At 43.0% G+C, this 144,179-nt stretch overlaps 1 protein-coding gene across 1 annotated transcript; it reads right to left on the bottom strand.

Moving 5' to 3' along the window:
• Nucleotides 1–63,180: 63,180 nt before the first annotated feature.
• LOC126232622 (coagulation factor IX-like) lies at nt 63,181–142,622 on the bottom strand. Its single transcript, XM_049942809.1, has 7 exons — nt 142,571–142,622; nt 134,258–134,338; nt 122,015–122,151; nt 108,097–108,194; nt 106,753–106,850; nt 106,496–106,677; nt 63,181–63,288 (listed from the first exon to the last, which is right to left on the bottom strand). Exons 1-7 carry the CDS (start codon nt 142,620–142,622, stop codon nt 63,181–63,183), a joined length of 756 nt encoding a protein of 251 aa, XP_049798766.1.
• Between the last annotated feature and the right edge of the window lie 1,557 nt (nt 142,623–144,179).

The raw sequence follows: 144,179 nt of genomic DNA, 5'->3' as shown, positions 1-144,179 counted from the left end.
AAGGTGTACCGTGCAATGCTATCCATACAAAATCCAACGTCATCGTAAACAGTGAGCATTTGCGGTGCAAGTCTTCAAAAAATGTGGGAAGATGACGATTGGTGGTCAGGCATGTTGTGGATCAAAGTCCGTTTCACACTTTCAGCTTCTGTCAACACTCGTAACTGCAGAATTTCGGCTACCGAAAATCCTAGAAGTGTTATGAAAACCGCATTGAATGACGAGAAAGTCACGGTGTGTTGTGATGCATCACATGAATCATGATCGGACCCTTTTCCTTCGAGAAAATGTGGGGCATTGCTTTTCAATCTGTCAGCGTGATGGCAGCGAGGTATACTGACATGTTACAGAATCGCCTGATCCCTAGGCTGGCTGATAAATGCCTGCAGGAGGGTACGACTTTTATGCAGGATGGCGCTTCACCGTATGTGGCTACACATGTGAAAGATCTCTCCACACATTATTGGTGAAGATCGCACCATAAGTCACCACTTGCATGTGCTTAGCCTTCCACGTCCCCAGATCTCAATCCGTGTGACAATTGGTTGTGAGGTTACCTGAATTCTCAAGAGTACCGCAATCGTCCTACCTCATTAGGCATGCTAAAAGACAACATCCGACGGCAATTTCTCACCGTACCTACTGATACGCTGTACAGTGCTGTTCACAACATTGTTCCTCGTCTGCAGGTAATGTTGAGAAAGGCGGCCGACACGCTGAGCATTTGTTATAAAGAACATATTCTTTGCTGAAAATTAAGCTGTATGATATATATTGCTTTTGTGTCATATGAAGCGCCGTCTGTTGGTCATTTTCTACACTTTTTCTGGTTTCAATGAAACCGCATGTCATTTCAAACACATCGGTCAATTTTTCCCTTTCTACCTACATTATTGCGTGAAGTATTCAATTTTAAAATATTCTGTCACCCGTTGAGAATAAAGATGTAGAATGTTACTAAAATTTTTTATTCAAAAAAGCTTAAAAAGTTTTCACATAAGAAATTCTGAGTCATAATTTTTCAGCAAGCTCTTGTATGTTAGCCTTTACATCACTCCTCACGATACATTGTTATATGTATTATCAAAAATGTAAAAAAAAAACAGTATTAATTAACTAACCTCTTACATTTCAATTGAAAACAATTACTATTCGAAAATACTTAGCCCATATAACAAAAAATGTTCGTGGTAATAAAGGAATATAGTATTATCTGTCTCCTATACTGCTAATTTCGAAAGCCTCATAACATGTTTGTGGGGCTCACCAAAGCCAGACACAGTTTATGAACGTAAATAGAGAAAAGTCCTAGTTTCTTAATTTTTATTTCTAACTCTAATGCCGCGTGGGATTAGCCGAGCGGTCTGAGCCGTTGCAGTCATGGACTGTGCGGCTGGTCCCGGCGGAGGTTCGAGTCCTCCCTCGCGCATGGGGGTGTGTGTTTGTCCTTAGGATAATTTAGGTTGAGTAGTGTGTAAGCTTAGGGACTGATGACCTTAGCAGTTAAGTCCCATAAGATTTCACACACAATTGAACATTTTTTTCTAATTCTAATATTGGGGAAACAGTTAGTGAATCACGATTATCCTGATCCATTTTTCGCAATTGTGACTAATAAATGATGTTATAATTACTAATGTCGCTCTTGAATCCCTCGTCTAGACCCCGGCAAGGCTAGACTTTCGTTGACACCATCGTGTAAGTGCTAGATCGTCACAATGGTGACCTAATGGCAACAGGGGCGGGACTGGAAGTATACAATGGTTAGCACATCATGAGGCTACGGAGCGTAACTGAACGGCTTACTCGATTAGTAACTTAAAACAGTGCATCAGTGTTAGTGGTTTTGATACAAAGCAGAATAATGACAACAATAAACAAAGCACACATTGCGTTATATCTACAAGTTGCCGAAGGTGACATTTCGTCAGAAAGGAACCCAAGGAATTTCTGAGAGTGAGAAAGAAGTGGCAGACGAAATATTAGCCTTTCTCCAAGATGAGTCAGTGGAATGTGTGGTGTCATATACGCTCGACTGTGCCAACAGTATACATGAGGAGTACAGTGATGACGATACGTGCTTAACAAGTGAAAGTGATACTGAAACAGGTGTCGGGCCACATAGTTCATCATCGCTGTCGGACAGGGCGCCACAAACCCCGTCTCCAAGGCAAAGTAGTAAAGGGCAATCGCTGCCCAAGGAGAGAGGACTAAACATCATTATGCTCGTGGAAGATTATATGCAGGATAGTAAAAAAGGCAGTTATGGTCACTTCAGGTAGAAGGAGAGAGAATTTCGTTTTAATGGGTTATTGCGGTGGAGGGAATGCGTAAGATCTGCTGTTTGTTGGATCTTGTTTTATGTGCCATGATTAGTGGTGACCGTCGAATGAGAAGTTGGCTGCTGTTTACCAAATGCTGGACGTCGGCCGCGCCCTCTCCTTCTTCCTTAAGTGAGCAATGAAACGAACTATATATTTAAATTATGACGTAATGGCAAACGCAGTGAACAGTAGCAACAAAATACAAGGGACACTGCATAGCTAGAGTGCACCAGTAGACCCAGAAGAAGGCCGCTGCAACCGTGGCCGAAAAGTTGGTTTTTCTCCAGCAGCAGTAGTTTTATACGTTGTGACGCGGTACAATACCCAAAAAAATTTTATGTCCATCGAAAGTTTGTTGGATACAACAAGGAAACACAGTGCCAATGCATTTGAGTTTACGGAGCGTGATGGCACGAATTAGGCTTCTCTGCAAGAAGGAGAGCGAAAGGTGTTAGACATATTTTTGTGTGCGTTGCCGCCTGATGTGTCAAGCAAGGAGCAGGGAGAATTTGCTAAATATTTGACTGGATCCACAGGAATAACGACAGCTTTGTAAGAGATGGAAAAGTGACCTGAGTCGGCGATGAAAGGCTATTTTTTCAGCTTACGTCAAATGTTACGTTATGGTTGACCCGAAGTCAAAGACGCCGATATTAGCGTCAGCCACAGTGTAGGAACTATGGAAAAGTAAGAAATTTTGGACAGAACTGTATGCAGAATAGAGGGCAGTATAGGAAGCTAAGGTAAGAGAGTAGCCAAACGGTAAACCGCAATGGGGGCACCAGGACTGTTTAGAGGCACTTACATTAAATTGTAGCATGACTGAAACAAATTTAGAAACATAATTTTATTCATACGGCTTTGCGGATGAAAGAGAACAAGAGATTTTGTTGAACACATATTTGCACGGGTCTGTGCCAAATTTGCATCTCGTGGGAAAGAGGCAGTTTAACGTGACATGATATGAACTGTGTGGAGTCTGTGGTAATTCCCTGGGACTAGTGAGACTGAGTTTTCAGGTGGGGCCAAACATTCCTCGAAATGTATGGATGTTTCGCCTTGCGGTTACTGCGTGATCTAACGGTCAAGTTTCCCGTATAAACATGACGCTAAAATATATTTTGGACAACATATAGTCACCACACTGGCAACATATAAAAGATCTCAGTGAGACAGCATTTCATTTGAAGAATAACGGTGTCAGCACCAAAATTCCACAATGTTCATCTCAAGCGACAGAAAGCCAATGGAACTGTGCGCCAGGCCACAATAAGGTAACTCAAGGTACGGAAAAACTGCAATGGGTGAAATTAAGAACTAACCAGTGAACGTGTTCTGTGTGGTCGAGCCACTTCAAGATAACTATGGATTAGATAAAGCATTGTGTTTTGTACAAAGGCATGTTATACACATACGAGAGAGTTGCAGTAGTAGGGCTACCAACTACCTGTGTCGCAGTCCACGTTTGCAGCATTAGTTTGCGCTGCAGTTGCAAAGGAGACTCAAAACTCCACAACGGTGGATGGCGAGAAATTAAAAAAAAAAATGATAGAAAATTTAAAAATTAAAGATGGCACTAGCCGAAATTTTAAAATGCAAGAAGGTGTGAAATTCAAAATAAATTTTAAAAGTTCAGGACTGCCGAATAAGTCCATTTGTGCTCTGTATCCCTCCCAGCTCGCTCCCCATCCCACCTCTCTGTCGGCCTACCACAACTCCTCTCCATCCAGTAACAGAGTAGTATTAAAATGATGTGTAAAAATGGCAGCTTCACGTAAAATGGCACAGCATCACAAATTACTGTATTTTCACACCTGTATTATCATTTTACGAAAAATACGTAAGCACCTAAGATTCTGCTTCAATAGTAACTTTCTCTGTGACATCTGTTTCATAGTCCACTAAAATAAATGTTTAAGCGAAATACTTAACTGTCTCATCAGTAAATTTCATTTTTCACAAAAAACTATTTACGTTAAATTCATTTCTCTCTATCTCTCTAGTGGTTACAAGAATTAGACATTAGCCATAAAAATTGTTTCGGTATAAATTTCATTTGCATTTTCACACACGTTTTCACTCGTACACTAAAATCACAGTTAACTTGTCAGCACACATTTTCAGTCGGAGCGCGGATGAATTTCAGTTTTTAAAGACGTTAAATATCTTTCATTGTTGAAGAACAAGGCCCGTTCCGCTCATGATTGTCATGTGAAAAATCCCGTAACTAGCACCTTGACCCTACTGCTCCAACAACATCACATTTATTTGTCAACGCTCATTTTCTATCAAAGTGCTGGAAGTGAGGCCCAATCCTTCAAAATCCTTCTCAAAGATTCACGATTCAGGTTGAATAAGTGAACTTATCCATTCAGCGCCGTCTCCAACGATATACCAGTTGAGCCCATACTGTGATGATGGTGATGTTCCGTTCACAATTTTACAAAACTTATATGGATCTCAGTTTACTGTGATGTTGACTGCACAAATTTCCAGAAGCAACTATGCTACTTTGAACCCCACACGACGTCCACACGATTGTCTGTGGTGCAAAATCCTCGACAATGAAAGGGGACGTCGTTTAGGGTACTGGAAAAAAAAAACAGAGCAATGAACAATCTTACGCCACAGAAAACGTTTGTTTCTTCGACTGTAACTAGTAACTGATAGGCAAAATAAAAATTTTATTAGTAGCAGTAGTACTAGTACGAAGCTCCGATCGGTCCCAAAATGGAAACCACAGTGCAAACAAAAAATGTTTTATTAGCAACTTTTAAGTACACCTTCCACTGACTTCTCTATATAGTCGTCGCTGAGACTTAGACATTTGTCGTGTCATGGTGTCATCTTCCAACACCCTCATCACAGATGGCAGTCATCTATGATTTCCGCCAATTCCCTACGCTGGTCTGCAGATCGTTGTCTCTCACAAAATGCTGTCCTCACACACACAGGTTCATGTTAGTGAAGAGAGGAAAATCAGAAGGAGTGTGTTTGGGCTGCATGGTGGGTGATCAAACACTTCCCACCGAAAACGTTGCGTCAACTTCTTGTTGTACCTGCAGTATGCAATTAAGAATAATCATGAAGTAGGAAATGCATGAGAGTTGCTTTATGTCGGATGCATGACATCAGGCGAAACGCCTCAGAAGGACTTCACACAATGAGGGAGGTAATACTTTCTAGGCCTCTTTAAGTGCTGGAAAGTGCGATGTGATGCTATAGACAAACATACTACAGACACTGCCCTACACATCTGCGCAAAGCTTCGCCAGATTTTCACTGCGGTTTTAATTTTTCGACCGATCGGAGGCTGAAAAAAAAATAGCCCTATAGTGGTAGTGGCAAGCACAACATGAACGACACTTGCCAGGTATTTATTAACATTTTCTTGCTCATTCAGCAAATGACAAGAAGTTCCGACAAGCGGAAGTAAGTAGCCAGCGAGTCATTACTTGCGCAATCTCCAAATAGATTATATACACTGAAGAGCCAAAGAAACTGGTATACTTGCCTAATTGCGGGTAGGGCCCCAGCGAGCACGCAGAAGTGAGGCAACACGACATGGCATGGACTTGACTGATGCCTGAAATAGTGCGGAACTGTTTAAACTCAGAAGAGTGTTCCTCGAGCCAGTCTGTAAGAATTCTGGACGTGTGGTGCGTTGCGTTGTCCTGCTGGAACTGCCCAAGTCCGTCGGAATGCACAATGGACATGAATGGATGCAGGTGATCAGATAGGGTGCTAACGCACATGTCACCTGTCAGAGTCGTATCTAGACATATCAGGGGTCCAATATTACTCCAACAGCACACACCCCACACCAGTACCCAGCCTCCACCAGCTTGAACAGTCCCCTGCTGATATGCAGGGTCCGTGGATTCATGAGTTTCTCCATACCCGTAACGTCCATCCGCTCGATACAATTTGGAACGAGACTCGTCCGACCAGGCAAATGTTACCCGTCATCAACAGCCCAATGTTGCTGCTGACGGCCCCAAGCGAAGTGTAAAGCTGTGTGTTGTGCAGTCATCAAGGGTACACGAGTGGGCCTTGGGAATCCCATATCGATGATGTTCCATTGAATGGTTTGTACGCTGACACTTGTTGACGGCCCAGCACTGAAATCTACAGCAATTTGCGGAAGGGTTGCACTTCTGTCACTTCGAACGATTCCTTCAGTCGCTGTTGGTCCCGTTCTTGCAGGGTCTTTTTCCGGTCGCAGCGATGTCGGAGATTTGATGTTTTATCGGATACCTCATTCTCACGGTACACTCGTGAAATGGTCATACGCGAAAATCTCCACTTCATCGCTACCTCGGAGATGCCGTGTCCCATCGCTTGTGCGCCTACTATACCAGGCTTAAACTCATTTAGCTCTTGACAATCTGCCATTGTAGCAGCAGTAACCTATGTAACAACTGCGCCAGACATTTGTTTTCTTATTTAGCCGTTGCCGACCGCAGTGCCGTATTCTGCCTGTTTACAGATTTCTGTATTTGAATACGCATGACTATACCAGTTTCTTTGGTGCTTCAGTGTATCACCGACTCGGCAAAAGTACATGTGTGCTTTTCTCAGAAAGAAGTTGACGCATGCAAAAATTCATTGTTGGCGCGTTGACACTTACTGGTTTCTATCTGCCACGCATATCATATTACACCAAGTCAAGAGTGAAATGCAATGGTCTCCATTACCTGAACATATGGTAAACTCTGACATTATGTGATGAATACGTTGTAATGTTGGTGCTGGAATTCTACCTGTATTTTCACTTCTCCTCTAATATGATCTCTAGCCATTCGCTACCAAATCCAATGTGTGATGTTCGGCACGAAAAATCCCGTGCAATAATTAGACTACGTGTACAGTTTCCAAATCTTTACAAAATATTTAGTTGAGTTGTTGAGCTCTTTCAATTGATGGAATGTTCGCATATGAATCATCCCACTCAGCTTCTGAGTCTTTCACTGTAGCGTTCTCTCTATTGTTGTAAATTTCAAGCGATAACTGTTTCTTCTCGAAGCTATTCTCCAATAGATATTACGTATTTAATTAACATGTGAACTACTTCACAGTTAGCCAAGTTTTAACAGCTGCATCTACCTTTAAAATATCGAAGTGACACTGAAGTCAATTTTGTGGACAGTCACATCTTCAAACACATTGTAGCTTCTTCGTGTGCAGGAGGGAAGTTTCATCTCTTTCATAAGCTCTAGTTCGATTAATTTCCATTCTTTAATCTGATTTGTAGCATACCGCGAGATATTTCAAAATTTTCTGCATCTTATTTCGCTTTTTTCAAATCTTCTATAATCCATTTTCTACCCATCTGAAACATAGAAATGGATAAGATGAGCTTACAGGATGATGACATTGTTTTACTCAACAACCACGTGATGCAAGCAGAGCTTACCTGTGCCTCCTATTTATTACCACTCTTTACTCAGTTTTGCAGTGATGAAATATTTTAAAATTATCAGCAGGCTCTGTAATTGGTAAATCTGCGGCAACATCTTATTTGGCCTTTTTCTAGTGTTCTGCAGTCAATTTGCCTGCCTTCCACTTTTTTTTCTCATCAGACTTCTGACTGGTTTGATGCGGCCCGCCACGAATTCCTCTCCTGTTCTAACCTCTTTATCTCAGAGTAGCACATGCAACCTACGTCCTCATTTATTTGCTGAATGTATTCCAGTCTCTGTCTTCCTCTACAGTTTTTGCCCTCTACAGCTCCCTCTATTACCATGGAAGTCAGTTCCTGATGTCTTAACATATGTCATATGTCAGTGTTTTCCACACATTCCTTTCCTCTCCTATTCTGCGTACAACCTCCTCATCCCTTACCGTATCAGTCCACCTAATTTTCAACATTCGTCTGTAGCAGCGCATCTAAAATGCTTCGATTCTCTTCTGTTCCGATTTTCCCACAGTCCATGTTTCACTACCACCAGACGCACATTCTCAGAAATTTCTTCCTCATATTAAGGCCGATATTTGATATTAGTAGACATCTCTTAACCAGGAATGCCTTTTTTGCCATAGCTAGTCTGCTTTTGATGTTCTCCTTGCTCCGTACGCCATTGGTTATTTTACTGACTAGGTAGCAGAATTCCTTAACTTCGTGACCAACAGTCCTGATGTCAAGTTTCTCGTTGTTCTCATTTCTACTACTATTCATTACCTTCGTCTTTCTTCGATTTACTCTCAGCCCATACTGTGCACTCATTAGACTGTTCATTCCGTTCAGCACATCATATAATTCTTCTTCACTTTCACTCAGGATAGCAATGTCATCAGCGAATCGTATCATTGATATCCTTTCACCTTGTATTTTAATTCCACTCCTGAACCTTTCTTTTATTTCCATCGTTGCGGCCTCGATGTACAGATTGAAGAGTAGGGGCGAAAGGCTGCAGCCTTGTCTTACACCCTTCTTAATACGAGCACTTCGTTCTTGATCTTCCACTCTTATTATTTCCTCTTGGTTGTTGTACATATATGACCCGTCTCTCCCTATAGCTTACCCCTACTTTTTTCAGAATCTCGAACAGCTTGCACCATTTTATATTGTCGAACGCTTTTTCCAAGTCGACAAATCCTATGAAAGTGTCTTGATTTTTCTTTAGCCTTGCTTCCATTATTAACCGCAACGTCAGAATTGCCTCCCTCGTGCCTTTACTTTTCCTAATGACAGACTGATCGTAATCTAGGGCATCATCAATTTTCTTTTCCAATCTTCTGTATATTATTCTTGTAAGCAACTTGCATGAATGAGCTGTTAAGCCGATTGTACGATAATTCTCGCACTTGTCAGCTTTTCGGAATTGTGTGGATGTTGCTTTTCCGAAAGTCAGATGGTATACCGCCAGACACACACATTCTACATACCAACGGCAATAGCCGTTTTGTTGCCACTTTGCCCATTGATTTTAGAAGTTCTGATGGAATGTAATCTGTTCCTTCTCCCTTATTTGACCTTAAGTCCTCTAAACCTCTTTTAAATCTGATTCTAATATTGGATTCCCTATCTCTTCTAAATCGACTCCTGTTTCTTCTTCTATCATTTCAGACAAATCTTACCCTTTATAGAGGCTTTCAGTGTATTCTTTCCACCTATCCGCTCCCTCGTCTGCATTTAACAGTGGAATTCCCGTTGCATTCTTAATGTTACCACCTTTGCTTTTAATGTCACCGAAGGTTGTTTTGACCTTCCTGTATGCTGAGTTTGTCCCTCTGACAATCATTTCTTTTTCGATGTCTTCTCATTTCTGCTGCAGCCATTTCGTCTTAGCTTCTCTGCTCCTCCTATTTATTTCATTTCTCAGCGACTTGTATTTCTGTATTCCTGAGTTTCCCGGAACATTTTTGCTCTTCCTCCATTCATCAATCAATTGAAGTATTTCTTCTGTTACCCATGGTTTCTTTGGAGTTACCTTCTTTGTACCTATGCTTTCCTTCGCAACTTCTGTGGTGGCCCTTTTTAGAGATGTCCAGTTCTCTTCAACTGTACTGCCTACTAAGCTATTCCGTACTGCTATATCTATAGCCCTAGAGAACTCCTAGCGGCATTCCTTAGTACTTCCATACCTCACTTCTTCACGTATTGATTCTTCCTGATCAATGTCTGAATTTAAGCCTACTCTTCATCACTACTATATTGTGATCTGAGTCTGTATCTGCTCCTGGGTGCGCTTTACAATCCAGGATCTGATTTCGGAATCTCTGTCAGACCATGATGTAATCTAACTCATATCTTCCCGTATCAACTGGCCTTTTCCAATTATACCTCCTCCTATTGTGATTCTTGAACAGGGTATTAGCTATTACTAGCTGAAACTTGTTACAGGACTCAATTAGTCTTTCTCCTCTCTCATTCCTTGTCCCAAGCGCACATTCTGCTGAAACCTTTTCTTCTACTCTTTCCCCTACAACTGCATTCCCGTCCCCCATGACTATTAGATTTTCATCCCCCTTTTCAAACTGTATTACCCTTTCAAAATCCTCATACACTTTCTCTGTCTCGTCATCTTCAGTTTGCGACGCCGGTATGTGTACCTGAACTATCGTTGTCACTGTTAGTTTGCTGTCGAATCTGATAAGAACCACCCTGTCACTAAACTTTTGCGGTCGGGGTGACCGAACAGTTCTAGGCGCTACAGTCTGGAACCGCGCGATCGCTACGGTCGCAGGTTCGAATCCTGCCTCGGGCATGGATGTGTGTGATGTCCTTAGGTTAGTTACATTTAAGTAGTTCTAAGTTCTAGGGGACTGATGACCTCAGTTGTCCCATAGTGATCAGAGCCATTTGACCATTTTTGAACTAAACTGTTCACAGAAACACACTCTCTGCCCTACGCTCCTATACATAAAGAATCCTACTCCTTTTATACCATTTTCTGCTGCTGTTGATATTACTCTATACTCATCTGACCAAAAATCCTTGTCTTCTTTCCACTTCACTTGACTGACCCCTACTATATCTGTACTGAGCCTTTGCATTACCCTTTTCAGATTTTCTAGTTTCCCTGTCACGTTCAAGCTTCTGCATTCCACGCCCAGACTCGCAGAACGTTAGTCTTTCGTTGATTATTCAATCTTTTTCTCATGGTAACCTCCCCCTTTTATTCCCCTCCCAGAGATCCGAATGGGGGATTAGTCCGGAATCTTCTGCCAATGGAGAGATCATGATGACACTTCTTCAATTACAGGTCACATGTCCTGTGGATACACATTACGTGTCTTTAATGCAGTGGTTTCCATTGCCTTCTGCATCCTCATGCCGTTGATCATTGCTGATTCTTCCGCCTTTAGGGGCAGTTTCCCACACCTTGGACAAGAGAGTGCCTTGAACCTCTGTCCGCTCCTCCGCCCTCTTTGACAAGGCCGTTGGCAGAATGAGGGTGACTTCTTATGCCGGAAGTCTTCGGTCGCCAATGCTGATTATTAATCAAAATTTAGGCAGCGGCGGGATCCGAACCCGTGACCGAAGACGTTTTGATTATGAATCAAATCCACTATCCCCCCTTTTTTTTGCTCTACCACTTTTTATCCGCCCCTGGACAGGAAAAGGAAACTACGAAAATCCCTTGACACCGCCATTTACGTTAAAAAATAAATAAAAAATAAAATGCACCTATTCAGGCGTTGGCGCCTATCTACGTCTATCCCAAAACAAGTAACCTATTACTACAATGGTGTAGGAAAGGAAGAAAGTAGGGGGGAAGAACATAGAGAGGAGCGATGAAAATGATACGGGATGATGTTGTTGTTAGTTTATTTTATTGCAGCTTTTTGTTTTTTTTTTGGTTTTTTGTATGTATATTTTTATTTTATTTTATTTTTTGTATTATAGCAGTCGATGCATCAGAATTCCAGGAGTCGCTAGCGCCTTTCGATTAGCCGAACATCCAAACGTGTCTTCTCGAAATTTAACTGGTGATCCCATTTGTAGTGCGTTCAGAACATCAAGTCGGGAAAAAAGCCTTAGCATCCCATGGCTTGGACGTTCCAGCTGGAAGGTGGGTTATGAAAGGCGCTCCGTAGAAAACTGGAAAAGAACTGCTTGTATCTGGCGTTGCAAACAAGTGCACAGTGTCGATCGTTAAGGTAGTCCAATAACTGTGTTCTGATTTCTCATCAGGGCCAGAAAGGTAGCGGACCGTATGATCGCGTATCCAGTGGCGTCACTTTTTGTTGCGAGATAATGAATCACATCCGGGAATAAAAGCGTCAGGAAAGTGATACTAACACGTGTCTGCCGGGTAAGGAAAGCCAAGATACGCTGCGCGAGCCTCCAGACGGCGGACCACATGAGAATCGATGAACGTCTATGTCCTCTACGCCACAGTGAACACAGAGTGGTGTGTGTGTCAGCGAGGCGGATGCGGTGCAAACGAGACTGGTTGACTTGTTTGCCATCGACGGTGATGCACCAGGTGGACTGAACGTTGGTGTCGAGGCAACCAGCATCCACCGATTTCCACACACGACGCCATATGATCATGAGAAACTTGTGTTCAGTTAGTTTGGGGGTTCTACACATTTGTAATGTGTCATGTACAGTCTTTGTCTGGAGTACACGTGGAAGGGGTAAGGAGTGCAGGATGTAACTTAATTCAAGAAAGAAGTGGCGAAAGTGATAAAAAGGGGAGTGGAATGTCTGATAAGATGACTGGGGCTGGCATGGCGCGTATTCATGCAAAAGCAGTCAGTTAAGGTTCGTAGGGCAGTGACGCGAGACTTTCAGTTGGGAGCTAACAAAACATACCGTAACTCTGTCTGGCATATGGAGTAAACCCACTCTACCACGCTCCCGTGGGAGGATAAGGGAGGAATATTGCTTTAAATAACACCCCAGTACAGACAAAGGATCCCATCGCCATCAACATACGACGTGCGAGGGTAATCGGAACTGAGAACACTTGTGCCACATGGGAGATGCGTGAAGCGTGGTAAACATTCACGTATTGCGCACGCTGTACATTTTCGAGGGATCTAAGCCGGTGGTCCAAAAGGCCAGCCTTGATCGTTTGGAGGACACGTCGATTGTTGGTAGCCGCTGAACGACGGAGGTCATTCATAAAATCAGTGCCCAAACAGCGGACGATGGTTACCACACTTAGAGGAGCGACATATCTCTCAGGTAGATCCTCACCAATGACCAGAACCTTCGATTTGTAAATGGCTCCCCATATGTCGCTAACCAAGTCAGAGCCGCGCCAACATCGTCTTCATTGCGAAGGTAGAGGACTAGATCGTTAGCATAAGCAGTATAACAGAAGCGGTGCCCATGCAACGTCAGACTAACCAGGCGTTGGCGAAGCCCCTGGAGTAGGGGCTCTAATGCCAAAGCATACAGTATCTTAAAGTGGGCAACCTTATAGAACAGAGCGCTCGATCGCTAGAGGCACGGTGAGGCGTCCATTACAGAGTATTTTTCAAGACGCGCCGCTCAAGAGATGCATTACCACTGTTACTATACGAGCAGGAAAACCCATGTGTTGGAGGACCAATTTCAGAAAGGTATGATCGACACGGTCGAATGCCTGACTGATGTCAAGTGATGCTAATGCGCCAGGTAAATGTTGCGACAGCACGAGCGCGATCAGGTCTCTGTAACGGCGAAGTGCCGTATGGATGATGTCACCGCCTAGCGCAGTCTAATCAAGGCACTGAGGTATCTTGCGGCCAGTCAGTGCTGCTACCTCCTCAATTAAGGTCGGGGGATGTGGGACGGCAGCGTACAGTCGGCGGATTAAGATCAGGGGCAACCGCTCGAACCGTGACAAGACGCCCTAGACCAGGGCTTCACAACATACGTGCTCGCGGAGCAAGCTGTGAGCAGCCAGGCGCGAGCACGGAGCAGCGCGAGCATGCTACCCCCACTACCGGACCAGGGCGGAGAGTGGGAAGAGTCACGTGGGGCACACAACAGCTGCCGCCAGTCAATGTAAATCCGCGGCCACCTGCATGGATATCACTCTCGAATTATTACTGCGACAAATGAAACAAATAAAGGAGAATGTACACGTGCCACATAATTTTATTAGCTTAGTGTATGCCTCTACATTCGTATTAATTTGTGAACTGTTACACAATAAAAGGTGTCACTGAAGTGAGGGATTTTCTGTTATCTTGTACTTTTTGCCCTTTACAATTGCGTCTATGTTCGGAGTAATTGTTCTTGTGCACTGTAGGCGCAGCATGCAGTTTAAATTTCGATCAGACAATGCGTTTCTCAGGCGCGTCTTGTTACATTTCATTCCAGAGAACAGTTGTTCACAAACATACGTGGAACCGAACATTGATATTATTGTAGCCGCCAGTTTGTGCAAACGAGGTAATCTATCCCGAGGGAAGTGTCTGCAGAATTCCAAAATGTTTTTCTTGTTCTGAAATTTGTCTCTGTATTCTCTGTCACACTGCAGGTCAATAAGTTCTAGTTGCAGCTCAGGACGAATCTCTTCAATATTCGCTGAATATGGAGAGGAGAACAGATCAAAATCACTGTCTAGTGCTGTCAGATCTTGAAAGCGTTGATCAAATTGTTCCTTAAGGGCAACTAAACTATGTGAGTAACGTTCACAGTCTTTGTGAACATCTTGCATGGATGATAATTTAGGAAAATGAGCTAGATTTCCTGTTTCCAGCTGACTCACCCAAAGTGTCAATTTCATTTTAAAAGCTCGTATTCGATCTGTGAAATGAGTAATTAGCAGATTTTTACCTTGCAGTGAAATGTTCAAAGCATTCAGATGGCTAGTTAAATCTGCTAAGAACGCGAGATCACATTTCCATGAAGGCTCTTTCAATTCAGGAACACACATGTTATTTATTTCCATGAAAATATTTATCTCATCTAATAAGCAAAAATTCTATTTAATAATTCGCCACGACTAAGCCAGCGGACCTCTCTGTAATAAGGCAGGCTACCGTACTGGCTTTCTACATCCTCAAGAAAGCTTTTAAATTGCCTGTGTTGTAGCCCATGCTTCCTTATATAATTGGTTGTACGAACAACAACACTCATCACATTTTTTAGAGTGATACTCTTTGCACATAAGTTTTCCTGGTGGATCACACAGTGAACGCCCCTTATTTCATTCGGCATGGTCAGTTTTTGTATTTTCTCCTTCAACAGCGCAACGAAACCTGATTTTTTCCCTGTCATCGCTGGTGCACCGTCTGTAGACACTGAAACTAAAGAATTCCACGACAATCCTATATTTTCAACACTTTCTTCAACACTACTTAAAATATCATCTCCGGTTGTAGTGTTCTTCATGGCTACTACATCGAGGAGCTCCTCCCTCACCTGAAGATCTCTATTAACACCTCTAATAAATATGGGAAGCTGCGCTGTTCCAGTGATATCAACACTTTCGTCCAGAGCTAGAGAATACCCCATAAAATTTTTACAGATATTTGCAAGCTGGCTCTGGACGTCGTCTGCCATGACCTGTATGCGACACATAATGATCATGTTAGATAATGGCACAATCCGAAACTGTTCAACTTGAGATGGACACAAATGTTCCGCTGCAACTACCAAACATTCTTTTATTAAATCGCCATCAGTGGAGGGGCGCAGGGATTTTGCTAAAAGCAAAGCAATTTTGTAGCTCACTCTGAGAGCTGCCTCAGTTGATTTTTCTTCGTCGTCCAGATCTTCTTCGGATAGCTTCCTTTTAAGTTTAATAACTTCCTGTGCACGATCTGGTCCATCACATTTTCCACTTCCGTAGTCTTTCGCGTGGTACGACATATAATGTCGCTGCAAATTAAATTTCCTAAAAGAATTCAGCGTTTTGTGACGTACTAAACATTTTGCAACACCATCTTTTTCTGTAAACAGATACAATTCCTCCCAATGGGGGCTGAACTGCGAAAACATGGTTGGGGTTACACAACGGCGACTTGACATGATTCTTAACCTGCGAAGTGACTGTTAGAACTGATCGTAGTACTTTAAACGTTACACAGTCGGCGCGAATTCAATAGGCACGCTGCGGCACTGTTCAAACGTGCGCGCGCATTTCCCTCCCTCCCCTCCCTCCCTACTCCTCGACCTTGCACCTGCTCGCGAGCACGTGCCTGAGCAGACGTGAGTACTCGCGCTCAAAACCGGCCAGTTGTTAAGCCCTGCCCTAGACCGCGCTGCTACACCGCGCGGCCGAGAGCAACAACTGGTGGCCAATTAGTTGATGTTCGACCAACATAGTTTTCACTTTCACGATTTCTTCTTCTTTGGACATACATATAACTTCCAAAAAATGTAAGTTTAACATATCTATACTCAAACGCTAAAGAAACTGGTACAGGCATGAGTATTCAAATACAGAGAAATGTAAAAAGGCAGAATACGGCACTGCGGTCGGCAACGGCGACTATTTCACGAGTGTACCCGGAATATCAGGAATCTGCTAAAACATCAAATATCCGACATCGCTGCGGCCGGAAAAAGATCTTGCAAGAACGGGACTACGACTGAAGAGGATCGTTCGAACTGACAGAAGTGCAACCCTTCCTCAGATTGCTGCAAATTTCAATGCTGGGCCATCAACAAGTGTCAGCGTGCGAACCATTCAACAAAACATCACAGATATGGGCTTTCGGAGCCGAAGGCCCACTCGTGTACCCTTGATGACTGCACGACACAAAGCTTTACGCCTCGTCTAGGCCCATCGACATCGACATTGGACTGTTGATGACTGGAAACATGTTATCTGGTCTGGACGAGTCTGGGTTCCAATTGTATCGCGCGGCTGGACGTGTACTGGTATGGAGACAACCTCATGAATCCATGGATCCTCCATATCAGCAGGGGACTGTTCAAACTGGTGGGCGCTGTGTAATGGTGTGGGGCATGTGCAGTTGGAGTGATATGGGATCCCTGATACGTCTAGATACGGCTCTGACAGGTGACATGTACGTTAGTATCCTGTATGATAACCTACATCCGTTCACGTCCGTCGTCCATTCCGACAGATTTGGACAATGCAACGCACCACACGCCCAGAATTGCTGCAGATGGCTCGAGGAACACTCTTCTGAGTTTTTAAACACTACCGCTGGTCACCAAACTCCCCAGACATGAACATTATTGAGCATACCACCTCGTACTCTTACGGATTTATGGACAGCCCTGCAGGATTCATGGTGTCAGTTCCGTTCAGCACTACTTCAGACACTAGTCGAGGCCATGCCACGTCGTGTTGCGGCACTTCTGCGTGCTCGCCGGTGTCCTACACGGATTAGGCAGATGTATCAGTTTCTTTGGCTCTTCAGTGTTTATTACTATATAAAAAGATCCCGTTGTTTATCGTCCTCTCAGAACCAGCAGCTGGGCAGGTCCCTATAATGTCCCGCATTCCAATGATCGCAACCGATTACCCATTCACTTTAAGCTACTTCACTTCACAATGAAGGTTTAGTCTGCAATAACAGCAAACAAGGGTCATGGTCAGCGAGAGGGCAGAAGCGAAACTGGACAGGGATGGCGGAGGAAAAGTACATAGAGTGGGGGAGGAGGAAATGGACAGAGATGGAGGGTGGGGGTGGGGATGTAGATGGAAAAGGAGAAGATTGACAAAGAGAGAGGGTAGGATAGAATTAAGAGAGAGGGAGGAAGAGTTCATGATGTATAACCAATTCTCGTACATATTTAGCAATTGTGAAGCAATTAATATTAACAGTAAGAGATTTTTTCACCTACTTATGCTTTTATATCGCTCAGTCTTACATTATATTAACCGGTTTGTATCTGTTTCATACGAGATTGGAGCAGTGCTTGAAGAACGGTACAGACTGTCGCCAAAATTCAGTGTGTGCTGCAACTATCTACAAAATAATGTGAGTCATCTTTCACCTATTGACCTTTGTGCTTATGCAGATCGTTCATAAAGCCTCTTCTCTTTTTATCTGTTATATACGTTTCCCGCCCTTTCTGTGTGCAACGATTTTGTTTTTCCTAAGGCATGCATTTTCTCGTTCAATGCTCTAGAAATGGCAAGCAGCAGCAACTCTATAAGAAAATAATACAGTCTATTGATTGTCTAGCAACAGATAATCTGCAGCAGTCGAAGCCCTGCAGCGGGCAGTACCCTATCGAGGAAGAAGAAGAAGTCTAGAGAAGTCTCTCGGTAGGCTGAACATCATTGTCATCACCGACTTTGAAACTTTATTGTATTATTAACAACAGCAGAGCCAGATCCAAAATGCATACAATTAGATGGTCTTGAATGTGTTGCAGCTGAGTCTGCGTTTAGAAGTCATAAATGTACAGGCGCGATAGATAATTGGCTTGGGTGTAAGGAGTCTACACATTTCTTGAATGTGAGTTTTTACATTTTCTAGAACAATGTTCGTCAAATTAACTATCCAATGATAATTAATTGTTGGGTACTCTACAACTTTCTTTTGCCAAAGTCTGGTCAGAAAAACATATGTACCTCAACATACATAATTGAAGTTCAATGGCATCCAAACTTACTGACGATTGGTACTCAACTAATAGTACAATAAGCTGTTAAAATAACTTTAGACTTTTCGGACAAGAGATTCTGGTTGCAAAGGGAAATAGTTCAGCTGAAGATAAATGTCAATGGAAGTAAGAGGTTTTATGCAGAAATACGCGGAAAACCTCCCAAAATGCTAGCAGATAAACATACAGTTATAAACACTGAGTCATATGACAGTGCCTGAGACATAGATTATTCATATACTGTAAATAAAAATGCAGAATGTGTGTCTATTTCTCCATATGCAAATAACTCAAACTTTGCAAACATATCGTCCGCTGCAGAAATCAATTCTTTTCACGTCTTCGAAAAACAGAACGAAGACGTTATTACTTCGTGAATTGCAGCTACGACGAGGGATACTCCGAACTCAAATGTGGAGGCAGCATCTACATGATGAAGTTCATTGATCAGCATTTAGTATTGTGATTATGAATGGATTGATGACTGTGGAAGACAAGAGAAATAAGAAATAATTTGTAGTTGTGCTGTTGTGTAATAACAACATCATCGCGAGACACATGAATATATTAATTCTGTAGGCTGCTATCACGTACGTAATGTCACTTCTATTACGTTAAAAACTTTTCAGTGTTAACATGTAGCAGGACGATACAATATATGAGCGATGACTTCGCTATATTTATTCCAAAGAAAAGTTAGTTGCATATTTAGCTGACTGGGCACATTTTAAATCCCGTAAGAAGTTAATTGCCTACTGGCAAGAAGGACTTTATAAAAATTACAAACTTCAGCAACAAACTGAAACTACCTTTCATGATTTAGCTGTTATGGAATGCAATTTAGAACGATTTTCTACTTGCAAATACATGCATTCCTGTCATGTATATGAGTCAGTCAGCATCAGCCAGCCGAGGCTCAAGCAGCCATAGGGAATTAACCGATTTTGTGACACGTTACGAGTTCCCAACCAGGTGGGAATTGTGTACTTTCACCTGTGTGCTTTGGTAGTTTAGATTCTTGAGTTTCTGTGCGTTAATTTAATATTTACTAGACACAGTTCTCACGTTTTCGTTTGCGTCGGAAAGTAAATCGATTTTGTGACATTTTAAAAGTTCTTAATCAGGAGAGAATTACTTAGTCTTACCTGTGTTCCCTGGTAGTTCAGTTTTTGAATCTGAGCTCGCACTCAGGTTGACCACTCCTCACCCACGGTCGAGTGGGTGGTCGCCTGGGGACGCGGCAGGCGGCGAAAGACTTCCCAGGCATTCGTAAGTAAGGCCTCCCCAGTTAGTCTGGAAAACGAGTTCCAGGTGCTGTCTGTGGCTGACACTGTCCCACATCCAGATGCAGTCACCTGTCCTGTTTCAGACGGAGCCTCTCAGCATGCAACATCCAGGCTGTCACAGAGGGTGGGATTGCTGGTAGTTAGGAGCTCCATGTTAAACACGCTATGGGGCGCCTTAGGGACATGGCTGTCAGGAAGGGGAAGAAAACCAATGTGCACTTCGTGTGTATATTGAGTGGACCCATTCCATACGTGGAATGCCATTATCGCGGTACTGGGGATTGGGAGTTTCGTTAAACTATTTATATGCAGTGATAAATGAAAAAATAAATACTGAATACTGCAATATTATTTACTATGTTAAATATTGTGGGCAAGCACGAGGCTCTGAAATAACCCAATACCACGATAACGTACGTCCGGACTTCGACTATTCCGAAGTACGCACGAAATAATATTTTAAACACAGCGCGACTCACCGCTTTTTCACAGATAGTTCGCGTGATCGCTGCTATTATAAGAGAAAATATGCATGCTTTTGCGCTTTTGCTTAATTTGGTTCTCAGGGGCTGTTGATCATTTATGTACCAACTTTCGCAAAGAAACTGAGGTTTTTTTATGCCTATTAAATGGAATATTTTTCTGTATTTACTATTCGTTAACTGCAAGGCAAAAACTGAGGAGAATCTCATCTACCGTTAAGCGGCCTATCTTAAATGTACTGTCTTATTCAGTACGAAAACATTCTTTGAAAGTATCAGAAGATCAAAATAGAGAAGACTCCCGCATTTGCATTTAATATTACCGACTGGATTTCTAATATCGTCAGCGTAATGGCCGACCAAATGCTGCTAGGGAAAGAGAGCTCCCCGCAACACGAAGTTCAGAAGTAGAGTTATTAATTACAATTCGTGGTTCCTATTACAGGAGGTGCTCATTTATCAACACTTTCTAATGACAATTGGACATATATTCTAATAACTTACAGACAGACTTAACATTAAATATCAGATTGTACTACAATGGCGGCCTTCCGTTAGACGAAACAAGCTAGTACCAAAAATCTAACTAAAAAAAAAATTCTCTGATCATCTTCATCTCATGACACAGATACTATGGATGGAAGGCTATTTGTTAAACGCTTCGCTGTTTGTGAGCTTTACAGATAATAAACTACACTTTTCAATGTTTGATATTCATCGCGCACACGGACGCAGTCTTTGAATGATTAATAGTTCACACGTCACTATTTCTTAACACACCATAACCACTTTTTATTTTTCTCCAAATGTCAATTTATGTGACGTTCCATCATACCATGAAGAGGACAAAGTGCAGCCAGCTGCAGGTGGTGGCTCACGTCGGTACCAGTGGTGTATGTCACTTTGGATCGGAAGAGATTCTCTCTGGTTCCATGTGGTCGACAAAAGTGACAAAGACTGCCGTCTTACTTGCGAAATGAAAGCAGAGCTCACCATTTGCAGCATAGTCGACAGGACAGATAACAGGCCTTTGGTACAGAGCCGAGTGTAGGTTCTAAATCAAAGGCTAAGACGGTTCTGTTACCATGTAGGCTTCAGATTCCTCGACTTACGTCATAGGATGGTGGCTTCTGGGGTTTCGCTGAATAGGTCAGGAGACCACTACACGCAGAAGGCAGCTACACGGGTTACAGTGGCTGTATTGTGTGGTCTGGGCAGTTTTTTTAGGTAAGAGGGTCTCAGGGAAATATAAAAAAGGGCTACAGTCTCAAAGGACACTGGTCGAACATAGGAAGAACGTAGATACGGGAACCATCGGTATAATAGTTGTAAATTTTCGTAGCTGTGTTGGGAAAGCACCAGAACCCGAAGCGCTAATAGAAAGCACAAATGCTCAAATCGTTATAGGCTCTGAAAGCTGGCTAAAGCTGGAGGTAAGTTCAGTCGAAGTTACTGCGAAGAACCTAACAGTGCTCTGAAAATATAGTTTGAACACAACTGGTGGTGGCGTGATTGTCGCTGTTACAAGTAGTTTACCTTGTAGCAAAACTGAAGCAGATAGTTCCTATGAGTTAGTATAGGCAGAGGTCATTCTTGGCACCCGGAATAAAATAACAATTGGATCCATTTACCGACCTCCGAACTCTGATGATACAACCGCTGAAAAGTTCAAAGAAAACTTGAGTTTAATTTCTAAAACATATCGGCCAATACAAATATAGTTGATGGTGGCTTTAATTTCCCCTAGAAATGTTGGCGAATGTATGTGTTTAAATTCGAAATTGTGCTGAACGCATTCTCTGAAAATTATTTCGAGCAGTTAGTTCGTGAGCCCATGCCAATCGTAAAGGATTGTGAAAACACACTTGACCTCTTGCCAACAAATAATCCTGAGTTAATAACGAGCACCAAAACGAATTAGTGAACACAGGACTGTCGTAGCGAGATTGAATATTGTAACTTCTAAATCCTCCAAAAATAAATGAAAAATACACCTAATAAAAAAGTTGCTAAAAATTCACTTGACGCCTTCCTCAGAAACAATCTCCACTCCTTCCAAATTAACAATGTAAGTGTAGACGAAATGTGACTTGAAAGGTATTGTGTCGACAGCGATGGAGAGATTTGTATCGAATAAATTAACAAACGACGGATCTAATTCCCCTTGGTACACGAAACGGGTCTGAACACTACCAGAAACGACGAAAATAGCATGCCAAATTTAAACGAACGCAAAATCTCCAGGACTGGCGATCTTTCACAGAAGGTCGTAATTTAGCGCGGATATCAATGCAAGATGGTTGTAATATATTTCACAACTAAACTCTGTCCCGAAACCTGGCAGAAAATCCAAAGAGATTCTCTTCGTATGTACAGGATGCTTGCGGCAAAACACGATAAATCCCTTCTTGCGTGATAGCAATGGAAATGCTATCGACAACAGTGCTGCCAAAGCAAAGTTACTAAACTCAGCCTTTCGAAATTCCTTCATCCAAGAAGACGAAGTAAATATTCCAGAATTCGACTCAAGAACAGCTGCCAACACGGGTAACGTAAAAGTAGATGTTCTCGGAGTAGTGAAGGAACTTAAATCACTTGATAAAAGCAAGCCTTCTGGTCCATACTGTATACCAATTAGGTTTCTTTCAGAGTACTGATGCAATATCTCGACACTTAATAACGTTCGCTTGACGAAAGATCCGTACGCAAAGACTGGAAAGTTACACAAGTCTCTCCAATGTTCAAGAATAGTAGTAGGAAGTAATGCATTAAATTACGGGCCCATATCGTTAACGTTGATATTCAACAGGATTTTGGGACATATATTAATAACGGTCTAATGACACACAGTCAAAACGGATTTAGAAAACATCGCTCTTGCGAAACACAACTAGCTCTTTACACCCACGAAGTGTTCAGTGTTGTTGACAAGGGATTTCAGATTGATAGCGTATTTCTAGATTTACAAAAGTCTTTTTACATTGTACCACACACGTGGCCTGTAGTGATACTTCGTGCTTATGGAATATTGTCTTAGTAATGTGAGTGGATTCGTGATTTCATGTCAGAGAGTTCACAGTTCGTAGTAATTGACGGAAAATGATCGAGTGAAACAGAGGTGATTTCTGGCGTTCCCCAAGGTAGTGTTATAGGGCGTCTGCTGTTCCTTATCTACCTAAACGATTTAGGAGACATTGTGAGCTGTCCTCTTAAGTTATTTGTAGATTATGCTGTCGTTTATTGTCTAGTAAACTCATCAGAAGATATAAAAAAAATTGCAAAACGATGTAGAAAGATATCTGAATGGTGCGGAAATTGGCATTTGACCCTAAATAATGAAAATTGTGATGTCATCCACTTGAGTGCTAAAAGAACTCCGTTAAACTTCGGTTACACGATAAATAAGTCAAATTTGAAGCCCGCAAATTCAATTAAATATCTAGGAATTACAATTACGAACAATTTAAATTGCGAAGAACATGAATAAAATGTTGTGGGAAAGACAAACCAAAGAGTGCGTTTTATTGCCAGAACACTTAGAGAATGTAACACATCTACTAACTAGACTACCTACACTGCACTTGTTCGTCCCCTTTTGGAGTATTGCTGCGCATTCTGGGAACCGTACCAGACAGGATTAACGGAGTACATCGAGGATGTTCAACGCAGAGTATTCTGTATTATAGCGAAATAGGGAAGAGAGTGTCACGGACATGATACAGGATTTCAGATGGACACATTAAAACAAAGGCGTTTTTCGATGCGGTGGAATTTTCTCACGAAATTTCAGTCACCAACTTTCTCCTCCGAATGCGAAAATATTTTGTTTACGCAAATTTGTATGGGGAAAATGACCATGATAAATAAGGGAAATCAGAGCTCGCACGGAAAGATATAGGTGTTCGTTTATTCTACACGCTGTTCGAGAGGGCAATAATAGAGTATTATTGTGTAGGTGGTTCGTTGAACACTCTGCCAGGCACTTGATGGGATTTGCAGAGTATCCACGTAGATGCAGATGTGGATGGATGTATCTGCATATACCCTTCAGAATTACTTACTTCGTGAAATGCTGCTACAACGAGAGGTCGAATTCAAACCGTATAGAGGCAACAGTTGCATGAAGGTCACTGGGCAGCTGTATATAATCGCTGACACTGTTAATAGACTTTTACTATAAAACGAAATGACGGAAATGAGCTGTGTGCAAGAATTAGCCTTTTGCTTAGCTGAGACTTCCCATATTTGTACTATAGAGTTTATGGATGGTGATGTTTAGTACGGTCAGAAGCGGACAGACGAGGTTGGAGTGCCCCTTCGTTTTGAAGCCAAATATCTGGTTAAATCATAATGGAAATTTTTTCAGGTTCGGCATACTGTACAGTGTCACTGGGAGGAGGTCTGCACTGCAGAGGTGTTGAAACAAGAGGACTGAGAGGAAGCCATCAGGGAGACAAGGATAGGTGCGTCTATTCGGATCGGGAGCCAGCGGAGAAGAGAGCGTCGCCTTGGCGGCTAAGTCTCTTCGCTGATTGCCCAGGGCCGCCCCTGGCACGTCCCTTGCACACTGTCGGGTTCCATCTTGCCAGACTGCTGAATTATCGGTGTCATGCATTCATCATTTGTACCCATGGATAGCTGGGTACTATTCAAGTGAACCGCTCATGGCGTGACTCTAGCAGTTAGCCAGGCCAAGTCAGCTCTGTGCAGGTCTTCCACGATAATTAGAGTTTTAAAGCAGTATAAAAAAATTTAAAAATTTTGGTTTTTTCAATACCATAACTCCTTCTGAACTAGCGACCCTGGACGGTAATGTAAACCACAGTGAACACTGCCCTTGCTGCTCGTGCCAGCTGCAGTGCAAACACAGGCCTTATTACAGTGCCTTTGCCATATTCTACACTACTGGCCATTAAAATTGCTACACCTCGAAGATGACGCGCAACAGACGCGAAATTTAACCGACAGGAAGAAGATGCTGTGATATGCAAATGATTAGCTTTTCAGAGCATTCACACAAGGTTGGCGCCGGTGCCGACACCTACAACGTGCTGACATGGGCAAAGTTTCCAACCGATTTCTCATACACAAACAGCAGTTGACAGTCGTTGCCTGGTGAAACGTTGTGATGCCTCGTGTAAGGAGGAGAAATGCGTACCATCACGTTTCCGACTTCGATAGTGGTCGGATTGTACCCTATCGCGATTGCGGTTTATCGTATCGCAACATTACTGCTCGCGTTGATCGAGATCCAATGACTGTTAGCGGAATATGGAATCGGTGGGTTCAGGAGGGTAATACAGAACGCCGTGCTGGATCCCAATGGCCTCGTAACACTAGCAGTCGAGATGACCGGCATCTTATCCGCATGGCTGTAACGGATCGTGCAGCCACGTCTCGATCCCTGAGTCAACAGATGGGGACGTTTGCAAGACAACCACCATCTGCACGAACAGTTAGACGACGTTTGCAGCAGCATGAACTATCAGCTCGGAGACCATGGCTGCGGTTACCCTCGACGCTGCATCACAGACAGGAGTGCTTGCGATGGTGTACTCAACGACGAACCTAGGTGCACGAATGGCAAAACGTCATTTTTTCGGATGAATCCAGGTTCTGTTTACAGCATCATGATGGTCGCATCCGTGTTTGGTGACACCGCGGTGAACGAACTTTGGAAGCATGTATTCGTCATCGCCTTACTGGGGCATCACTCGGCGTGATGGTATAGGGTGCCATTGGTTACATTTCTCGGTCACCTCTTGTTCGCATTGACGGCACTTTGAACAGTTGACGTTAGATTTCAGATGTGTGATGACCGGGGGCTCTACCCTTCATTCGATCCCTGCGAAACCCTACGTTTCAGCAGGATAATGCACGCCCACATGTTGCAGGTCTTGTACGGGCTTTTCTGGATACAGAAAATGTTCGACTGCTGCCCTGGCCAGCACGTTCTCCGGATCTGTCACCAATTGAGAACGTCTGGTGAATGGTGACGGAGCAACTGGCTCGTCACAATACGCCAGTCACTACTCTTGAACTGTGGTATCGTGTTGAAGCTGCATGGGCAGCTGTACCTGTACACGCCATCCAAGCTCTGTTTGACTCAATGCCCAGGCGTGTCAAGGCCGTTATTACAGCCAGAGGTGGTTGTTCTGGGTACTGATTTCTCAGGATCTATGCACCCAAATTGCGTGAAAATGTAATCAAATGTCAGTTGTAGTATAATTTATTTGTCCAATGAATACCCGTTTATCATCTGCATTTCTTCTTGGTATAGCAATTTTAATGGCCAGTAGTGTACAATTTTTGCAACTGCGTTGCGATCACGAACCTACATAGAAAAAGGACTGTGCATGAGAATGAAGAAGTTAAGCTAAATCCAGACTGAATTTGTCTGATTCCATATAAAATGGAAAAGTATAAATCATTTACAAAGAGTATTCAATAATGCACTAAGAGAAGAAGAGTGATACATATTCAGTTTCATTGATGGATTTATTTTATGTCATGTTCCTTGAATACTGTGAATATTTGAATACTGTGAAACTCAAGATAATAAGTTTATCTCTTCCAAATGATCATCAGTATCATTTAATTAACCAGAAAGGCGGTTTTCCTTATCAATATGTGAGCAAAGAGTCGATTTTCCTGCTTGATCATGTTCTCTGAAGTGAGAAGCCTAAAAGTTTAACAGGCAAAGCAACAAAACAACAGAAACCAAGCACTAAACAGCTTTCACGCTGTGGAGACTTCAAGTGTAACATATTAAGACAGTCTTCTGACTGATATTCTAAAATTGACGTGCTACTGCTTACAGATAGTTTCGAAAACGTTTCTAGCATTTGTCCTAAAACATATGAAGTGGATCCTGTGCATTAAATTACTTCATCTTGGTTGGCATGGGATACCGCGATAAAAATTATAAAAGAGTTTATAACTGAGACAGAATAACTCCAGTTTGTTAAAAGAGGCATTATGGGTGCTATTGTCCGTCGTTCTTGCAAACATGCAGTTACCAACGATAGATCCATGGTCGATCATTTATGATGGCAAAATCCAAGAATATTATGTCATTTACCTTCATGTGAACATCGTATACACCTGGGCGACGCTGCAGCTTTCTTCCTTATCCAATTCTGTATGACTTCCTCCAGAGAGTGTGAAAAATTGAGGAACACATATTACACGATTAGAACGTAGACTGTGTGGCGCAGCGGTTACAGTAATCCTCACCGTTTACAAGTGGCTCAAAATTATTTTTGTGGTCAGTCAGAAAGCGATGGAGAGTAAACTGGCCATAATTTACAGTCTCTATGTGCGCATTACTCATTGTGCTCATTGAAAGAAAATGTTCCAACTTTGCTATTTACTCTGTGGGATCCGGAACAACGACAATAAATAAAGGTATATATATTCAGTAAAAGGTTCACTTGCACAAAATATTCTATTGTTAACTAATATCCATATCAGAAACAGAAAAAAATATTTCGTTGTTAACTAATATCCCTATCAGGAGCAGCACTAGCAACAGTTCAGAGATGACCTCTACGGGAAGTTCAAAATAAAATGGTCTGTGAACCTAACTTCTAATCACCAAGGTTAATTGCACGCGTGAAAGTGTAAAATAATCTCAACACTTGCCATGCAGTTTTGTCAGCATTACGGGCGGCACACCGTTACTTCCGTGAAAACTAAGTCATCCATGATGGTGTACAGTCCTCGCGAGTTTGCTTCCTACTTTAACCGTAAACAAGTTTGGTAGCTGGATGACCATGAGATAATCCGAGGCACAGGTCTCGCAGGCGTTTAACTGATGGGGACAGATTAATACATCCGTACAATGTGACTTGGCACGTTGTGTTTATGTTGGTTCCCTGTAAGTGTTATCTAATACGAGTTCGTTATCGTGTCGTTGTGGTCTTCAGTCCTGAGACTGGCATGATGCATCACTCCATGCTACTCTATCCTGTGCAAGCTTCTTCATCTCCCAGTACCTACTGCAGCCTACATCCTACTGAATCTGCTTAGTGTATTAATCTCTTGGTCTCCCTCTACTATTTTTACCCTCCACGCTGCCCTCCAATGCTAAATTTGTGATCCCTTGATGCCTCAAAACATGTCCTATCAACCGATCCCTTCTTCTAGTCAAGTTGTGCCACAAACTTCTCTTCTCCCCAATCCTATTCAATACCTCCTCATTAGTTACGTGATCTACCCACCTTATCTTCAGCATTCTTCTGTAGCACCACATTTCAAAAGCATCTATTCTCTTCTTGTCCAAACTGGTTATCGTCCATGTTTCACTTCCATACATGGCTACACTCCATACAAATACTTTCAGAAACGACTTCCTGACACTTAAATCTATACTCGATGTTAACAAATTTCTCTTCTTCAGAAACGATTTCCTTGCCATTGCCATTTTATATCCTCTCTACTTCGACCATCATCAGTTATTTTGCTCCCTAAATAGCAAAATTCCTTTACTACTTTAAGTGTCTCAATTCCTAATATAATCCCCTCAGCATCACCCGATTTAATTTGACTACATTCCATTATCCTCGTTTTGCTTTTGTTGATGTTCATCTTATATCCTCCTGTCAAGACACTGTCCATTCCGTTCAACTGCTCTTCCAAGTCCTTTGCTGTCTCTGACAGAATTACAATGTCATCGGCGAACCTCAAAGTTTTTACTTCTTCTCCATGAATTTTAATACCTGCTCCGAATTTTTCTTTTGTTTCCTTTACTGCTTGCTCAATATACAGATTGAATAACATCGGGGAGAGGCTACAACCCTGTCTCACTCCTTTCCCAACCACTGCTTCCCTTTCATGCCCCTCGACTCTTATAACTGCCATCTGGTTTCTGTACAAATTGTAAATAGCCTTTCGCTCCCTGTATTTTACCCCTGCCACCTTCAGAATTTGAAAGAGAGTATTCCAGTTAACGTTGTCAAAAGCTTTCTCTAAGTCTACAAATGCTAGAAACGTAGGTTTGCCTTTTCTTAATCTTTCTTCTAAGATAAGTCGTAAGGTTAGTATTGCCTCACGTGTTCCAACATTTCTACGGAATCCAAACTGATCTTCCCCGAGGTCCGCTTCTACCAGTTTTTCCATTCGTCTGTAAAGAATTCGCGTTAGTATTTTGCAGCTGTGACTTATTAAACTGATAGTTCGGTAATTTTCACATCTGTCAACGCCTGCTTTCTTTGGGATTGGAATTATTATATTCTTCTTGAAGTCTGTGGTTATTTCGCCTGTCTCATACATCTTGCTCACCAGATGGTAGAGTTTTGTGATGACTGGCTCTCCCAAGGCCATCAGTAGTTCTAATGGAATGTTGTCTACTCCCGGGGCCTTGTTTCGACTCAGGTCTTTCAGTGCTCTGTCAAACTCTTCACGCAGTATCTTATCTCTCATTTCATCTTCATCTACATCCTCTTCCATTTCCATAATATTGTTCTCAAGTACATCGCCCTTGTATAAACCCTCTATATACTCCTTCCACCTTTCTGCCTTCCCTTCTTGGCTTAGAACTGGGTTGCCATCTGAGCTCTTGATATTCATACAAGTGGTTTTCTTCTCTCCAAAGGTCTCTTTAATTTTCCTGTAGGCAGTATCTATCTTACCCCTAGTGAGACAAGCCTCTACATCCTTACATTTGTCCTCTAGCCATCCCTGCTTAGCCATTTTGCACTTTCTGTCGATCTCATTTTTGAGACGTTTGTATTCCCTTTTGCCTGCTTCATTTACTGCATTTTTATATATTCTCCTTTCATCAATTAAATTCAAAGGCTGCTGCTGTTACCCAAGGATTTCTATTAGCCCTCGTCTTTTTACCTACCTGATCCTCTGCTGCCTTCACTACTTCATCCCTCAGAGCTACCCATTCTTCTTCTACTGTATTTCTTTCCCCCATTCCTGTCAATTGTTCCCTTATGCTCTCCCTGAAACTCTCTACAACCTCTGGTTCTTTCAGTTTATCCAGGTCCCATCTCCTTAAATTCCCACCTTTTTGCAGTTTCTTCAGTTTCAATCTGCAGTTCATAACCAATAGATTGTGGTCAGAATCCACATCTGCCCCTGGAAATGTCTTACAATTTAAAACCTGGTTCCTAAATCTCTGTCTTACCATTATATAATCTATCTGATACCTTCTAGTATCTCCAGGATTCTTCCATGTATACAACCTTCTTTTATGATTCTTGAACCAAGTGTTAGCTATGATTAAGTTATGCTCTGTGCAAAATTCTACAAGGCGGCTTCCTCTTTCATTTCTTTCCCCCAATCCATATTCACCTACTTGTACTACTGTAGTAGGCATGGGCTTCGTGTCTATCTTGGCCACAATAATGCGTTCACTATGCTGTTTGTAGTAGCTAACCCGCATTCCTATTTTTTTATTCATTATTAAACCTACTCCTGCATTACCCCTATTTGATTTTGTATTTATAACCCTGTAATCACCTGACCAAAAGTCTTGTTCCTCCTGCCACTGAACTTCACTAATTCCCACTATATCTAACTTTAACCTATCCATTTCCCTTTTTAAATTTTCTAACCTACCTGCCCGATTAAGGGATCTGACATTCCACGCTCCGATCCGTAGAATGCCAGTTTTCTTTTTCCTGATAACGACGTCCTCTTGAGTAGTCCCCGCCCGGAGATTGTGTCGTATTGTTTTGTTTTTGCACCTCTTTAACAGCGTTGGTATACTTGCTATTTCGGCGTTGGTGTCTTGGTAGTTATGACCCCAGGATAGCTGGGAAGTTTTTGGTGTGCGTAGTCCCCCCGTGCCGGGCCCTTGGCCATGTCAGGCGGACACGTGTCCACTATGGAGAGGCTCGCGGAGCAGCCTTCGCGACCCTCCGACTTGCACCGCCGCCCTTCGCGGAGATCCGCGTCGGATACGCCGCTCGTCCCGGCCTCCCGTCGCGCACAATGGTCCGCCCACCTCGCAACGGGCGAAGGATCGCGCCAACCGCCACAAATCGCCGGTGGACACCACCGGCACTGAAACCGATCATCAAAGACTGTCCACCGTCGCGTGTCGGGGTCCGTTCATCCGCGTCGTCGTCGTGGTCCGACGATTCACCCGACCGCCTAGTAATTGACCTTTCTCGTAGTGAGGCGGCGAACACATCCGCTCTGTCTGACCACCACCCGGCTGTACCTACACCTCGTTCTACGCCGTCCCGCCACCGTAGCGAGTCTTCTGGACCCCCATTGACCCAGTCGGAAAGTCCTCTGGCCGTCGCTCCAGACGCCCCTCCGCCCACGTGGGCTGTGATGGCAGCGGATCGTGTTCCGATACCCCCCTGCCGGGGGACACCGCACCGGATGGTCCTGTGGATGAGGAAATGGCTCATGCTCCCCACCCTCCTTCTCAAGAGATCCCGTCAAGCCCTCTGAAGATAGAGAAGTTCCCCCCATTGTGGTGCATAATGTCACTAATTATACGAAACTGAACACTGAGCTCCAGCGGCTCATTGTCGGCCAATTGAGAGCTGTTTACCAAAAAGATCATGTTAAATACCTGCTTGACAGTAGGAACGACTATCTTATCATTCTCGATTTCGTAAAATCAAAGGCGATGCCTTACTTTACCCACCAGACGTCGGGTAATCGCCGCACCAAAATCGTCATCAAGGACTTGCCACCAGAGGTTACGGCAGAGGAGGTCAAGGAGAAACTGCTTCGACTCGATTTCGAAGATCCTTTGGTCCACCAGTATAGCAAGAGGAATCCTGAGACCAGGGCATTGATCCCCTGCCCTACCCACGTCGTCTCCCTTTCCCGGAGGGAGGACATAGAGCGGGTTTACCAAATCCGGTATCTTCTGTACACGAAAGTCCGGATTGAATCGTACGAGGGCCGCAACGGGCCAACCATCTGTCGCAAATGCCAACGTTTACGACATACTGGGAATTACTGCTCCCTGCCGTTGCGGTGCGTTAAGTGTACTGGCCCACATTTAGTGGAGAACTGCACACTCCCTGCTTTGGAGAAAGCTACCTGTGCCAGATGTTTGGGAACGACGCACGATCCCCACCACATGGCATCCTGGAGGGGGTGCCCTGTTTACCAGAAGGCACTGAAGTCTTCTTGTCCGCCCAAAAAGAAACCAAGAACAAATCGACCTCCCCCACCACTACGGGACTATCCTGTTTTGCGGGGTCAGCCTGGTGCACTGTCCTCAGCAGCCACTCTGGTACCAGCCACTCAGGCACCAGATGGTTCGGTGGCTCCTATGCCGCTTCCTGCCCGGATTCCCACGACATCCTTTGCTGCTGCAGCCCAGTCTCCTCCTCATTGTCTGTCTTCCATGACAGCTCCCACTGCTTACCAACTACAGGAGCCAGCTGCAGCTCCCTCCAGTCCATCTGTGGCTCTATCTCAGCCCTCTGCCCCTACCTCCACTCTGCCTACTACTACACCTGCACCTGCGAGCCGTAGGGGCAAGCAGACCACCCGGGATCCTCCCCCAGTGGTGGAGACTGATGCATCCTTTCGGGCAGACATGCACGAAATCCTCCAGGTCATCTCCTTTTTCACGAAACCTCACATCTGGGCTGTTATTCGTGACACTGCACAAAAAATCCGTCAGTCGGAGGACGGGTTCTCCAAGGTCATCGCCCTAGTGGAAGGGCTTAGTCAAATATTGTTGTAATGGCGAATGGACCTCCACACCACCACCAGCCCCCACAGGATCTTGTCACTTGCATTTTTAATGCGAATGGCATAAAACGTATGAAGACGGAATTGAACACCTTCCTCCATGACTATTGTGTGGATGTTTTACTGGTCACAGAAACACACCTCAAACCGGCAGACGATTTCCGCCTTCGCAACATGGTGTGTTACCGCTCTGACCGCCACGACCGCCGTGGTGGAGGCACAGCTGTATTCCTCAACAAAGCTCTTGTCCATACCCAAAAGACTCTCCAGCCAATTGAACACATAGAGGCCACATCGGTTACCATCTCCACACGCCTTGGTGCCATTACCTTTGCAGCAGCGTATTTGAGCCCAAACAAGCCACTGCTGGAAGCAGACCTCCGCACATTGTCATCCTTCGACAGGCTCATCATTGGGGCAGATCTCAATGCCAAGCACCCAGCTTGGCATTCTCGCGTGTCTAACCCCAAAGGCCGGCCGCTCCTTGACCTGGAGGATACTTTAGCACTATCAGTCTATGGCCCCCACGAACCTACCCATATCCCAGTCCATACTAACTGCCAGCCAGACGTTCTGGATGTGGCCATCTTCAAAAACATCACCGCTCAGTTTTCACTGGAAGTTCTCCACGAACTGGCCTCTGACCATGAGCCAGTACTCTTGCACCTCACCAATGCTGCTCTTTCATGTTCGTTCCACTGCGACCCTCACCAATTGGGACAAGTTTGCCAGGGTACTTAATAACACCACTCGACACGACCTCAATTTTACAACACTGGCCAATATAGTCCGTGCTGTGGATTACCTTACCGCCAAAATACAGAAAGCAATGAAACTCTCCACCTCCACTGCACCTCGAAATTTAACACCCCTGGACGACTTGCCCCCTCTGTTACGAGAGCTGAAGGTGCAAAAGAACCGCTACCACCGGAGGTGGAAGCAGTTTCGTGACCCTCAGGACAAACGCCAAATGAGACGCCTCCAACGCGATTTCAGCCACCGGATCGCCGAATGAAGGTCTGAACAGTGGGAGGACAGGATGTCCACTTTCCTACTCCACCAAAAATCTGACTGGGCTGTCATTCGCACCCTGCGGCGTTCTAAGCCAGTGACTGCCCATCCTATTCGCACAGCAGCGGGCTTGTCTTATGATACCCTGCAAATTGTGGAAACGCTGGCAGATGCGTTCGAGGTCCAAAACCGCCCTCTGGTCCAGGACCTTTCTCCGAACGAACTACAGGAAGAACATGAAGTCCTGACAGCTGTTGCTGCTTTCCACAACCGCCCACCCCAGTCTGCTCCCCTTCTTACGTCCATGGCAGAAATTCAGCGCATCCTTCGACGGAAACGTGGCCGGTCGGCCCCTGGATTGGACGGAATTTTAAATTAACATCTTTGCCACCTTCCCCGCACACCACTCATCTTGTTCACCAAGATTTTGAACTGTTGTCTCACATCTGGCCTTTTCCCCCGTCAGTGGAAACAAGCCAAGCTGATTGCGATCCCCAAGAGGTTCAAGGACCCTACAGTCCCCACCAACAACAGGCCCATCAGCCTCCTAAACACTATGGCGAAGGTCCTTGAATCTGTGATCCTTCACCGACTTTCTCAACCTCTTGCGGCAGCTGGGACGATCCGTCCTGAACAGTTTGGATTCACTTCGCACCTCTCTGCTGAACTTCAGGTCCTACGGATCACTGAACACATCAGCAAAGGCTTCAACACTGCCAAGTCGACAGCTGCCGTTTTTCTGGACTTGCAAAACGCCTACGACAAGATCTGGCAAGACAACCTCGTACACAAGATGCTGACACAGACCCCTATACCGGATATTTATGTCAAGATCGTGGATGACTTCCTCCGTGGCAGGACTTTCCTAGTGGCTCAACGGGGAATGCGTTCTGGCATTCGCCAATTGTCGGCAGGCACTCCGCAAGGATCAGTGCTATCTCCCATCCTTTTTAGTATCTATGTCAATGATATGCCGGTCATCCCTGAGTGCCACCTTGCACAATACGCTGACGACACAGCACTATACACCACTGGCCGCATTACGGACGCCATCGTCGCCCGCCTCCAGCGACAGGTGGACTCCACTATCACCTGGTGCCGGACAAACAAAATAGCTCTCAATGCCGCCAAAACTACGGCAGTTTACTTCACGAAACGGAGCCCAGTCCTCTGCCGCAATATCTCGATTGCAGGTGTGCAGGTGCCCTGGTCCCCGACAACCACCTATCTCGGGGTCCAGATGGACCACAAGTTGCTCTTCCACTGTCATGCGGAGTATGTCACCAACAAGGGGCAAAAGCTAACCAGGGCTCTGTAGCCGCTCTTTCGCAGTAGGGAACTTAACCTGCATACCAAGCTCCGCATTTACCGAACAGTTATCCTGCCTGCCCTCACGTATGGATCTGCTGCATGGGCCACGATTAGTGTCACCAGGATGCGGACATTGCAGCGCCTGCAGAACAAGGTGCTCAGGTGGAGCCTGCACGCCCCGCCACTCACGAGAATTGTCACTCTCCACGAGGAAGCGGATATCGTCCCCCTAAAGACGACCATACACAACAACGCGCGGCGGCTCTATGAGAAAGTGGATGCCTTGCGGGACACTGTCCATGGGTTATGCCACGTTGGGACCACACTTCCACGCCGCTGGCATCGACATCCGGTTCCCCTGACCATCCTAGAGGAATCGGATTCCGACCATGGCTAACGACAGGTCTGGCACGCCCACCACGGACGCATCATTTGGCGGGACTAGCCCCCATTCTACGTCCAATACTTTCCCACCCTACCTGCCCACGTTAGGCTAAATTTTTCTGCCTGAGTCATGTAGTACTGTCACCGTCAGAGGGTGGTACGGGACTACTAGTCCCACCGCCACACCTCCAACGTGAATTGCAGTGACGCAGTCACTGCCCTGTGGATAAATTTACTGCCTCACCAACACAGTTAGACCGCAATAGACCGGTGATGCTGTATTGTAACATACCACAAAAAAAAAAGACGTAGCATGACGCGAGTCCGTAGCTCGTGGTCGTGTGGTAGCGTTCTCGCTTCCCGTTCCCGGGTTCGATTCCCGGCGGTGCCAGGGATTTTCTCTGCCTCGTGATGACTGAGTGTTGTGTGCTGTCCTTAGGTTAGTTAGGTTTAAGTAGTTCTAAGTTCTAGGGGACTGATGACCATAGATGTTAAGTCCCATAGTGCTCAGAGCCAGTTGAACCAGCATGACGCGAAATTGAAGGATTGTTTTTGAATGCGAGTGCAGTGTGCTAATCACAGCGACATCGTGTTTAAAACATAAATAAGAGCTTAGAATCCAATAGCGCTGGCCATTTGGTGTCGTATAGTCACTGCTTTTGAAACAAATACGAATTTTCGTCTTTCTGGCTGCAATGCTTAGTGATCTCAATTTTTCGTAAAATCCTCAATGTTGATCAAAATATTGCCCCGAACATGATGAGACTTGTAAGTTTTTGATTGTGTCACACATTTTCTAGCTCTGAATAAATTTTAGCTTTCTAGCCTCATTATTTAACACCACTTTTTTAAAAGATAATACATTTAGCAAAACATTTTCATTCGATCATCTGAGACTTTACAGTGTTTACATTAATAAACTGAAGCATGCATTGACAAAGTTCCGAAAAGTTATTTAAATTTTTAAACTCACTCATAGATCATGGTGCAGTCCTCTGCATGTTATGCACGGGCACGTTATGATGACGTGGCGCTGGTAGTAGTGGGGTAAATCCCAGCATACTTGCTCGCCACCGTTATCTCTCACAATGGTACAGCGCTTGTTTCGTCACATCGCACCTATTTATTTTTGCGAAAAAATTATTTTAGAACAAAATTAAATATTAGAAACTAGTGATGTTACTATAACAGACCTCTTTTAAATGAAATTGATTTTAGCTGAATTTCCGTTAACACTACACCGGCAAAAATAAAATTTTCGATTATTACGAAATTAATGTTGTGATTTCGAGTTTGTCACTACGTGAAAAGTAAAGGAACAAAAACTTTTCACTCTTACATAGGTTTTCAGCACTCACTCATTTAGTTACAACTGTAGGCATTGTGGTGTCAGTCCTTACGAACCACTTTCATTAAAACATTTAAGGTAGAGGGTGAGAAGTTACTACGTATGGCGTTCTTCACGGTTCTCTATTACACAAGGGAAAGGGGAGGAGGCACTGTGATGTGTCCTTCTCGATTTCATCTCCAATACAGCTTGTAGGCTGCCTTTCATGAAGTCTTCATGTCTCTGAGAAACATAGCCTAAGCTTATGTCCTCTACTTACTTCTAAGGGAGGACAAAAGACATTATATATTCTGTTTTCCTTCTATGATTTAAATAATTGAAGAGTTATCGGAAAGAATTTTTTCGTTTTTAATAAAGTTTATTATTTGAAAAACTATTATCAGTGTTAAAAAATTATTGGCAATGTGTCACTTCACAAAATCGCCACGTTACTGTAGCTTACTTTTACTAGTTACATAAGTATTAAGTTTGAATCACGAACTTTGCAAAATAATTTTTTTATGTAGATAATAGCTATTATGCTCCCAAGGCAAAATAAGCTTTTAAAATAGTCACATTTTGGTCTAGTTTGCAATTTACTTCATTAATCGAGTAGCCTTTCAAGGCTCTATCTTCATATGGCTCAATTATAGAAGGAATTTGTAGGCTAAAGAAGTTATTTGCTCGTCAACAGTCAAGTTGCTTTGTTACACATACCATTAAAAAACTCTTTTTATCACAACAAACCAATATTCTAAGATCTGCATTTCTAAACTCATTTGTTTAGCTGTATTGTTGTCTGTATGTGTCAATATTTATCTGTTAACTGACCATCTGCTTTAAGCAACATTACGCGTTTTTCAAACATTTTTACGAAACGTGAGCAAAATACACACCAGTTTTCCACCATTTTACATTATATGTCAACCTAATGACTTTATTACTCCTATTTCTCCCTATTTTAATTTATTCATACATTTCACTTTCCTACATATTTCGACGCTTCTTTTTTTCCTTTTATCTTCGTTGGCGTAATGACCTGAATACATAAATTTTTGGTGTGATCCTCACACCACATTGACACTCCTCCTTCAATTAACATCAAAAAGCTTTGGCTTGTCCCTAATGGTGCCATAATATAACTCTCTCATATCCATAGACAGCCTTACTTCCAACACGAAAATTATTATTATACACAGTCTGTTCTTTCAGATTTTATGAATTTTCAGATTCAATTGCTTCCCATAGCGCAAAGTATCTGTTTTTTGTTTTTACTAATCCTTTCCGTGGATCTCGCATAATAAGTTCTGCAAAATCTGTTTAGCTCACACATAACCCTCTCTCTCATATTTCCATGTGGAAAATACTCAGAGATTCTTATATGGCGAATTCTGGCCTTTTCTAGATGTGCTTCAAATTTTCCAGATACAAATAGCAGGCCATTATCGGATGAGAGACTCTTAGGCGTGCCAGTCTTTGCAAAATAGTACTTTCCTAGCGTGTCCACCAACGTTTTCGTATTAGCTCTCTTTATTGGGTATAGTTTGACATACTTGCTAAAACCGTTAATCACAAGAAAAACTTGGGCACATCCTCCTTTAGATGTCAAGGGGGCCAGACAGATTGGCCGCACGTAATCCCAGGAGTTCACTTGGTTCTACATTGTGAATATGTCCCTGCACTATACTATTTACTGCAAGTACTTTCTGACGGACAACACAACTAGCCTCCTTGCCGCTCTACGATGGATGTTGTCGAAATTCACCTTCTCACTTAATTTAGCAATGCATTTATTGGCTCTGGAATGGCCACATCGTAGATGCAGGGTATCTATCAGCAGATCGAAATGTTGTGATGGAGAACATATTTTACATTCTGCTGAATCTAACTTCCTACTTCGGAATAAAATTCCTCTATGTAGGCAAGAGTACTGCACTACTTTTTGATACTTAGGGACCACAAAATGGTTTTTAACTAATCTCAACTGGTCATCTTTTTCGCTCCCCTCTTAAGTTTTTACATACTTTCTTCCAGGCACTTTCCTCCTTGAGCTCGTTTATGGCCAAAATCCACAGTTCATTCCTATCTGCTGACGAAATTTCTGATTCCCTGAATAACTCAGCCCTTCTTGATAGTCCATCTGCTACCAGATTTTCCTTCCCTTGTGTGTATTTAACCTCAAGGTCGAACTGCTGAAGTTACACAGTTCATCTGTTTAGTTTTGGATGCCTCGGTCTGCTAGTCTTTAAAAACGTAAGTTAATTGTGATCACTATATATTATCACATCGCGCACTAACAAATAATGCTGAAACTTTTGCATGCCATACACGATGGCCAGTGCCTCTAATTCCGAAATTCCATCATTTCGCTCAACAGGTTGCAGTGAAAGACTCACAAACGCGATTGTTTTATGTACTTCTTGGTCGCGTTGTGTTTCCATCTGAAATACCTCTACTGCAGGGCTTCACAACATACGTGCTCGTGGAGCAAGCTGTGAGCAGCAAGGCGCGAGCACGGAGCAGTGCGAGCCGGCCGAAGTGGCCGTGCGGTTAAAGGCGCTGCAGTCTGGAACCGCAAGACCGCTACGGTCGCAGGTTCGAATCCTGCCTCGGGCATGGATGTTTGTGATGTCCTTAAGTTAGTTAGGTTTAACTAGTTCTAAGTTCTAGGGGACTAATGACCTCAGCAGTTGAGTCCCATAGTGCTCAGAGCCATTTGAACCATTTGAACGGAGCAGTGCGAGCACGCTACCCCCACTACCGGACCAGAGTGGAGAGTGGGGAGAGTCACGTGGGGCACACAATAGCTGCCGCCAGTCAATGTAAATCCGCGGCCACCTGTAGGGATATCACTCACGAATTATTACTGTGACAAATGAAACAAATAAAGGAGAATGTACACGTGCCACATAATTTTATTAGCTTAGTGTATACCTCTACATTTGTATTAATTTGTGAACTGTTACACAATAAAAGGTGTCACTGAAGTGTGGAATTTTCTGTTATCTTGTGCATCGTAGGCGCAGCATGCAGTTTAAATTTCGATCAGACAATGCGTTTCTCAGGTGCGTCTAGCTACATTTCATTGCAGAGAACATTTATTCACAAACATACATGGAACCGAACATTGATATTATTGTAGCCGCCAGTTTGTGCAAACGAGGAAATCTATCCTGAGGGAAGTGTCTGTAAAATTCCAAAATGTTTTTCTTGTTCTGAAATTTGTTCTGTATTCTCTGTCACACTGCAGGTCAATAATTTCTAGTTGCAGCTCAGGACGAATCTCTTCAATATTCGCTGAATATGGAGAGGAGAACAGATCAGAATCACTGTCTAGTGCTGTCAGATCTTGAAAGCGTTGATCAAATTCTTCCTTAAGGGCAACTAAACTATGTAAATAACGTTCACAGTCTTTGTGAACATCTTGCATGGATGATAATTTAGGAAAATGAGCTAGATTTCCTGTTTCCAGCTGACTCACCCAAAGTGTCAATTTCATTTTAAAAGCTCGTATTCGATCTGTGAAATGAGTAATTAGCAGATCTTGACCTTGTAGTGAAATGTTCAAAGCATTCAGATGGCTAGTTAAATCTGCTAAGAACGCGAGATCACATTTCCATGAAGGCTCTTTCAATTTAGGAACACACATGTTATTTATTTCCATGAAAATATTTATCTCATCTAATAAGCAAAAATTCTATTTAATAATTCGCCACGACTAAGCCAGCGGACCTCTCTGTAATAAGGCAGGCTACCGTACTGGCTTTCTACATCCTCAAGAAAGCTTTTAAATTGTCTGTGTTGTAGCCCATGCTTCCTTATATAATTGGTTGTACGAACAACAACACTCATCAAAAAAAAATGGTTCAAATGGCTCTGAGCACTATGGGACTCAACTGCTGTGGTTATCAGTCCCCTAGAACTTAGAACTACTTAAACCTAACTAACCTAAGGACATCACACACATCCATGCCCGAGGCAGGATTCGAACCTGCGACCGTAGCAGTCCCACGGTTCCGGACTGCGCGCCTAGAACCGCGAGACCACCGCGGCCGGCAACACTCATCACATTTTTAGAGTGATACTCTTTGCACATAAGTTTTCCTGGTGGATCACACAGTGAACGCCCCTTATTTCATTCGGCATGGTCAGTTTTTCTATTTTCTCCTTCAACAGCGCAACGAAACCTAATTTTTTCCCTGTCATCGCTGGTGCACCGTCTGTAGACACTGAAACTAAAGAATTCCACGACAATCCTATATTTTCAACACTTTCTTCAACACTACTTAGAATATCACCTCCGGTTGTAGTGTTCTTCATGGCTACTCCATCGAGGAGCTCCTTCCTCACCTGAAGATCTCTATTAACACTCCTAATAAATATGGAAAGTTGCGCTGTTCCAGTGATATCAACACTTTCGTGCAGAGCTAGAGAATACGCCATAAAATCTTTATAGATATTTGCAAGCTGGCTCTGGACATCGTCTGCCATGTCCTGTATGCGACGCATAATGGTCATGTCAGATAATGGCACAATCCGAAACTGTTCAACTTGAGATGGACACAAATGTTCCGCTGCAACTACCAAACATCTTTTATTAAATCGCCATCAGTGAAGGAGCGCAGGGATTTTGCTAAAAACAAAGCAATTTTGTAGCTCACTCTGAGAGCTGCCTCAGTTGATTTTTCTTCGTCATCCAGATCTTCTTCGGATAGCTTCCTTTTAAGTTTAATAACTTCCTGTGCACGATCTGGTCCATCACATTTTCCAGTTCCGTAGTCTTTCGCGTGGTACGACATATAATGTCGCTGCAAATTAAATTTCCTAAAAGAATTCAGCGTTTTGTGACGTACTAAACATTTTGCAACACCATCTTTTACTGTAAACAGATACAATTCCTCCCAATGGGGGTTGAACTGCGAAAGCATGGTTGGAGTTACACAACGGCGACTTGACATGATTGTTAACCAGCGAAGTGACTGTTAGAGCTGATTGTAGTACTTTTAACTTTACACAGTCGGCTCGAATTCAATAGGCACGCTGTGGTCCTATTCATATGTGCGCGCGCATGTCCCTTCCCTCCCCTCCCTCCTTACTCCACGACCTTGCACCTGCTCGCGAGCACGTGCCTGAGCAGACGCGAGTACTCGCTCTCAAAACTGGCCAGTTGTTAAGCCCTGCTCTACTGCAATCCCATGACCGCTTTCGTCAACTGACATGCAAAATGGGTTTGAAAAATCTGGATGGTGTAGAAGCGGACTACTCATTAAACAGTTTTTAATTCTTGAAGAGTGGACTGGCATTCTTCAGTCCAAACCCATGGGGCATTCTTCTTCAAGAAGTGGAGTAGACAGGGTGCATTAAACAAGTTATCTTTGATAAAACGGCGATAGAATCCGAATAAACCGAACATTGACCCGAGCGGCTTTTTATTTCTGGGTGTTTCAAACTTTTTAATTACTGATAATTTGGAAGGATGAGATAATATACCTTCCCAGCTAATTTCATGGCACAAGAATTTTACATTATCTCTAACACATCTAGTCTGCTCTAACTTTAATTTCATACCTCCTTTCTCTAGAGCTTTTAGCACCCTCTCTAGCAGACTGATACGTCATTCTCATGTGGGAGTTGCCAGTAGTATGTCGTCTACATAAATAGTCATCTGATCTAACAATTCCTGCCCCAGTACATGAGCCATCACTCTTAGGAAGGCACACAAAGGAATATTTAATCCAAATGGGACTACTGTCTGTTGGCAGCACACTCCTTCACACAAAAAAGTTGTATATTTGCGTGATTCTTCTGACAGGGGCAAATTCCGGTATCCACGTGTTATGTCCATTGATGTAAGCTACATAATTCCTCGGTATGTTTGTATCAGTTCGTTTATACTTTAAGTTCTGTCACTTTCTCTTGTTACAATTTCATTTAGCCAACGTGCGTCTAGGGTCCATCACTAATCTAACGCTTCCGTCACGCTTAGGCACAACAACAAGAGGATTATTGTATTCACTAATTCCTTGCTCAATGACACCTCATGCCAACACACATTCAAGCTCTTTCTTAGGAGCTTGCTTCCTCGCAACATGTATCTCATGAGGTTTCTTGAAAAATAGCTGCCCAGGAAAGCGGCAAGTGGCATTCATACCCTTTAAGAGGACCACACCGTGGTTCAGATCGAAAAAAATCGATTTTCAGTTTTCTTCATATTTCGATAAGTTAAGGTTTTATTTAAGTACTCTGAAAAGGATAGTGCTGAAAAAAATATTTTTCGAGCATTTTCCTACCACATGTGTTTATGTGCCACGTCCACTTTTCTGTCACCCACATTTCTGCATATATTTTAGATCTTTATATCCCCTAAATTGTACGTTAGTGATTATTTTCTACTCCCGAGTGTGTTGGCTATCCTTGGAATGCAACGATCGGTATTCTTTTGCTTCTGCTGTTTGTAAACAACATGCTTTCAAACACATGGCTAGTTTTGTTCAAGTGTGATTGCGAGTAGTTTTTATACTTACGTTTGCAGTGCTTGTTTACATGTGTTTTGTTGTGTTTATTGAAGATGACGAAACGTAAAGGCATTTTCAAGAAACGAGCATTTAGAGGAAACAAGTTTAGAAAGCTTTCTGTACAAGAGGTTATGTCGCCTGGCAACTATGTTTCTAATTGTATTTCTTCAACAAGTGCACAATCAAAGAAGCTCTCACCATTTCAAGAGTTACAATGAATTTACTGTAAGTGACAAGGGGTGCAGTAACATTATTATAAATTTGAGAATATTATTATATGTAATTTCTAAATTTGTACAGTGTAGACAGTGTGGTGAGTCACAGAGTGTGAAAATTTGTGAGAGTGCCAGTGGGAGAAAAGGTCTAGTAATTGCTTTGGATTTAATTTGCACTAAATGCTCAGCTGTGATTTCATTTATGAGTTCTTCAAAACCAGATGCAAGTGGCCCTTATGAAATCAATACTAGATTAGTTTATGCCTTACGATCCATTAGCAAGGGCATGGCTGCAGGGAGGACATTTTGTTCAGTGATGAACTTACATCAACCACCAAAAAAAATTGAAAAACTGACTGCAATATTAGAGAAAACTGTATGTGAGGCCAGTGAGGAAAGCATGAAACTGGCTACTAGGGAAGCAGTGGAGGAAAATGATGGATATTCGGATATTGCAGTTGCACTTGATGGAATTTGGCAGAAAAGAGGGTATACTTCTCTGAATGGAGTACTGACTGCCACCAGTGTAGACACCGGTAAAGTGTTAGATGTGGAGATAATGTCTAAATATTGCAAATGTTGTAAAATAAGTGAACATAAAGAACACAACTGCGTGGCTAATTTTAGAGGAATAAGTGATGGTATGGAAGTTTATGGAGTACAACAAATATTTCATCGCTCCGTAGAAACAAGAGGCGTACGGTACACCAGATATTTGGGTGATGGTGACAGTAAGCAATACAACAATGTGGTGAACTCTAAGCCATATGCAGATGCCATTATTAGCAAAATTGAACGTCTAGACCATGTTCAAAAACGTTTGGGAACAAGACTGAGAAAACTATTGATATGATAGGAAAAAAATTAGAAGATGGAAAATTGTTGACCGGACAGGATTGGTTAACTAAAACTGAAATAGAAAACTTGCAGGTATACTATGGATAGGCAATTAGGCGAAATAAAGAAAATCTGGAGGCAATGAAGAGAGATGTTTGGGCCATATTCTTCCATTAGTCCTCTACTGATGATAAGCCATGTCATAGATTGTGTCCATCAGCAGAAAAAAATGGCTCTGGGCACTATGGGACTTAACGTCTGAGGCCATCAGTCCCCTAGAACTTAGAACTACTTAAACCTAACTAACTTAAGGACATCACACACAACCATGCCCGAGGCAGGATTCGAACCTGCGACCGTAGTGGTCGCGCGGTTCCAGACTGAAGCGCCTAGAACTGCTCGGCCACACCGGCTGGCATCAGGAGAAAATTCGTGGTCCAAATACGAGGTGCATTCAACTTCTAAGGCCTCCTTTTTTTTTTCTAATTAACTACTCACCCGAAATCGATGAAACTGGCGTTACTTCTCGACGTAATCGCCCTTCAGACGTACACATTTTTCACAACGCTGACGCCATGATTCCATGGCAGCGGCGAAGGCTTCTTTAGGAGTCTGTTTTGACCACTGGAAAATCGCTGAGGCAATAGCAGCACGGCTGGTGAATGTACGGCCATGGAGAGTGTCTTTCATTGTTGGAAAAAGCCAAAAGTCACTAGGAGCCAGGTCAGCTGAGTAGGGAGCATGAGGAATCACTTCAAAGTTGTTATCACGAAGAAACTGTTGCGTAACGTTAGCTCGATGTGCGGGTGTGTTGTCTTGGTGAAACAGCACACGCGCAGCCCTTCCCGGATGTTTTTGTTGCAGTGCAGGAAGGAATTTGTTCTTCAAAACATTTTCGTAGGATGCACCTGTTACCGTAGTGCCGTTTGGAACGCAATGGGTAAGGATTACGCCCTCGCTGTCCCAGAACATGGACACCATCATTTTTTCAGCACTGGCGGTTATCCGAAATTTTTTGGTGACGGTGAATCTGTGTGCTTCCATTGAGCTGACTGGCGCTTTTTTTCTGGATTGAAAAATGGCATCCACATCTCATCCATTGTCACAACCGACGAAAAGAAAGTCCCATTCATGCTGTCGTTGCACATCAACATTGCTTGGCAACATGCCACACGGGCAGCCATGTGGTCGTCCATCAGCATTCGTGGCACCCACCTGGATGACACTTTTCGCATTTTCAGGTCGTCATGCAGGATTGTGTGCACAAACCCACAGAAATGCCAACTCTGGAGGCAATCTGTTCAACAGTCATTCGGCGATCCCCCAAAACAATTCTCTTAACTTTCTCGATCATGTCGTCAGACCGGCTTGTGCGAGCCCAAGGTTGTTTCGGTTTGTTGTCACATGATGTTCTGCCTTCATCAAACTGTCGCACCCACGAACGCACTTTCGACACATCCATAACTCCATCTCTACATGTCTCCTTCAACTGTCGATGAATTTCAATTGGTTTCACACCACGCAAATTCAGAAAGCGAATGATTGCACGCTGTTCAAGTAAGGAAAACGTCGCCATTTTAAGTATTTAAAACAGTTCTCATTCTCGCCACTGGCGGTAAAATTCCATCTGCCGTACGTTGCTGCCATCTCTGGGATGTATTGACAATGAACGCGGTCTCATTTTAAAACAATGCGCATGTTTCTATCTCTTTCCAGTCCAGAGAAAAAAATTCGGAGGCCTTAGAACTTGAATGCACCTCGTACAATAGGGCTCAGGCAACTGGAGAATCTTATTCTCACCAGCATTCTCTCCCTGCTGCTGTTATTACAGGACTTAAACCTATTTTTAGAGACTTGGCTCATCCTGACATTCTAACTAAATGTCTGCGTGGGCAGACACAGAACCCAAATGAATTGTTTCAACAGCATAAGTTGGAACCGCCTTCCTAAATCTGTATTTTTAGGTATGCATACGATGAAACTAGGAGTTGATGATGCTGTTATTACATTCAGTTGTGGTAATATTAGAAAGTGTTGGGTACTGAAAAAGCTGGGAATTAATCCTGATGAAAATATGATCGCTGGGCTGCAACATTGCTATAAAATGAGGATAGCCGATGGAGACAGGTCAGCATATAATATGGCCAAGAAAGAAAGACAAACATCCAGGAAGGTGAAAAAGAAGCTGGAAGACCTGCTAGAGGGCAAAGAAGGGCCATGCAGCAGGACAGTTTTAACTAACAGTAAGTAACAAATTTCAAAAGTTTTTTCTTTAAAGTCAATTTCCCGCAAACTAAAATTTTCAGTACATATGCCACATTATATCAGAAAGTATCATAGATAAATGAATGAAATTTTCAGAGACTCTGCATAACATAAAACGCCACCTCTGGTACTACATTCATTAATATTTCCCCATTATGAAGCTCAGAAAAAAAATATTTTCTGCAGAAAAATTTAATAATTTTGTTAATAAATTTAAAAAGTATTTCTTAAAAACTATAAAATGGATAAAGTAGATTTTAGTACAGCTGACTGTTTTAGCATCATGTAACTTACAGTAAAAATATTACGGTGCTGCATCAAATAGTTTTTTCTGATATTTTTGCCTAAATTAACATGGGTTAGATAGGCAGAGTGTGGTCCCCTTAACTTCACCAGGTGTATGTAAGAATACACTGTGATGAGTCGTTAACAGTTCTCTTAATTCTGCCCTCTATTTATCAGATATTTGATTTGTTGACTGTAACTTAGACTGTATCTCTTACAGGATATAGTTCTTTTCCACATTAGCATCTTGCACATTATTCCCAAATTCAGTATCTTCCTGCAAGTATCCCTGATTCCTCATTACTCTAATGGCCGTTACCATGCTTCATTATTACTGCCCACAAATTTCCCAGTGAAAGGCTCTGTAATAAGTCGAGAATCTGGTAAAGTCAACAGTAAGTGGCTCTGATCAAAGTCAATCTTTCCTTGATATTGCGTTAAAAGATCTGTACCAACTAACATTTCAGTGCTTAAACAAAGCACAATTAAACAAGTATGATCTAATATTTTAAAATTAGAAGGATGGTCAGCATTAGCCTTAATTTTGATGATTTATTAACAACTAAATCGATTTTGGATCACATAATGATTATCTTCAGTGCTGGAAGTTAAACATCTCATTTTTTTCCTTTATTGAATTTCGATTCCCCCCGAAGGGGGCGGGATGGCAGCAGCTTATTACGCTGCTCTGCAGCCTACAGACTTTTTAAAACGTAAGAAGATAAGAAACAATAAAAGCAGGCGATAAAACGGTGACTTAAATTCTAAAACGGCGGAAAATTGTGGAAAGTTAAAATATAAAGCAAAGGGTTGGCAAAGCTAATAAAATACACAGGAAGCAGACAGGTAACATAGCAGACAGACAATGAAAAAACATGGGGACAGTCTGGTTTCTGTTCGCAAGAGATATAAAAATCACACCCAGTGACAGTATGATGTCCGTTCGCAACACCTCGGAAAAGACACACAACACTGAACACTCACTGTAAACACTGCACTAAAATGTCGGCACAAAGATGACACACCCTAGCCAAGAGCTGATGGGAGGAAAACAAGAAGGGAGGAGAGGAAAAACGAAAGGGGGGGGGGACCAAAGGAGGGAGAGTTAAACATCTCACACAGCGATCAGTTAATAAGAAACAAAAGACCACAAATACACCTGGGTATAAACCAGCTCAAGAGGACGTCGTTATCAGGAGAAAGAAAACTGGCGTTCTACGGATCGTAGCGTGGAATGTCAGATCCCTTAATCGGGCAGGTAGGTTAGAAAATTTAAAAAGGGAAATGGATAGGTTGAAGTTAGATATAGCGGGAATTAGTGAAGTTCGGTGGCAGGAGGAACAAGACTTTTGGTCAGGTGAATACAGGGTTATAAATACAAAATCAAATAGGGGTAATGCAGGAGTAGGTTTAATAATGAATAAAAAAATAGGAGTGCGGGTAAGCTACTACCAACAGCATAGTGAACGCATTATTGTGGCCAAGATAGACACGAAGCCCATGCCTACTATAGTAGTACAAGTTTATATGCCAACTAGCTCTGCAGATGACAAAGAAATTGAAGAAATGTATGATGAAATAAAAGAAATTATCCAGGTAGTGAAGGGAGACGAAAATTTAATAGTCATGGATGACTGGAATTCGAGAGTAGGAAAAAGGAGAGAAGCAAACATAGTAGGTGAATATGGATTGGGGCTAAGAAATGAAAGAGGAAGCCGTCTCGTAGAATTTCGCACAGAGCATAATTTAATCATAGCTAACGGTTCAAGAATCATAAAAGAAGGTTGTATACATGGAAGAATCCTGGAGATACTAGAAGGTATCAGATAGATTATATAATGGTAAGACAGAGATTTAGGAACCAGGTTTTAAATTGTCAGACATTTCCAGGGCCAGATGTGGACTCTGACCACAATCTATTGGTTATGAAGTGTAGATTAAAACTGAAGAAACTGTAAAAAGGTGGGAATTTAAGGAGATGGGACCTGGATAAACTGAAAGAACCAGAGGTTGTAGAGAGTTTCAGGGAGAGCATAAGGGAACAATTGGCAGGAATGGGGGAAAGAAATACAGTAGAAGAAGAATGGGTAGCTCTGAGGGATGAAGTAGTGAAGGCAGCAGAGGATCAAGAAGGTAAAAAGACGAGGGCTAATAGAAATCCTTGGGTAACAGAAGAAATATTGAATTTGATTAATGAAAGGATAAAATATAAAAACGCAGTAAATGAAGCAGGCAAAAGGGAATACAAAGGTCTCAAAAATGAGATCGACAGGAAGTGCAAAATGGCTAAGCAGGGATGGCTAGAGGACAAATGTAAGGATGTAGAGGTTTATCTCACTAGGGGTAAGATAGATACTGCCTACAGGAAAATTAAAGAGACCTTTGGAGGAAAGAGAGCCACTTGTATGAATATCAATAGCTCACATAGAAACCCAGTTCTAAGCAAAGAAGGGAAAGCAGAAAAGTGGAAGGAGTATATAGAGGGTCTATACAAAGGCGAGAGCACTGAAGTACTTGAGTCGAAACAAGGCCCCGGGAGTAGACAACATTCCATTGGAACTACTGATGGCCTTGGGAGAGCCAGTCCTGACAAAACTCTACCATCTGGTTAGCAAGATGTACGAGACAGGCGAAATACCTTCAGACTTCAAGAAGAATATAATAATTCCAATCCCAAAGAAAGCAGGTGTTGACAGATGCGAAAATTACCGAACTATCTGTTTAATAACTCATAGCTGCAAAATACTAACGCGAATTCTTTACAGACGAATGGAAAAACTGGTAGAAGCCGACCTCGGCGAAGATCAGTTTGGATTCCGCAGAAATGTTGGAACACGACCCTACGACGTATCTTAGAAAATAGATTAAGGAAAGGCAAACCTAGATTTCTAGCATTTGTAGACTTAGATAAATCTTTTGACAATGTTGACTGGAATACTGTCTTTCAAATTCTAAAGGTGGCAGGGGTAAAATACAGGGAGCGAAAGGCTATTTACAATTTGTACAGAAACCAGATGGCAGTTATAAGAGTCGAGGGGCATGAAAGGGAGGCCGAGGTGGTCTAGCGGTTCTAGGCGCTCAGTCAGGAACCGCGCGACTGCTACGGTCGCAGGTTCGAATCCTGCCTCGGGCATGGATGTGTGTGATGTCCTTAGGTTAGTTAGGTTTAAGTAGTTCTAAGTTCTAGGGGACTTATGACCACAGATGTTGAGTCCCATAGTGCTCAGAGCCATTTGAACCATTTGAAAGGGAAGCAGCGGTTGGGAAGGGAGTGAGACAGGGTTGTAGCCTGTCCCCGATGTTATTCAATCTGTATATCGAGCAAGCAGTAAAGGAAACAAAAGAAAAATTCGGAGTAGGTATTAAAGTCCATGGAGAAGAAATAAAAACGTTGAGGTTCGCCGATGACATTATAATTCTGTCAGAGACAGCAAAGGACTTGGAAGAGCAGTTGAACGGAATGGACAGTGTCTTGAAAGGAGGATATAAGACGAACATCAACAAAAGCAAAACGAGGATAATGGAATGTAGTCGAATTAAGTCGGGTGATGCTGAGGGAATTAGATTAGGAAATGAGACACTTAAAGTAGTAAAGGAGTTTTGCTACTTGGGGAGCAAAATAACTGATGATGGTCGAAGTAGAGTGGATATAAAATGTAGACTGGCAATGGGAAGGAAAGTGTTTCTGAAGAAGAGAAATTTGTTAACATCGAGTATAGATTTAAGTGTCAGGAAGTCGTTTCTGAAAGTATTTGTATGGAGTGTAGCCATGTATGGAAGTGAAACATGGACGATAACTAGTTTGGACAAGAAGAGAATAGAAGCTTTCGAAATGTGGTGCTACAGAAGAATGCTGAAGATTAGATGGGTAGATCACATAACTAATGAGGAGGTATGGAATAGAATCATGGTGAAGAGGAGTTTGTGGCACAACTTGACAAGAAGAAGGGACCGGTTGGTAGGACATGTTCTGAGGCATCAAGGTCTCACAAATTTATCATTGGAGGGCAGCGTGGAGGGTAAAATTCAAAGAGGGAGACCGAGAGATGAATACACTAAGCAGATTCAGAAGGATATAGGCTGCAGTAAGTACTTGGAGATGAAAAAGGTTGCACAGGATAGAGTAGCATGGAGAGCTGAATCAAACCAGTCTCAGGACTGAAGACAACAACAACAACAACAACATAAACCAGCTGTTGGTAAGGACATACCTTTATCGAACAAATTAAAGCTCGTAGGCACTGGTGTCTAGTTATTAGCAGCAAGAGAAGCTATGAAACAATCACAATAACTGAAGCCACTGTTTACATTCACCTATACAGCAGACCTCGGTGTGAGAGGGGCTTGGAACGCCCTGTATGTACATATGTCACGTGAAGAGTTAACATTACTTTATTTGGCAAGAGACTACCGCAAAATACCTAATGTGCACTTACGAATCATTAACTGAATATTTAAAATTTAAAATTGTACATAAAAAACGCATATCAAAAAGGAAAAGGAAATGCACATCTTTCCAACATACACTGTCGTGCTATTTTCATACCAACTTAAAATAACATGCAAGAATAAAAATCAACAGGTAAATATAAGGTATCAGATTACAGGACTAGTAAAAAAGAAAGTATACAAATAACATAACATAAAATATAACAGAATTTGTTGCAAAACAGTAACCGCCATCTGGCGTGGGAAGTCAGAGGAGCAAAGCTGTTAATTTACGTAAAATATTACGTTGAAACTAAGAAGTCAAATACATAAGTAGTGGTGGTTGTACTTATATGCCACGATTTAACAGGTCAACATGACATGAAACACGATAATGCTTATAAAAAAAATTGAGGTAGTGACTAACCATTTTTTGTCATATTTAACGACATGATGATACTCACATCTCATTCATCTCGTTTGGACATGTTACCACATTGTAACTGTTCCTGAGGTTTAATTACAAAATATCATCGTAATTATGAAAAGCAGAATGAGATAAAAGAACATTATTGATGCAGAGAACGTTTAGCTCACTCATCAATAAGAACTACTGTTACAAATTGCAAAGAATTAGTGATATGTTGGCTAGAGACAAGTGTAAGAAATACGCAAGCATAGTAGAAACCTCCACTGCTACGCTTATTAGCCGGCCGAAGTGGCCGTGCGGTTAAAGGCGCTGCAGTCTGGAACCGCAAGACCGCTACGGTCGCAGGTTCGAATCCTGCCACGGGCATGGATGTTTGTGCTGTCCTTAGGTTAGTTAGGTTTAACTAGTTCTAAGTTCTAGGGGACTAATGACCTCAGCAGTTGAGTCCCATAGTGCTCAGAGCCATTTTTAGCTACGCTTATTATTTACGGAAAAAATTCCCTCATATGATACAAACAGAACTTGGGTATAAGGAAACAGTGTTCTGTTTAAATTATAAAAGCTTTGTCCCAAAAAATACATCGCACTCTGGTTATATACTTTTGCACAAGCACTGGGTCAGAACCTATCATACATTCATTTACAGTTGACACAACAGAAATGAAAATTGTCAAGTAACGATTTTAAGTGCTCATATGAAAGAGGTAATTTATTACATGTCTTATAGCAGCAGTGGGACCCCTTATAACATAAAAGATGATTTTGAAAATACCCATATGTCCTAAGTAGGCCATAAAAATTAATCTAAAATAGAAGGTGTGGATAAATCGTAATATACATCGTACATAAAAAAAGTCATAACTTAGGAAAGGTAACAGTACAAATCATTCCCAAAATATACATCGTACTGTAGAAAAATTGGGACCAGACATACATATTTTCCTGCAGTTACTTACGAAAGCAATTAAAATGTAGTGACAAACTAGCAACATGAAATAATCACGTGAAAGTTATGAGGGTTTTAATTTATTGTCTATTGGAAAGACACACAAATTTCTGTAACGAAACACTTAATGTGTAGTGTACATGGATTTTGTTAAAGGCCTATTATGATTGTCAGCTATGTAACCAGACCGCCAGTTGACATAGGTTATCGCAAAACTGGTGCTAAAAGTACAAGCCAATTAAAAATCTCTACAAAGAACCTCAAAAAACTACTGTACATTAAAATACGTTGGCTAGTGAAAAGTGTGGGTAATGCGGTTCAGCCATCTGATTCACATGTATTACCTAGTAGGTGGGAACAATGTTAACATAATAAAAATGCAGTTATAAGATATACACACATGGGTTGTGTCAGAACCCTTATTACAACCCGTTGATGAAAACTCATTCAAACGGCAAAGGAATTGCTAAGTTACATGAAAAATAATTACATATAAGTGAAAATACACTCCTGGAAATTGAAATAAGAACACCGTGAATTCATTGTCCCAGGAAGGGGAAACTTTATTGACACATTCCTGGGGTCAGATACATCACATGATCACGCTGACAGAACTACAGGCACATCGACACAGGCAACAGAGCATGCACAATGTCGGCACTAGTACAGTGTATATCCACCTTTCGCAGCAATGCAGGCTGCTATTCTCCCATGGAGACGATCGTAGAGATTCTGGATGTAGTCCTGTGGAACGGCTTGCCATGCCATTTCCACCTGGCGCCTCAGTTGGACCAGCGTTCGTGCTGGACGTGCAGACCGCGTGAACGACGCTTCATCCAGTCCCAAACATGCTCAATGGGGGACAGATCCGGAGATCTTGCTGGCCAGGGTAGTTGACTTACACCTTCTAGAGCACGTTGGGTGGCACGGGATACATGCGGACGTGCATTGTCCTGTTGGAACAGCAAGTTCCCTTGCCGGTCTAGGAATGGTAGAACGATGGGTTCGATGACGGTTTGGATGTACCGTGCACTATTCAGTGTCCCGTCGACGATCACCAGTGGTGTACGGCCAGTGTAGGAGATCGCTCCCCACACCATGATGCCGGGTGTTGGCCCTGTGTGCCTCGGTCGTATGCAGTCCTGATTGTGGCGCTCACCTGCACGGCGCCAAACACGCATACGACCATCATTGGCACCAAGGCAGAAGCGACTCTCATCGCTGAAGACGACACGTCTCCATTCGTCCCTCCATTCACGCCTGTCGCGACACCACTGGAGGCGGGCTGCACGATGTTGGGGCGTGAGCGGAAGACGGCCTAACGGTGTGCGGGACCGTAGCCCAGCTTCATGGAGACGGTTGCGAATGGTCCTCGCCGATACCCCAGGAGCAACAGTGTCCCTAATTTGCTGGGAAGTGGCGGTGCGGTCCCCTACGGCACTGCGTAGGATCCTACGGTCTTGGCGTGCATCCGTGCGTCGCTGCGGTCCGGTCCCAGGTCGACGGGCACGTGCACCTTCCGCCGACCACTGGCGACAACATCGATGTACTGTGGAGACCTCACGCCCCACGTGTTGAGCAGTTCGGCGGTACGTCCACCCGGCCTCCCGCATGCCCACTATACGCCCTCGCTCAAAGTCCGTCAACTGCACATACGGTTCACGTCCACGCTGTCGCGGCATGCTACCAGTGTTAAAGACTGCGATGGAGCTCCGTATGCCACGGCAAACTGGCTGACACTGACGGCGGCGGTGCACAAATGCTGCGCAGCTAGCGCCATTCGACGGCCAACACCGCGGTTCCTGGTGTGTCCGCTGTGCCGTGCGTGTGATCATTGCTTGTACAGCCCTCTCGCAGTGTCCGGAGCAAGTATGGTGGGTCTGACACACCGGTGTCAATGTGTTCTTTTTTCCACTTCCAGGAGTGTATTCTACTTCTGGTTGAAGAAAACCACACTTGTCCAGCTGACAGCATAAATCTGCAGGTTGCAGAGCATGAAATAAAGCCTTGAAGTTTTGCAAATGTTCCTTGTGAGAACACCCAGTGACCAAGATGTCATCCAGATAATTCATGCAGGCGGGGATAGGCTGTATAAGCTGCTCCAGGAACTGCAGTAAAATGACCGGCGCCAAAGAGACACCAAATGGAAGGCGCTTGTACTTGTACAATCCAAAAGGCGTATTTATAACCAAGATGTTATGGGAATCGGCATCCAACTGGTGGAGTGCCTCAGCCAGGTCGAACTTTGAAAACTACTCTCCCCTGGCAAGCTTGGCGAGAAGGTCTGTTGGCGAATGGGGTAAGTGTCTATGACGGACTGTGCGTTGACAATAGCGCCAAAGTTCCCACACGGCCGATGGGACTCATTGGGTTTCCATATGACCACCAATGGTGTCACCCAGGCACTGTATGTAACAGGCTCCAGAACGCCAGCGGCCAGCTTGACTGCTGGCCGTAAGACCACCAGAAGGGGTTGGGCCCGGGTAAAGCGAGGCTGTGCATCCGGCTGAAGTGTGATGTGCGCCTGAAAATCGGAAGCACATCCGAGATCCGTTGCAAACAACGATGCAAAAGCGGAGCATAGATCGTCAAAGCCCTGAAAAGGAACCTCCGTGAAACGGCCTTAACTTCAACAGAAATTGAAAAGCCAATCAGTTGAAATGCATCCAGCCCAAAAATATTCGAAGCCGACGGATGTTCGACGGCAAAGAGGATAGGTGGCCGGGGAACACATTTGTACGTCGCTTGGACGACAAACTGCACACGAAGGGGAATGGAACTGTCTCCGTAGACGACCAAATGCCGAGAGGGAGGTGACAACTCAAGACAGCCCAGTCGGGTACATGTCACCATATTAATCAGGGAGACGGTGGCCCTAATGTCGACCTGAAAACTGACATCCTCAGTGAAAAGGGGGAGCATGAGGAGTAGCTTCCGCACTGATGGGTCATCCTGTGGGACGACTGATTGCAGAGCGTGCCCAGGAGGGGCAGGACTGGAGCGAGTCCAGCGACTACGACAAACCGATCGGTTTTGGCCCTCCTTGTAGCGGTGGGGACAATCAGCTCGAGAATGTGCGGTAAAGCATTGGGGGCAAGATGGAAGTGGGCCGCGCGACCGGCGACGAGGGGTGACGGGAGGCATCAGACAAAGAGGAGTGCCGACGGCGCTGGCCACTGTCGGCCGGGCCACGTCGACATCGCGAGGGCGGAACCTGCCGAGGTTCATCGATCGCCGCCACTTGTGACCGCGCCATAAGACGATCGTTAGGCGCTTGACCAATTTCAAAGGAGTGGGGAATGCGGAGAATCTCTTCCGAGGAGGGGTTATCGAGTTTCAACGCCAAAGTGCTGACCTCAGGATCGGGAGCCAGCTGAACCACCACATGCCGGATCAGGGAGTCCGCATACGAAACCTTACACTGCTGATAGGTGCACGTAAAATCGCATCGACAGTTGAGACCTTGCAAGTCAATGACCCAGGAACGACACGATTGACCAGGCTGTTGTCTCAGCTTATGTAAGTATGTTTCCCAGTCTTCATTAGCGCCATTAAATGGGGGACGGGGGGGGGGGGGGGCGACAGCGGACGGGGGAAAGCATCGGACACCCGAGGACTCGGAAGCTGTTGTGGCAGAGTGTCCCTTGCATCAACATTGTCCGTTAGCAACTGCAGAGACTGCTGTAAGATGTCTAACTGGAGCTGCTGCTGCTGCTGCATGAGCTGCTGATTTTCCTCCAGACGACAGACCAACTTCGCCTCCATGCTAACAAAATACCACCGTTTACCTCGTCGCTAAAATGTTCACTCGTACACGGAAACAAAGTAAAGTAAACACGCTGCCTGTAGGCGAGATGTCGACAGAGTCACGTGAACGTCAGACTGCCTCGCTGAGCACGGGCCTGGAATGCGCGCAGCCACGGCTTACAGCGCGATGGCTCCAGAGACCTCTAGTGGTAATCGAGGTCCATGCCGTCTGACGCGGATTCGAAACCCGCGGTGCTTGGTACCAAAGCTTAGACTCAATAAATCGTTGGAAGTATACTGCAGAAATATGGAGCCATGCTGCCTCTATAGCAAACCGTAACTGTGAAAGCGTTAGCAGCGCAGGGTTTTGTGCACGACCTGACCTGTCGATTATGTTCCATAAATGTTTGATTGGTTTCATATAGGTTATCTGGGTTGCTGGATTCCTCGCTAAAAACGTCCAGAATTTTCTTCTAACGAATCATGAACACGGTGCCCCTGTGGCATGGCGCGTTGTCATTCATAAAAATTTCATCGTTGTTTGAGAATATGATCTCCATGAATGGTTGAAAATGGTCTCCAGGTAGCCGCACGTAACCATTTGCAGCCAATGATCCCTTCAGTTCGACAAGAGGAAGCAGTCTATTCCATGTATACACAGCCCACACCATTATGAAGCCACCACCAGCTTGCACAGTGCCTTGTTGCAACTGGGTCCATGGCTTTGTGGGATATGCGCCACTCTCGAACCCTACCATCAGCTATTAACAACTGAAATCGGGACTCTTCTGACCAGACCACAGGTTTTCAGTCGTCCATATGGTCACGAGCCCAAGAGAGACGGTGCGCACGATGCTGTGCTATTAGCGAAGGCGCTCGCTTCGGTCATCTGCTGCCATAACCCATTAACGCCAGATTTCGTCGCACTATAAGAAAAGATAAGTTCATCTTACGTCTTACATTGACTTCTGCTGTTATTTCACACTGTATTGCCTGTTTGTCAGCACTGACAACTCAACGCAAACGCCAATGGTCTCGGTCCGTAAGTGAAGGCCGTCGGCCACTGAGTTGTCCGTGGTGAAGGGTAACGCCTGAAATTTGGTATTCTCTGCACACTTCTGGCACTGTGGGTCTTGGAATATTAAATCTCTAACGATTTCCGAAATGGAATGTCCCATGCGTCTAGCTCCAACTGCCACTCTGTATCCAAAATCCGTCAGTTCCCGTGTGTGGCCATAGTCACGTCGGATTACCTTTTCACATGAATCACCTGAATACAAATGACAGCTCTACCAATGCACTGCCCTTTTATACACTCAGTACGTGACACAACAGCTTTCTGTATATGTGCCTATCACTGTTCCATGTCACCTCATTGTAGTGTGAGGCATGGGCTGGACCAAAAATTCCTACTATCATGTGCGGTTGCCATCTTGATACTCGTAGCCGTGGACAGATTTTCACGTACGTTGTAGCCTATGGTCAGTACGGCGTAACACTCTGCACGTAGGAATAAACAAAGTAGTAATAAACACATACAGCTGCAGATCAGCCCTCCTCCAACTGTACCCCCAGATTCGTCCAACCTGTCCAAGTTTTCCACATGTTCTATACGTGATGGAATATACTCACTAGATGCCCAGGCAAGTGTTAGCCTAGCTTCCGTTAGTTTAGCTTTCACAACTGGGTTCTGTCAACAGCCCTTGACGCTCTGCACCAGGACTATGGTAAACAACGCACATGTAGTGTGCTAGCCATGTCATCACGTTTGTTTCTTCCCACCTTGTTTGTAAGTGAAGAGGAAGTTTCAGCGGAACCCTGGTTGAGAAAATTCTTTTGTCATGCATACTACCTACCACCCTTAGGCATGGTGTGCTGTCAATCAACTGTACAGTACATCGTACTTGCTAGTCATGTTATACATCATAGACATATATATTGTCAGCACCAGCTTAGTTCATTCTGAAATTTAATCACACTAAGATTCAGCCACAGCTGTGGAATTGCTTGTGGAATGTACTGAGCAGTTTGACTGACGCCGTTAACACAGTGCTCAGCCCTCTTTGATAACTTTCATCTTGTGTAGAATGTGAGATTGCCCTTTGTTCCATAAAAAGAAAACGAGGAATGAAACATTAGATGGCAATCATTCTGTCAATAATATATGCTTTTCGGGACCATAAGGTATGTTGCATCTCAATTTTATGGAGAAGTTTCAACATCCACCCCGTTTCATATTATTTAACGGATTACTAGGCCGAGACTCCTGTTTCATTCGTATAGCTTTTCGTACTATTGGCCAACGGGTCTTCGAAATGGTCTAACTGTGTGATAGCCGCTATCTGTTTTACTCCCTGTGTGGTTTTCGGAAGTCCCCTTTATTTCCGTACTGCACGTTTCAGGCAGTTACACCTGCGTGCTGCACTACTGCAATGACAGCACCCTTAAGCCACCGGCACACGGACCGTGCATTCGAACGTCAACGTGTCGAGTTCGGCGCGCTACTGAACGCTCAGAAACGATGCGGCTTGTGCATCCGGGAAGCGTGTCTCAACGTAGTATACGAGAGGACAGCGCGTTCCAGCGTCAGTTGTCTACCGTATCTGGTTCATAAATCACGATGTTTGTTTACGAAATGGATGTATGTAGAATTCGTATGTTAGCTCTGTCAAAACGCACATTTACTCCATTGTTCACATGCTACTCATGTTGTTGTACCTGTAGTGTACGTAAATAAGAACTTCGGTATCCACGAACATACCCGCCTGGTCAGCCGTGCGGTCTAACGCACTGATTTCCGGGCGGGAAGGCTTGACGGTCCCCGGCACGAATCCGCCTGGCAGGTTAGTGTCGAGGTCCGGTGTGCCGACCAGTCTGTGGATAGTTTTTAAGGCGGTTTTCCATCTGCCTCGAGGAATGCGGGCTGGTTCCCCTTATTCCGCCTCAGTTACACTATGTCCACAATTGCTGCGCACTTTCTCCACGTACGCGTACACCATAATTACTCTACCACGCAAACATTGCGGTCACACTCGTCTGGTGTGAGACTTTCCTGGGGGGGGGGGGGGGGGGGGTCCACTGGGGGCCGAACCGCACACCGCACAATAACCCTGTGTTCGGTGTGGGGCGGCGGTGGGGTGAGTGGACTGCTGTAGCCTGTTGTGCGTCGTTTCTAGGTCCCCAGTTTCCATACAATACAATACAATCCACAAAATTTTTATAAGGCAAAAAAAAACTTCTATATGTTGTCAGTAAGGACATGAGCTTACAGAAATCCATTACAAATGGTGCGATACAAATATACTATAGCCTTGCACGTAAGACAAAAATTAATACCTTTCCCGTCGTTTAGCTGGTGCTCTGAAACCGCATTTATTCATAGGAGGTGAGTTGCCGTATACAACCCATCAAAAATGGGCTCCAACTGAAAGCCAAGTCAATAAGGCGTCTCCTGACTCCGCACTGAAAACCCTGTAAGAAAAGGCGTTCATGTTACGTAGGTGGTGTTCTTCAATGTCAGTGGCCTACGTTCAGCAACACGCACAAAACATTTGTCTTGTTACTCGACACGATGTGAAAGACTCCCCAGCGTGCCGGGATGGTTCCTTTGAAAGGGCACGGCCGATTTCCTTCCCAATCCTTCCCTAACCCGAGCTTGCGCTCCGTCTCTAATGACCTCGTTGTCGACGGGACGTTAAACACTAACCACCACCGCCACCCCCCAGCGTGTTTTTTCCACGCTGTGACTTCACGAACTCAGCGTGCTTGACGCTGACGTTCGAATTCACGGTCTGTGTGCCAACGGCTTTTCGTGGTTATTGGATGTCCTTCATTTACGTACGCCCTTTGTAATAATCGAAGCGCTCTGATTAGATAGGGTGTAAGACTGGGATATTGCCAGTTTTCCTTGCTGTTCAGTCTATACAACGAAGAAACAATGACGGAAATGAAAGAAAGTTTAAACTGTGGGATTAAAATTCGCGTTAGGGTATCAGTGAGTTGATTCGTTGATGATACTACTATCCTCAGTGAAAATGAAGAATGATGGGTACTGTTGAATAGAGTGAACAGTTTAATGAATATAGAATGTGGCTCGAGAGTAAACCGATGAGAGACGAGAAGTAGCAGAAATGAGATAAGCGATAAAATTAGTATCAAAATTGGAGATCACGAAGTAGGCGAACATCGGGAACTCTCAACGATTAACTCTAACTTGCAGGCCGACCTCTAGTACAGGTTTTAGCGTATACGACGCGGTGTTCTCCGAAAGGAAAATTTCTCCCGGAACCCGACAAAGATACAGTGCCTAGCGTGCTCGCCATAGATGGAGTCCAGGATGCTTCTTTTTTCCCAGCCAATCCCCTTGTCATAACTTCGGACCCTCCTACACTTTTAACGCATCTACGGACTCTATATTCATCTTACATATGTACTATTACGCGTAATACACTACACACTGCCTACACTCTACGTTTACAATCACACTCTCCGCCGTCAATTTTGTAATAACTTTAGCGAATACTGTTCGGCCCTACACAAACACTGCATCTGTACTGCCACTCCCTCCAAACATACTGAGGATGAGTAACTTTCGTGAACTTCATTGCACAGAGGTCCAGAGGTTGGCGTCGCTGCCTGCGGCTGCTTCGCGAATGGCGCCCCGCACGCACATTCCCCGCACGCACATTCCGACGGGCGATAACGCTCGACTAGGACAATGTGGCGCTACAGCCTCGCTCGCCTGCTTAACACTTTAGTGAACCTATATTGCATGATACATTCCTTTGTTTTATAACCAATAACTGAATGAGTTAGAGAATCTAAGTGGGCAGTAGTACAAATGGTACACGAACTCTTCTGTTTCCTCTTCGTAGATTATGAACAATTCAATGTAGCGGGCCTTAGACAGAGCTGTAAAACGTGAGGACATTAGCCTCAAAACAATGTACTTTGTAATTATATTTCTTACGCCTGTCGTTATCTAAAGACAACTTTAATGGTTTATAACTGAATTGTATCTATGTATTACGTCAACGTAGATGATTACACTCCATAATTATTCACCAAGTACGTATTCCATGGTTATAATATTTCGGCGATTCTTGGTTAAGCGTCTATCGGCTGTAGGCGTGAATGAAATATCATTCACCTATCCGCAGTTACTTTTTCTTTCTTGAAGACACGGGGAAAAAACACGTCATTTAGTATAGAAGGACAAATTCTGTCACAAGTATAAGCAATTCGCCGTATTTCAGAAAAAATGTATTTTCGTTTCTACACCTGTCCTATATAATGCTCTGCATATCTGAATATTAAAGGGCGTAAATTTTTGTAGTTACCTCTTTGACTCAGAACTAAACTAATTTTGAAAAGTGCACAACTTCTTGAAAATATTGATGAATTAGGTTAATTCTCCCTGTTCTTCTGATACTGTCTCGCTTCAGACAATCTTATTTTCTACATGAGGTCAACTCCAGTATAAAGATTCAGCTGTCGTAGTTTATGACGATCAGAGATATAATGCTTCGTAATTTTCTCTCTCGTGTAATTTTTAGTGGAGTATTCTATGTAGTATTCTTGACAGGACTAAAATAAAGCCACATTCTCTCAAAACTGGTACACTTTTAAATAATGACTGAAACGCGTATGTACTCGGTAGCAGCGATGGTGAGGCATGGTAAAATCTTTGACCAGAGAGTTCCTAGTCTGCGCTTGACTGCGCGAGAGTGCAGTTCAGTTGGAGAGTAGTAGCGCGTGTGAGATGATGCAGCTGCGCGAGAGTGCAGTTCAGTTGCGAGGCAGTTGCGGCCTAGTTGTGAGAGAGTTCAGTAGCATGTAGGGAGTTAGCTGTTGTGTGAGGAGTCGGCGGGCGTCGACATGGCACTCTGGTCAAGATTCGGGACAAGGTATATTTTTTAAATAAGGTAATGAAGCAACATTGCGCACATTTGATAATGTAATGTAAATTAACTGTAACTAATTTGTTCAAGAATCGCTCCAATAATAATTTTTGTTTTTAAACCAACCATTTTTAACAAAGAATCCTTTTTTTGAAAGAATATTTCCGTTGTATTTCCTTAAAGAAAAGTTTCCCTTAAATTAAAAAAAAAATATTTGCGATGCATTTCCTCCAAGCTATGGCGAAAAATAAGAGCAGATGCAGTTTTACTGAGGTAAGAATTTGAGTTTAATTATTGCACAGGGCCTAAGATCGACATTTCGGTCTATTTGCGTTTTCATTGTCACTGAGATTTTATTATCACTGAATTGACTTTCATTTTGTGGGGAGCTTACACTAGGGTCAGATAGCTATTATATTTTTCATTTAATTGTCATTGTCAATAAATTATTTTATTTGCTGGGAGGTTACACTTAACTCTATGTCTATTCACATTTAAAATATTATCTTTTTAATTTCTCTGGGGAGCTTACACTTGGCTCCATTTCTATTAAATATTGTCTTCGAAATTTTGTGGGGAGGTTACAAGACTCACAATACAAGTTTGTTTCTTGTACATAAAACGTGTCTTAACATTTATTTATTTATCTTCAATGAAAACACACAAGTCTGTCACGGATATCGAATATACGTCGATGTACTTGTTAATGGAAGTTATAGTGGTTGAAATAAATAGTAAATGGACTAAATATTATTAAAAGACAGTGTTTTTTAATTTCAACAAATCAAATAATGAGCCCAGTAAACAGCAGCAATGACGACGGTTTATGCCTCCAGAGCCTGACTGTCACTCATGCCGTAATGTGGTCCGATCTTCTGAATGCAGCACACGTGTCGGAAAGTCTCGTTGTCCTTGTGTCTGCTCTTGTTCATCTATGAAACAATCAAAGAAAATCAAAATAGTATTTGACATTATATACTAAAAATTAAAGTTCAGTGACATTAAGGGGAGACTCCATCCAAGAACTGAACTTTTCTTCTACTTTGTCGATTTCAACCGGATTTTAAAATCATGTTTGTCACATAAAGATGTAGTAATACCCAACTTTTGAAAGCCAAAACTTTATTTATTTTTTAGTTTTGAATTTTTAATTTGATTTTAATGACTGTTTGAGAATCAACTGCTGATACTCTAACTTCAGTTTACAGATTCCAGATATTTAGTTACATTCACAAGACGTGGTTCAACTGTTGTGTTCATCCAATTTGTGAGAAATATTGTTAAATCACTTAAATATTGTTTTCAAGTTTCAGACTTGAATTTCCTTCAATTACCGGTGCAGAAATGCGAAAGTGTAGTAGACAAACTTCATTTTCGATAGTACACACATCAAAAAAAATTTTGCATCACCTCAGTTCCGAGAGTTCCGGAAACTGTACAGAAAATTGGACTAGAGATCAACATAAACATCATTTCCACCCTTTTTATTGCTCATAGAAACTACACATTGCATGTTGTACCACCATAAAGCGAGACCTTCAGAGGTGGTGGTCCAGATTGCTGTACACACCGGTACCTCTAGTACCCAGTAGCACGTCCTCTTGAATTGACGCATGCCTGTATTCGTCGTGGCATACTATCCACAAGGTCATCAAGGCACTGTTGGTCCAGATTGTCCCACTCAACGGCGGTTCGGCGTAGATCCCTCATATTGCTTGGTGGGCCACGTCGTCCATAAACAGTCCTTTTCTATCCATCCCAGGCATGTTCGATAGGGGTCACGTCTGCAGAACATTCTGACCACTTTAGCCGAGCAATGTCGTTATCCTGAAAGAAATCATTCACGTGCACGGTGGAGGCGCGAATTGTCGTCCACGAAGACGAATGCCTCGCCAATATCCTGTCGATATGGTTGCACTATCGTTCGGAGGATGGCATTCACGTATCGTACAGCCGTTACGGCGCTTTCCATGACCACCAGCGGCGTACGTCGGCCCCACATAACGCCACCCCAAACCAGCAGGGAACCTCGTCCTTGCTGCACTCGCTGGACAGTGTGTCCAAGGTGTTCCTGTCTCTCTGTATCTCCTCCATGTCCGAACAACATTGCTTTGGTTCACTCCGAGGCGCCTGTGCACTTGCCTTCCTTGCACAAAGTAACAATGCGGACGCGATCGAACCTTGGCATGGTTGAACTATGGACAACACGAGCAGTGTACCTCCTTCCTGGTGGAATGACTGGAACTGATCGGCTGTTCAAATGGTTCAAATGGCTTTAGGTACTATGGGACTTAACATCTGAGGTCACCAGTCCCCTAGACATAGAACTACTTAAACCTATCTAACCTAAGGACATCACACACATCCATGCCCGTGGCAGGATTCGATCCTGCGACCGTAGCAGCAGCGTGGTTCCGGACTGAAGCGCCTAGAACCACTCGGCCACAGCGGCCCGCTTGATGGGCTATCGGACCCCCTCCGACTAATAGGCGCTGGTTATGCATAGTTGTTTACTGCTTTGGGCGGGGTTTAGTGACATCTCTGAACAGTCAAAGGAACTGCCTTCAGGAGTTCTGGGAACCGGCGTGATGCAAAACTATTTTTAATGTGTGTATTAATGGAAAGATGTATGCAAATACATCAAAACTATTTCCTGCAAAATCTTCATTGAGGTTATTTTATATGTAGGTTTACAAAGTCGGCATTAACTTAGAAAACCAACTTACGGGAAAATGGAGTTTGAAATTTTATTAAAAAATGAATGCTAGCATAAGGCACATACCCATTAAAAATCAGCACCATACGTTTTTCCCTTTCTGCTTCTGTAAGACTTCTTCTTCCTGTAATTTCACGAATCGAATAGCCTTTTCTTGAATTTTTCCTTCTGTAGGCAGCATCTTGTGGATCGGTTGATCCGTCGTTGATCTCGAGGTAAGCAGATCTTTTACTGGGAGGGTGATGCTGAGACTCAAGGTTTCTTCACTCTTCAGACATATATACTAAACTGAGAAACAGCATCTACAAGACCCAAAAGTGAAGGTTGTTTCAAAATGTTTTGACAACTTCAAATTTGAATAAAGCGTGCTAAACACAAGATACAGGGACAGCGGTGACGTCTATTTGTGGTGCGAAGGGTCAAGTTTCATCCCACATACAGGTCAATAATCGTGTCGCACTGATCGAACCAACATACAAGATACAGCTTCTATGTACAATTCCTGCTCGAGAAACAGTACTGAATTGGGTACAAAACTTCCGTGCAGCTGCCAGTGTATCGAACCGAAAGCCAGGCGGTCCTCGAAAAATATCTGAAGTCTCGAGAACGTCGAGGGTGTGCGTATCAGTTTACATTCAAGCCCTCGTCGTTCGTTACGAAAATGTGCCCAAACGCTGAACACTTCGTCGGTGTCCACTCATCGCCTAATTCGGTATGATCTACATTATCGTCTGTTAAATTATGTATCTAATGGCCGCCTCGCTGGCCTGATTTAACCGTGCCAGACTTTTGCCAATGGCGTCATTTGAAGGCGCTACTGTATTCCGACCGGTCGATAAGCTTGCAACAGTTAAAAGATCGAATCCATAATAAAGTTTCCAAAATTCTTCCAGCAGTTACGAAAGATGTTTTCAGAAACTCAGTGAAACGTCTCGAGTACTATGTAGCCGCGGATGATGGTCGTTTGTCCGATGTAGTATTCCATAAATAAACTTGAATAAATAGTGGCCCTTGTGTAAAATGTTCAACGTTGTTTCACAATTAGGTTGCATGTCATTATAATTTGAAATCGTCGAAACACTGTGTGACACCCTACACTTTTTTTTTTTTTTTGTTTTGTTTTTTTGGACGCTTGGACCAAATGTCAATGTCCTTTTGTTTTTGGGACACTTGGTCCCAATGACACTGTGTACACATTCATTTGCATTTTGTGTCTTTCCGTCAGAGAGCATTTTGCCGGTAAGGCGTCTGATTAAAGTCTCTGATGGACAGGTACCGTATTGACTACATTGGTAGGTTTTAGTGTTCCCCGGCTCCTAGCACAGTCCACATTTTATATATTTCTTGGACTTACCTGTAATTCGAATGCAGCCAGGTAGTATTGGGATCAAAGAACAAACTTTCCAAAGACGTGAAACATCCCTTAACTTTTTTTGAAAAAATAACTAAAGTTTTAGGATGGAGAATCCCCTAAACATAACAATTACTGCTTAGCATACATCGTAATCGCGTCTCTGAGATAAGACGCACTGTAATCCCATGATATCCGCAAAATTGTCTATATAATGGTAAACAATATGGCACGCCTGTACAAACACATTTTTTCTGAAAGGTTGCTTTAGAGAATTCTGCTGTGGAAATATCCTAATATTGAAGCTCTCTTTGCGAAGATTTTGAGAAATGTTTATCAATAAACACGTAAACCAGCACTCATTATCGCTGGGCCACTATTCGTTACAATAGTTTCTATAGAACTCACTTTCAGAAACGCAAGTAAGACTAATACATCTCGCTGAGTGGGACTGCAATCCGGCCCGAATAGCCGTGCGCTTTCGGGACGAAGAGGTGCGCCAGTCCCGGATCTAAACCACCCGGAGAATCCAAGGCGAAGCTCGGTGAGCCGTCCAATCTGGATGTGGTTCTTAGGCGGTCTCTCACATCGTACTAGGTGAATACCGGGCTGGTACCCAAGTCGCGCCTGAGTTATGCATTGCGCAAAGTGTGTGTCCAAATGTGTGTGAACTTCTAAGGGACCAAACAGCTTAGGTCATCGGTTCCTAGACACTACTTAAACCAACTTATTCTAAGAACAACACACACACCCATGTCCGAGGGAGGACTCGAACCTCCGGCAGGAGGAGCAGCGCCGTTTCGCAAACTTTTAGAAAACTTTCGCGCACTTTCATATGCAAAACACTGCACACAGACAGTTGGAGTACTCATATCTCGTCTAGCGAGGGCAACAGGGTCGGAACAGGAAAGGCATCCTCCGATCCTTTAATTAACTGTGCGAAATACGTTAACAAGCATACCGACCTTACCCTGATGCGAGACAGGGACACAAGAGTGGGACTTCAACCACCAAAACTGTACCAAACTTGAATGGAAGTTGTAGCATATTCATTTCTGCTTACATATATCAAACACACAAAATCCCGGATGGTGGAATGTTAAATTTTTTGTCATTGACACTTGAAGTTAAGTTTGCGGTCGGTCACCTGCCATTAACGTGCAACGTCTGCAGCGTCTCCCTGTTGAGTAGCCAACCGCTGTGGCCGAGCGGTTCTAGGCGCTTCAGTCCGGAACTGCGCTCCTATTAAGGTCGCAGGTTCGAATCCTGCCTCGAGCATAGATGTGTGTGATGTCTTTAGGTTAGTTAGGTTTAAGTAGTTCTAAGTTCTAGGGGACTGATGACCTCCCATATTGCTTAGAGCCATTTGAACCTGTACAGTGGCACTTTTTCTATTCTGGTCCACAGACAACTTCAATCTTGTGCCTGCCTTGGAAAGCGCAGACGCGCGTAAGTACACATTAGACACATGGGTAAACATCGGTATTGGAAGGACCATAAAAACATGTTATTTTTCTACATGATAACAGAGACTTGATCGTGAGTGGCAGCCAGTTACCTTGAAGAAGGAGAGTTTCACAGTGGCGTACACAGTGTATTTCCGTTATTGGAATTTATTCCGGGTGTCAACGCCAATGTCGCCCTCACCACTACCAGAGTTCTTCATGAGGAAAATGTCTTCCAGCCGACGTCGGAACGCTCTGATTTTCAATTCAGTCTTCTTCCTTGTTGCTTCCGCTGTGGTGGCATTTTACACCCGGACTTAGAATCTCGCGTGCGAAAACAGTATGCTATGACTTGGATTCCACATGTCTATTCCAAGTGACATCTATCTTATTTACAAAAGGTCATCAGTCCCTAAGCTTACACACTACTTAACCTAAATTATCCTAAGGACAAACACACACACACCCATACCCGAGGGAGGACTCGAATCTCCGCCGGGACCACCCGCACTGTCCATGACTGTAGCGCCTCAGACCGCTCGGCTAATCCCATGCGGCTCAGTTCCTTACAACTTAGAACAACTTAAGCCTAACTAACCTAAGGACATCACACACATCCATGCCCGAGGCAGGATTCGAACCTGCGACCGTAGCGGTCGCGCGGTTTCAGACTGAAGCGCCTAGAACCGCTCGGCAACACCGGCCGGCGTATCCTATTTACAGCTGAGTGCAAATTAATTACAACCAGGAATAAAACACAATACCGTTACCATGTAGAGCTGCACACTACAAGCAGATCTTACCCCCGATGAGATAATCATAAACAACACGTTCAACAGCTAAGTCCTTCGATAACAAAGAGGGCCACCTTCTGGCCGTTACATATTATCTGATATGGTGTTTGTAAACGTAGAACATTATCAAACGAGAAAAGGAAAAACCTAATATTTGGAACAAGACTAATGAGAAACATATGGAGACCGATCTTAGATAAATGGGAGTGGAGGAGGAGGATGAATGATAAAAATCTATATATTTATGGAACAACCAACAATACTGCAGAAGCTGAAGTGCGAAAGGATCAAGTGGGCAGGTCATATAGCCAGTATGCCAGAAGGAAGACAAGTGGAGGAATCACTTGAGGGGACATACACCAGACGCCGCATAGGACGACTAAGGCAGCGCAAGTGAACAACCTGTCGGAGCAGCTTTGGTAATTGACCAGCGGAAACCGAGTACAAAACAGAAAGGAATAGAGAAAGTTTGTGGAGGTAGCGCGTGGTCTGCAGGGCCTCTGACCGCTCGATATGTGTGAATGGAACCAATACATATCTCCATGCACATCCTCAGAATAAATATACCTGCCCACAACACGAACAGCATTCTACGCTACTATAATCATTTAATTCTTTTTACCCACTATCGAGTTAACTACACACACCATACGATCACTCTGGTTTTCTCAGCTCTAGCGGGCATCAGCTTCCTCCAGTAGCACATCGCTAATAGCGGAGCACTTAGTGGTTACTGAGGGAGAAGATTCTGCAGAAATAAGTCATATTCCCTGGCCACAAGTCATACTGACACAGTTCGTCAGACAATATGGCGCTCAGTCTCGCGATCACAAGACGTAACGGTAAGAGGTCATTCTTAGGGAAGGAGCTCCCTCGAGCCGTCACATTCTTATGTAATATATACGCATAACTTAAAGGCAAATCAGAACCACATTACCGTAGCACTTCTAGCAATTCAATTACATACCAGCTGTACACCGAAGATGCTACACTTTTATCATATGTATTGTCCTCTCCTTTGGCTCTGGTGTTTGTCTCCTAAGATTCCGAATATCTTGCAGTTGAATTAACGTGAATGGTAGTGTGTTACTCGATGCCCGTGTTCCCAGTATACAGCACATGTTTAAAGAACAAACTTTCCATAGATATTAGATACAGGGAACATTCAGCCCCACCAATACCACGGCCACGTGGTGTAAGCTACCTCGCAATCGTGTTACCACGCTCCAAACGTTTGTCATCCGACGTGACTTGGTCCTTCCTGCTACGGCCCTTAAATCTGAACGCACACTCCCATGGTACCTCACAGTGATAGAGCCATTTCAACAGGGACAAGAGAATGATGAAGCGGCTGAAATTCAGGTTGTCTGTGAATCCGCGACTAATGACAGATGTCTTTTCCCACAATGATGTCAACTGTGAGAAAATTATGATGATAGTCAGCTGCATGTGATACCCGCGCGTTATGGACGGGGCAGCGACATTTATCAGCACTCAAGCTGTATCTTCCCGCTATCCAGCGATGTAGCTCTTAGTCCATGGATATGTTCCTGATATGATGTTTTCGCATTTTCGTTATGGACTTAGCTCCGCAGTCACACCTCATACACGTCTACTCGTGATTAACACAAACAACATACTACACCCCTACGACGTCTCATTTACATTCTTCTCCTTTTCGTAAGTCCCATATCTAGAATACTTGAGTTTCATTCATCTGGATAATTTAATCAGTACGCATAGGGAACAGGAAGGCTTTGCCAGGATGACGGTGTGCTGTTATTCAAGAGAGAATGTAGCACATCCTTGGCCAGTACTACCTTCCTTCAGTGATGCTGTTCGACGCATAGTTTATGATAAGAACTCTTGATACACAAAGTAAGTAATATTCATATAAAAGGAAACGTAGTTAAGCTGTGTCGTGTGATAGTATCAAGAATGAATGTATTTATCATAAACCGGTGTCCAAAATTAAAGCAACAAACAGAAATTTTGCGAAGTTGCCTTTATTTTGCCACAAAACGGTATAAACAGGTGATAGTAAATAAGAAACAATGTAAAGAATACAGACTGCAAACAACTGCAACGTGCATACCAGCAGACAAAAGTGTTCTTCGTTCTTTTGAACTTAATGGATTTAGACACGCATTCCGCCAACTGGTTAATGTGCTTAAGTGGGGTAGCACCACTTACGGCGGTAGTACAGGCCTGACAACAAAGTACATATTAGACAAATGGGTAAACATCGGTATTGGAAGGACCATAAAAAATGTTATTTTTCTACATGATAACAGAGACTTGATCGTGAGTGGCAGCCAGTTACCTTGAAGAAGGAGAGATATAGGTCTATAGTTCTGCACATCTGTTCGACATCCCTTCTTGAAAATGGGGTGACCTGTACCCTTTTCCAATCCTTTGGAACGCTACGCTCTTCTAGAGACCTACGGTACACCGCTGCAAGAAGGAGTGCTAGTTCATTCGCGTGTAAAATCGGCCTTTCCTCTTTTGAGTGATTTTAATTGTTTCTCTATCCCTCTGTCGTCTATTTCGATATCTACCATTTTGTCATCTGTGCAACAATCTAGAGAAGGAACTACAGTGCAGTCTTCCTCTGTGGAACAGATTTGGAAAACACATTTAGTATTTCGGCCTTTAGTCTGTCATCCTCTGTTTCAGTACCATTTTGGTCACAGAGTGTCTGGACATTTTGTTTTGATCCACCTACCGCTTTGACATCAAAATTTCTTAGGATTTCCTGCCAACTCAGGCCATAGAACTTTACTTTCGAATTCATTGAACGCCTCTCGCATTACATTTCGCTTCGCGTGATTTTTGTTTATCTGCAAGGCTGTGGCTATATTTATGTTTGCTGTGAAGTTCCCTTTGCTTCCGCAGCAGTTTTCTAACTCGCTTGTTGTACGACGGTGGTTCTTTTCGATCTCTTATGATCTTGCTTGGCACATACTCATCTAATGCATATTGTACGATGATTTTGAACTTTGTCCACTGATCCTCAACACAATCTGTACTTGAGACAAGACTTCTGTGTTGAGCCGTCAAGGACTGTGAAATCTGCGTTTTGTCACTTCTGCTAAAGAGAAAAATCTTCCTCCCTTTTTTAATATTTCTATTTACGGCTGAAATTATCGATGAAGTAACCGCTTTATGATCGCTGATCCCTGTTCTGCGTTAACTGTTACAAATAGTTCGGGTCTGTTAGTCACCAGAAGGTCTAATATGTTATCGCCACGAGTCTGTTTTCTGTTTAACTGCTCAAGGTAGTTTTCAGATAAAGCACTTAAAAAAATTTCACTGGATTCTTTGTCCCTGCCACCCGTTATAAACGTTTGAGTCTCCCAGCCTATATCCGGCAAATTAAAATCTCCACCCAGAACTATGACATGGTGGGGAAATCTACTCGAAATATTTTCCAAATTATCCTTCAGGTGCTCTGCCACAACAGCTGCTGAGCCAGGGGGCCTATAGAGACATCCAATTACCTTGTTTGAGCCTGCTTTAAACCGTGACCTTCACGCAAATTATTTCACATTTCGGATCTCCGTCAATTTACTTCGATATTATTGCACTTTTTATCGCTATAAACACGCCTCCCCCTTCACTGTCCAGCCTGTCTATGCGATATAAATTCCAATCTGAGTTTAGAATTTCATTACTGTTTACATCTGGTTTCAGTCAAGTTTCTGTCCTTAGTGCTATGTGGGCATTGTGACCGTTTATTAATGAGAGCAGTTCTGGGACCTTTCTATAGACACTCCTGCAGTTTACTATTACCACATTAATATTGTTATTCCCTGTTGCGTTTTGCCTACTACTACCTTGCCGCGCCTCAGGAGGCGTCTCGTCGGGCCTAGGGAGGGAATTCTCTAACCTAAAAAACGCACATGTGCACTCCACACGTACTCCGCTACCCTTGTAGCCGCTTCCTGCGTGTAGTGCACGGCTGACCTACTCAGGGGGACTATGCATTTCTCCACCCCATAGCGGAGGTCGAGAAATTTGCACCCCAGATCTCCACAGAATCGTTTGAGCCTCTGGTTTAAGCCTTCCACTAAGCTCCAAACCAGAGGACCGCGATCGGTTCTGGGAACGATACCACAAATAGTTATCTCAGATTCCACCCCGCGAGCGAGGCTTTCCGTCTTCACCAACTCCACCAACCGTCTGTATGAACTGAGGATGACCTCTGAACCCAAACGGCAGGAGTCATTGGTGCCGACATGAGCAACAATTTGCAGTCGGGTGCACCCAGTGCTCTCTATTGCCGCCGGCATTGCCTCCTCCACATCTCGGATGAGACCCCCCGGCAAGCAGACAGAGTGAACACTGGCCTTCTTCCCCGACCTTTCCGCTATTTCCCAAAGGGGCTCCATCACCCGCCAAACGTTGGAGCTCACAATCACTAATAAACCCCTCCCCCCGTGTGCCCGCTCGGACCTTGCTGAAGGAGCGGCCATACGTCCACTCACAGGCAGAGCGGGGGACGCCACACTGGCAGTCTACACATTGACCCTCCGCCTCGTGCGCCGCGAACGCCGCTGAACCCGTCACTGCCCTTGGGGAGCGGGTGATCCAACCGCGCCCGTTACCCGCGAAGATGTCTCACGTGATCGGCCCTTCTCTGGTCTACAGGAGACAGTTCCGGTCTCTACGAACTGTCGCCACATCCGAAGAACAACAGAGAAATTCATGTTAAGCCATCGGGTCACATTAGTTTGCGACTGTCCTGCTTCCATTCTTCCTGTGTCCCTCCACCGCAGAGAGTCTTCACTGTGCTGTACAGCGCCGTCTCTGACTGTGTACAAAGCCATTGTGGATATGGACTACACGGCAAACACTACCCCGTTTGATAGATGCCCTGACGTCATCGTTGGCGTGTTGTTCGTTGGTCGAAGTGTTCTCTTCCGTGCAGAACACGATCGTAAGGACATCTGTTGACAAGCTGTATGATTATATCGTGAATTAGACGGGACAGTGAAATAGTGGTTCGTTGCTTTAATTTTATACACCAGTGTGTTTATAGGTCTATGTTAGAAATAGTGTTTATTATGCGTTATTGTTGCCTTCTGCTACTAGGTTCGAGAACGATGGAGCAACGGCGGTGATCTTGCTGTAACAAAATACAGCGCCATTGAAAGCTGGCCATCATACACACGAAGCCGATGGCAATGCCAAGCTGAAACACGTCGTCGTTGCGACAGCGGACTTGGATTATTATTACAAAAGATACTGTATAGTACTGTAGAAATAAAAAAAAGGAGGAAAACAGTTATATGATCTTAATTCATCTATCGGTTGCTGTCTGGTTGTCTTCACAGCATTAAGTCATACTCATACGTATGAGCAGCCAGAGTTGCATTTATTACATTTACAATATAAATTTTTTATGAAGAATGAATAATAAATGAAGACAAAATGTTATTAATGGAAATTTAAAATCGGCGTTGAGGAGTTATTTGTTAAAAGAGTGTCTGTGTTTGATGCTCATCGTGGTACATCTTACACAGATCATCTTACTGAACAGCGGCCGCAACATTAAATGGGTGAGTCTCAGGAGAAGGAAAATCGACTATCCTCGAGACTTATGATTTTCGGTGAAGGGACTTCGGGTATTGGAGGCAGTAGTAGCATCCCCGATCCATTTTGAAAGGGTATTTATTACCTGCCCTTTAAGTGATCCAAGGTTTTTAGAGATGAGAAGTGTCATAATTTTTTTACTTTGACGCAACATTAGCTTAGAGAAATGATAATGATGGAAGCTGAAGGAATGAATTTGAATTCGTACCACATCCGTGACTCTAACGCGGGTCTCCTTGCGTATTTGGCGGGAATGCTGACCATTACACCACCGCAGCACTATGGTCAGCATTTCTGCAAGGAGTACTCCACAGCACAAACATCTGTTCACATCTTCAGCTTATTCTCCCCTTGAATCGTCACTACTGATGGGGCTCTCTGGCTTGCTGGCTTGGAATAGCACCCCACCGTTGGACGTAATAGGGAAGTCCCGTACCTCAGGTGATCTTATAGATCTAATAATTAAATTTTCCCCGAGACACTGTCTTATCTTTATCTACTACACTGGTGGAAGCTGAAGAAATGTATTAAAATTGGTGCATGGCCAGAACTCAAATCCGGGTCTCCTTGCTCACTTACCTTTTCACCAGATGCGTTTTTTTCCCACGGGATGGAGATATGGAGGGAAGGGTGGGGAGGAGAAAGTGGGCAGGGATCGTAACCCGAGGCCTGATCTCAGTGTCCCTCTCACCGTCAAGGAATGGCGAGAGGAAATCAATAGTGGGAAATACCCTTTTTTAAGGTTCTTTAAATTTATTTTTCCACCACCCATGAACCATGGACCTTGCCGTTGGTAGGGAGGCTTGCGTGCCTCGGCGATACAGATAGCCGTACCGTAAGTGCAACCAAAACGGAGGGGTATCTGTTGAGAGGCCAGACAAACGTGTGGTTCCTGAACAGGGGCAGCAGCCTTTTCAGTAGTTGCAGGGGCAACAGTCTGGATGATTGACTGATCTGGCCTTGTAACACTAACCAAAACGGCCTTGCTTTGCTGGTACTGCGAACGGTTCAAAGCAAGGGGAAACTACAGCCGTAATTTTTCCCGAGGGCATGCAGCTCTACTGTATGGTTAATGATGATGGCGTCCTCTTGGGTAAAATATTCCGGAGGTAAAATAGTCCCCCATTCGGATCTCCGGGCGGGGACTACTCAAGAGGACGTCGTTATCAGAAGAAAGAAAACGTTCTACGGATCGGAGCGTGGAATGTCAGATCCCTTAATCGGGCAGGTAGGTTAGAAAATTTAAAAAGGGAAATGGATAGGTTAAAGTTAGATATAGTGGGGATTAGAGAAGATCGGTGGCAGGAGGAACAAGACTTCTGGTCAGGCGAATACAGGGTTATAAATACAAAGTCAAATAGAGGTAATGCAGGAGTAGGTTTAATAATGAATAAAAAAAAATAGGAATACGGGTAAGCTACTACAAACAGCATAGTGAACGCATTATTGTGGCCAAGATAGACACGAAGCCCACGCCTGCTACAATAGTACAAGTTTATATGCCAACTAGCTCTGTAGATGACGAAGAAATTGAAGAAATGTATGATGAAATAAAAGAAATTATTCAGATAGTGAAGAGAGACGAAAATTTAAGTCATGGGTGACTGGAATCCGGTATTAGGAAAAGAGAGAGATGGAAACGTAGTAGGTGAATATGGATTGGGGGTAAGAAATGAAAGAGGAAGCCGCCTGGTAGAATTTTGCACAGAACACAACTTAATCATAGCTAACACTTGGTTTAAGAATCATGAAAGAAGGTTGTATACATGGAAGAACCCTGGAGATACTAAAAGGTATCAGATAGATTATATAATAGTAAGACAGAGATTTAGGAACCAGGGTTTAAATTGTAAGACATTTCCACGGGCAGATGTGGATTCTGACCACAATCTATTGGTTATGACCTGTAGATTAAAACTGAAGAAACTGCAAAAAGGTGGGCCGGCCGGAGTGGCCGTGTGGTTCCAGGCGCTACAGTCTGGAGCCGAGCGACCGCTACGGTCGCAGGTTCGAATCCTGCCTCGGGCATGGATGTGTGAGATGTCCTTAGGTTAGTTAGGTTTAATTAGTTCTAAGTTCTAGGCGACTGATGACCTCAGAAGTTAAGTCGCATAGTGCTCAGAGCCATTTGAACCATTTTTTTTTTTTTTTTTTTGCAAAAAGGTGGGAGTTTAAGGAGATGGGACCTGGATAAACTGACTAAACCAGAGGTTGTACAGAGTTTCAGGGAGAGCATAAGGGAACAATTGACAGTAATGGGGGAAAGAAATACAGTAGAAGAAGAATGGGTAGCTTTGAGGGATGAAGTAGTGAAGGCAGCAGAGGATCAAATAGGCAAAAAGACGAAGGCTAGTTGAAATCCTTGGGTAACAGAAGAAGTATTGAATTTAATTGATGAAAGGAGAAAATATAAAAATGCAGTAAATGAAGCAGGCAAAAAGGAATACAAACGTCTCAAAAATGAGATCGACAGGAAGTGCAAAATGGCTAAGCAGGGATGGCTAGAGGACAAATGTAAGGATGTAGAGGCTTATCTCACCAGGGGTAAGATAGATACTGCCTACAGGATAATTAAAGAGACCTTTGGAGAAAAGAGAACCACTTGTATAAATATCAAGAGCTCACATGGAAACCCAGTTCTAAGCAAAGAAGCGAAAGCAGAAAGATGGAAGCAGTATATAGAGGGTCTATACAAGGGCGATGTATTTGGGGACAATATTATGGAAATGGAAGAGAATGTAGATGAAGATGAAATGGGAGATATGATACTGCGTGAAGAGTTTGACAGAGCACTGAAAGACCTGAGTCGAAACAAGGCCCCGGGAGTAGATAACATTCCATTAGAACTACTGACAGCCTTGGGAGACCCAGTCCTGACGAAACTCAACCATCTGGTGAGCAAGATGTATGAGACGGGCGAAATACCCTCAGACTTCAAGAAGAATATAATAATTCCAATCCCAAAGAAAGCAGGTGTTGACAGGTGTGAAAATTACCGAACTATCAGTTTAGTAAGTCACGGCTGCAAAATACTAACGCGAATTCTTTACAGACGAATGGAAAAACTAGTTGAAGCCGACCTCTGGGAAGATCAGTTTGGATTCCGTAGAAATATTGGAACACGTGAAGCAATACTGACCCTACGACTTATCTTGGAAGCTAGATTAAGGAAAGGCAAACCTACGTTTCTAGCATTTGTAGACTTAGAGCAAACTTTTGACATTGTTGACTGGAATACTCTCTTTCAGATTCTGAAGGTGGCAGGGGTAAAATACAGGGAACGAAAGGCTATTTACAATTTGCACAGAAACCAAATGGCAGTTATAAGAGTTGACGGACATGAAAGGGAAGCCGTGGTTGGGGGTTGAGACAGGGTTGTAGCCTCTCCCCGATGTTATTCAATCTGTATATTGAGCAAGCAGTGAAGGAAACAAAAGAAAAATTCGGAGTAGGTATTAAAATCCATGGAGAAGAAATAAAAACCTTGAGGTTCGCCGATGACATTGTAATTCTGTCAGAGGCAGCAAAGGATTTGGAAGAGCAGTTGAACGGAATGGACAGTATCTTGAAAGGAGGATATAAGACGAATATCAACAAAAGCAAAACGAGGATAATGGAATGTAGTCGAATTAAGTCGGGAGATGCTGAGGGTATTAGATTAGGAAATGAGACACTTAAAGTAGTAAAGGAGTTTTGCTATTTGGGGAGCAAAATATTTGATGATGGTCGAAGTAGAGAGGATATAAAAAGTAGACTGGCAATGGCAAGGAAAGCGTTTCTGAAGAAGAGAAATATGTTAACATCGAGTATAGATTTAAGTGTCTGGAAGTCATTATGAAAGTATTTGTATGGAGTGTAGCCATGTATGGAAGTGAAACATGGACGATAACTAGTTTGGACAAGAAGAGAATAGAAGCTTTCGAAATGTGGTGCTACAGAAGAATGCTGAAGAATAGATGGATAGATCACATAACTAATGAGGAGATATTGAATAGGATTTGGGAGAAGAGAAGCTTGTGGCACAACTTGACTAGAAGAAGGGATCGATTTGTAGGACATGTTCTGAGGAATCAAGGGATCACCAATTTAGCATTGGAGGGCAGCGTGGAGGGTAAAAATCGTAGAGGGAGACCAAGAGATGAATCACCAAGCAGATTCAAAAGGTTGCAGTAGATACTGGGAGATGAAGAATCTTGCACAGGATAGAGTAGCATGGAGAGGTGCATCAAACCTGTCTCAGGACTGAAGACCACAACAACAAACAACAAATTTATTTTATTTCTTTATATATATATAAACGCACCTGGTGCGTCACGGTCCTCCAGTAACTGGTGTCACGGATTTGGGGGCTCGTATACAAACTGCGTGGAGGGAAATCTCGAGGAACGTATTCAGAACCTTATTGATTCTACGAAATCCCTCAGGAACGTATTCAGAACCTTATTGATTCTACGAAACGGTGTATAGCAGCTGTAATTGCAGCGCATGGTAAAATATTTTTGGTAACGTTTTGTAGGACCAAACTCCAAACTGCTGAGGTCATCGGTCCCTAGGCCTTGTTTTTTTTTGGTCATCAGTCTACTGACAGGTTTGATGCGGCCCGCCACGAATTCCTTTCCTGTGCTAACCTCTTCATCTCAGAGTAGCACTTGCAACCTACGTCCTCAATTATTTGCTTGACGTATTCCAATCTCTGTCTTCCTCTACAGTTTTTGCCCTCTACGGCTCCCTCTAGTACCATGGAAGTCATTCCCTCATGTCTTAGCAGATGTCCTATCAACCTGTCCCTTCTCCTTATTAGTGTTTTCCACATATTCCTTTCCTCTCCGATTCTGCGTAGAACCTCCTCATTCTTTACCTTATCAGTCCACCTAATTTTCAACATTCGTCTATAGCACCACATCTCAAATGCTTCGATTCTCTTCTGTTCCGGTTTTCCCACAGTCCATGTTTCACTACCATACAATGCTGTACTCCAGACGTACATCCTCAGAAATTTCTTCCTCAAATTAAAGCCGGTATTTGATATTAGTAGACTTCTCTTGGCCAGAAATGCATTTTTTGCTATAGCGAGTCTGCTTTTGATGTCCTCCTTGCTCCGTCCGTCATTGGTTATTTTACTGCCTAGGTAGCAGAATTCCTTAACTTCATTGACTTCGTGACCATCAATCCTGATGTTAAGTTTCTCGCTGTTCTCATTTCTAGTACTTCTCATTACCTTCGTCTTTCTCCGATTTACTCTCAAACCATACTGTGTACTCATTAGACTGTTCATTCCGTTCAGCAGATCATTTAATTCTTCTTCACTTTCACTCAGGATAGCAATGTCATCAGCGAATCGTATCATTGATATCCTTTCACCGTGTATTTTAATTCCACTCCTGAACCTTTCTTTTATTTCCATCATTGCTTCCTCGATGTACAGATTGAAGAGTAGAGGCGAAAGGCTACAGCCTTGTCTTACACCCTTCTTAATACGAGCACTTCGTTCTTCATCGTCCACTCTTATTATTCCCTCTTGGTTATTGTACATATTGTATATGACCCGTCTCTCCCTATAGCTTACCCGTACTTTTTTCAGAATCTCGAACAGCTTGCACCATTTTATATTGTCGAACGCTTTTTCCAGGTCGACAAATCCTATGAAAGTGTCTTGATTTTTCTTTAGCCTTGCTTCCATTATTAGGCGTAACGTCAGAATTGCCTCTCTCGTCCATTTACTTTTCCTAAAGCCAAACTGATCGTCACCTAACGCATTCTCAATTTTCTTTTCCATTCTTCTGTATATTATTCTTGTAAGCAGCTTCGATGCATGAGCTGTTAAGCTGATTGTGCGATAATTCTCGCACTTGTCAGCTCTTGCCGTCTTCGGAATTGTGTGGATGATGCTTTTCCGAAAGTCAGATGGTATATCGCCAGACTCATATATTCTACACACCAACGTGAACAGTCGTTTTGTTGCCACTTCCCCTAATGATTTTAGAAATTCTGATGGAATGTTATCTATCCCTTCTGCCTTATTTGACCGTAAGTCCTCCAACGCTCTTTTAAATTCGGATTCTAATACTGGATCCCCTATCTCTTCTAAATTGACTCCTGTTTCTTCTTCTATCACATCAGACAAATCTTCGCCCTCATATAGGCCTACATACTACTTAATCTAACTTAAAATAACTTACGCTATGGACAACACACACCCATCCCCTAGGGAGGACTCGAACCTCAGACGAGGAGAGCCACACGAACCGTGACAGGGCGCCTAAGACCGCTCGGCTACCCCAGCAGCGCGTGGCCACACGACATACTAAATAGTAGGGCTCAAAGGACATGTATAGATTTGAAAAGCTAATCATTTGTTACTTGTCATGTACCTAACCTGTGGTATTAAATTAATTGAATTCATGCGTTTCCTTCTTGGTGTTACAATTTCCACAAACGGTAGTATAGTTGCGCTCATGACTGATTAGTTGCCCCTGTTAATATCGGGTGATTGTCTTTGCAATGGAGGACAGCAACTGTATGTTGAGCTGTGGAGAATACGTTCTTCCTTGAGAGTATGAGCAGAGTTATTTGTCACAGTTACGCAGTTTTAAACAAGAACCTTCTAGGATAAAGTATATGTATGGAAGAGTGAAGGTCATATCGACTCAATTAGGATTGTTGTAACAGTTTTCAACATTCTCGTAAAGTTAAGGGCTTATCAGGATAATCTTATTAGCGTGTGTGAAGACTAGTGAGCTGCTAAGAGCGTTGAAAGACCGAATCGGTCAACATACAGCATCAGAATTGCTGACATCGCCGAAAGCGTATTGTTATTAATGAATTACACGATTATATCGATTGATGGACATGGTGAAGAGAATAGTATGCGTACGTCGACCTGCCGCAGCGGCCTTATCTGAAGTTACAGATAGTAATGAAGGTAAGGCAACAGCAGCGGAATGCACTGCCTATCCTTGACACTGAGAGCACTCACCGGTACACCGGTACAGGAATCAACATGTTTCACGAAAAATTCTGATAAGCACAATCTTTAGCAGCACTACATTCGTGGGTTGTAGGAGCTTATTCTCAACAAAACGACTATTCACGTTGGTGTGTAGAATATATGAGTCTGGCGATATACCATCTGACTTTCGGAAAAGCATCATCCACACAATTCCGAAGACGGAAAGAGCTGACAAGTGCGAGAATTATAGCACAATCAGCTTAACAGCTCATGCATCGAAGCTGCTTACAAGAATAATATACAGAAGAATGTAAAAGAAAATTGAGAATGCGCTAGGTGACGATCAGTTTGGCTTTAGGAAAAGTAAATGGACGACAGAGGCAATTCTGACGATACGCCTAATAATGGAAGCAAGGCTAAAGAAAAATCAAGACACTTTCATAGGATTTGTCGATCTGGAAAAAGCGTTCGACAATATAAAATGGTGCAAGCTGTTCGAGATTCTGAAAAAAGTACGGGTAAGCTATAGGGAGAGACGGGTCATATACAATATGTACAACAACCAAGAGGGAATAATAAGAGTGGACGATGAAGTATTAAGAAGGGTGTAAGACAAGGCTGTAGCCTTTCGCCCCTACTCTTCAATCTGTACATCGAGGAAGCAATGATGGAAATAAAAGAAAGGTTCAGGAGTGGAATTAAAATACAAGGTGAAAGGATATCAATGATACGATTCGCTGATGACATTGCTATCCTGAGTGAAAGTGAAGAAGAATTAAATGATCTGCTGAACGGAATGAACAGTCTAATGAGTACACAGTATGGTTTGAGAGTAAATCGGAGAAAGACGAAGGTAATGAGAAGTACTAGAAATGAGAACAGCGAGAAACTTAACATCAGGATTGATGGTCACGAAGTCAATGAAGTTAATTCTGCTACCTAGGCAGTAAAATAACCAATGACGGACGGAGCAAGGAGGATATCAAAAGCAGACTCGCTATGGCAAAAAAGGCATTTCTGGCCAAGAGAAGTCTACTAATATCAAATACCGGCCTTAATTTGAGGAAGAAATTTCTGAGGATGTACGTCTGGAGTACAGCATTGTATGATAGTGAAACATGGACTGTGGAAAAACCGGAACAGAAGAGAATCGAAGCATTTGAGATGTGGTGCTATAGACGAATGTTGAAAACTAGGTGGACTGATAAGGTAAAGAATGAGGAGGTTCTACGCAGAATCGGAGAGGAAAGGAATATGTGGAAAACACTGATAAGGAGAAGGGACAGGATGATAGGTCATCTGCTAAGACATGAGGGAATGACTTCCATGGTACTAGAGGGAGCTGTAGAGGGCAAAAACTGTAGAGGAAGACAGAGATTGGAATACGTCAAGCAAATAATTGAGGACGTAGGTTGCAAGTGCTACTCTGAGATGAAGAGGTTAGCACAGGAAAGGAATTCGTGGCGGGCCGCATCAAACCTGTCAGTAGACTGATGACAAAAAAAAAAAAAAAAAAAAAAAAAAAAAAAAAAATAATAATAATAATAATAATAATAATAATAATAATAAAAAATTCTCATCAAAGGCACAGAACGGCTGGTTAGCTTTCCTTCAGATCAGCTCAAAGTTTACGAGCACCTCCTTAAAGCTACTAAGAGTGGAAAATGATACAGAAATGTGTGACTACGAGATGCCACGCTTCTATGTGACACTCAGTGGTCGTAAGGTACGCGCTCAGAAATCAGTTTAGATACACGGCTTCTGTTTAAGCCATCTGTGACTGGTCTTGCCGTGTATCGCTTTATGCTCTGACCTATTTACTCTACTTACTATGTTTTGAATCTGTGTACTAGTCCCTTGTGTTTGACTGTGCTTAGAACACTGTTTACTCTACTTACCATATTATTATGTTTTGAATCTGTGTACTGGTCACTTGTGTTTGACTGTGCTCAGAACACCCACGTACTCTCATGTACTCACCACTCTGACTTCACTATGCTGATAGGATGTCATCTCACGCCGCCGCTGCACCAGTCGTCGCCTCTACAGCCTCCACGTACCTTTGTCCAACATGGCAGTAAATACGACTGCACCCTACACATTTTCATAAGTCTCACACGTCCTAAAAGAGAAATGGTAATTCTTCCTCAACTGGGTATCTTGGTATCAAAAGTCAGCATCCCTGACAACTGTGACAGTTATTTGTTAACACTTAGGCGTTACTTGCTTCTTTAAAAGCATGCGGCTTTCCACAGTAAATCAGCGGAATTATCATTGTGTTTAACAACGTCTGTCGCTAGGAGACTTTGTTGGGTATGGTATGATAAACGCATCGTTCACAGATACTTTCCAGTTCGACATCTTCTGCACAAGAGTTCACAAAATACGCCGTATTTGACATATAATAGTTGTTCTCAGAGGGTGACGGGACACAGTCTACCTGAAGAAGAAAGATCAGAATATTTAACGACGAATGAAACGTACGTCGTAAAAGAGGTTAGACGCGACAGGTCGGGGAGTATTCATTATAGACGACAAAAAGATTGTCCATATTTAGGTTGAAATAGATTCTAAGTGTGAAGTTATCTGGGAACGAGTAACTGGCCGAGGTGAACTCCACTTAATCACAGAATGTTTTTAACGACCACCCGATTACACCGTAACTGTCGTAGAATCCTTTGAAGAAAGTCCACGCTCAGTAGAGCGGAAATACCACTATCATGCAGCTGTAGTTGAAGTGGACTTTGACCTACCGAGCGTAGGCTGCGACGTCTGTGGATTCACTGTAGCTGGTACGGACAGACAGCCTTGTGAAGTAGTTCTGAAAACGTTTTCCGTAAACTGTCTTGAGCAGCTAGTTCGACAACCCACCGAAATGGAAATATTTTAGACCCTGTAACTAGAAACAGACATGAACTTATCGAGAGTGTCAGTATATAGATAGAAATTGGTGTTCATTTTTCCATCATGGCGACGATAATTACTAAAGTTATCCGTTAAGAGCTAGGAGAGTATTTATTCTAAAAGAGTAGATAAGCCATTGTTAGCACCTTAATTAGATAAAGAATGGAAATCACTTATTTCTATTATGATGGATGTAGAGGAATTGTGAACAAAGTCTAAATGAATGGAAATTGCCCTCTGGATAAGTATGTACCGAGTACGTGGATTAAGGACGGAAAGACCCAGATTGGGTTAATAACAAAATGCGGAATATGATGCGGAAGCAGAGGTTATAGCACTCTTATATCAAAATAGAACGTGGATGCATCGACAGCCAAATGTTAGTAGAAACCCGTACGTCTCTTAAAAGAACGATGCAAGAAGTACACAGCAACTTTCACTGTCATACCGTAGTGAAGGATTTTTGCCAAGCAGCCGAGAAAATTCTGATCATACGTAAGAATCACAAAGTGAGTCGAAGACTTCTGTTGGGTCATTCGTCGTCCAGTTTGGTGTGGCAACAGAAGACAGAGAATAGAAAACTAATTTAAATTTCCCGTTTAAAAAAATCATTCACGCAGGACGATTGTAAAGACGTCCCAATATTTGACCGTCACAGAGACTCCCGTACAGAGGACACAGAAATAGACGTCCTGACGTTGAGAAGCAGCTGGACATGTTGTAAACATATAAATGGTCTGTTGTGGGTACAGTTCAGAGAGTGCTCTACGACCCTTGTTTAGCTTGCATTTATCGATAATCTCTCGCTAAGACCAGAGCCCCAAGTAACTGGAAGCAAGTGCAGGTTGACTCCTACATATTAGAAGGGTATAAGAAGGGACCTTCAAAATTATGGATCCATGTACGTAACATTGGTATGCTGCAGAATTCTTGAACATGATCTAAGTTCGATATAAAAAAATGCTTTTGAAACGGAAAAGCTTCTATCTACAAATCATCACTGAATTGGAAAGCATTGTTCGTGCGAAACTTAGCTTGCCTATTTCTAGTACGATATCCTGTGAACCATGAGCGAAGAGCAACAGGCAGATTCAATAGTCCTAGATTTCCGGAAAGCGTTTGACACAGTGACTTTGAACGAAGATGCAGGCATACGGATGAAGTTTCAGGTACATGAGTGGCTCGGCGATTTCTCATGTAACAGATCCTAGTACTCTTGTCCTCGACAGCAAGTGTTCGGCAGAGACCAGAGGATTGGGGAGAGTGCCTCAGGGAAGTGTGATAGGTCCTCTCTTATTCTCTGTCTCTATAAATGATCTAATGGGTAGGGTGAGCAGCCGTATGTGACTGTTGGCTGAGGATGCTGTAGTGTACTGGAAAATAGCGTCGTTGAGTGACGGTAGAGGGATATAGATGACTTGTATAGCTCACGAGAAGGACAAACTATTGTGAATCGCGCTATTGCATATGTAAACGATTGGCAAAAATACAGATATTGATAAGCTTGACATTATTTAATTCATCGGACTAGTCTTGTGGCTTTTACTTAACAAGGATTACTGTAAGCGACCCTGTGAGTCGCCTGAAGAAGTCTCACCTGACCTACAACTGCCAAACGACTACTATCATCAGTGAAAACTAATTACAAAATAAGGCACGGATTTGTCCCCACCTATTGTACTTAGCGGTGAGGTTTACTTATGAATACATTTGCTCATTTGTGTAATTTGTGGGCAGATTACAGAGATGTTCCTAATGGGGCTAAATTCGTGAATTCACTTCATGTGCACACTAAGACTTCATAAAGGAGTACTGTGCATATGATCAAGCACAGACTTTTCGCTATGGAATGAACACCAACAGAAGACGTACATGGGAATTAAGGTGAAGTTTTAGAGACGAACCACCCTCGCACTTTTTGTATTTGCTTTGAGTAAACTGAATATCAACTCTTGTCGTATGCTATCTAAGTACATGATTGTGTGTGCAGTAAAAAAAAGTAATTTTTTCTAATGCATTCTACACATACCTATCTAAAATCTAGCGTTAAGAACTTAATATTTTAGCAACTGTCTCTCTCTTTTAGGCCTCCTTTGCTAAATAAACACATTCGGAGTGAATGGTAGACCATGCTGCTCATAACGTAGCACAGTTATTTTGATTAGCACAACCGTCACGTAAATACCTGGCACTTCATAGATGTTAGCTTATCAAGAGCTGTGAGTTTGTACAGGATGCATACCATCATTCTCTTAAGACAGAATTCTAGATTAACTGACCTTCGACCATGAAACTCCTACAAAAGAATTCTGTGACTTTTACAAACTGCACGCGCTTAATGACAAAGAATGTAGTTGATGGTAAAATCCCCCTAAATAAGCTCGTATGTTTTGTGTAAAACACATCCCATGGGCCCTCTTAAAACCCGACCCTGTTGATGTGTTGCAGTTCTTGTATCATCGTTTTAGGGAGGCGTGAGCATCCTGGCAGATAGAACCTACCTTGAGCAGTCACCCATTGCAGCACTTGACCATTCCATCTCGTCGTCACGCTTCACCGCAATTCTCCGCCGCTCCACAGCTCATCCATATTTCACTTGCAAGGTACGACTCGTAGTGAGAACGCCTTCTGTCACCCACTATCACAAGGAAAGACAGGTAACTCATGTAAACTTATGAGTCTTAACATGAATTAGGAGGGTGTGCAGGAAAATGATGCCTTCGAAAATTTTATTCCGTTCTCAATATCGGTTGAGGTTTTACACGTCTTGCGTATCACTCGGTCGACCTTCCCACTTCGGTGACGCAAGTTACAGCCATCTGCCGCTAGAGCGCTACGAATTTCAGCGTTTAATATGGCGGTGTGTAATCGACTTTCATATCCGAAGAGTTCGTCCAGACGTGGAGCACTCTCAGCTTCAGCACGACAGTGCCACACTATATAAGAGCGCCGCGACACCTGCAGTAGCTCGACGCTTTGGGTTCACTGTCATCGATCATCCTCCACACAGTTCCGACTTGGCCCAGTCTGATTTTCGTCTGTTTCCGCGACTTAAGGAAGACCTTCAAGGACTTCACTTTGATAGTGATGATGTGGTGGAAGCAGAAATGAGGTTGTGGCTTCATCAACTAAGTCAAACATTCTACAGTGATGTTGTCACCAAACTCATCTCTTGTTGTGTATATCAACAGACTGTCCAGAAATGTGTATGTAGATATGAAGAATGAAGAAGTAGGAGGCTAATAACCTTGTTTTTTTTTAAGAAACTAAAAAAATAAGAGGCGTTACTCTTCAGGACAGCCTCGTACTTGCAGTCAATCAATATTTGTCCTCTCACTGAACAGTGTGGCTTCCTTCCCAATTTCTGTTGTGATGACCAGCTCCTACATGTCACCAATTTCCTGTCGCACTACCTCAACTTCTGTAAATCCGGCCATTTTTGTCAGCCTCAACCTACAGAAAGCATAGTCCATGTACGACATTTCGGTCTCCTTTTCAAATTCTTAACATACGCACTTTCAGTTAACTACGTTATCTTATTACATCCTTCCTATCTATTCGTCCCTCCTTTGTCACTGTTAATAATATCAATTCCTGTACCTTCCATTCATCTGCTGGAGTGCCCAAAGGCTCTTTCCTCTCTCCTCTCCTTTATCTCCTATATACACTGTTGATATACACAAACCACCTCCACCAATCCACTTCCATCAGCATGCTAATGGCACCGCATACCTTGTCCTCCACGCTTCATCTCAGAAATTCCAACTATCCCTCCAAATCCAACTTAATCAGCTTACCTTCTGATGTAAACAATGGCTTCTCAAGATGAATCCATCCAAAACCCAAACAATAATTATACCACAACCCACGTCCCCCCTCTTTGTCTCCATGACTTTTACCTTAACATTTACGAGTGTCCTGTTCAGTTAACTAAAGCACTAAAATATCTTGGACTAACCCTGGACAGGCAGCAAATGTGGAAACCTCACCTCGTAACCATCCAACAGCAAACCTTCAATAGACTGAAACTACAAATAGGCCAATTTGACACATATACAAAATTTTGAGCAGACCTGTCCTCTTCTATGTAAATGTTACGGTCATCTCTGCCCTCCAAATCCTCAAACACCATTCCCTCCATCTCACTTTCCATATCCATTTTCCTTCACCCACATGGATCCTCTACCATTTCACCAAATTCTCTCCCCTCCTCACCCACACCGAACACCTCTGCGTCTCCTATATTACCCGCAAAACTAGATTACAATAACACCATTGTCTCCCTTCTGATCACCAACCCTGGTGTTCTGTTGCGCCTTTACAAACATGTCCTCACACATACAAACACCCCAACGCAACTTCTACCAATTGTATCTGCCAGACAATGAGATCTGCCCAGATATTTATCCATCCTACCAACTTTAACTCTTCCCCAACTATCCCACCCCAAATCAGGACTCCTCTGCCCCTTTCGCTCTCCATTCATCCATATCCATTTTCTCTTGTTTCCACTACGCAACCCACACATCAAACGGCACCCCACCCTCTGTCTTTCCCACCTTCTTTCCATCATTTACCACATAACAAATTATTGTTGATGCTGTATTGCTGCTCAGGGTAATAATTTCATTGTGTCATTACTTATTCTACACGAGACTGATGGTTGACTATTTATTTACGTTTGAAACAAATATTTAAGGCAGAACATATTTTTATATTACAGAACTATATTTCACCTTCAGACGAATTGACTCGACTACAAACCTGAGAGTTTTACGTTAGTGCAAGTCTCCGGGAAACACAGTGAGATCGTAACTATATTTTAATATTTGATTCTATCTTTTGTGAATAACTTTGATGTTTTTTGTGAGTTTTCCCGTGGTTTATGAGCTGTCGAAAAGAAGAAAAAACATGTCAGCTTACTTGAATGCTTGTGACTCCTCATGGTTGCGACACAGTGCCCTTGAAGTATTATATCACGTGTACTGGTAGTTTACGTCACTGATTATCACTGCTCAACTGCATTTGAAAGAGGTCTTGGATGTTCGATTTCTGACTATGTTACGATGCAATGTGGCATTACTATTTTGTGAATGAGGCGGATGTATTTAAGTACCCATGAACATCACTATTAATTTGTGTGAATGGAGTTTTTGCAAGTAATGATCCAACGTAGATACACGCAACTTTGAAGTGGTTGCAGTACGACGCATTTTTTAAACAAAGGGTTGTGACCTTATAACAATGGAAAGAATGATGACAAATCTTGATACACGATGTATAGAACTATAGGAAGCAATAATTCTTTAATAAAAGCTATGACTGATGGTATACAATAAAAGTCAGGTAACGTATGTTGAAAAGAAGCCCTTATAGCTGGTTACATTCATCAACACTAACACATCACCTGCGTCAGTCTCGTGAAGCCAAGAGACTACTCCTGTTACGGAATCGCCAATCATAGCACCGCTGCCGTGGTCACCCTGCAAGTAAAAAAATGCTTTAGTCCACACTGTTGCAGATGCAGAGATCAAAGCATTAATTTACGAATAATCGTAATAGACTAATCACAGTGTATTTAGATGAATACGCAAGCACAGAGTCACAGTCAGTGTTCAAGTCGTCAGCACGAGATGCAGTTAGAAAAAATGAAGTTTGTAAGACCTATGCAGCCCTCCACCTATTACTTGACGAAATGTAGTCACATCTAAAGCTCTAGCGACTTTTTGTATGATTAGTGACAGCACAACTAGTTCGAAGTAAAGCCACTCTCTTTTAAGTTTGCAGACTGGGTACGATAGTGGCATTTAGACACAGTAAGCAGATAATTACAGTCTAATTCCAGTTCTGAAGGCTTTAAAAACGGTCTTTATTGGAAGAAAGCTTAGAGAGTACTGATGATTAGTTGGACATCAGTCTTCAAGGTGGCTTCGCCACGAGAGAAAGAGTCGACGTGATACCCTAAGATAAATTTTGCGAAAATAAAGAAGAGTTTTGGTAAGCGAAATCTGTTCTACATCTACATCTATATACTCCGCATGTCATCTTAGCATGCGTGGCAGAGGATCCTTCTTGTTCCCCTTCCCTGTTTGTGTCAAGAATGGAGAGCGGGAAGATTGAATGTTGGTAAGCCTCAGGATGAGCTCGACGCTCTCTCTAGGTTTGACTTCATGGGCATTTGCGAAATATATGTAGGTGGAAGCAGTATGTTTGTTGACTCTTCTAATAACGTACTCTCTAGGAAATTCAAAAGTACACCGTGGTGCGCAACACAACGTCACAGGGTTTGGCTGTGCTCCTCGACATTCGATAATAGCAAAACCAAGGCACTACGTTTCTATGTTTAAATATACTGTAACCTCAACGTGTATTTCTAGTTAGAGATAACATGAACTATCTCGTGATTGAATGAAGCATATTTTGAAACCGTGGTCCACTGCCAGTCCTCAGAGTCGGAGCAGCGAACATTGAACAACATACATCCTTCACTCAGTGCCAATTAAGTCAGTATTACAATACACACCTATCGTATAGAAGTCTGCACCAACACCCCCAGCGTGTAAGACTGGAACTGCCAACTTTTTCGCTAGGCCTGTCACAACATACACCTAACGCGTAAATCTTCACTAGCGCCACAAGTATTCCGAAATGCAGACTTGTTTGCATTGTTTAGTGTGAAAGATGTAAAGCTCTTATTTACTCACACTGAAACTTATGAGAAGCCTAGGTTAGTATTTATTAAGCAATTATTGTCATCTTGTGCAGCTAGAATGAAATTATATTATGATTATAGACGATGACTTCCTCCATAACTGAGTGGTCAGTGCAGTGGATTGCGATGCAAGAGACCTGGGTTCGATTCCCTGCCGGATCATAGATTCTCTGCGCCCAGAGACTGGGTGTTGTGTTGTCATCATCATAACATCCACAGCGACACGCAAGTCGCCGATGTGTCGTCAACTAAAAAGACTTACACCAGGCAGCCAGGCTTTCTGCGGCTGGGGCTCCAGCCTAACCACACTCATAATCATTATTATTATATTGAATTGCGGACTCAAGTGCTCATAGTATGTCATACTGGTAGAAGCAAATTATGAAAGTTACGTGTCACTGCATTTTGGACATGGAGGAGGCAGTCATCTACACAGCACTTGTCGTGACAGTGTTTTCCGTAGTGGTTAGGAGAAGCGCAGAACGACGAGGTCATGCCACGGGTAGGAAAAGGGTTCGACGCTGGCTGGGAAGGAGGGGTGAGGCAGCGACATATACCCCCCTGTTAGCGAAGAAATTGAGGCCCGAAGATCCACCGGAATTTAGGAACGAAGTCGGAATGGATATATCTTGTTTTGAAAAGCTGCCGTCGATTTACATGACGGTATTAGAGCAAACGACACAATAGCAATGGATCAACACATGGTTTGACATTTCGATTGTGTCCCATACATGTTCGATGGGATTCATGTCGAGTCATCTGATGGCTCGAATTATCCAGCATGTTCTTCAAACCTATCCACCTGGTGAGATGGAGCTCTACCATTGATAAAAATTCCATAGCTGTTTGGGAACACAAGGTCCAAATGGTGTCCAAGTAGTCGAACTTAACCATTTCCAGTCAGTGATGGGAATACTTGTATTTTTCTATTTTTCTTTCTTCCTCGGGCCTTCGTCCCGCTCCAACGCGGGGTCGGCTATATTATGACAGATTTGGCAGTGGTAATTGCAGAGGGTGGCCGAATGACCTCCCTGTCGCCACCCCGAACCCCCCCAGGACAGAGATAATGTACACCAGCTGTCTGCATCTAGTGTAACTCATGAAATAGTGCGAACGTTTTCAAATGTCTGTGAGTCGTGTAACTGAGGCGGAACTTGGGGATCAGTCCGGTATTCACCTTGTGGGATGTGGAAAACGGCCTAAAAACCACATCCAGGCTGGCTGTCATACCGGCCCTCATCGTTAATCCGCCGTGCGGATTCGATCCGGGGCCATCGCGCCTACCCGAGTCCAGGAAGCAGCGCATTACCGCTCTCGGCTTCCCTGGCAGGTTGATGGGAATACTTGTATACACTTCACTTAACACATACAAAGTCTGGTATCTGTACTGTAAATTAGCAAAAAATATTATATCAGTGCAAAAAGTTTGTATATTATAGATGTTAATGTGAAACATTACACGAAAACTGTGGACTTGTGTGAGTTTTATGTGGTATACAATTTATCTTATAATTGTGCAATACGAATGTGTTATGTTATCTTGACAAAAGGTGCTCACTTTTCAACATAAGAAAGCCTCTATTTCCGCATCCAGTACGAACTTCGTAAAAATGTCGATAGTCTTATCACATTTCAAGAGAAATTATGGTGCAAAGGTACGTTCGTTAACAGGTATTTGCTTGTCCTTCTCAGTCTTTGATGCGTACAGTATAGAGTCAGGGTACCTGAAGTACAGTCATTCACAAAATAACAAGAAAAATCTAAGAGAGTAGAGTAAATTCTTACTTTCTTTGCAGTGCTATGTAGTTCTGACACGTGAGTCTCTACTGGGAGTACTTATTCATATTTCGTACTTCTCTGGGATATTTACATTATGTAACGTCGCAAGTTAATTGGTTACATTCCATTTAAGCAGAGTTCACACGATTATGGAGCCACCATCAGCTAGCACAGTGCGTTTTTGCCAACTTGGGACCATGGCTTCGTAGCGTCTGAGTCAAACTCGCTTGTTATCATCTGCTCTTGCCAACTGAAATCGGGACACATCTGACTAGGCCACAGCTTTCCAGTCGTCTAGGGTCCAACTCATATGGTGACGAGCCGCGCCGGCCGGAGTGGCCGTGCGTTTCTAGGCGCTACAGTCTGGAAGCGGGCGACCGCTAAGGTCGCAGGTTCGAATCCTGCCTCGGGCATGGATGTGTGTGATGTCCTTAGGTTAGTTAGGTTTAAATAGTTCTAAGTTCTAGGCGACTGATGACCTCAGAAGTTAAGTCGCATAGTGCTCCGAGCCATTTGAACCATTTTGACGAGCCGCTGAGAGGCGCTGCAGGCGAATGTTATGCTGATAGCAAAGGTACTTGGCTTGGTCGTCTGCTTCCATAGCCAAATTTCGCCTCACTTTCGTTATGGGTACGTTCTTCTTACGTCCCCCGCACAAATTTCTACGGGCATTTCGCAAGGTTCATCTTGTCTGTTAGCACTGGCAACTCTGCGCAAACACCGTTGCACTCGGTCGCTAAATGATGTCCGTCTGCTACTGCGTTGTCCGTCGTCCATGAATGGCTGCAAATGGTCTCCAGGTAGCCGACCTTAACCATTTACAGTCAACGAACCCTTCAGTTCGACCAGAGGAAGCAGTCCATGTAAACACAGCCCACACCATTGTGGAGACACCACCAGCTTGCACAGTGCCTTGTTGACAACTTGTATCCATGGCTTCGTGGGGTCTGCACCACTCTCGAATCCTGCCATCAGCTATTAACAACTGAAATCGGGACTCTTCTGACCAGACCACAGGTTTTCAGTCGTCCATATGGTCACGAGCCCAAGAGAGACGGTGCGAGCGATGCTGTGCTATTAGCGAAGGCACTCGCTTCGGTCGTCTGCTGCCATAACCCATTAACGCCGGATTTCGTCGCACTGTAGGAAAAGATACGTTCATCTTACAGGGTGTTTCAAAAATGACCGGTATATTTGAAACGGCAATAAAAACTAAACGAGCAGCGATAGAAATACACCGTTTGTTGCAATATGCTTGGGACAACAGTACATTTTCAGGCAGACAACCTTTCGAAATTACAGTAGTTACAATTTTCAACAACAGATGGCGCTGCGGTCGGGGAAACTCTATAGTACGATATTTTCCACATATCCACCATGCGTAGCAATAATATGGCGTAGTCTCTGAATGAAATTACCCGAAACCTTTGACAACGTGTCTGGCGGAATGGCTTCACATGCAGATGAGATGTACTGCTTCAGCTGTTCAATTGTTTCTGGATTCTGGCGGTACACCTGGTCTTTCAAGTGTCCCCACAGAAAGAAGTCACAGGGGTTCATGTCTGGCGAATAGGGAGGCCAATCCACGCCGCCTCCTGTATGTTTCGGATAGCCCAAAGCAATCACACGATCATCGAAATATTCATTCAAGAAATTAAGACGTCGGCCGTGCGATGTGGCCGGGCACCATCTTGCATAAACCACGAGGTGTTCGCAGTGTCGTCTAAGGCAGTTTGTACCGCCACAAATTCACGAAGAATGTCCAGATAGCGTGATGCAGTAATCGTTTCGGATCTGAAAAATGGGCCAATGATTCCTTTGGAAGAAATGGCGGCCCAGACCAGTACTTTTTGAGGATGCAGGGACGATGGGACTGCAACATGGGGCTTTTCGGTTCCCCATATGCGCCAGTTCTGTTTATTGACGAAGCCGTCCAGGTAAAAATAAGCTTCGTCAGTAAACCAAATGCTGCCCACATGCATATCGCCGTCATCAATCCTGTGCACTATATCGTTAGCGAATGTCTCTCGTGCAGCAATGGTAGCGGCGCTGAGGGGTTGCCGCGTTTGAATTTTGTATGGATAGAGGTGTAAACTCTGGCACATGAGACGATACGTGGACGTTGGCGTCATTTGGACCGCAGCTGCAACACGGCGAACGGAAACCCGAGGCCGCTGTTGGATCACCTGCTGCACTAGCTGCGCGTTGCCCTCTGTGGTTGCCGTACGCGGTCGCCCTACCTTTCCAGCACGTTCATCCGTCACGTTCCCAGTCCGTTGAAATTTTTCAAACAGATCCTTTATTGTATCGCTTTTCGGTCCTTTGGTTACATTAAACCTCCGTTGAAAACTTCGTCTTGTTGCAACAACACTGTGTTCTAGGCGGTGGAATTCCAACACCAGAAAAATCCTCTGTTCTAAGGAATAAACCATGTTGTCTACAGCACACTTGCACGTTGTGAACAGCACACGCTTACAGCAGAAAGACGACGTACAGAATGGCGCACCCACAGACTGCGTTGTCTTCTATATCTTTCACATCACTTGCAGCGCCATCTGTTGTTGAAAATTGTAACTACTGTAATTTCGAAAGTTTGTCCGCCTGTAAATGTACTGTTGTCCCAAGCATATTGCAACAAACGGTGTATTTCTATCGCTGCTCGTTTAGTTTTTATTGCCGTTTCAAATATACCGGTCATTTTTGAAACACCCTGTACATCCTACATTGACTTCTGTTGTTATTTCAGACTGTCTTGCCTGTCTGTCAGCACCGACAACTATACCCAATCGCCAGTCTCCGTCGTTAAGCGAAAGCGTTGTCCCTGGTGAAGGGTGATGCCTGAAATTTGGTATTCTCGGCAGACTCTTGTCATTGTGCAGCTCGGGATATTGAATTCCCTAATGACTTCCGAACTGAGAACCGACTCGTGGAGATAACATCTTGGACCTACTGATAACAAACAGCCCCGAACTTTTCGACTCTGTAAGTGCAGAACAGGGAATCAGTGATCATAAGGCCGTTGTAGCATCCCTGAATATGGAAGTTAATAGGAATATAAAAAAAAGGGAGGAAGGTTTATCTGTTTAGCAAGAGTAATAGAAGGCAGATTTCAGACCACCTAACAGATCAAAACGAAAATTTCTGTTCCGACACTGACAATGTTGAGTGTTTATGGAAAAAGTTCAAGGCAATCGTAAAATGCGTTTTAGACAGGTACGTGCCGAGTAAAACTGTGAGGGACGGGAAAAACCCACCGTGGTACAACAAAGTTAGGAAACTACTGCGAAAGCAAAGAGAGCTTCACTCCAAGTTTAAATGCAGCCAAAACCTCTCAGACAAACAGAAGCTAAGCGATGTCAAAGTTAGCGTAAGGAGGGCTATGCGAGAAGCGTTCAGTGAATTCGAAAGTAAAATTCTATGTACAGACTTGACAGAAAATCCTAGGAAGTTCTGGTCTTACGTTAAATCAGTAAGTGGCTCGGAACAGCATATCCAGACACTCCGGGATGATGATGGCATTGAAACAGAGGATGACACGCGTAAAGCTGAAATACTAAACACCTTTTTCCAAAGCTGTTTCACAGAGGAAGACCGCACTGCAGTTCCTTCTCTAAATCCTCGCACAAACGAAAAAATGGCTGACATCGAAATAAGTGTCCAAGGAATAGAAAAGCAACTGGAATCACTCAACAGAGGAAAGTCCACTGGACCTGACGGGATACCAATTCGATTCTACACAGAGTACGCGAAAGAACTTGCCCCCCTTCTAACAGCCGTGTACCGCAAGTCTCTAGTAATCCTTCAAGGAGTTGATGGTGTAACTCTTATACTGTGTACTCGTTCATCAAATAGTTACTGTAGAGGAACGGAGGGTTCCAAATGATTGGAAAAGAGCACAGGTAGTCCCAGTCTTCAAGAAGGGTCGTCGAGCAGACGCGCAAAACTATAGACCTATATCTCTGACGTCGATCTGGTGTAGAATTTTAGAACATGTTTTTTGCTCGATTATCATGTCGTTTTTGGAAACCCAGAATCTACTACGTAGGAATCAGCATGGATTCCGGAAACAGCGATCGTGTGAGACCCAACTCGCGTTATTTGTTCACGAGACCCAGAAAATATTAAATACAGGCTCCCAGGTAGATGCTGTTTTTCTTGACTTCCGGAAGGCGTTCGATACAGTTCCGCACTGTCGCCTGATAAACAAAGTAAGAGCCTACGGAATATCAGACCAGCTGTGTGGCTGGATTGAAGATTTTTTAGCAACAGAACACAGCATGTTGTTATCAATGGAGAGACGTCTACAGACGTTAAAGTAACCTCTGGCGTGCCACAGGGGAGTGTTATGGGACCATTGCTTTTCACAATATATATAAATGACCTAGTAGATAGTGTCGGAAGTTCCATGCGGCTTTTCGCGGATGATGCTGTAGTATACAGAGAAGTTGCAGCATTAGAAAATTGTAGCGAAATGCAGGAAGATCTGCAGCGGATAGGCACTTGGTGCAGGGAGTGGCAACTGTCCCTTAACATAGACAAATGTAATGTATTGCGAATACATAGAAAGAAGGATCCTTTATTGTATGATTATATGATAGCGGAACAAACACTGGTAGCAGTTACTTCTGTAAAATATCTGGGAGTATGCGTGCGGAACGATTTGAAGTGGAATGATCATATAAAATTAATTGTTGGTAAGGCGGGTACCAGGTTGAGATTCATTGGGAGAGTGCTTAGAAAATGTAGTCCAGCAACAAAGGAGGTGGCTTACAAAACACTCGTTCGACCTATACTTGAGTATTGCTCATCAGTGTGGGATCCGTACCAGATCGGGTTGACGGAGAAGATAGAGAAGATCCAAAGAAGAGCGGCGCGTTTCGTCACAGGGTTATTTGGTAACCGTGATAGCGTTACGGAGATGTTTAATAAACTCAAGTGGCAGACTTTGCAAGAGAGGCGCTCTGCATGGCGGTGTAGCTTGCTCGCCAGGTTTCGAGAGGGTGCGTTTCTGGATGAGGTATCGAGTATATTGCTTCCCCCTACTTATACCTCCCGAGGAGATCACGAATGTAAAATTAGAGAGATTAGAGCGCGCACGGAGGCTTTCAGACAGTCGTTCTTCCCGCGAACCATACGCGACTGGAACAGGAAAGGGAGGTAATGACAGTGGCACGTAAAGTGCCCTCCGCCACACACCGTTGGGTGGCTTGCGGAGTAGAATGTAGATGTAGATGTAAATGGAATCTCGTATGCGTCTAGCCCCTACTACCATTACATCCTGTCATGCGCCCAGAATCATGTCGAAAATTTTTTGATGTTAATTACCTGGGTACAAATGACAGCTCCACCAATGCACTGTCCTTTTACATCTTGTGTACGCGATATTACCGCCATCTGTATACGTGCATATCGCTATCCAATGACTTTTGTCACTTCAGTGTAGATAGGTGTAACGTAACATGCAACCACATCGAAGGGATGTCTGTGGAGAATCCAGACTAACATATAGTTCCTGAAGATTGTCAGTTATTACAGGGGCAGCAGGCTGGATGATTGACTGATATGGACTAGCAACATTAAACAACATGATCTCGCTACGATGATACTCTGGCACAGCTGAAGGCATGGGGAAACTTCAGCCATTATACTTTCTGAGGGCAGGAAGCTCTTCCGTCTGCTTTAATGTTGATGGTATCCTCCTGGATACAACATTTTGGAGGTAAAATAGATTCGAATCTCCAAGCAGTAATTTCTCAGGAAGATTTCATTAGAAAAAAAGAAAGCAGATTTGACACTTAAGAGTAGGAGCGCATAACATTAGGGTTTTTAATTGTAGAGGTGCGTTACAGAATAGAAAGATTACAAATAGACAGATTGCAGTTAGATGTAGTTGTCATTAGTGAAGAACTGCAGCGGAAGGAGAAACAAGGTTTATGGTTAAGTGAGTGGTAATTATCAACTGTAGATAAAATAGGGGTAAGTTGGATTACGCTTGCTGAGGATAGACTTGGGTGGAGAGCTGCATTACACTAGATTTAACACTGTAGACCACGATAACAACTTTGAAATCGCGTGACATGACTAAAAGAATGAACTGCGGCTGAAATTAAACTGACGTAGGACAATAATGATGGACTGGGACGTCGACATATACATCTCTACCCTGCAAGCAGATGTACGAGTTTCTTTATCCATTAGCGCAAAGCATTTGGGGAGAAAGGTACGTAATTAATTTAAGTATTTGAGATTGTTTTATGTTTGCTGCTGATGGTACATACCTTCAGAATTACAGTTCGTTGTGAATGAAACTACTCGTAGCATCCTGATTCATGACACTGAAGTGAGACGTGGCGCACTGTAATTTGTTGGAGAAACGATCGAATATAGCTGGGTTTCAACTGACAACACATCATTTTAGCAGAAACAATTTCATCAGTATGGACTTCAACTCTATCCTTGAAAGCATTAGAAGTAGGAGAGCAACATGTGCTCGACCACAGCAAGGACAATGTTTTTCGCAACTATCGCTAATTTCACAATGGGTAGCAGTAGTGATGAAGAAATGGAAGATTCAGCTTCTTATGACGTCATTTCATTGCCATTATGTGTGGTACCAGCACTGTAATAATGCATTACGTGGACAAACGATGGTATACACATACACACACACAAACACACACACACACACACACACACACACACACACACACACACTCACACAGACTAATAAGCCAGAACAACATGACCACCTACCTAATACCAGGTTTGTCCGTCTTTGGTATGGATAACAGCAGCGACGCATTGGAGGGGTTGGCACACAATTCACCTAAATCCCGTAAATTCCGCGGAAGGGGGGGGGGGAGGCGGAGGTGAGCTCTGATGGCACACTGGATCACATCCCAGATGTTTTCAGTTGGGCTCAGATTTGGCGAGTGTGGGCCCCAGCACATCAATTGGAACTCACCGCTGTGTTCTTCGATCCACTCCTCCACACTCCTGGCCGTGAGACGTGACCCATTATCGTGCTGAAAAATGCAACTGCCGTCGGAAAAGATGATCGCCATGAAGAGGTGTATGTGATCTGGAACCAGGGTACTATGCCCTTTGGCCGTCATGGTGCCTTGCACAATGCCCACTTGACACATGGATGTCCACGTAAACATTCTGCAGAGCATAATGGAGCAGCCTCCAGCTTGTCTCCGTCCTGCAGTACAGGTTTCAAGGATCCTTGGAAGAAGACGGATTCGTGCCATCCCATCTGCATGATGAAGAAGTTACTGGGATTCTTCAGACCACGCAAAGCCCCGCCACAGCGCCAATATCCAAAGTCGATGGTCAGATGCCCATTTCAGTCATAATTGACAATGTTATGGTGTTAGCATTGGTACATGCATGGCTTGTTGGCTGCGGAGGCCCATCGTTAGAATTGTTCAGTGCACTGTTTTTTCCACCACAGTTCGCTGCCTCTTCTATTACACCAGTCTTCCCAGCCTACGAAGTCTGACATCTGTAATGAGGGACGGCCACCCGACCCCATGACGTCTGGACATGGTTTCACATTGGTTTAGCCACGTATTGAAGATATTCACCACAGCACTTCTCGAACACCTGATAAGGTGTGCAGTTTCTGAAACGCTCATATCGAGCTTCTGGTGCACCACGATCTGCCCTCAGTCAAACTCAGATACATCGCGAGTCGTCCCCATCCTACACACAGACAGCACACTCACGGACACTACAAGCACCGTACTTACGTCTGACCAGCAGTCATTCCTCGCCAGGTGACGCTGCTATCGCCTGGATGGTTTATATCGATAACGGGTCGGTGGTCGTAATTTTCTGGCTGATCAGTGTATATACAGTGAATGGCTGAGGTATGACAACAGAAATCCGATACCTATGATTAAATTATATTCTTATCATCATCATGAAATGCAGATACTGATATACATGTTTACACACGTGTTGCTCTAAACTGTCTTATTTATCACTCTAATAACAACTTATGACGTCATTTCGTACAATCTCATTTCACACCAAACACCTGTAGCATAATGTAAATATTCCAGTGAAATACAAAGTATGACTAATTACCTACAGCGAAGTTTCATAGTTCAAAAATACACAGCATTGCAAAGAAAGTACGAATTTACTCTATTATCTTAGAATTTTTGTGTTGTTTAGTGAATAACTATGTTTCAGGTACGCTGACTCTACACTGTAAGGATCACTGACTGAGAAGGAGATGGAAATACCTGTTCACGAATGTACCTCAACACCATAATTTTTCGTGAAATGTGATGACGCTTTCAACATTTTTACAAAGTTCCTGCTGGGTGCGGAAATAGAGGCTTTCTTATATTCAAAAGTCAGTATCATTTCTCAAGATAACATAAAACAGTCGTATGGCAGAATTGTACGATAAACTCTATATCATATAAATCTCATAGGAGCCCATAATTTTCGTATAAAGTGACATAATTTCACACTAAAATCTATAATTTTCAACATTTTTGCACTAATATTAAAATATATCTTTTGCCAGTTTACCGTGCATGTACCACACTTTGTAGGTAGAAATTGAAGTATATGCAAGTATTCCAACATAAACGTAATGTTTCGATATATGTAGTTGATAGAACCAAAAATGTGCTGTACTCCAATCATACCTTGCAAACGGTAGAAACATTATCTACAAACTCAAAATTCGATGTAGTACCAGTAACATTATGAGCTTTTGTGATCTTCAGGGCTGAAAATTCGCTTAACAACTGCTCTTAACACAGCCTGTCCAAATAGTGCTTTGAAAATACGAAGTAACCCGACGGCAGAGCTGTAGTGGCGTCGGGGTGAGGAGAAGAAGGCAGACCGGAGACGGGCAGTGACGGTACAGTGCAACCGCTGTCAGGGCCCCGTCAATTTCACTGCTGCCCATTAAAATGGCAGCACTGGGATGGATAAAAGGAAGAAATGAAATTTTATTCATTGTGTGAAGGAGGAAGAACTTGGAGTTCATGTGGGGGTATACAGGTTGTTAGGTTTACTATGTGGAGTTGCCACCATTGGCAGCAATAATGGGTTCCAATTCAGCTATTTCATCGAGTAGGACTCACCTTGAATGTTACTTGTTAAAGAGCCACTTTCAGTTTTCCAATTACCTTCTTTCGTTAACTCACGAACTAGTTTTTTCTGATATTTTGAAAAGATGTTTCATAACCATTATCGATTGCGATCAGTCAGGATTTTTTATCGGCTAGAAGCTGTCAAAACAATAATTTGTACTTGTAGCTTGGAATATGTAGACAACTGACTGGTGAACTGGTGATAGATGCTGCTCCCTATCTTTGTGAGGCAGTTCCTTTTATTATGGTAATTGGAAGGGAACTGCTCATGAGGAAGGATACTCTATTAACTTATTCATGACATACTCCCATGCTGTGGCCAACTTTTTCACTATTTCGTGTTCCTAACTGGCTATGAATTATTAAAGTGAATATCTATTCATCTGCATAGTCTACAAGGAATTCGCGTTTTTGTGAACATGAACAATACAGTGGCTGGACTCATAACCCAGAGTCGAGAACTGTTAGTGAAATGCCAACAAGGGCTGAAGTGTCAAGAGAGGCCACAGGATTAATACAGTCTAATTAACGTTTCTGTTTGTTGCCAGATGGTTGGGGAGCGATGAATAAATTTATTTAGTGTGAAATTACAGAGAGCAGTAGAGTTCTAGAGCACCTGACAGCGATGAGCTGCAAGTGAATAGTTTTCCTTGTTTGTTGTACTGTAAGAATTTGTTGACATGCCTTTGCACTTAGACGATGTTGATTCAAATTGGAGAAAGCTCAGGTAAAATGTTCATGAGTTTCACAGTGAGTTTCAGGGCATGAGTGTTTGGCACCACTAGAATTTTGAGACTATTGTATTGTGTGGAATATCAAGTTCTCCATTTTTCGTTTAATTAATATCAGTATGCGCATAATCAGGCAGCCCATAAGTTCCTTATTGTAAATTTTTTCATGTGTTGTATATGAGACTTTCCTGTGTAATGGAGACATATTAAAGAAAGGTGCCTACTGATCTTCAGTAAAATCTAGGTTCTATAACTTGTTACAGATATGCTTTCTATAGATTTTTGTGTATTTCTTTGTTATTAACAGTTCTTTCCTTTATGTGATAATTGCAGTTTGGTACAATTTCTATGAGTTCTCTCTCTCTCTGTCTCTCTCTCTCTCTCTCTCTCTCTCTCTCTCTCTCTCTGTGTGTGTGTGTGTGTGTGTGTGTCAGTGTGTTGTGTGCGGAATGGTGGAATGTTGCTTTATGAGATTATTTGTATGTTTGATACATTTTTCACGAGTTTTCTCTCTCTCTCTCTCTCTCTCTCTCTGTGTGTGTGTGTGTGTGTGTGTGTGTGTGTGTGTGTGTGTGTGTTGTGCGACATCTGGTGTGATTGTGTACAGCTGTTCATGTGGTGGACTTAACATGGTTGATTTGATACAAATGTTCTTCTTCATCTTATTAATATCTTTGATTACAAGATTGTATCAATATGCAGGAACTGCAGTGAAATGACACAAAAGAACTTTGATTAGTGATCAGGTGAAAGGGTATATCTGTATAGTCAGGCTTAGTTTGAGATGGCATTGAATGAAGAGTCGGAGATGCTCATACCAGTGTACATAGTGGCTTTGTGTATCTGAATGTTAAGCTTCGTCTGAGAGTGCAGTCAATGATCAGTATGCATTTTCCAGGTTAACTGCTCTGGGTGATACTGTTGTTCTATTTTTGCACCTGGTAAATCTAGTTTTTAGTTTCCCACTGTCTCCTGATCTGTAAACCCATGTGGGTATGGTAAAGAAACACATTTATTGTTCTACTATTGAGGCAAGATTATTCAAACATGAGGATGATTATTTCATCTTTTATTTTCTGTGCGGCTTGCTTGCTCTTGTTCTGTCATATATCTATATGAGTGTGTATGTGTTACTATGAGCTTACTTGATGTTGAAATAGTGTGAGAAGGTTAGTCATCTATGGATAACTATGTGTCCAAGTTGGTGTTCAGAAAGTTTGAAAGTTTGATTTTCTGATGAATGTCATCAGTAATTAGAAAATCTGATATGATGATTTGGTTTGAAAGCTAATGTTTTACCTTTTGTAACGAGATGTCAGGGAAGGGATGGTTAATGAGATCTTAAAATGTACTTTCCTTTTTAGTGAGAGTTTTCTTATGTGACAGAAATAATTGGTGCGACCGGCAGTGATACTGAATATTTATTTACAACAACACCCATTTGGATCTCTGGGTGGGCACTACTCGGGAGGAAGTCGTTATCAGGAGAGAAAAAAACTAGCGTTCTATGGATCGGAGTGTGTGGTCTCAGGTCCCTTAATCAGATATGAAGGTTAGAAAATTTTAAAAATGAAACAGATAGGATGAAATTAGAGCGTAAATTAGTGAGGTTCGGCGCCAGAAGAAGTAGGACTTCTGGTCAGATGAATACAGGGATATAAATACAAAATAAAATAAGGGTAATGCAGGAGTAGGTATGATATTGAGTAAAGAAACAGGAACACAGATATGCTACTATGAACTGCATAGTGAACAGAATATTGTAGCCAAGATAGACGTGAAGCGCACAACCACCAGAGCAGTGCAAGTTTTTATGCCAATTAGCACCGCATATGATGAAGAGACTGAAGTAATTTATGATAAAAAAAACATTCAGATAGTTAAGGGAGACGAAAATTTAATGGTCATGGAGGTTGGAATTCGTTACTAGGAAAAGAAAGGCAAGAAAAAATGGTAGGTGATTATTGACTGCGGGAAAGTAATGTAAAAGGAAGCTGCCTTGTAGAATTTTGCACAGAGAATTATGTAATCATGGCTTAAACTTGGTTTAAGAATCATGAAAGAAGGTTGTATACGTGGGGAGGTCTGGAGACACCAGAAGGTTACAGATTGTTATATAACGGTAAAATAGAGATTTGGAGCCAAATTTAAATTGTAAAACATTTGCACAGGCAGACGTAGACTCTGACCACAATGTATTGGTTATGAGCTTAAAACTGAAGACACTGCAAAAAGCTAGGAATTTAAGGAGATGGAACTGGTTAAACTGAAAGAACCAGAGGTTCTAGAGAGTTGCAGAGGGAGCATTAGGGAACGACTGAAAAGGACTGTAGAAAGGAGTATGGTGGAAGAAGAATGGGTAACTATGAGAGATGAAATGGTGACGGCAGCAGAGGATCAAGTAGGTAAAAAGACGAGGACTAGTTGAAATCTCTGGGTACCACAAGAGATGTTGAATTTAATTGATGGAAGGAGAAAATATAGCAAGCCATAAATGAAGTAGGAGAAAGCGAATACAGAGACCTAAAAACTGAGATCGACAGGAAGTGCAAAATGGCTAAGAAGGAATCACTGGAGGAGAAATTTAACGATTTAGATGAATATTTTACTAGGGGAAAGTTAATTGCTCCCTACAGGAAAATTAAAGAGACATTAGAAGAAGATAGAACCATATGAATGAATATCAAGAACTGAGATGGAAAAACCATCGTAAGCAAAAAAGGTAAGGCGGAAAAACACTATGCCTGAACAGGTTATGAAGGCCCATCGGAACTGATCGGCCGCCGTGTCATCCTCCGCCCACAAGCATCACTGGATGTGGACATGGAGGGGCATGTGGTCAGCACACCAATGTCCTTGTCATATGTTAGTTTATGAGACTGGGGAAAGCAGAAAGATGGAAGAAATATATAGAGGGTCTAGACAAGACAGATGTGGAATACATAGTGATTGTACAAGAGTGTGCAATATTATGGAAATGGACGTAGTTGTAGATGAGATGGGAGATATGATACTGGGTGAAGAATTTGACAGAGCACGTAAAAACCGAAGTCGAAACGAGGCTGCAGAAGTAGACAACTTTCTTTTTGATCTAGTGATAGCCTTGGGAGAGTCAGCCATCACAGAACTTTTCCATCTGCTGAGGAAGATGCTTGAGACAGGCGAAACACCATCAGACATGAAGAAGAATATAATAATTCCAATTTCAAAGAAAGCAGGTGCTGACAGATGTGAAAATTAGCGAACAAACAGTTTAATAAGTCATGGTTGCAGAACACTAACACGAATTCCTTACAGAAGAATGGAAAAACTGGCAGATGGCGACCTTGGGGACTATTAGTTAGGATATTGGAGAGTTGTAGGAACATGCGAGGCAATACTGACACTAAGGTTTTTCATAGCAGATAGGTTAAGGAAAGGCAAACCGTGATTTATATCATTTGTACACTTAGACAAAGTTTTTAACAATGGTGGCTGGTATACTCTCTTCCAAATTTTAGAGGTGGCAGGGGTAAAATACAGGGAGTGAAAGACTATCTACAATTTGTACAGAAACCAGATGGCAATATATGGTGATCCTTCCTTGCCGTGTCCAGACTTGGCAGACTGGAAACTTGGTGACGAGTACGGCTGCCCTCAAGACCACGTGCACTGGGTAACTAGCATATCCGAATGGCCCAAAAATCTGAGTACTGAACAATCTGAGAGTTGGTCAAATGTAAACCTACAATGGGACACCTCTCAAACTCATTCCGGTGCTCGTAACTCCGCGTAACTCGAATACATAGCATCTCTCTCACCTTCACAGCTATCACTTAACTTTTGAAACTGTTTTTTTAGGGTAGTGTACAAAGATATCTTCTGTTCAGCTTTTATGGTCAGTCAGATAGATTATCCAACTCAGAATGGGCTGTACACTAATTGAACCTCAACCACCGTTTCTGCCCAGCTGTGTATATCCCTTTTGAAAACAGTTTTAAGCCACAGTGACATGACAGACCTTTCATCCTTCGAATATGGAAGTTATATAACAGTACTTACCAAACAGCCATGACTTTCTGCATGTGTTGGAGTGGCACACATAGAGCGGTCGTGGAGTTCGGGTATATGTTTCAGACATTCATCACGAGGCATGATTTTTGACGTTGCATAACGCAAAACATCTCCAGGTGGAGTATGTTCTTTAAGTGTCCCCCAACCAGTGACGAAGACAAAGAGGTTACCTACGGAAAACAAGTGTTTCATGAAATATATTTCACTTGCCTATTATTACTTCATAGTACAGTGATTATATTTACCTGTAGGCGCGATCTCCATGTTTATTGGTTGAATGTAGTCATTCATAATAAAAGGAGAGTAGACAATGAAGACTGCCACGTCGTTGCGAGGGATATTGCTGTAAAAATGTGAAAAGACAAAAATTGCTAACACCTTTATGTTTGTATCAAGAAGGCTATCTCTACGCTGCACTGACGAAGGACTGCCCCTTTATACTCTTTGTACTGTCTTACTTCCGTTGCTTGTGTTTTAAAGACAAAATAAACTGTCGCTTAGAGAAAGTAGATAAACCGGCATAGCCTTTCAAACTCAAAACATTAGAGGATTGCTAAAGTAAAAATATTTTAATTGATGAATGAGTGTCATTGCTTTGTTTTCTGAGAATGTGTTCGAAATTTCCATGTGATGTATTCCGGTTTTTCCCTTTGTAAGAACGCTCCAGTTAAGGAACTCCAGTTTTCCGTTATTGGTGTCTACGATTATTACAACATTTTTTATGCTTGTAGTTAGCGATGTCTAAAGGTTTTCTTAAGGATCATCCATCCTGTAATCGAGTAAGTACCTGAATGAAATTTAATAAAATTCATTTACGACGTTGTTTGCCTGTTAATGAAGGTCACTATGACCACATAAAACAACCTTCCTGTGTAGGAATTGTAACAGTATGTCATTTTGTTCCATTAATGTAGACTATCAAAGAGACTTACATTTCTCTAGACGCCTCTGTATTAAGGGGTTTTTATGAGAAGAAATTTCAGACTGAATTTTCGCACGAATACTTGAACTGACGGAAGATGAAAGGCAAAGGAAGAAAGGAAGATAGAATAATATCTTTCGGTGACGGTGGAAATAGTGGCGAATCATTGGCTCGAATTCGACAAGGATGGCAAAGCTAATCGGCCGTTCCCTTTTTACAAGAACTATGCTGGGCTACAGTGAGTTAGGTTAATCACATGGCTGGATAGAAGTCTGTACCTTATTCAGTGCGAAAGTGATCTACAGCCTTAAGCGTACCGCCACGTCTACATTTGGAACGGCAAACCTATTGAATGGAAAACACTGCATTCGTAATTCATTTTTCGTTGTTTAAATTTCTCCACGCAATAGGATTTTCTGTTTGATTTGGCACAACATTGTTGTATGTACTACAGTCTCACTCTTTTTTCTTAATTTTTTGCACATAACGGACATCACAGTACTCCCAGATGAGTTTATATGGACTATATGTTCATCCTAGTATTGTATATTCTCTATCTCCATCCACTTCCCCAATCCCTGCTCACCACCCCCCTATCTGTTGGTGTCTTTCAATCATCTAGCATTTCGTCAGTGCCATACTACGTAGCAGGCATAGTGAAACTCACTTTCTTACAAAATAATTTTTATGTGGAATTTGCTCGACCACTCGTCGTTTCTGCTGCGTTGGTTCATTGATGGTTCGGTTCAGGACACCGGCGATTGCCTGAAAAACACAAGCAAGTTACTAAGTGAAAATATTCAAAGAAATATCGACATCGTTTAGTACATACAATCCTTAAATTATCTTTCTTCTCGTTAAAGGAATATAGACCTTCAGATGAACATACGAAAAATCTAGTTTTATTCAAAACAATACAGAATGAGTATCTTTGTTACCAGTTTTTGTGTAGATGCATTGTAAATAATGACTGACAAAGATAATCAGGCTTGATCGGGGATACAAGATAAATACTGGCAAAAAGAGAGACCAAAACGAAGTGATAGACAGTGAAATACTTAAAAGTCTGTTACATGACGAATGGTAGCTCTCAAAGAGCAATAAAGTTACGCTGAGATATCGATAAAGACGCTCACACATTGGTCAAAAACAGATGTAATCCGATTGATTGGTGAGAAACTACATTACCCTGCAGTTGGTAACTGGACTCCTCACCGTTTGGTCTATAGCAAACGGCACATAAGCATGTACGAATAGCGAGCAAAAACGGCACATAAGCATGCACGAACAGCGAGCCGTATTAAACTGTGCATGTTATTAATATCTCTAACAACAACCTTCAGTCGATATGCACATAAAACCACAACAACGTTGTGCATATGTAAGGCACGTTAACCTGTCTGCCTTTTAAGTCACACCATAGAAGCATGGCGTTAGGGTTGTGTGAGGTATCATTGATACACGAGGATAACAGAGAACCTAGTGTTAATTCCTGTGGCAGTCTTCAGAGAATTTGTTTCAAAGGTAACATTTAGTTTCCCATTGTTCCCTGTTTCTTACAACTATCGCAGCACTCACATACACCACATGGAAAAAAATGTCAAAGCTGACAATACGAAACGCTTCACTAAGGGAAAACAAGTCTCTCTTAGTGATGCGATTGCTCATAGCGTGCTTCCGATAGCCTGTGAGAGTAATTATATTAATTCTCTTACTATAAGCCAGCGAAAGCCCAGATGACAATTGTTTTAATGTTTCAGTTATTTAAGCAATCAGTCAACTAATCACAAGCAACACACACTTTCAAGCTGCGTAACAGTAGAGACTGACTATCAAGTAATTCTGCCTGTTCCTTAAAAGTACTCATCTTTAACACATGTTCCGTTCTTTGTGCAACAAGGGGGCATTATTTTGTTCCTGTCGTTATTCGCTCATCCTTGCAAGCGTCGTGCCTCTGCCTGGGCTGCTATGTACGGAGTCGGTCACAATGACTTCACAGCTCTCGCTGTACTGACATCATCATTCATGTACCAGGCACGACAGTCTTCTGTAGAGTTTCACACGCAGGACGTCTCACAACTTCGCTTTCTATTTAAAGACCACTAAAACTGCGCGATTTGTTGCCCTGCTTACACAGACACATTGGGCCTCTCTGTAGGAGAGCTGCACGCATTCTTACACGAAGATGGCAAGTGGCTGGTTGAAATCAATCACAGCATTGTGAAGTGCTGTCATAAAGAGAATGCATTAGGCTGATGTAGAAGTAGTTCCTAGAGTTTATCCATAACTTTAATAAATGCAACAAACATATAGACCAGAGACTTTAGTCATCAATAATACACTACTGGCCATTAAAATTGCTACACCAAGAAGAAATGCAGATAATAAACGGGTATTCATTGGACAAATATATTATACTAGACCTGATATGTGATTACATTTTCACGCAATTTGGGTGCATAGATCCTTAGAAATCAGTACCCAGAACACCCACCTCTGGCCGTAATAACGGCCTTCATACGCCTGGGCATTGAGTCAAACAGAGCTTGGATGGCGTGTACAGGTATAGCTGCCCATGCAGCTTCAACACGATACCACAGTTCATCAAGAGTAGTGACTGGCGTATTGTGACGAGCCAGTTTCTCGGCCACCATTGACCAGACGTTCTCAATTGGTGAGAGATGTGGAGAATGTGCTGGCCAGGGCAGCAGTGGAACATTTTCTGTATCCAGAAAGGCCCGTACAGGACCTGCAACATGCGGTCGTGCGTTATCCTGCTGAAATGTAAGGTTTCGCAGGGACTGAATGAAGGGTAGAGCCACGGGTCGTAACACATCTGAAATGCAACGTCCACTGTTCAAAGTGCCGTCAATGGGAACAAGAGTTGACCAAGACGTGTAACCAATGGCACCCCATACCATCACGCCGGGTGATATGATACGCCACTATGGCGATGACGAATACACGCTTGTAATGTGCGTTCACCGGGATGTCGCCAAACACGGATGCGACCATCATTATGCTGTAAATAGAACCTGGATTCATCCGAAAAAATGACGTTTTGCCATTCGCGCACCCAGGTTCGTCGTTGAGCACACCATCGCAGCCGGCCGGAGTGGCCGAGCGGCTCTAGGCGCCACAGTCCGGAGCCGCGCGACCGCTACGGTCGCAGATACGAATCCTGCCCCGGGCATGGACGTGTGTGATGCCCTTAGGTTAGTTCGGTTTAAGTAGTTCTAAGTTCTAGGGGACTGATGACCATAGCAGTTAAGTCCCGTAGTGCTCAGAGCCATTTGAACCAACACCATCGCAGGCGCTCCTGTCTGTGATGCAGCGTCAAGGGTAACCGCAGCCATGGTCTCCGAGCTGATAGTCCATGCTGCTGCAAACGTCGTCGAAATGTTCGTGCAGATGGTTGTTGTCTTGCAAACGTCCCCATCTGTTAACTCAGGTCGAGAGTGGCTGCATGATCCGTTACAGCCATGCGGATAAGATGCCTGTCATCTAGACTGCTAGTGATGCGACGCCGTTGGGATCCAGCACGGCGTTCCGTATTACCCTCCTGAACCCACCGATTCCATATTCTGCTAACAGTCATTGGATCTCGACCAACGCGAGCAGCAATGTCACTATACGATAAACCGCAATCGCGATAGGCTACAATCTGACCTTTATCAAAGTCGGAAACGTGATGGTACGTGTTTCTCCTCCTTACACGAGGCAACGCCGGTCAACTGCTGTTTGTGTATGAGCAATCGGTTGGAAAATTCCGTCATGTCAGCACGTTGTAGGTGTCGCCACCGGCGCCAACCTTGTGTGAATGCTCTGAAAAGCTAATTATTTGCATATAACAGCATCTTCTCCCTGTCGGTCAAATTTGGCATGTGTAGCACGTTATCTTCGTGGTGTAGCAATTTTAATGGCCAGTAGTGTATATTCACCATCACTATGTACAACACTCTGCCAACCCTGGAATGACTTGCGATCTTCACGACTGTAGAAATTCCTTGGGTTTCATTTGCAGTACTCGATGAACCATGTCCGGAGATCATTTTCATCCGGAAAGGAAGTTCCTTGAAGGTTGTGCAATAGAGAACGGAAAAGGTGAGAAACTGAGGGCGCAAGATCAGGTGAATAAGATGGGTTCGGAATCAATTCGCAACTCAACTCTGAGTCATGGCGGCATTAAGTTAGTAGACTGTTTTGCTTAGCGTCACTAGCTCAAGGGTAGTATCAAATATCCCTCTTGCCAATATCTATGAGGAAGCATTAGTATCTGTGGGTTGTGTCTTCACAAGCTCTTTGCTTGCCGATATATATATATATATATATATATATATATATATATATATATATATATATATATATATATATATACGATTTCGCTGACCTGAGAGAGGAGGCACCAAGTTTGGGGATTGGCGGTAGCGTCACGATAACAGGCGGTCACGAGGTCCGAGCGTTCGAAGCCACGAGCTGCGCAAGGAGGGCCTGCGCAGAGCGAAGATACCGGAGTACTTAACCGGAGTCAGTGTCGACTACAAGCAGCAGGCCGACATCCCGTCGGTTGGTTGGCAACATTCATGTCGGACGACCGCTCGTGGCCTGGCTGCCCTCTTCTACCTGGCTGTCATCGGCACCACTCACAAGGGAACCTCCCCATCGCACCCCCCTCAGATCTAGTTATAAGTTGGCACAGGGATAGGCCATGAAAAACTGAACACAGATCAATTGAGAAAACAGGAAGAAATTGTATGGAACTATGAAAAAAATAAGCAAAATATACAAACTGAGTAGTCCGTGTGCAACATAAGCCACATCAAGATACGCGTGCACTGAGGAGCACTGTGGTCCCGTGGTTACCGTGAGCAGCTACGGAACGGAAGTTCTCTGGTTCAATCCTCCCTCGACTGAAAATTTTAATTTTTTATTTTCAGACAATTATGAAAGTTCATGCACTCAGACATGATCAACTTTGCTCTCCAAAATTCCAGGACATGTTCAGATTTGCTTGGACACATGCAGGATTTGACGGTCTACACACGGAAAAACTTGAAAACGTTAAAAACGTTTGTTTTGACAGGGCACAGGGAAAACTGTGCGACTGTGAAACTGTTGCATTCATTTGTTGCCGTTTATGTGACAAACTCAACGTTTTCATCACTTTTTTGGGAGTGATTATCACATCCACAAGAAAACCTAAATCGGGCAAGGTAGAAGAAACTTTTTACCCATTCGCCAAGTGTGCAAGTTAGGTGGGTCGACAACATATTCCTGTAATGTGACGCACATGCCGTCACCAGTGACGTATAGAATATTTCAGACGTGTTTTCCTGTGGAGGAATCGGTTGACCTATGAATTTGCGATCAAATGTTTTCGGTTCCTATTGGAGAGGCACGTCCTTTCGTCTACTAATCGCACGGCGCTCTTCAGCTTACATAGTCCTTGATGTTGTATATCTTACACTTGGACTACTCAGTTTGTGTATTTTGCTTATTTTTTCATAGTTCCACACAACTTCTTCCTGTTTTCTCGATTGATCTGTGTTCAGTTTTTCAAGGCCTATCCATTGTGTCAATTTATAACTAAATCTTGAGGGGGGTGCGATGGGGAGGTTCCCTTGTCAGTAAACGACGCGACGCACTGTGGATTCATGCAGCTGCGTGTTGATAAAGGGGGAGTAACATTCTGTAATCCTCGAAGAGATTGCTGTCATTGTCTACCCGATCTCCCTCAGAGTTTTACTCGGTCGGCTCTTTGGTCGCAAATATAGACCGAAGTATTGTACTAGAAACTAGTTGTTAAAAATTAGCACTGATATTATATTGCCCTTCCTTTCTAGTTTATACCCGATCATTAATGTTTTAATGAATCAGCTCCTGGTCGGAAATACAGTCGGAACAACTGTACCAAGGCGCAGGTTGCCACTAGACAAATAGGGGTCGTGTTAGATTTAAATGTTAACTGGTTCAATTCCTTGATTGTAATTGTATTTGAGATAATCTGAACTATCTGTTGTTCTAAGCTGTGCGTTCCTGTCTTTGAATCACCGGGTCATTATTGGTGTATTTGCAATCGGATCTGGTTCCGCCCAGTGAGTTCTCTTGTAATAAGCACGCATACGTAATGTTTTAAAACGTTCCTTCTGAGCGGCCTTCATAACGAAGAAGCTATTTAACTTTTAAGATATTACCAGCCCACTGTCACCAGAGCTTTAGTCAGAATAAGAATGTCAAAAGAGACGGGTAGGGATCCAGTCGCACCTTGACTGCTGATTGAAATGAAAAGGTTACTCGCTTTGAAGCAAGCCTTATCATTGTCACAGGTGTTCCCTAATTTGTTTAACCTTTAAGCATAGGTGCGTATCTTAACCTTGAACTTTTAGACATACAGTTTCCTAATTACACTACAGGCCATTAAAATTGCTACACCACGCAGATGTCCTTAGGTTAGTTAGGTTTAAGTAGTTCTAAGTTCTAGGGGACTGATGACCATAGATGTTAAGTCACATAGTGCTCAGAGCCATTTGAACCAATTTGAACCTCCCAGATGACGTGCTTCAGATGCGAAGTTTAACTGACAGGAAGAAGATGCTGTAATATGCAAATGATTAGCTTTTAAGAGCATTCACACAAGGTTGGCGCCGGTGGCGACACCTACAACGTGCTAACATGAGGAAAGCTTCCAACCGATTTCTCATACACGAACAGCAGTTGACAGGCGTTGCCCGGTGAAACGTTAATGTGATACCTCGTGTAGGGAGGTGAAATGCGTACCATCACGTTTCCGACTTTGATAAAGGTCGGATTGTAGCCTATCGCGACACTGCTGCTCGCGGCGGTAGAGATCCAATGACTGTTAGCAGAATATGGAATCGGTGGGTTCAGCAGGGTAATACGAAACGCCGTGCTGGATCCCAACGGCCTCGTATCACTATCAGATGACAGGCATCGTATCCGCATGGCTGTAACTGATCGTACAACCACGTCTCGATCCCTGAGTCAACAGATGGGGACGTTTTGCAAGATAGCAACCATCTGCACGAACAGTTCGACGACGTTTGCAGCAGCATGGACTATCAGCTCGGAGACCATGGCTGCGGTTACCCCTGACGCTGCATCACAGACAGGAGCGCCTGCGATGGTGTACTCAACGACGAACCTGGCTGCACGAATGGCAAAACGTCATTTTTTCGGCTGAATCCAGGTTCTGTTTACAGCATCATGATTGTTGCATCTGTGTTTGGCGACATCGCGGTGAACGCACATTGGAAGCGTGTATTCGTCATGGCCATACTGGCGTATCACCCGGCGTGATGGTATGGGGTGCCGTTGGTTACACGTCTCGGCCACCTCTTGTTCACATCGACGATACTTTTAACAGTGGACGCTACATTTCAGATGTGTTACGACCTGTGGCTCTTCCCTTCATTCGATCCCTGCGAAACCCTACATTTCAGCAGGATAATGCACGACCGCATGTTGCAGATACTGTACGGGCCTTTCTGGATACAGAAAAAGTTCGACTGCTGCCCTGGCCAGCACATTCTCCACACCTCTCACCAATTGAAAACGCTGGTCATTGGTGGCCGAGCAACTGTCTCGTCACAATACGCCAGTCACTACTCTTGATGAACTATGGTATCGTGTTGAAGCTGCATGGGCAGCTGTACCTGTACACGCCATCCAAGCTCTGTTTGACTCAATGCCCAGGCGTATGAAGGCCGTTATTACGGCCAGAGGTGGTTGTTCTGGGTACTGATTTCTCAGAATCTATGCACCAAAATTGCATGAAAATGTAATCTCATGTCAGTTGTAGTATAATATATTTGTCTAATGAATACCCGTTTATCATCTGCATTTCTTCTTGGTGTAGCAATTTTAATGGCCAGTAGTGTAGAAAACAAAATGCTTACGTCATTTGAATAATTTTAACACTCTTGTCATCAATATTACTTATGTTTCCATGTGTTGCAGGAGGGTATTCAGTGTCCAGCGCGGTAGTGAACACCGATGTTTCATCCGATAACGGTCGTGCTTCAGGTCCGGGCCCTTGTAGTTATTGTATGTTGCTCTTGTTTTGATTGCTCTTGCAAAAGCTTATTCATTTCACAACTTTGTTAATTTGTAAAGAAAATAAAATGTATGATTACATATTGTTAAATAAACAGCTTTTGTGAAAAGAAAGTAACATTGGTGGGTCCTCCCTTCCTCGTCGTCCTTAATAAGAGTAAATACCAAATCTCAAACTCTTCCGTAGTATTGTTTGTGAGTCTAGCAGAATGCGGATGGGCTTTATCTTGGAGTGGCATGAATTCACGTAGTATTCTCGGTAATTGTTCTCGGATTGTGTCTGGAAGACGTCTCAGTTGTTGACAACATACGTTAGCAGTAATGGTTATACCTCGAAGAAGCAATTAGCAGAACACCCTACCGTCGCAGTTCCACCAAATGCATAACATCATCTTTGTTCGAGCGCGCAGTTCTTGTATGTATTGTTTGGCCTCAACCACTCATATTTTTTCTTAAGCATAAAGAGACCATTTCTCGTCATTCGTACCGATACAGGATAGGAATAGCCAGTGTTGTTCATGAGCCAGTTCATATCCAGAAGGCACAGATGCACATATGGCCACCCACTGATTTCTGTAATTTTGCCTTAGAGCATGCGGTACCCTTGCACCCGATTTCTGAACCTTTTCCACTGTATGCAAATGTCGCACGATGGTGGAATGCTCACATTTTATAAGTAAACCTCTAGCAATCGGAATACCAAAATTCAAAACGGAAACGCTACGAACTTATGAACCAGCCTCATATAGTAAATAAAAGATCAAATTAAACCAGAGAGAGCCTATGTGGTATGAAAATAATTTTGTTTCCGCAATTCATGCGGAGTATAGACGAATAACAGCAGCGGCCATTCTAATAAAACCAGGCATAGTCCCCATTCAGGTATACGTACGTAAGGAAAGAGCAGCATTCTGGCTGGGGAGAGGGAACCGGCGGATAATCTGAAGGTCTGCATCATGTAAGGCGGAAGTTCAGAACCACTTGGCACAGGAATAATAGCAAAATATAAGGCAATATCAACAGGGAAAGAATGTTCTTCGTAAATATAAACCGTTGTTGAACTGAACCCATAAAGTACACTACTGGCCATTAAAATTGCTACACCAAGAAGAAATGCAGATGATAAACGGGTATTCATTGGACAAATATATTATACTACAACTGACATGTGATTACATTTTCACACAATTTGGGTGCATAGATCCAGAAAAATCATTACCCAGAGCAACCACTTCTGGCCGTAATAACGGCCTTGATACGCCTGGGCATTGAGTCAAACAGAGCTTGGATGGCGTGTACAAGTACAGCTGTCCATGCAGCTTCAACACGATACCACAGTTCATCAAGAGTAGTGGCTGGCGTATTGTGACGAGCCAGTTGCTCGGCCACCGTTGACCAGACGTTTTCAGTTGGTAAGAGATCTGGAGAATGTGCTGGCCAGGGCAGCAGTCGAACATTTTCTGCATCCAGAAAGGCCCGTACAGGACCCGCAACGTGCGGTCGTGCATTATCCTGCTGAAATGTAGGATTTCGCAGGGATCGAATGAAGGGTAGAGCCACGGATCGTAACACATCTGAAATGTAACGTTCACTGTTCAAAGTGCCGTCAATGCGAACAAGAGGTGACCGAGACGTGTAACCGATGGCACCCCATACCATCACGCCGGGTGATACGCCAGTATGGCGATGACGAATACACGCTTCCAATGTGCGTTCACCGCGATGCCGCCAAACACGGATGCGACCATCATGATGCGATAAACAGAACCTGGATTCAGCCGAAAAAATGAGGTTTTGCCATTCGCGCACCCAGGTTCGTCGTTAAGTACACCATCGCAGGCGCTCCTGTCTGTGATGCAGCATCAAGGGTAACCGCAGCCACGGTCTCCGAGCTGATAGTCCATGCTGCTGCAAACGTTGTCGAACTGTTCGAGCATATGATTGTTGTCTTGCAAGCGTCCTCATCTGTTGACTCAGGGATCGAGACGTGGCTGCACGATCCGTTACAGCCATGCGGATAAGATGCCTGTCATCTCGACTGCTAGTGAAACGAGGCTCTTGGGATCCAGCGCGGCGTTCCGTATTACCCTCCTGAACCCACCGATTCCATATTCTGCTAACAGTCATTGGATCTCGACCAACGCGAGCAGCAATGTCGCGATACGATAAAGCGCAATCGCGATAGGCTACAATCCGACCTTTATCAAAGTCAGAAACGTAATGGCACGCATTTCTCCTCCTTACACGAGGCATGACAAGAACGTTTCACCTGGAAACGCCGGTCAGCTGCTGTTTATGTATCATAATTCGGTTGGAAACTTTCTTAATGTCAGCACGTTGGAGGTGTGTGAATGCTCTAAAAAGCTAATCAATTGCATATGACAGCATCTTCTTCCTGTCGCTTAAATTTCGCATCTGTAGCACGACGTCTTCGTGGTGTTGCAATTTTAATGGCCAGTATTGTAGTAAGCCCATTTTAACTAGACATTTCCAGTAACAACATAGCATTCTGTCACAATAAAGAAGGTTGAGTACCGGATGCAACAGAATAGTCACAACCTAATGACAGGCTGAGTGATGTGTGCTTTCGATGTGCGCTACGTAGCCCCTTTGCCTGTAGCGAAGTTACGAGTTGCTTAGCGTCCCGCTTCGAGCAAGAGCGCGCTGTGCCACGTCGATTTAACGCCGTCCCGGACCGGCGGCCTCCAAATTTGCTGCCGACCTTCTGCAGGAGGACGGCCACCCAACAACGACTGTCGGTTGTGTGGGAAATTTGCACGAAAAGCAACTGCCTGAGCCGAATAGCACTTCGAGCGAAAGTCCTTGCCAAGTTGTTAATTTATGTGGGAGATACGGCGCTCGAACTTGGTGGAAGATGGCCTCGGTACTATGTCTGCCGTTTGCTATCAACGGAAGTTGCAGGCAGAATAGAATGAGCTACCGCGGTGAGAATCTTAATGTGTGACTGTACGAGACGGTAGTTGGACTTTTCCACACTGTCGTGGTGTTCTTATGCTGCCTGTTTTATGCTTTAGTTAACCGCGAACTTGCTAAGAGGCATATACTGGTATACATTCGTAAATTTGTTTTGCTTCTCAATTATGATTGTCTGTTGCCTTTGTGTTCTGTAGATACTTCATGAATATCATGAGTTGCGCCTGCACTGTGTACTTAGCATGCAGGCAAGTTCAGTTATCTTAATTGAAGCTGTGTCGGCGATCTGGCTCACTTGTCAGTCATATTCATACACGTTCATAGGAATTCTGCCTATTTACGTTAGAAATACTCCTGCTTCTTGGATTGGTGCCCTGTTTGCAATGTAGAAGTATTATTTGGTGTAGCTTGGGTTCACAGGATTAAATACATAACTCTGGTTGCAACAAGCTGGGTATTTGACCTTAAATTTATTTGAACGTCTTTTATCGATGCCCTTTGTGTTCAAGTGTTCTTTAATATTGGCTCGTTGCCTGCTCTGAGCCAATAACTGAATGTTTACAAGGTTGTCTGCAAACGTCTAAACATCCGTTTGTGTTAGTTTATTGGTATGAAACATCTGCTAATGGAAATACACTCCTGGAAATGGAAAAAAGAACACATTGACACCTGTGTGTCAGACCCACCATACTTGCTCCGGACACTGCGAGAGGGCTGTACAAGCAATGATCACACGCACGGCACAGCGGACACACCAGGAACCGCGGTGTTGGCCGTCGAATGGCGCTAGCTGCGCAGCATTTGTGCACCGCCGCCGTGAGTATCAGCCAGTTTGCCGTGGCAGACGGAGCTCCATCGCAGTCTTTAACACTGGTAGAATGCCGCGACAGCGTGGACGTGAACCGTATGTGCAGTTGACGGACTTTGAGCGAGGGCGTATAGTGGGCATGCGGGAGGCCGGGTGGACGTACCGCCGAATTGCTCAACACGTGGGGCGTGAGGTCTCCACAGCACATCGATGTTGTCGCCAGTGGTCGGCGGAAGGTGCACGTGCCCGTCGACCTGGGACCGGACCGCAGCGACGCACGGATGCACGCCAAGACCGTAGGATCCTACGCAGTGCCGTAGGGGACCGCACCGCCACTTCCCAGCAAATTAGGGACATTGTTGCTCCTGGGGTATCGGCGAGGACCATTCGCAACCGTCTCCATGAAGCTGGGCTACGGTCCCGCACACCGTTAGGCCGTCTTCCGCTCACGCCCCAACATCGTGCAGCCCGCCTCCAGTGGTGTCGCGACAGGCGTGAATGGAGGGACGAATGGAAACGTGTCGTCTTCAGCGATGAGAGTCGCTTCTGCCTTGGTGCCAATGATGGTCGTTTGCGTGTTTGGCGCCGTGCAGGTGAGCGCCACAATCAGGACTGCATACGACCGAGGCACACAGGGCCAACACCCAGCATCATGGTGTGGGGAGCGATCTCCTACACTGGCCGTACACCACTGGTGATCGTCGAGGGGACACTGAATAGTGCACGGTACATCCAAACCGTCATCGAACCCATCGTTCTACCATTCCTAGACCGGCAAGGGAACTTGCTGTTCCAACAGGACAATGCACGTCCGCATGTATCCCGTGCCACCCAACGTGCTCTAGAAGGTGTAAGTCAACTACCCTGGCCAGCAAGATCTCCGGATCTGTCCCCCATTGAGCATGTTTGGGACTGGATGAAGCGTCGTCTCACGCGGTCTGCACGTCCAGCACGAACACTGGTCCAACTGAGGCGCGAGGTGGAAATGGCATGGCAAGCCGTTCCACAGGACTACATCCAGCATCTCTACTATCGTCTCCATGGGAGAATAGCAGCCTGCATTGCTGCGAAAGGTGGATATACACTGTACTAGTGCCGACATTGTGCATGCTCTGTTGCCTGTGTCTATGTGCCTGTGGTTCTGTCAGTGTGATCATGTGATGTATCTGACCCCAGGAATGTGTCAATAAAGTTTCCCCTTCCTGGGACAATGAATTCACGGTGTTCTTATTTCAATTTCCAGGAGTGTATTTTTATCCCTGTTTTGGCTGATACTGTGTTCGTTAATATAAGATGAACCTGTACCACTGGACTCAGTCGAAGGTTGTTTGTGACCATCACTTAAATAGTTAAGTTTTTAATTCTAAAATGGTGTTGTTCATTTGTTTGATTTCTTATATTAAATTCTCAATCTCTAATTCTAAAATTGTACAGTTCGTTTATTTGCATTTATTGACGTTTCTCACTATTACTAAAGATGTCCTAAGGAAATTCGTAAATATTTGCAGCACGATTTTTATAAATAGTATTTTCTGGTTCAGTTTTTGGAACCTGGCGTCTTACCACTCACTGCTAACAGATCGTGTTTACAGGAGTGTGTGTTGTCATATTAGAAAAGGCATAAACATTAAATTTATTGTTGCAATTTTTCATTTTTCGTTCGCTATTTTAGTGTTTTCTGTTTCCAAGAGTTTCGGTTTTCATTAGTGAGTATGATGGACGTAATAGGGAGTGGGCATGTGCAGAAGGACTTAGCGCAGCGACTCATTGATACAGTGGGCACCACACTGCAGTTGAGTCCCGCGACCTCAGCGATGTAGGACAAGAAACCACTGTCTGTTCTAGGTGACTCACCAGTGATCAAAACGACTTCAGACTGTTTGACGGTAATGTTCCCTCGCGGGTTCAGTTGCTTCGATTTCGAGCTCATCTGAATCACTTCAGGGCAAAGTTGCTCATATACAGTACAATCTATTGATTGATTGTGAAAACATAAAGTGATTATTCTGACTTAATAGTAGTTAGTCTGTGGATGAAAGCAAACCACGCTGCCGTCGATAAATGGTATCTATCGCCAGTTGGGGAGTGCGCGCTGTAATTTAACTTTCGTGAGCAAAAGGATCTACAGCTGTTCACGTTAATTAGGGTCTACATCTACTTTATGGGCCTACAGCGGTGAGTGTAGGGAAGGCTACAGATAATATCGCTGCTTTGGATGTGGAAAAGGAAATGTAAGTGACGAAGAGCGAAGTGGCAGGGCTAGTAAGCAGACCAGAGATATCGTACAACGAGTAGGCCAAAACTGCGATCTGATTTACGACTGATACTCTGGTTGATGGTTTTTCTGATGACTTTCGTAACAAAACTCGCATATTGCTAACTAGTTCACAGGCAGTACTGGAAACTCTTACTGACCGTGACAAAAAACAAATAACGTAAAGTGGACGCGGGTTTTTTGAGTGCTATTGACAAGATGGAGCTCATAAGCTATCCAGTTTCGTTACGATCTACGAGACGTTTTTGTCTTACACCAACGCAGAATCAAAACAACAGTCAAGCTTTGGTGCAATGCTGCTTAGGCAAAACCAATATAAAACTCAGCAATCTACTTACTATATTCAAAAAATTGCTGGCTACCATCGTCAGGGACGAAGAGGTCATTCCTTAGCATTAAATACTGATCTAGTCACAGGAGCTTATGAGTACCTTCGAACTGGAACTGAAAGCTGCAATACAGACTGGCGTGTGCTGACCCACTGCTTCTACTCACCCAGTAGTCACCGTGCGATTCTCTCACACAGTGAGCTGCAGTCATTATGAATTGAGACGCGATGAGCGAACCACTGCAGACGAATTTTTTGTTGCTTTTCTCAATCAACTCCAAGGATACCACGTACCGGTACGACCCTAAAAGAAAAATGGGAAACTCTTAGGCATTTCTTAGAGTAGCATAGAGCTGTGCTGTTATAGTAAAGTGAATACCTATTAGACTAATTACAAATTACACTTAGAAGCCAGAGAAAGCGGTTGTTGTTGTTGTTGTGGTCTTCAGTCCTGAGACTGGTTTGATGCAGCTCTCCATGTTACTCTATCCTGTGCAAGCTTCTTCATCTCCCAGTACCTACTGCAACCTACATCCTTCTGAATCTGCTTAGTGTATTGATCTCTTGGTCTCCCTCTACGATTTTTACCCTCCACGCTGCCCTCCAATGCTAAATTTGTGATCCCTTGATGCCTTAAAACATGTCCTATCAACCGATCCCTTCTTCTAGTCAAGTTGTGCCACAAACTTCTCTTCTCCCCAATCCTATTCAATACCTCCTCATTAGTTACGTGATCTACCCACCTTATCTTCAGCATTCTTCTGTAGCACCACATTTCGAAAGCTTCTATTCTCTTCTTGTCCAAACTGGTTATCGTCCATGTTTCACTTCCATACATGGCTACACTCCATACAAATATTTTTAGAAACGACTTCCTGACACTTAAATCAATACTCGATGTTAACAAATTTCTCTTCTTCAGAAACGATTTCCTTGCCATTGCCAGTCTACATTTTATATCCTCTCTACTTCGACCATCATCAGTTATTTTACTCCCTAAATAGCAAAACTCCTTTACTACTTTAAGTGTCTCATTTCCTAATCTAATCCCCTCAGCATCACCCGATTTAATTTGACTACATTCCATTATCCTCGTTTTGCTTTTGTTGATGTTCATCTTATATCCTCCTTTCAAGACACTGTCCATTCCGTTCAACTGCTCTTCCAAGTCCTTTGCTGTCTCTGACAGAATTACAATGTCATCGGCGAACCTCAAAGTTTTTACTTCTTCTCCATGAATTTTAATACCTACTCCGAATTTTTCTTTTGTTTCCTTTACTGCTTGCTCAATATACAGATTGAATAACATCGGGGAGAGGCTACAACCCTGTCTCACTCCTTTCCCAACCACTGCTACCCTTTCATGCCCCTCGACTCTTATAACTGCCATCTGGTTTCTGTACAAATTGTAAATAGCCTTTCGCTCCCTGTATTTTACCCCTGCCACCTTCAGAATTTGAAAGAGAGTATTCCAGTTAACGTTGTCAAAAGCTTTCTCTAAGTCTACAAATGCTAGAAATGTAGGTTTGCCTTTTCTTAATCTTTCTTCTAAGATAAGTCGTAAGGTTAGTATTGCCTCTCGTGTTCCAACATTTCTACGGAATCCAAACTGATCTTCCCCGAGGTCCGCTTCTACCAGTTTTTCCATTCGTCTGTAAAGAATTCGCGTTAGTATACGCCTGCCTAATATCGTATAGGGCCCCCGAGAGCACGCAGAAGTGCCGCAACACGACGCGGAATGGACTCGACTAGTATCTGAAGTAGAACTGGAGGAAATTTCACCATGAATCCTGCAGTGTTGTTCATAAATCCGTACGAGTACGAGTGGTGGAGATCTCCTCTGAACAGCACGTTGCGAGGCATCCCAGATATGCTCCATAATGTTCATGTCTGGGGAGTTTGGTGGCCAGCGGGAGTGTTTTAAACTCGGAAGAGTCTACCTGGAGCCACTTTGTAGTAATTGTGGACATGTATGGTGTCGCACTGTCCTGCTATAGTTGCTCAACTTCTAACACCGTAGCTCTACTGCTCTACCGATTTATTTTGCCTTTTGTTTTATTTAATGTTATATCGTTGAGTTTCTGTAAATGTTGTTGGATTGAATCCATACCATGAGAGTGTTTATTCTTTTCTCTGTTATAAACTTTGATGTCTTTTAGAATGTGGGAAGTTAGAACTATGTAATATGTACGATTTGAGCAAATGATTTGTTTGTCTTTCTCACTTAACGTCTTTGGTTATCTTTGAGGATGAGTAATTTTGTTTAAATAATTTTTTTATAGAAATGTCAATATGTGCAAAGGTTCTGTTTTATTTAAAATATTTGTTTGCTGTTATGTAAACTGCTGACCTTCACTTAGGGTTCTTAGTTATTTTGTATGTAAAAATTGTTGTGGTTCCCCTTGGGAACGTAACTGTGTAGCATGCGCAAATTATGGTTGGCCTAGGTAGAAAAGGTGGAACAAAGTGTCAGTCGGGGACGAGCTACCAAACTATCAACTGCTCATGTAAAAGTTGGGTATTGTGCTGGTTCCGAGAGAGGCTTTTCTGTGACGCTTTCCAATTCCTCGGATGGATGGATAAAGAGCTAGAACTATTCTGGCATTGGTATCTATCATCTCCACACAGACATGACAGAGTCCAGCAATTCTACCTGCAAATCCACCTACCAACATGCAATCGCCACCACATTGTGCAGTCACTGTAATGGAACACTAGAGTAATGTACAGTCAAGGATCAGCTTCTTGGATGTGTTAGTGTGCTCAATAAGGTAATTTATAATTGAATTTATGTACCTATCTGAATTTTTTTCCATATCATAACACCTCTCAGGTTCCTCTCCGTTTGAACTGAAGTGATTAGCGAGTGTCCTTACTGAAAGAACATGAAAGCCTAGTGTCTTACTAATTAATGCCTCTTGAACATAGTAAAAAGAAAGTTAAAGTTAATGTGGCAAGAGAGTGAGTTAAAGTAAATGATGCTTGCTGAAAATAATTTTCCTATTAAAACTGCTTAGTAATATGTTGTTGCCAACTTATAAAGTAAAAGTTCTTAAAATTGAGGCTTATAAAGTTTTATTTAGTACATAATCACATTGCTGCCTGTTGTAAATCGCAAAAGGTGAGTCAGTATCTTACAAATATGTCAATTTTGTGTTTCACTGTAGTAAAAGTTGAAAACTGCAACTGTAGAAAGTTTTATACTCATGCTTGCTAAGCACTTATTTATTTTGTGTATTGAAAGTGCATATTAATAGTGTAATAGGATCCACAGGTTGTCCTTCATGCTCATGATAAATAACAATTAATAGAAACACCACTATCTATGAAAACAATAATTTCTTTATTCAAAAGACAGTGAGAAGCAACCTGTTAGTGAATTCCACTTAACTTTCATTCTAAATAGAAAAGTATTTAGCTGAGAGAGGCTTAACCTGTGACCAGTTCATAATTTTGCAGTGAACTACATTTACAATCTTATGTCAGCTAGGAAAATGTTTGAAAAGTAATACTGAACCTATGTCCAATTTGTGATTCTACAGTGAATATTAATAGTAATGTTATAAAGACCATTCAGTCTGAATAAGCCCTGTAAGAAATGGTGTGTATTGGTATCTGCTATATTTATGCAAATAGTTTGTGCTGCTCTAGCTGTTAGTTCCAACCTTAACGTTAACATATGCAGGTGTCAGAGTTCATTGCACTCGCGTGTAGCAAAGTATAGGTTGTGTTTGTCCGTTAATGTTACTAATAACTATTTTTTTGAACAAGAATGTTAATCATTCTCTTGCCTAATTAGGCTGGCGACCGTTTTCTTTATTCTTTGAACAGCTGGGTAATATATTATTTGTTACTGTTTAAATATTTACGTATTTCTGACTTTCACTTCCGATAAGCCACCTCCGTGAGGCACAACACGATCAACATAACAAAATTCCTCTCAGAGGGTAACACTGCTCTGTTGATTTATACCATAATTGTTTTAACAAGATAGTTTTATTTCACGACCTGCCTCCAACTTTAGGGTTATGGTATAGCATTAGCGGACCTTAGTGTTATACGTGGCTTTTCCGTGGCAGGACTATTTGTTCTTTGGGGCATAGTACATAATAACCCAAACTTGGTATTTGATTTTACAAGCTACGTAAATCCGTATTGCAGTGTTATATGGCGCCGCGTGACAGGACGTTATTTAGTGTACAGCTATAGACGTAAAAAAAGTTATAAGTATTTAGCATTTTACAAACATAAAGTTAACACAAGACGTCCAGCGGCACGAACCTTACATTATTTGACAGAACGAATAGTGATAGATCAGCTAAAATTGAAAGTATAAAGATATCAGTACTTAAAATTAACTAGGGACAGGAAACTAGAAATAAATCCAGACAAGCGAGGACAGAATGCAATCGAGAGCAGTTCAGGCAGCACACCAACAGATGGCATTACGAGCTAATTAAATTACGTACGATATCACGCGGAGGTAAATAAACAGATCGAAGCTATGAATGTCGCGCATACTAAGCAAGACAATATAGGCGATGTTGTCGAAGACAGTGGCTATGCTACAGAATCGCGGGATATGTTTGAATCACTAAATACAGAAAGGAAAGTAGGATTTGAACATGAAAAGGTGGCAGAACCTAAACTTGGAAAGAATCCACATATTCACGAGAAATGTGAGCCTCAGTTTAGACCGGCTCTTCCCACCCAGCGCTCGGCATTTCTCCTACAGTACCTGTCCATAACCCTCACCAGTACAGCTCTCCGCATGTGTGGCCTATCGACTGTGCATCCACTGGCCACAGTATTTTGTGCGAACTCTATCTACGTGGTCTCTGGTTTGTCTAGCGTAAATCTTGAATCCTAAGGGCTTATATTTCAGATACCTATGGAGTTTAACAGAAAAGACGGCAATGAGGAGTAGAGAATCTTCGAATTCCACAATATTTTGCTTTCAGCTCTACACACCCATGGCAACAAGTGATTACAAGGCATTATAAATTTCCTACGAAAAGGAGCTAGTTAAAGTAAGGTTTTACATAACTTATGCTCTTTTGCGTTTGGCCAGATAAATAGTAGTAAACCTGCTGAACTCTTACTTCTAGTAACATTCCAATTTCCAGTTAAATAGAAACAACTTTTTCATTTTTTTTGCTAATAACATTTAAATTACACAATACAAGCCAATACTTTCTCGATAAACAATAAAAGCATTGCTAAGATATTTTTAACGGAATGAGTAAATAATACTCACACATTCGTTTTGTCAATAAAAACGCCTTTTCTTGCTGAAATTTATTTTACTTGTTCCAGATGCATTTCGCCTTTCACTTTAAGGCATCTTCTGTGGAACCTAAAATGATGCAATTTTGTTCTGATATGTGATATTTATTGATTGCAAAATGATACACATCTTATCTTTACGTAACATAGTTGATAACTTATAGTTATTAGAGTTTTTGGCTGACGTCTTAATTTCCTCTCATCTAGTCGCACCAACTTCACTTAAGCGATGCAAGCACATTTTACGTTTCGAACGTTTTCCTCACAACTTTCAACTTCTTCACGCTAATTGCTGTGGAACACTATTATTCTTTTGTCATTAGCTGTAGATATTTCACCAAAAACTGATTTTAGGTAATAACTAATGTGTGTTTACTTTATGTTTCTTCCTGTTTAGTTTGTTTATATACATGTTGTCCAGCTAACGAAGCGTACACTGAAATCTAACGTCTGTTAGTTTCTGTTCTTTAAACATCTGTGTGTGTGTGTGTGTGTGTGTGTGTGTGTGTGTGTGTGTATGGGTGGATGGATGGGTGCATGGGTGGGTGGGTGATGCAAATGTAATAGCTGTCACAGAGTGGCGGAAAATTATTGCAGATTTGAGTTTTGGTTTAAATGGTTTTTAGAGGGTTCCTGGTAGAATGAGGGATAAGGGGTTGCTTGGTATTATTGTGATAATAATGTGTTGTAGCGCTATTCTACTATTTTACTACCTGAACAAGGTAGTATTGTTCTTGGCCTCCCATGACCATTATCAGAAACATGGGATGATTTGCAGTACAGAAATGCTGTTGTGACTAAGGAAAACGCATCATACTGTGATTGAAATGAAATGAAGTGATCGTGTGCCATTGTTGGCCGGGATGTCCCATTCAGGTTCAGCGGCCAAGTGCAAGTCTTATTTCATTCGGCGCCTCGTTGGACACCTTGCGGCCAACGGTGAGGATGAAATGATGATGACAACACAACACTCAGTCCCTGAGAGGAGAAAATCTCCAACCCGGCTGGGAATCAAACCCGGGCCCAGTGCATGGTAGGGAAGCACGGTACCACTCAGCTTTTTATCATTATTATTATTCCACAAAAACAGCAACATAAATGGCTAGCTTACCATGAAATGACTAAGGTGACAGATAATTGCAGTCATATATTACAGCATTCATAGAATGAGGTATCATATTCAGTCTTTAGCAGTAGCACATATTTAGTACCTTCACTGTCACCTTCACCTGGTGGCACATCAGCATGCACATTTTCTTCTTCTGCAGCCTGAGGTTCCTCATCATCATTTCCCAGATCCAGATTAATCATTCAGTAAATTCTTGAAGTGTGTTTCTTCCAGGGTAAATTGCATGAACAGAAGAGCAGTCTTGACAGTGACATCGCAAAGTCCTTTACTGCCTCGTTATTTTTTGTCAGTTTCAGCCTTCTAAACGCATCGTTAGGGCAAGATCTTTCATTATAACAGACACCAAATTCTATTGCTTGAGCCTTGTCCCACAGTTGCGCAGGGTCAGCGATCGTTAATCGGATTTCGCATGTTAATGTTTAAGGGCTGGCCGGATGCCCTTCCTGCCGCCACCTTGTACCCCCCGGGACGGATTGAGTGTACCCCAACTGTCTGCGTCGAGTGTATCCATGGAATAGTGCGAAAGTGTTCAGATGTCTGTGAGCCATGTAACTGAGGGGGAACATGGGGACCAGCCCGGTATTCACCTAGCGGGATTGGAAAACCGCCTAAAAACCACATCCAGGCTGGCCGGTACATCAGCCCTCGTCGTTAATCCGCCGGGCGGATTAGATCCGGGGCTGGCTCGCCTACACGAGTACAGGAAGCAGTGCGTTAGCGCTCTCGGCTACCGTGGTGGGTTTATAACAGACACCAAAGATTTGCTGTCATATTCTTGTATCTGCTGTACTACTGATTTATTTGTTATGTGTCACTTATAGGTGAGGTTAGGGTCGAGAACGCGCAGCAGAAGCAGTGGGGCCTCTCCGCGGCACAGCTAGTGCTTCGTAGCCCAATGGAATGTACATGTTTCTAAGCTATACCCATTCTGTTGAAGACAATTTGGAGCATGTTACCATAGTTCTTATCGTGATTCTGATACTTAAGTGTTTTCACGAATTAATTTTCCATATACATCTTCTTTTCAACATGTTCATCGCTCCCAATATTGTTAAATATGTAACTTGTATATTTGCCCATTAACCAAACCACTGCATTATTTTTTGCATGACGGTAGTAACTTTCTTATGGTCTAAATAAAATATTAGTCGGTACATCGTTTGCTCAAGTTCTTCTTATTTGAGCAATTTTCTCCCTGGTCCACCTCCAGTTGATAATCCAATCTCCACATGTGTACCGATGAGGCACACAACCAACGAGGTTGTATTTGCTGCAGAGTTCAATGGGCAGTCCGTCAGGTGCTGGACATTTCATAGCGGGGGAGCTGCTCACGATTTCCAATACATCTGTCTTGCTCACGTCCGAATAAATGTTCTCATTATCATTTCGCTATTTTCGTGGAAGATATTTACCAAAGAGCTCATCGTATTCTTCTTCGTTTGTTTCCCCTGACGCATACATACCTTCACAGTACGCTGAGATCTCTTTAATTATTCCCTTCTGGGTGGTGATGATGGTACCATCATCGATTTGAAGTGCAGCCATGAAACTTCTTCTTCTATTCTTGGCGTGTCTGACAAAGTGGTACAATGCGGCAGTCTTATCTTCAATGACCTACTTTGTTTTGGATTTTGTCTTAAGTCCCTTCAGTTCCTTACGTTTCAGACTTATTAACTTTTCTTTTATTTGCTTCATGTCTTTTAATTTGTAGGAATTGCATCTGTCTGATCGCAGAAGTATCTTAGCACGCTGTAGTAGAATTCTACAGTCTGTTTCTTTCTCTGGACAAATCTATACTAAAAGATATTAAAACTTTCTTTAGCTTCGGTATCGCTCGTTCGGTCCACCGTTCAATCACACTTGGAAAGTTGTTCAGTGAGCGGAGACACAATTCCCAAGCTCTGGTTAGGGCATCTTCTAAGTCTTCTTCTGATAATAACGATATATTTAGATTTCACTGGTTTGTTACTCGTCGGGTAGGTTGTGGTGTTAAATTTACGAAGGTTAACAACTCACTGCGATCGGAAAAACTAACGGAAACAGTTTCTGTTTTCAGTACTTAGTCTCCAAAATTTTCCGTTGTGTTAATTCTGTCAATTTTGCTACAGGACTTCGCAACAATACGAGTGAAGTTCACCATTATTGGATATTTTATTTCCCACACATCTTTTAATTTTAAATCGACAACAAGACCTCAATTAAAATCTCCCCCGATTAAAAGTTGCAGGGGGTTTTTCCTCACTAAATAAATTACGCTTTCTTTAAAGAATGTGACTCTTGCAGCTCTGTTACTGCTGTCAAAAGGCGCATATAAATTGACAATAGTAACTCCTGCTACATTTATTCCAACACCTGGCCCCCGTTCTAATTAATCAACGTTATATACGGGAATGCCTTCTCTAACTAAAAAGGCCATGCCAACACTCGTTTCAGTGGAAATATTGTCAAAACCAACATAATTGGGAAAGTTTAATTATGGGGATACCACTTCTTGTAGGAGAGCAATATCCGTCACAGACTCATGCAGAAACTGTTTCAGAGCTGGCCGAGCGGTTCTAGGCACTACAGTCTGGAACCGCCCGGCCGCTACGGTCGCAGGTTCGAATCCTGCCTCGGGCATGGATGTTTGTGATGTCCTTAGGTTAGTTAGGTTTAAGTAGTTCTAAGTTCTAGGAGGCTGATGACCTCAGAAGTTAAGTCCCATAGTGCTCAGAGCCATTTGTTTCAGAGCGGCTATTTTAACATCCGACTGTATCTTATTAATATTGAACGTGGTAATAGATATGACTGTAACATAGGGGAGTGACGTTTCCTCTTTCTTTTTTTTCCTAGTCTAGTTTTGCATGCCATTCCATACCGTATACTTCCTGAGAATCTGACGGTAGACTACTGTCCCGGTTTGCACTTGAACCTTTCTTTTTACTTTTCTTAGGTTTGCATTGACACTGGCCTTCACCTAATGTCTACTCCACCCACTCCCTGAGTAGTTTCCCACCGAGGGCGGCGTCGGTGGATCTGGGGGGCAGTCGTGTGCCGCCATCTCGTCTGCCAAAAGCAGCGTATACGTAGTTTACAAACATTCTTCCAATTTCCGGTCACTTCTGTGATCACTTTCATTTGCTGTTTGTTTGCTATATTCAGCTAAGCAGGTGGACATACTCTAAATGTTTTCATGACACTTGTGCATATAATATCAGGTGGCTCAGCCATTCCTCATGAAATACAACGATAGAAACTCACAATAAGCCGACCTCAGTGCCCTCATGCCTAGGTGAAATAATAGTATGGTCGACAAATACCTGTTGACGTAATCAGTGAATTTTTTGTTATACAGTTTTCTTTTCCACTTTGGTTTTTTGTGTGTTTTTTTTTCTTTCAGGGTTAGGTGCTCTTTTTATTATTAATTCTAATTATTTTCATGCCTTCTTCTGTAGGGGTTGGCTTGTGATTGTGTTTTCTTAGGTGTTCTGCCAATGTGGAGTGGTTTCTCCTATACTTCCAGGCTCTTATATATTGTTTATAGTTTAAATCAAACGTTCTGCCTGTATTTCCTACACATCTGCCACCACCTGTTACACTGCAATACAATATATACTGCAATACAATATATACTGCAGTGCAATATATATTGCAGTGCAATATACCTACTTTCTGGTGTACGACGATGTGTTTTGTTAGTTGTGGGGTATATGTTTGGTTAGAACTGTCTGTTGTGTATACTATGTATATGCCTTGTCTTTTGAAAATTACAAGTCAGTATCTAGAGAAGAGAACATCAGAATAATTAGAGTAAACAATAAAACAACACCTTTTAACACCGCAAGAAAATTACCACATACAAAAACCAAAGCAGAAAAGAAAAATCTGTTGAATGTGAAGAATGCATAACAAACAACTCATCCTTTTACGTTAATAGATAAAACTGTAGAATAACACTCCAAGAGGTGATTACTATAGCAATAATATTCCTCAGCCGTTTCCCCTCACTCTTCCATGAACCTCTGCACAAAATATTTAAACCAAAATTCAAACCAACTATACACAATACTTTTGCTCCTCTCTCTGGCAGCTGTTACACTTACATTCAATTTTCTACAGCTCGTCATGACTAATCACACACACACACACACACACACACACACACACATACACACACAATTCATACATATACTATATCTCTGTCTCTCGCCTAAGACTCCAGCATGCGACCAGATGAGAGGAAACGCAAATGCCAGACAAAAACTCGAATAACTGTAAGTAATCACTTCTTAGCATAAAAAATAAGACGTGAAGTGTTTTATAGTCTGTCAGTGTCACATATCAAAACGAAATTATATTATTCTCCTCTCCATTGAAGATGCCTTGAAGTAAAAGGCGAAACACGGCAGGAACAAATAAATTTACCGCGGAACGAAAAAGGCGCCTTTATTGACAAAACGAATATCTCTGGACTTACTGCGGATAGTGGCCACGCAAACGAACCTGTTGACAATCGCATTATCTGCTAACAATCATGAGTAAATTTTTGCCGACCTATCTCTGTAGTGTTATGAATGTTACCCTTAATGAAATTATTATTTTGCATTTGGTATTCAGATTGCTAAGGATTCCTTTATCGATTGTCATTTATTATTTGAAGTTCACTGTTATTATTTGAGTTTACATACTGTAATTTTGTCATTTGAAGATAGCAAGTGAAGCTGTGGACGCTAGAATATGGAGTGGTAAATTTCAGACATATACTTATGTTTGCATTCAGTAGAGAGATAACAGCAGTGCTGGCAGCTAGAAATATTTGTGCCTTGTATGGTGATAGTTCCACTAGATAAAGCATGGCACCAAAATGGTTTTCTCAGTTTAACGAGGGTCTTTGTGACATTAGAGACTCTCCATGTTCAGGAAGACCCTCAGGGTTTGATGAAACGTCAGTGTACTAGAAAACTGGCAAATGTGATGAACTGTGATCATTCCACCATCGTACGACATTTTCATGTGATGAGGAAGGCTCAAAAATCGGTTGTATGGATACCGCATGCTCTAAGCCAAAACCACAAAAATCAGAGGGTGGTAACATGTGCATATCTGCTTGCCTCACATCGATTGTCTCGTAAATAACGCCTACCATTCCTATGCTGCATCGCTACTACTGGCGAAAAATAGTGTCTTTATGCTAACATAAGGAAAACAAAGTAATTGCTGAACCCAAACACAGCAGAAACACCCCATACAAAGACCTGCACACTTCACAAAAGATAATGTGATGCATCTGGTGGAACAGCGACGTTGTGGTGCACTACGAATTGTTCCATCGAAGTGTAGTCATCACTGCTGACATTTGTAGTCAACAAATAGACGTCTTGCAGACGCAGTCGAATGACAACGACCAGGAAGACTGCGTGAACTGTACCTACAGCAAGATAACGCCCGGATGCATTCCGCTAGACTGACAAAAACACCATAGAAGAGCTGAGTTGGGAATTCATCCGCATCCACCTTTTTCACCTGCCCTTGCGCTCTCAGATTTTCAGGTTTTTTTTTTTTTTGTGTCGAACATACTTCAAGGAATTTCCGTTCTGGATAAAAATGCGCTCTGAACATGGCTCAACGAGTACTTCGTCTGAAACCCATTTGCTTTCTACAGACGTAGAACGGGAAAGTTATTCCAGAGTCAGCAGACTGTTGTAAATATTGATGGTGAACATGCCCCTATATCATCGACCACTAAAGTTTCTGTTATGAGTATCTGTTGTAACTTATGAAAAAGCGCTACGAATTCATGCACCAACGCAATAGTTCTACTACTACTGCTACATAACATCGACTACGAATATATCTGTGCTAGTACTTCAGAAATTTACTTTATTTCGCTCCAGCGAGTGCTTACAACATAATGCTTATCGTTATGGTTTTGAAGAGTTTATGAGTAAGAAGGGTACTGAACAAATGTATGGGTTCCTAATGAAAAGGTAAATGCGAGGAATCCTAGAATACTTACCTGGTCTGGCAGGCTCCCCCCCGATTCCATCACACTTTTTCAGTGATGGCTGCTGTAGCACGCTGTCCTCGGCAACGCCAGCTGAAAATAGAGACCAAAATTATTCTCCAGCTTCCAAAGTCACTTCAGCTGCTAATATTATTAATGTGGAAGTGGAGTGTGTTGTGTACATAGTTCCGCATAGTCAGTGCGTACACAACTTTCCCACTAGAGCGCGCCCCGCTAAGCACAACAGCGCAGGCGCAGCGCTCGTCCGTCTCCGCACTACGAGGTGGCGCTGCCATAGAGACGGACCAAATTCTGCTTCCACCGATCCGCGTATTAATGTGCAACGCAGCCAATGAGATCGCCGCTAATGTAGAAGCTTTTCTCCTCGCGGATCACACTCGCGCAGTGATACCTGAACGCTCAAGGTATTATAATGAGTGTACAGACGAGTGTGCAGACCTCCGATTAGTCAGTCTGCATTTAGCTGCACCTGTCTGCATTAGTCTATAGTCAAGTTCCAGTCTGCGCCTAATAAGATTACCATATTCCTGTACATAGCTATGAAGATAAATGACTAGACACTTTGTCAAGTATCAGAGATATGTGAGAACAAGATTAACGTACCAAGACCAAAGGAACTTAGATTGTCAATTGTAAACAGCATCCAGAATTAAGTTAAGTAATTTCTATGCTTTTATTATTTTAGTAAATGTGTGTGAAAATTAATCAAGTTCTGTTTCAAGTTGGTCACCGTCAATCTGCTACTCTAAGCGTGCAAGTGGCATTTCTATCGTCTGACCTAACGGCAGAAGATAAACACGCCACAATAAGACCACGAGACATATTACTGACACTCGCCTACTTCGTTAGAGCGACAAGCCAAATAATCTGATGGTGTGTGTACCGAAGGTCTTACAGTACGCACACCACAGAGTGTAACCTTCGTGAATCAGAAATGGAGATAGGAGCTTAGATCAGGCAGAAAAAGCCATGAAATTTGGAAATATCATTATCAGATGACAGCTCTTGGCACCGCCGGTCACAGCGCCATCTTAATTTCGGTTTTATTTTAAAGTGTGGTTTTAGCTGAGGCTGTTATACTTACCTTAAGCCAATGAGATGATTGTGATGAGGCGTTTAGGGCGTAGACACCAGCATATCAAGTTCCCACACTTGCGGTTGCCTATTTATTGTTGTTGCTAGTGTCACAAATGTTGAGAGAAGCTGCCAGCAGCACTAACGTGAGAAACTTACGCGACATTGGTGGTGCTATGTATCTGTTGATTGTGCAATCATAACTTTTGACGCGCTGAAATACACTTACAATAATATACGTTTCACTTTTCTGATAAAGATCTGCTGCTTGGGCAGCAAATCTAAACGTTTTATGGAGTTATTAATTTCATACTTATTACAATGCTGCCAATGTTATGGATTAATAAAGCAGTGGGAAATTTGCACAGATCGAACAACGGGAAAAGGAACTGAATGCTGATGGAATGATTGCCTAGACATAACATACCTGAGAAAATTAGTTGGTTTCAAATCTGTTTCTGGCAATATGCCTGTGGCTGGCAGTGTCTGGATTAAACAGTTAGGTATTCCATGACCTAGCTGCATGATATAAGGTAGTATGGTGAACAAGCTTATTTACCAAATTCATACGAGGGTTGGAATTTTAATAGCGGCAACTATTTATAAACAGCTCGTACAAAATAGATACTTGTTTCAAAGTTTTACTGACCTTCAAAATAGTCACCAGCAGTGTGTATAACCAGTTGCCAGCTATATGGAAGTCGTAGGATACTCTTACAGTGCCAGTTGTGTTGACAGTTCGAACGGAGCGGTCTACTGTCCGACGAATTTATAGCAGTTCTGAAGCGAATGCCGTGAAGTGTTTCCTTCAGTTTGGAAATCGAATTGAACTCACGAGGGCTTAAGTCAGGGGAGTGGAGTAGGTGATACAGCACTTAGCAGCCCCATCAGTCAAATAAATCAGTAACAGCTTGCACTGTACGTGCTTGAACAATGTCCTGCAAAATGATGGTCAGATCCTGCAGAAAGTGTCATCACTTCTGTCTCTAAGCTGGTCGTAGGTTGTGTTCCAAAAATGAACAGCATAGAGACAGAAGTGATGACACTTTCTGCAAGACCTGACCATCATTTTGCAGGACAATTCTCAAGTACGTACAGTGCAAGCTGTTACTGATTTGTTTGACGAATGGGGCTGCTAAGTGCTATACCACCTACTGCACTCCCTTGATTTCATCCTTGTAAGGTAAACTCATTTTCTAAACTGAAGAAAACAATTCACGGCATTCGCTTCAGAACTGCTGTAAATTCGTCGGGCGATAGACCGCGCCGCTCGAACTGTCAACGTAACTGGAACTGCTAAGAGTATCCTACGACTTCAACACCGCTGGCAACTGGTCATACACAATGCAGGTGAAAACTTTGAAGGTAAGTAAAACTTTGAAACACGTCTCTATTTTGTTTGAGCTATAAATAAATAGTTGCCACTATTAAAGTTCCAAACCTCGTATAAATGTGACTACAACTTGACCGTTTACAGGCGAAATATTAGAACAGAAAGAAAAATCGTTACAGAAATAATTTTACAGCTGAAATAAGTTGCTGCGTGTTCGCTTAGTGAATACAATGGAGGTGTGGTGGAGGAGCAATAGGTTTACTCACAAAGGGCAGGTAGCATCGTTCTTGTTATCTGTTGGTTCAGTGAATGCAATGGAAGAGATGTGTAACGACAGGTTTACTGATGAAAGTTAGCTGGCATGGTCCTTGTTGTGTATCGGTTCAGAGAATACAGATGATGAGCTTTGCGCAGACAATTTTACTGATGATCGGCTGATGTGGTCCTTGTTGTGTGCTGAGTCAGTTTACGCAGTGTAAGCGTAGAGCAATGACAGGTTTACTGATAAAGGTCACCTGGCATGGTTTTTATTGTGCATTGGTTCAATGAGTACAATTGAAGAGCGGTACAACAACAGTTATACTGACAAAGATCAGCTAGAATGATCTTTGTTGTATGTTGGTTCTGTGAATGCAATGGAAGGGTGGGGCAATGGCTGCTTTATTGATGAAGCTCAGTTGTTGTGTGTTGGTTCGGTTAATACGATGGAGGAGTGGTGCAATGGCAGGGTTACTGATGCTTGTCAGGTGTCATGGTTTCTTTGATGGTGGTTCAGTGACTACAATGGGAGAGTGGTACAATGACATATTTACTAATGAAGGTCACCTTTCGTTGTCCTTTTTGTGTTTGGTTCAGTGAATACAATGGGAAAGTGGTGCAACAACAGGTTTACTCATGAAGGTCAGCAGGCACAGTCCTTGTTATGAGTTGTACAGAGAGTACAGTGGAAGAATGGTGCAATGACATTCACAAAAATGGAGGGCAGCTGGCGTGGTCTTGGTTGTTGCTGGTTCATTGAATTCAATGGTAGAGTGGTAGAATGACAGGTTTTACTGATGACAGAATGCTGGTAATATTGTGTGTTGGTTCAGTGAATACATTGGATGACTGTTGCTATGACAGGTTTACTAATGAAGGGTACCTGGCATGTTCCTCCTTGTGTGTTGGTTCAGTGAATACAATGGAAGAATGGTGCAATGAGAGGTTTACTGATGTTAGTCATCTGGCATGGTCCTTCTTATGTGTTGGTTCAGTGAATAGAATGGAACAGAGGTACAACAAGAGTTTTACTGATCACAGTAGGCTGTCATGGTCATTTTTGTGCATTGTTTCAGTCAACAGAATGGAAGTACAGTACAACGACAGGGTTACTGCTGCTCAGCTGGCATGGTCTTTGTTCTGTGTTGATTCAGTGAATACAGTGGGAAGAGTGGTACAGCAACGAGTTTACAGAAGGGGTTTAGCTGGTGCAGCCCTTGTTGTGTATTGCTCAGTGAATACATTGGATGTGTGGTGAAATGACAGGTTTACTGATGAAAGAATGCTAACATAGTCCTTTTCGTCAGTTGGTTCAGTGAATACTGTGTAAGAGACAAAAAAATGACAGATTTACTGATGAAGGTCAGCTTTATTGGTCCTTTTTGTGTGTTGGTTCAGTGAGTACAATGGAAGGGTGATGTAAGACAGGTTTACTGATGAAGGTCAGCTGGCGTGGTCCCTGGTATCTGCTGATTCAGTGAATTCAATGGAAGAATGGTACAGCGACAGGTTTACTGATGAAGGTCTGCTAACGAAGTCTCTGTTGTGTTGGTTCAGTGATTAGAAAGGAAGAGTGGTACAACAACAGGTATAATGATGAAGATCATCTAGCATGGTCCTTGTTGTATGCTGGTCGCGTGAATGCAATAGAAGATTGGGACAATCACTGATTTGCTGATGAAGCTGAGATGGCATGGTCCTTATTGTGTGTTGTATCAGTGAATAAGATGGCAGAGTGGTGCGATGGCATGTTTATTGATGCAGGTCAGCTGGAATGGTCCTTATAGGGTGTTGGTTCAGTAAGCGGGATGGAAGTGTGGTACAATGACAGATTTACTGATGAAGGTCAGCTAGCATAGTCCTTGTTGTGTGTTGCTCCAGTGAATACAGTGGAAGAGTGATGCAATGACATGTTTACTGATGAAAGTCATCTGGCACAGTCCTTGTTGTGTGTTGGTTCAGTGAGTACAGTAGAAGAATGGCGCAGTGACAGCTTTGCTGATGAAGGGCAGCGGGCATGGTCCTTGGTGTTCTTGGTGTTTGATGGTTCAGTGAATTCAGTGGCAGAGTGCTAGAGCAACAGTTTTACTGGTGTCGGACTGCTGGTATATTCTATGTTATGTGTTGCTTCAGTGAATACAGTGGACAAGGTGTGCAATGAGAGGTTTATTGATGAAGGTTATCGGGCTTGGTCCTTATTGTATGTTAGTTCAGTGAAAACAACAGAAGAGTGGTACAATCACAGGTTTACTGATAAAAGTTAGCTGTCATGGTCCTTGTTGTGTGTTTGTTTAGTGAATGCAGTGGAACTGTAGTACAACAGCAGTTCTAGGGATGAGGTTTAGATGCCATGGTCCTTGTTGTGTTTCGGTTCAGTGAATACAATGGAAGAATGGTGCAATGGCAGGTTTACTAGCATAGTCCTTGTCGTGTGTTGGCTCAGTGAGTACGAGGAAGAGTGGTACAAAACAGGTTTACTGACGAAGGTCAGTTGGCACGGTCCTTGTTGTGCATTTTCTCAGTGAATACAGTGGAAGAGTGATACGTCAACGCTTCGCGAGCTTTTCCCGCAGCGATGGCAACCATAACACAGTACCTCTGTATCTGAGACATATGACACACACTATGTTTTATGTTGTATGTGTTGGTGACTGGATATTACAATTCTTTCATTCTGTTGTGAAAGTACATTCACAGAAGAGTCAGACAGCATTGCTGAGACTGTATGTACCTACTACCGTGTGGCATGGTCTGTTAGACGATGCCTGTAGCCCTTGGAAATGAACAACATAACATGTAAAATAAGGTTCTCTAACTTCTGTCTTCACCCTACAGAACTGATTGCTCGTGTTGTCCAAATAATGGTACGATCCTGGATTACCACAAATGATTTTTGATTGGAATTTAAAAAAAACAGGAGCATACTCGAGATTTTTTGTAGTATTCAAACTATCCTTACTTTTTGAAAAAAAAACAATAGCGAATGGTGGACAAATTACTTTTCTTTTATTTACCCTTTTTATTTGATATTTCAATCCTAACTATCTTGAGACACACAATGGAAAGGAGTGAGGGAGTCTTCGAATATTTCAATCTTTGTTCGGTATTTACGTTTATTACTTATTAATCGGCTGTTTCACAAACCTATTATTCTGTGCGGTTTCAACAGTTCGGTTAAACTGTAGATGAAAAATCCGGTAAAACCGAAAACTGGTTGTTTCAGCGATAACCGCCATCCCTACTTTAAGTTGTCGTGCAGTGCGTAGATGCACGTGTAGGTGCAGAACAGAACGAGAGAAAAATAAGATACAAAGTGCTTGTTGTTGGCAACACTATAGCTTTCGTAATATCCGTAAAGTACCTGAAACTGTTACGACAGTTTGCTTTCGAAACGGCAAGTACTGTTGTCACATCTTTATAGATGTTTGTTGGAATATAATGGAGATAGCTACCAATGCTACCATGGTGGTTGCCTGCTATATTCCGAATCCACCTGGTCGCAGCAGGTCGTATGATCTGCAATGATTGCTTGTGGAGCGGACGTACTTCGGTCACACTTAACAATAAAATGTTAACTTCTGCTTTTCAGTCAATTTGAGGGGTACAAATTGAAATTTATCTACCTATTATCTAACATTTCCTAAAGGATGCAATCAACACTTCTCTTATGTCCAGCTCGTCACGTACGTACTAAGCGTACAGGAAATGAATCTGCCTTGCAGCTATCGGTGGAACTGTTTCTCTTATCGGGGACGCGGCATCTCAGTGAATATTTCTATCTACTAGAAACGGACTGTGACGGGAAGTAAATAATTATACGTTTTATGCGGAGAGGAAGAGAGAAACCTTTACTGTGAGTTAAGCATTAATTCGGTACTCTTTACAATTGTCCAGAGCTTCCGAAATCACTTAGCCAAGAGAGGTAATGCGAACGGATTTAATGTGTATTACAGCGATTATTCTGTTTTTAAAGTATTGCCAACATACTACAGTACTCCACTACATCTAATGATCTGTGAAAAATGTAAGCACCATGACAACAGTCGGTTAATCTCTCACAGTGCACTATTTTCAAAGGAACGGAACTAGTGAACTTATTGCTGGTAAACATTTTAGACTCTCATAAATTCATTCAGAACAGTGTGCGGCGCATATCAGAATACAATAAAACCCCTATCAGATCGAGAGCCTAATTTCAGCTGCAGCTTTCCCGGTGTAATACAAACAGTTGAAGGTACAGTGTCATTTGGATTGCAGTGTGAGGAGAGAAGGGACATACCGTTGGGACACAGATACGTGGACAATAACACAGTGATATTTCTGTAGCCATATGCCTATTACACGATCCACTTTTATAGCAGGCAACAATAAATATCTTTTCCTGTTCCGCAGGTGCTTGCAATTTCCCTGTTGCAGTCGTCCCAACTGATCAATGTTTTCTCTCGTAGCGTTTACCTTCAAAATGAGTCTTCAACGGTTCACTTTCAATCCAATCCAATCCTAAACTCGTAATATGCGTGTTGTTTCTGTTTCGTTCGACTGAATTGCAATTTCAGACAGCTCCCTCCAGAATGGCACTACACGAGGTAATGGTATCCTAACAGCTATGAATGTAACCATTGCAACACCACCCAGACGATAGCGAACTCGACATTTATACTTTTACTGACGAACTTAAATGCACCTAGTTATTTACTCTCTTTTTCTATATTACTTTAGTATATTTAATTATTAGTCCTGTCAATGATTCCCTTGTTTAATGTATCCGTATCATCAAGGGCCTATAAACTATTCTCACACATCCCCCCATCCGACTACTAAATCAACCCACCTCGTAACAAACATTTGATTTTAGAAAGTGTTTTAAATTCTTTTTAGTTTTGAAAAACTGTGAAAAATGCATATCACGGTTCTGTAATAAATGTAACCGTAAAATGTGCTCAACCAGACATTCATTTAGCCCTAATAGACAACTACAAATATACAGAGAAAGAATACAACTCCGTCTGCAAATCCTCGACCTCTATCTGCTGTTTCCGCCAGTATCACTGACAACACAGAGGGAACAGTTCTTTAGGTATGACTGTCTTTTATCATCACATAGATATTTACTTGGTAGTTTTTGAAGATTCTGTAATGATTATTTGTTTCGTCTATTTATATTGAAATACTCACGTGGTTGTATCGTAGAAACAAGAAAAATAAAAAAGACGTTATCAGCCAGTAATTAAATCTCCATGGGTAGCCTGTCATTTTGATCCGAAGCATTTATGGCTTTAGCCTCTCATGCTATTTATCGCAAACTGTAGCAAAAGGTGACGTTTGTGAGTTTCTGCGCTCGTATTTAAATTGGATTGGACGGTGACCGGATATACGCTTCAGCTTTGTGTATACAACACTTTGTGTTTCTTCTCAGTAACACTGCATTCGTGCAGGCACATGCTCACCGTGCACGCTGCCTTAACGCGCGCTGCCAGGTACATGCCGGTCAATTGATCTAAACTTGTCTAAGTTCGATCTAAAATGTTTTAACGTGTGTTCAGCTATCTGTGCGCAAAAGAGTACTAGCGATTACAACAACTGCAGGTGATATATGGTGTATAAAGATGCGGTGCTGAGCTCACCGTTAAGCATCTTACCTCTTCCCAACTCATCGTCTTGGGTTGTCTTTGGGGGCGGGATGCATTCCATGACGTTCGTTGCGTGAAAGCAAATCTTGCTGTCTTTTAGCAGAGTTTCGAACTCGCAGACACACTTTTTCTCTACGCATTTGCAATCTCCACCTGCGGACAAGAAAATGTATTACTTATCTTTGATAGTCGCAAAATGTCACCGACAAAGATGACTAAATATCTCTGTGGTGTGGATCTACGAGAGACTACTTACAAATTACACGTACATCCCATGTTACAATATTGCATAGTTACCTAAATGGCACCAACACGGGACACTAAAAGTATAGAAAGAAGGATGACATGAATGATGTGAATGATCACCGGTTTGACTCACTGGAGAACATCACGGAACTGTAGAAAATCTGAATAGAAAGACTCTTGAAATAGGCGCAGATAATCTTGTGAAAGCTTACAGGATTATTCGTAAATACCTCTAGAAGATGACTGTGCAAAAACAACAATATATACAGAAAAATGGTACATATCAGTGCACAGACCGTCTCTTCAAGGTTCGATTCGTATTATCCGCTGTGGCGTAGTTGCATAAGGAGACAGACGTTTCAGAAGATGTATACAAATTATTCTCTCTGTACTGCTGCAGCGAAATACACTCCTGGAAATTGAAATAAGAACACCGTGAATTCATTGTCCCAGGAAGGGGAAACTTTATTGACACATTCCTGGGGTCAGATACATCACATGATCACACTGACAGAACCACAGGCACATAGACACAGGCAACAGAGCATGCACAATGTCGGCACTAGTACAGTGTATATCCACCTTTCGCAGCAATGCAGGCTGCTATTCTCCCATGGAGACGATCGTAGAGATGCTGGATGTAGTCCTGTGGAACGGCTTGCCATGCCATTTCCACCTGGCGCCTCAGTTGGACCAGCGTTCGTGCTGGACGTGCAGACCGCGTGAGACGACGCTTCATCCAGTCCCAAACATGCTCAATGGGGGACAGATCCGGAGATCTTGCTGGCCAGGGTAGCTGACTTACACCTTCTAGAGCACGTTGGGTGGCACGGGATACATGCGGACGTGCATTGTCCTGTTGGAACAGCAAGTTCCCTTGCCGGTCTAGGAATGGTAGAACGATGGGTTCGATGACGGTTTGGATGTACCGTGCACTATTCAGTGTCCCCTCGACGATCACCAGTGGTGTACGGCCAGTGTAGGAGATCGCTCCCCACACCATGATGCCGGGTGTTGGCCCTGTGTGCCTCGGTCGTATGCAGTCCTGATTGTGGCGCTCACCTGCACGGCGCCAAACACGCATACGACCATCATTGGCACCAAGGCAGAAGCGACTCTCATCGCTGAAGACGACACGTCTCCATTCGTCCCTCCATTCATCCCTGTCGCGACACCACTGGAGGCGGGCTGCACGATGTTGGGGCGTGAGCGGAAGACGGCCTAACGGTGTGCGGGACCGTAGCCCAGCTTCATGGAGACGATTGCGAATGGTCCTCGCCGATACCCCAGGAGCAACAGTGTCCCTAATTTGCTGGGAAGTGGCGGTGCGGTCCCCTACGGCACTGCGTAGGATCCTACGGTCTTGGTGTGC

The sequence above is a fragment of the Schistocerca nitens genome, chromosome 1 (assembly GCF_023898315.1).
Source record: "Schistocerca nitens isolate TAMUIC-IGC-003100 chromosome 1, iqSchNite1.1, whole genome shotgun sequence".
Lineage (NCBI taxonomy): Eukaryota > Metazoa > Arthropoda > Insecta > Orthoptera > Acrididae > Schistocerca > Schistocerca nitens.
The sequence above is the reverse complement of the archived record's forward strand: the minus strand, read 5'-3'. Positions and strand labels throughout refer to the sequence as shown.

What these genes read in the sequence shown, in the direction of transcription:
- LOC126232622 (XM_049942809.1), bottom strand. Translation starts at nt 142,622, where the DNA reads ATGGAATGCATCCCGCCCCCAAAGACAACCCAAGACGATGAGTTGGGA. An exon ending in GGGGGAGCCTGCCAGACCAG is followed by an intron (nt 122,152 to 134,257) that starts GTAAGTATTCTA and finishes TTTTTCTTTTAG; the next exon opens with GGTCGTACCGGTACGTGGTA. An exon ending in AATCGCACGGTGACTACTGG is followed by an intron (nt 108,195 to 122,014) that starts GTGAGTAGAAGC and finishes TGTGTTTTTCAG; the next exon opens with GCAATCGCCGGTGTCCTGAA.